Source organism: Patella vulgata, chromosome 5, assembly GCF_932274485.2.
Source record: "Patella vulgata chromosome 5, xgPatVulg1.2, whole genome shotgun sequence".
NCBI classification, from domain to species: domain Eukaryota; kingdom Metazoa; phylum Mollusca; class Gastropoda; family Patellidae; genus Patella; species Patella vulgata.
Window position 1 is genome coordinate 13937154 of NC_065883.2, and position 144179 is coordinate 14081332.

The 144179-nt window shown below is 37.4% G+C and overlaps 4 protein-coding genes and 4 long non-coding RNA genes across 9 annotated transcripts; 3 read left to right on the top strand and 5 right to left on the bottom strand.

Moving 5' to 3' along the window:
- The first annotated feature begins 2752 nt into the window (after positions 1-2752).
- On the top strand, positions 2753-32601 carry LOC126820853 (uncharacterized). Of its 2 annotated transcripts, XR_007680171.2 has the most exons (6): positions 2753-2990; positions 4264-4332; positions 29263-29497; positions 30978-31134; positions 31679-31753; positions 32248-32601. It is a non-coding gene; the product is annotated as an uncharacterized LOC126820853 (long non-coding RNA). The 2 variants fall into 2 exon arrangements; XR_007680172.2 differs by lacking the exons at positions 2753-2990; positions 4264-4332 and adding an exon at positions 26774-27090.
- On the bottom strand, positions 7935-15690 carry LOC126820849 (uncharacterized). Its single transcript, XR_007680168.2, has 3 exons — positions 15291-15690; positions 13539-13682; positions 7935-11763 (listed from the first exon to the last, which is right to left on the bottom strand). It is a non-coding gene; the product is annotated as an uncharacterized LOC126820849 (long non-coding RNA).
- A 16467-nt stretch (positions 32602-49068) lies between the features above and the next one.
- LOC126820854 (uncharacterized) lies at positions 49069-51241 on the bottom strand. Its single transcript, XR_007680173.1, has 3 exons — positions 51131-51241; positions 49731-50018; positions 49069-49341 (listed from the first exon to the last, which is right to left on the bottom strand). It is a non-coding gene; the product is annotated as an uncharacterized LOC126820854 (long non-coding RNA).
- Positions 51242-53459: 2218 nt separating this feature from the next.
- LOC126820852 (uncharacterized) lies at positions 53460-55969 on the bottom strand. The gene is made up of 3 exons (XR_007680170.2): positions 55839-55969; positions 54255-54542; positions 53460-53793 (listed from the first exon to the last, which is right to left on the bottom strand). It is a non-coding gene; the product is annotated as an uncharacterized LOC126820852 (long non-coding RNA).
- A 6651-nt stretch (positions 55970-62620) lies between these two features.
- LOC126820825 (A disintegrin and metalloproteinase with thrombospondin motifs like) lies at positions 62621-71340 on the bottom strand. The gene is made up of 13 exons (XM_050548957.1): positions 71256-71340; positions 70076-70287; positions 69243-69320; positions 68643-68784; positions 68349-68524; positions 67717-67797; positions 66720-66871; positions 66066-66100; positions 65720-65834; positions 64474-64617; positions 63875-64010; positions 63068-63187; positions 62621-62749 (listed from the first exon to the last, which is right to left on the bottom strand). Exons 2-13 carry the CDS (start codon positions 70091-70093, stop codon positions 62696-62698), a joined length of 1251 nt encoding a protein of 416 aa, XP_050404914.1. The 5' UTR covers positions 70094-70287; positions 71256-71340; the 3' UTR covers positions 62621-62695.
- A 7830-nt stretch (positions 71341-79170) lies between these two features.
- Positions 79171-88946, top strand: LOC126820837 (uncharacterized). Its single transcript, XM_050548971.2, has 10 exons — positions 79171-79292; positions 79792-79987; positions 80394-80513; positions 81346-81550; positions 81865-82018; positions 82579-82674; positions 83217-83916; positions 85116-85261; positions 85589-85668; positions 86009-88946. Exons 8-10 carry the CDS (start codon positions 85120-85122, stop codon positions 86687-86689), a joined length of 903 nt encoding a protein of 300 aa, XP_050404928.1. The 5' UTR covers positions 79171-79292; positions 79792-79987; positions 80394-80513; positions 81346-81550; positions 81865-82018; positions 82579-82674; positions 83217-83916; positions 85116-85119; the 3' UTR covers positions 86690-88946.
- A 9262-nt stretch (positions 88947-98208) lies between these two features.
- Positions 98209-102617, top strand: LOC126820829 (uncharacterized). Its single transcript, XM_050548962.2, has 4 exons — positions 98209-98314; positions 99730-100209; positions 100910-101452; positions 102224-102617. The coding sequence occupies exons 2-4, from the start codon at positions 99730-99732 to the stop codon at positions 102359-102361; spliced, it is 1161 nt and encodes a 386-aa protein (XP_050404919.1). The 5' UTR covers positions 98209-98314; the 3' UTR covers positions 102362-102617.
- Positions 102618-112768: 10151 nt separating this feature from the next.
- LOC126820831 (uncharacterized) lies at positions 112769-114858 on the bottom strand. Its single transcript, XM_050548964.2, has 4 exons — positions 114814-114858; positions 114055-114534; positions 113094-113636; positions 112769-112905 (listed from the first exon to the last, which is right to left on the bottom strand). Exons 2-4 carry the CDS (start codon positions 114532-114534, stop codon positions 112774-112776), a joined length of 1155 nt encoding a protein of 384 aa, XP_050404921.1. The 5' UTR covers positions 114814-114858; the 3' UTR covers positions 112769-112773.
- Positions 114859-144179: the final 29321 nt, after the last annotated feature.

The following is a 144179-nucleotide window of genomic DNA, read 5'->3' on the forward strand; positions in this document are numbered from 1 at the left end:
GCCTGAATGTGATGATCTCTCAAACAAGGGATCACGCGAGGACGTCGGGCGCGAAGGTGACCCCTATGCAGTCGATTCCGAATCGTCTGGCCACTCACTCTCACACCAGTGTCTGTTTGAAGACGAGCGCTGATCTGATTTGCTGTGATGACACGATTTCTCAAGGCCAAGGTACGGATAAATCGATCCTGGGCTTGAGTTGTCGCCCTTGGTCGACCTGAGCGTGGTCTGTCCTGTACAGATTGTGTATCACGGTATCTGGACCATAGCCTGCTTATGACAGACTGAGAAACATTCATCGTCCGCGCCACAACCGCCTGTGTTGTGCCGATCTGTAGCATGCCAAGGGCACGTAACCTTTCATTTTGGGTAAGCCAACGCATATCAAAATTTGTTTTCTGGTCACTAAAACAATTAAACTAAAGTTTCCACCCTGGAATTCAATGCCACAATGACTGTAACATTCAAAGTCAGAGTCGTGCAAATCTTGGGTTGGACCCCCATGATGATCCCAAGCATCACCTGCATTCCATGCGGTAGCTATTGGTGCGTTTGGGCGTCACATGTAACTGGAAATGTTTCTTCTGTTAGGTTCTATAGTGACTTTTTTCGTAGTCATTTGCATATTTTAGTATTATGCCCCCAAAATCAAATATCCCCTACTTTTTTTGAATAGTATATAATTTTAACACAGAGATCATTGCTACGGGAGATGTGTAACAAGCACGTGAAGATGTAACGAGCGATAACAGACCATCGATCTAATTTCATTTCACTGATAATTCCGTTGAAGTTGAAAAGTTATTATATGGGACGGTGAGAGGGTATCTCACAATTCAAAAATAGAATTGGCTGTCACTAGATAAGGATAAACGAGAAAAATAGAAAAATCCCGTGCATTCCCCTGTTTTTATTCATTCTGTTCTTAATAAAAACATGGTAATGCACGGACTTTTTCTAATTTGTTCGTTATCTTTTATCTAATGACAGCCAATTCTTTTTTTGAATTGTCAGATATCCTCTCACCGTCTCATATAATAGCTTTTCATCTTCAACTGAATTATCAGTGAAATGAAATTCGATCGCGTGTCTGTTATCGCTCGTTGCTTCAATCAGTTATATAGTAGGATAACTCGTGTTTGTCATCACTTCCCGTTTCTTCACGTGCTTGTTGCACATCTCCCGTAGCAATGATCTCTGTGTTAAAGTTATATTTGGGATGTATTTAACCAGTTCTATCACATATTTTATAATGACTGACACTAGTATTGTCCTTTAACGTTCTATTCTTATGCTCCAAATGAAGACGGGCATACGCCATACAGTGTGCTATGCTGAAAATTTTTCCCGGACAATGACGCTCTGGCCTACTCTTATTTCAAATCCCAACTGTTCTTTTCCGTATTCGCCACTGACAAGGGGAAACTGGGCAAATGAAATGAAATTGTGTTTAACGCCCTACTGTTCTACCCAACCGGGCTAATGGAAATGAAATGGGTGTTTAACGTCCTACTGTTCTGCTTCGACTGGGCTAATGAAGACGGGCATACGCCATACAGTGTATATCGAATTTCAACTGTCAAGTTATCGTTTACGTGCACGCCAATGTGTACACGGGACTTCGGTTTTTAGGGGAAAGACTAAAAATCGCGGGGGAAAGACTAAAAATCGCTTTGGCCCGTGTTTCGTGAATCATTGGTGAGCTGTGTACAGATGACCGTGACAAAACTAGGCTTAGACTGTACAAATAAATAGAGAGAGAGAGAGAAATGGGGTTTAACGTCCACTCGACACAATCTAGGTCATTTCAGGACTAACATATGGTTTAATTTTATTTCAATAATTCGCTTGCGCGTAGGGGTCTTTAGCAGTGGGAGGTAACCGGAGGACCCGGAGAAAACCCACGAGGTTGGTCAGCCGACCCTACTCCTTGTCACGTACAACCGGGGATTTAATAAAACAGGTCCCCCTTGTCAGAGGTTCAGGACGGAGGGCCCGGCAAGGGACAAAGCATAGTCGTTCGAATAAAATATCGATCGAAATATATTAACAAAACTGGTCAAACTAAATAATGCATAATAGCTGTTTTCATTTTCCTTGTTTTCGCGGGTTTTTTTCGATATCGAAGTTAACCGGTTGCATATTCAGCTTCGAACTGGCGTCCTCTCAAAGTTTCACCACTGTTTGTCTTTATAGGATATACTAGCGTAAGAATGGTCGATCACCAGCTGTGACCGTTTCTAGTCTTTCGTATGATCAACCCGTGTACATATTTGCCTTGACAGTTAGAAATCGGGAAAATGTAAACGGAAATGCCTCTGTCCAGGCAAAATTGTCCAAAACGCATTATCTATTCCGGAATATCCGCATCTGGTTTACGGATCGAGCATAACAAAGATTTTATTTGTCGACGATAGTATGGTCAGGGGGTCTAACATCCGTCCACTCGACACAAACTAGACCATTTCAGGACTAACAAATTTCAATTTATTTTCAAAAATTCGCTTGCGCGTACCTGTCTGTAGTAGTGTGTGTGTGTGTGGGGGGGGGGAACTGGAGGCCCTGGAGAAAACCAACGAAGTTGAGCGACGACCCTATACCTGGTCACGAACAAGCTTAAATGGCAACAATATTGGTAGTTTTTATTTGCGGGAAATAATCAATATACAAACAGTAGCCTTTATGTTTTATTATGGCTCAGGTTTATGGTATGAAAAATGGCGTCACGGCAGTCTGAACAACTGAGCTAGCCACTATTTAATTTTCGTACGGCGTTACATTTCACGGTATTATGTTGTCATAGGGTACTCCAATAACCACCAAGGTTAGTTAAACGCTTGTTCAAGTAGCAACATGCTCCGTTTCCAATGTATTACTTGAATTAGATGCAATAAGGTTTGGACGTGTATATAAACCTGCCACCTGTTGGTTGATACTTCAAAAAATGACATCATTTTGAAGTCGAAAGATCTGGGATACTAAATTGGAAGGTAATTAATTAAGCGTTTGTTCAGTGTAGAATATAGGAATCATCGTCACCCCAACACTGGCTGTTTTAGAAGACTTGAAAAAGGTTTGTCCACAAACTGACCTTTGCCGAATGAATTTGAATATTTTAGTGTAGATTGCCAGTCAGGGGGTAATGCAAGTACTCCCAATATCTAGGTATACTAACTATTTCTAGCCCTCTCCTTATAAACCCCTTTCAATAGGTATATATCAATGGCGTGTTTCGCCTGTATTCATAGTTTGAATAGACGGTAAACTATTTCCTGTTAAGATGACTGACTATCGTCCTCGTACACAATCTTGGTTTCCCCAGTGGTCTAATTCCGGAATGTGGGGGGGGGGGGGGGGGGGTGGCCGAATGGTTACGTGACAAGGAGTAGGGTCGCCTGTCCAACCTCGGGGGTTTTCTCCGAGTTCTCCGGTTTCTTCCCACTGCTAAAGACCCCTACGCGCCAGCGAATTATTGAAATAAAAAATTAAACCATATGTTAGTCCCGAAATGACCTAGTTTTTGTCGAGTGGACGTTACCCCCCCCCCTCTATCGGTAAGTTCATAGCACGCCAGTCATTGAGGCGACTGGCGGGGTTTCGAATCCCCGGTTGTACGTGACAAGGAGTAGGGTCGCCTGTCCAACCTCGTGGGTTTTCTCCGGGTCCTCCGGTTTCCTCCCACTGCTAAAGACCCCTATGCGCAAGCGAATTATTGAAATAAAATTATACCATATGTTAGTCCCGAAATGACTTAGTTTGCGTCGAGTGGACGTTAAACCCCATCTCTCTCTCTCTCATTTCTTTATTTAGTTTGAGTCACTCTGTGGTGTCTATGACTATCTGTTTATGCCGTCTATGTTTTTATTTTGTATTACACATGCAGCACAAGTATCAAGGTAATAGAAGAATGAAAGAGACGGTAATCGTGTTCATTGCATATTTATCTTTACATTTGCCACTGCGTTGGCTGGTTGTTTTTCAGGTAATAGCGATGTCAATTTACTTGATTAGTTTGACAATTCTTAAGATACTGTATTATCCATGTTTTTGTGGTAAATTGAATATTTGCATAGCCATATAAACTGTACATCCCTGTAGCTTTTGTTACCACCAAATTAGCTTAGACAATCTTAAAATGGTAACCGGTGATAAACGAGATAGCGTTAAAGATACCGAAATTCAGTGATCTCAAAATTCAATCAGCAGTAATGACCTCTAATGTTATTCCGATTCGGATAAAACGTTTTCAGGAAATATTTTCAGGTTCCCAGCCTCTCCCTGGTACCATGGAATCGTTGTCGCCAGAAGGACGTGTGCAATAAAATATATCAGGTAATAATAAATTTTACGTATTACCTCATAAAAACAATCTCAATGCGTAGTACAAAAACATTTAATAACATAACAAAAACAACTCTTAAACATACATTATGCAAGAGCTGAATCTGTTTATTTCAGGTCTTTCTTTAGACCTGAAATGTTATCTAAATTATTAATTAGACATTAATTAACCTATCCAGACCATAATCAACTCTAGATGGCATCGCTAGCCTGTGACCTTTCGTGGATTATGAGCCGATTTACTGCATAATTTTCATTCACGATTTAACGGATAATCGAGACTATGCTGTTTATCGTACTGACTTTAGTAATGATGATCGAGGCTAGGCGGAAATTTCAATCGCTTAGTTCTCGGTTCATAGTGGATCAATTTGAATGAAATTTTCAGCAAATTGCCTTTACATTATCTAGTTTTTAACTATTATAGTGAGAACTGCCAACTCGTTATCGAATCTCCTATAATGTATCTTTAAGCAACAGCAGTAATAGTGAATCATGAAGTTGTGTTTTGTGGTGTTTTTTGAAGGATTTGTAGGAGGAAGCATTGTGAATAGAAAGAGGGGAAGAGTTCCACAGTCAAGGGGCAGCATTAACGAAGGTACACTTGCCGTGTGGCACGTGGAGAAAGGGTTGCGCTAGCTCAGCAATAAGAATCTCAGCTGAAGAGCGGATTCGCCTCTGTGGAACTTACTCCGCTTTCTCTTCTCACTCTCGATTTTTTCACAAACACCCCAAAACAGATGATCAAAAAGACAGGGTGGTGCTAGCTGATTGATATATTTATAAGTGAAAGTGGGGCTTTTGAATTCAGTGCGCCCGTGAACAGGTAACCAGTGGACCCAGACAGCACACCATATTTGGCCCAGATCTGGCAACATGTGGTAAAATGATTGGGCCGGATATGGCATGCCACATGTGGGCCAGATCTGGCAGACATGGGCCAGACGTGGCCCAATCAGAGCCAGATCTGGCCCAGATTCGCTAATGCACACGCTCACCTTGCATGGCCTAGATCTGGCACACAGCTGGCAGGCTTTGGCAAAGATATGGCATGCCACGTGTGGGCCAGAGATGGCACAATTGGCCCTTGTCTGGGCCATAACTGGCCCAAATGTGGCCCACATGTGGCCCACAGATGAAATTCATACCATGCCAGATGTGGGCCAAATAGGGCAACCCGTTATTCCCTGTCCTATTCCACCTTCGTAAACCGAGGGGCATGGCCATGGTCTAGTGGTTTAACACTTGCTCGTGAAATTAAAAGGTCGGTCCTCCAGTCAAGTGGCGTGGTTGCGAATCCCTGCTTGCATGTGACAAGGACTGAAGGAGTAGGGTAGCCTGTCCAACTTCGTCGGTTATCTCTGGGAACTATATTGAAATAGGGTTGAACCATATGTTAGTCCCAAAATGATAGTAGAAATTAAGGATATCTTGCATGCAGCACAACATTAACAACAAAAGCAAAATCTTAAATAATAAATTTATTCATCCATATAACACAGCACAGTTAAATGAAGTTATATATAATGAAATCACATAAATCTATCTAATTTAATATTATTGTAGAGAAAGTAATAAAATGTACTTATCTTTTTATCTTTAACTAAGATCTGTGAAAATAATGCACAGTTTTGTACCACTGCAATGTCTTCAGTTTCTTGTTAGTACTAAATTCTATTAAGTTGTTTTACACTGAATTTTACAATTTTAAATTCAGCCAATGACCAAACAGATTTCAAGATAGTAAATGGGCTGTTCATTATGCTTTGTTGAAAGATTTACATGGTTGACCTGCTAGCTTCAACAAATTGTATAATCTGAGTACAGAATCTGCTATAGTAATTAAAATCTAACTACTTTGTAGCATGATACCCAACACTCAGGCTGTGTTCAAATAAACTTTGTCTTTATTTCATTGACTTCTTTCAAGAATAATTTATTATTTTTGCTTTAAAGATTTACATTTACTGGCTTTTGGGGGAGGGTGGGGTGAGAGGATTCCATTTATATTATATACAGTACCGCTACATTAAAAAAATATTATTTTAAGACTTTAATATTTATTTGTAATAAAACTAATATAGAACAAGGGAAAATTCTACTGGAAACTAGATGTCATATTCTGAGCCGAAATTTATTGTGTTGATATTTTGAGGCATTTGGCCAGTCGGATGTGGGCCATCTCTGGCCCAGATATGGCAAACTTTTCGCATAATATTATTTTTTCAAATGTTTTGAATATAAAACAAAAAATTTAAAAGTGTTAAACAAACTGACAAGATTTTCTTAGATACCAGTTACAAAAATAAGTTTAATTCATCAGTAGTGAGCCAATAGTTGCCAAATATGGGCCACATCCAGCCAGATGCTGCCAGATGTGGACCATACTTGGGCCAAAGCTGAGTGGTTGTCTGGGGAGATCGTGAAGAATTGGAGTGGTGTGCTCATTCTTAAAATTGCGCGTTATCAGTCGCAGCAGAGTTTTGAATAGATTGGAGACGTTTAGTTAGAGATCTAGGATAGAGATCATGCAGAAGATTTTTACAATAATGAGAGAGAGAGAGAGAGAGAGAGGAATGGGGTTTAACGTCCACTCGACACAAACAAGGTCATTTCGGGACTAACATATGGTTGTTAATTTTATTTCAATAATTCGCTTGCGCGTAGGGGTCTTTAGCAGTGGGAGGAAACCGGAGGACCCGGAGAAAACCCACGAGATTGGACAGGCGATCCTACTCCTTGTCACGTACAACTGGGGATTCGAAACCATGCCAGTTGACTCAATGACAGGCTTTATGATACAGCACGCACATGCTAACCATTCGGCCAGCCACCCCCCCTCCCTTACAATAATGAAGACGTGGGGTGATGAAAGCGTGAACAAGAGCGAGGTGTGGTCTAAAATGTTGCGAATACTGCATTCATGCACGAATATCATCAACACGTTTCATTTTTCAATTGCAACCTTAGAAACGACCGCATTCTTACATGTAAAATACAACTGAGTATCATCAGCGTATAACATAAAATACAAAAATAGTACAGTAAAGAGTGAACAATACACTGTGGTGCACGGAACTGAAAAGGGGCGGATACTGATTTGTGACTTTTTACTACAACACTCTGGGTTCTATTATGCTAGTAAGATTCAATCCACTGTAAAGCCAAGCCTTTGATACCGAACCTTTTCTGAAGTCTCTCCAATGGAATACTATTATCATTTGTGTCAAAAAAATAACTACATAGACCTGGCCTACCCTCCAAAACACCCTTGGGTTTGTGTCATGGGGTATTAAAAAGTGGGACCTGGCATACGACATGGCTAGATGTTGTGACGACCAATTGTATGAAATACTGTCTGTGGGTCAGAAATATAAAATACGGAGAAATTGGGTTGCCCGTCTGTCTGTCACACATTGGGGTAGAATGTGACTGAGTTCGAAAAGGGAGCATATTATTCCGAGTACATGTTGGATACACAGGCATGTACATAACCAGGGTCATCAGTCTTGACAGCTTCTCCCTAAACAAAAAATAATGATCATAGAGAACTTCTGAATATCTCTCTTTTAAAACAAATATATAAAACCTGATTTGCTTAACACCACTGTTTTATTTATAAATATTTAACAAAATATACTGTATAAAATAAACATAACTATTTAAAATCAATATTAGCATAAAATCGATTATTATAATTTACAATAATTTGTGACTCTGAATTTATAATCCCATAACCTCATAATCCCTATCCAGCATTGAAGATGCATTATTATGCAAGAGCTAATTCTGCCTATTGCAGGTCTTTAAAGGACAATATTGGTGTCACTCATTTGAATTTATAATCCCATAACCTCAGAATCCCAATCCAGCATTGAAGGTGCATTATTATGCAAGATCTAATTCTGCCTATTGCAGATCTTTAAAGGACAATATTGGTGTCACTCATTGTCACATATGTGATAGAACTGGTTAAACACATTCCAAATATATTTTTAAACATATAGAAGGATAACTTGTGTTTTCCTTTTGTAGAAACCTTCACTACGCATCTATCGCAGCATTAATGATCTCTGTGTTAAAATTATATTTAGAACGTGTTAAACCAGTTCTATCAATGTGATAATGACTGACAACAATATCGTCCTTTATTTTGGCTTCAGATCCTATAAAAACTATTATTTAGATATTATTCACACGACAAACCTATAATGAATTTGCTGTACCATCAGATGACCAAGATTTAAAGGAGCTAAATCGCTAATTTTCGGGACTTAGAAATTGACACAAATGGGTGCAATGCATATAATAATGTAATATGAATGTATATAAACTGATTTACATTCAATCGCTTCCGTTTTTACTCTAATTTTAAATTGTTTCTGTTCGGCGAAATACGCCAGAAGTCTCAATCGAATGGTCATCTCTAGCGTCTGGTTATTACAGTCTACACTGATAGTATTTATTGCGCATGCTCTCGAGATAAGAATATGACATCACCGTTTGACACGACTTGCGGAATATGTCTAGTCTCGTTCTTAGAGTCCCTTGTTACAAACGGCGCTGAAACGCATGATGGTACACGATTTGTGTACCAATGGCAAAATGTTTATTTTGTCTTAAATATTAGATATAAGAAGCCCATCTTTACCTGGTAAGATAACAACATAAATGTTGATTTAAATTGACAAAAAAATCGTGTTTTCAATGTCAAAGAATTAGGATGATACTGAGTTAGAGACTTAGCTACTTTAAACATTTAACGATAAGATGAATCATTGTCAAGTACTATTGATACCTTTCTACAAACAGCCATAACTTCGCTCAGAATAAAGTAATTTGAATGAAATTCCCAATATTCATTTTTCATTATAAACTATTTTTGAACTATCATAGCAAGAAAGGTCCACTCTTTATCTAAATATTAGATAATGCATCTTTAACCTTAGTGATATTTATGAGTGATATTTATTCTTGTTTTCATATTGTACATACTAGAACAGTGTTACAGAAGTGTAAACATTGCAAAAATATTGTTTAAAGATAAATTAGTTAAGAGTTTTATAAAGAGTTGGACATTCTTGGTATACATGTAATTAAAAAATAACTTTGTTCTGAACGGAATTGTCACGGTGTGAAGTTTGGACTAGAAATAGGCATCAATTATGTCTGCCCGTCTATGAGAATTGGCGATCGTTTAAGTGACAGACGATAACTCCACCCACATATTCTCGATTATCAAGTAACATGATCGATGGCTATGGTAGCCTCGCTTGGCAGGCCTTTCATCATCAGTTTTCGGTAGTGACATCAGCGACTAACGGTAAATGTTAGCTTGGTCCACCATGTATTGATTTAATTTTAAATGGACGACTGTTTAAATCCAAACTGTATCCATGCCATCCGTGGGTCTACAGAGTTGATTTTGAGCTTGTCGTGTAAATAAAGGTCTAATTAATAATTTCTATAACATCTGAAGCCTAAATAAAGACTTGCAATAGGCAGATTTAGCTCTTGTATAAGGTTTGTTTAAACCAACTTCAGGTTTATGATGGATAACTTTGATATGAACAAGGAAGCCCATGAAGTATCCCAACCACAATCAATATTTATTAAAAATTTACTAAATATTCAATCAAATATTATTAAACAAGCATTAGCACTCAATCAAAAAATAAATAAATATAGTGATGTTCATAAACACATTAAGATCAAATCATGTGGTACAGGAGGTACACTGAGATATGTAAATGAAATGAGGTTTAAGCCCGGGTAGTGGCGCTACAATCTACACTATTCTCAATTCTGTTTTTCTTTCAATCCAAACAACTATACATTATCCCTTATCAGGATCTCTGGCCTGCATTCTTGACAAGTGATGAACCTTCTAGGCCAAGACTGGGATTGAACACAGGACCTTCGGGTTAGCGAACGAAGTTCAGCCAATGTCTTACTCACTGAGCCACCACAGCTCCCATCGAGATATGTAGACCTACGAGTACATATACTAGTAAATAATAATATGAAAGGGCTGTACTTCAGCAATAATTTAGGAAGACTACACACAGTCTCATTTGAACATGCCCAGTTTAACTGCTGTAATAAAGGCACTATAAGATGATAACTATGCATCTTTTTTTATCTCTAAAGTGATGCTGACTATTTCAAGCTTTTTTTCGACTAAATAATGGGAAAATTATATAATAAAATAAATTGATTCTTTTATGTCGACAGCCTACTTTGATTAATTAAACCAAATCAATTGCTTGCCCTACTCACCATCCAATAACCCAACAGTTATCTCCCTTTTTTAAATTAGAAATTTTTTAAATGTAAAAATAAGTAAAATAAAAAAACCTCAACAAATAACAAGAGTTATCCCAATCCATGAAAAAAAAAAAGTATGGGGTTCTTCAAACTAAACTATATACACACGTTTTTCTCAAACACAAGTCAATTATACACGCATACTTCAAATATGATATGACAAAATGCTATGAAGACTGATCCTAACCTGGTGATTTTCCGGTGGCCAGGTTCCCCTGTATCAGTGCTGCAGGACAGAGGGCCTGGCAAGGGACAACGTATACTGGTTCGGATGGGACTAAAACCCAAGGTCCAGTGCACACATTGGCATGTACGTAAATGAAGACCTCTTGGCAGTTAGAATTTGATATGTTTCAGTAGTCAATTGATCCACATAGGATTTTACTTTCTTATAGCTATGATCACAGGAAAACATGATGACAGTCAAAAGCTTTTGCAATAAGAAAATGGATTGCATAAGAATATTCCTTATTAAACCATTTTTTTCAATGACCGTTGTCTATTTGACCATACTCGCAACAATCTTTTTACACGATTTATGCTCATGCATACATCATTAAAGATACATTATGGGAGATTAGATAAAGGCTGGCAGTTCTCACTATTAACTGATTTACATAACAAACACAAAAAAGTCTGTTCCCCCATACTGAACCTCCCAATTCTCCCATTGTCATCTCCTTATTTTAGATGATGGCAATGATACCTCCCTATATTATGAGTTTTTGAAGCATGAACATTTAAGTAATGAATAAACCGTGGTTTGACCAGACAAATTCATATACTGGTGGTTACTCAGCTCGTAAGGCAACTCAATAGATTTATCACAGGAAAATTTGTTGTTATAGGCCACTTGCTGGTTGGTTCATTAATGTGATATACGTTTTATAAATGTTTGCGTCCATTTTGACATTCTTTTACAAAAACGGTTCGTTTTTCTCCAAGATGACTTCCAATACATATCACATAATAAACAGAGAAAAGTTATCATATATAGTTTTCCTCCGACACTTGTTACTGCTACCGAGTAACCTAACTCCCCATTGGGTGATTTATCATCTATATATAACTTTACACCAATCGGAATTAATATACCTGAAATTATACAAAAACATGTACATTTTAAAACAATAAATGACGTCTGACTTACATGTATCTGCACCAACTAGGTTCAAGAAGAAGGGCATTTGCCATGAAGTGTGCTATGTATGAGGCAAATTTAACTTGAACTGCAGCAGAAATGTCTACCAGTACTTTTATTTCGAATTCCAACGTGTACCGTAAACAAGGCCTTGCTTTTTCGTACCATCCTAACGACTAGACACTGTTCGAGCCACACTGGTAAACCCTGAGGTATTTTCTCGATCAACAATGGTCCCAGTTCTGATTAGTGATCCAAGCAACAGAAGTGCGAATAAATTGCATATAGCCATAATATAGAGTTCAAAACCTACAGACTTCAACCCTTGTCTTCTTAATATATTCAAATCAATGCAATTATTAAAGATGCATTCTGTATTGTAAACAATATCTTCCTACTGTAGGTCAGTTTGGCTTCAAATATTATATAAAGTAAGAGAGAGAAAGAGAGAGAAATGGGGTTTAACCGCTACTCGATACAAACTAGGTCATTTTGGCACTAACATATGGTTTAATTTTATTTCAATAATTCGCTTGCGGGTAGGGGTCTTTAGCAGTGGGAGGAAACTGGAGGACCCGGAGAAAACCCATGAGGTATTATATAAAGTATTATTTAGACATTTAATCATATGGCAGGCCTATATTCAACTCTGTAAACCATCAGATCGCAGTGATTTACATGAATTAGAATGCCTGAGAGATTTAAAAATTCAATGATAAATTGGATAATACACAATCTACCCTACATCTTGACACCTCGCTCAGAATTAATTTTTCATCATCTATTTTTGAATTAATATAGCAAGAATTATCAGACCTTTATCTAAATCTTACATAATGCATCTTTAAAATAAAATGTCCATTTCAAGAATCTATGAATGGATGTACTGAATATGTTTACAGTAACTGATGTTTTAGGGGTTTCATTTATTTTACACCTTGTACAATCCCACTTGGCAAAATGACTATAAATTAAAGCGTAGGAGTGTTTAGCAGTGGGAGGACCCGGAGAAAACCCATGCAGTTGGACCAGCAACCCTACTCCTCGTCACATACAAGCAAGGAATCGAAACCACACCACTTGACTCAACGTCAAACCTTCTGATCGAGCGTGCATGCGATAACCATTCGGTCACCCAAAACTCCCTATGTCCACCTGTGTGTTATATTATTCCCCTTTTGTAGTCCAAAAACAACTGAGTTAATTGGAATTGTTTAACAATTGATTTAAAGGGGCATTTTAGAAGATTAGATAAAGAGCTTGCAGTTCTCACTATAATAGTTAAAAACTAGATAATCTAAAGGGAATATGCTGAAAATTTCAGTCAAATAGCTCCACTCTGAACCAAGATATTAGACTTTATTACTAAAAGCGGTACGATAAAAAACATACCAGTAGTCTTGATTATGCATTTTTGGATTAAATCATCAATGAGCATTGAGCAAATCAGATTCAAATCCAGTGAAACTCTGACACATAAGGTGGCATCGAGAGTTGATTATGGTCTTTTCATGTTAAAAAATGTCTTATTAATAGTTTATATAACATTTCAGGACCAAAACATAACGTATGTTTAATTTGAATTGTTTAACTGAACTAGCAGAATTCTCAGATATCTTCTGATCTCCTTTATTGAAAGTCTGCAATTTAAAGCTGGTACCAACCTATGGAATAGTCCCCCTTTGAATTTATGCTATTTTTAAAGGGGAGGGGGAGAAAATTTACTTACTTGCTACTAAAGCATGAAAGGCTGCTATCGCTTCTACTATTGTTGATTGTTGTAGACATGTGTAAAGAAATAATAGAACGGTAGAACCTGTTCCAAACATTATACCAAGACATTCTAATATCCTTGTCGCTTTAAATTCAGCTTCTGAAAATAGAAAATTGCAAATTAAATATCTACATTGGGCTACCTGGCTTTCCTGTTTAGCTTTCCATAGAAATTAAAATTATGATATCATCATGTTGCCGTAGAAACACTGTTTTCACATTTTTCCTTGTTGTTACATGCATACATATTATTAGATATTAATGCATTGTACGTGACAAGGAGTAGGGTCGGCTGTCAAACCTCATGGTTTTTCTCCAGGTACTGCAGATTCCTCCCACTAAAGACCCCAACGTGCAAGTGAAATATTGAAAAAGAATTAACCATATGTTAGTCCCGAAATGACTTAGTTTGTGTTGAGTGGACGTTAAATCCTGTTTCTCTCTCTCACTTATTGTGATAGCACAAATATATGTTCTTAAAAGATTATGGGGAATCAGCCTATTTACTGATTTTATCTTTTCGTTAATCTATGACTTCTTAATAATAGTGGAACACAAAATCAATAATATCTCAAATATTCAGGACAGATTGTCATCCCACAAAAAAAATCAACATATAAAATCCACACTGTTCAGCAGTGAAGATTCGCTAGGCCTCTACAATCACTGATACAGATGACAATGATTATGATTGACAGCTGCCTGTGGGAGGCAGTCATACAGTGTTATTGATAAAACTATTCAATTTGAAAATGTTCTTATTGACCCAAATCAAAGAGGGCTAGTCATTGTAATACAAATATTGATCTTTCTATTTCACAACACAGTACTACATTTAATCAAGCTGACTTATTTTGCTATGACTGGGCTACATGCTGAGTGTGTTTTCACACTGTTCGAGACTTAGAGTAACTTATTATATCCAATAGAGATCGAATGCAAAATGTGTTGTAAAATATGTAATTTATTTCTGTTTGGTTTACATAAACAATTTAAAAGATGCTTTTTGTTCAGTGTTGTTTCTTAGATTGAATATTGGTCCACTCTTGGTCCAGTCTCCCACTCCCTTGAATAATAACCTATAGTGTAACACATAAAATTTCTAACTGATCCCTCTGTAAGAGGGAGCTATGGTGGCTCAATGAGTAAGAAGCTCCTGGGTTTGCTCCTGGTGTTGGTCGAGAAAGTTCCTTAAAATTTTCTGTCATGATTTTCCATGCAGGGCTGGCAAGAACAGCGTCTAGTCTTTGATGGGATGAAATCCATTGGCATGTGTACAGTCTGAATTTGAAATAAGAGAAGATTATAGCGCCAAATTTTGCCCTCATAGCACATTGTATGGCACATTCCCCATCTTCATTAGCCAAGTCGGTACAAAAAAGTAGGTTAAATCCCATTTCATTTCTATTAGTATTGTGTAAGTACAGAAGAACAGCAGAGTAGATTTGAGAAACTGTGCAGCGTTTGTGGATGTGGGGGTTGAGCACTGAAATTTCTTAGTATGGCGAGTAATGTTTATAAAATTAATGTATTAATCTATAGGCCTACATTAATTAAAAAAAACATACACTGCTACTTGATCGTAAAGTAGAAGAAAACTGGTGACTTTTCTGAATGTGATTATCTAGTGGCGTTGCTAGGATTAGAGTCGGATTGGGATTCTGTCATTCTACTTTTTACACCCCTTTGCTGAATTATATCAACTTACTCATTGATTTGTTTGGATAGTAGCCACAAATATCATCAAAACAATATGTCCATATTCCTCCTTTAAAGCGAATTTCGTCGTTTATAAACCATGCATTCGTCACACAACCCAATGTGTGGACGATGGAGGAAATCAAGGAAATCCAAAATCCAATTTGTGTTAATAATCGAGGTTTGATGGGCCACAGCTCCAACCTCATATCGACGTTACATCTCAATGGCATGGAGATGTTGTGATTTTGCCCTGTATAATACAGGTGTCCGTCAGGATAACCGGGACTACTTCCACCTATCCACGGAGTCCCGTGCAACCAGCGGGATTTAACCTATATATTGCTGTTTTGCCGTAGGGGGGGTTGGGATGGCCTAGTGGTCTAGAGTGGCTTGCGGTTGTGGTTTAGATCCCTGGTGTGGGCGTATGTGGCTTGGAGATAGGGGGCGCATTCTCAACCTCGTGGGTTTACTCCGGGTACTCCGGTTTCCTCCCACAGGAAAGACCCCTGCGCGTGCGCTAAGATAATGAAAATAAAAAAAGACAACTTGTCTGCGATAACACCTTCGGTGGAAGCGGACGTTAAACACTAACAACAACAACAACAGCAGCGGCTCAGATTATGTTTAGACTTCAAATAGGTAACTTGTTATGTTTAGAACGCCAAGTGGGACTTGGTACTGTATATTTAACAAGGGGAGAAGGATATAATATTATATTGCTTTTCATCTGAAAACATCTACTAATACTAATAGAATAGATTACTAAATAGTTTGAAACTTTATTGACTGCGAGTTGCACGTGCAGCTCTTATGCATGCCTGCACATGTTTATTGAAGCGACACTTTGTTTACTATTATCTCGCTATGTTTCCTCTTAATTGTAAGGATATAGTGATGAAATGAGATCATCATGGCTAGATGGGCGACATATTCCACCGTCGTCCACGGGTGGCAATTCCATATCCCGTCAGTTTTATACGGGTAATAGTCCATTCAACCGATCTCAACGGTGTTATAATATTCCAGAGTCATTGTTATTTGATGGCTATTCCAACTGGCCTAGTTTTGCCAATAAATTTATCAGGTTTGCCATAGCACAGTATGGTCCGACCAGGAATGTATATAGAGAACAGTTGTTCTTTTGTTTAAAGGGATATGCGGTCGATGTTCATAGAATAGTCCTTTCACGGAATGGTAATTTGACATGCTTTGAACTTATGACAAAACTTGAGAAATGTTTTAGTCGTGCGGAAATGTCTCGGGCCGCAAAACCATTTCACAATCGATCATCACTGGTCCAAAGAATTAGTTGTAGGCCTAATGATAATGTACTGGCAGCAACCGAAATCCGAGCCGAAACTCCCGAATCACAAAAAATGACTTCGTCCACAATAGAGCAGTGCTGGGACAGGATGGATCGTACGTGTACTGACATCATCAATAAAATTGACAAATTAACTGATCAGTGCCGTCAGTTAACCGACATTTGTAATTCCCCAGAAAGAACTAATCGGTCACGTGCAATTATGCCCAGTGCAGAATCTCCAGTCTCCAAGCTTATTTCGGAGAATTTAAAGTGCGACCCACAAGTTGTCCATGAATGGGCTGCAATAGACGAATTAAAACTTGAACTCGATCAAGCAGGCAAGCCTTGTGTCCCAAGTTTGTTCAGTGATTCAGCTGTCGGGATGTCCGGGGATGAAACTTCGACTACGAACGGGTCGGATAGACGCGGGACGATCGCCAGTTTTGAAACCGCCAAGGCATCGAACGGTTTCACTAACACCGATTTATACGGTGATGTAACAAATATCACCACCTGCAGGGGTGATCAAAAGTTCCAGGATACCGAAGCAACCGGTGTCATTCCAAGAATCGACTCAATCGATTCCGCGAAAATTGACGTAACTTGCGGATTTCCATCGGCGCCTATCCACAGTGATCGTTCAGATTCTATAAGTCAGTTTAATTTTAAAGCTCAAAGTCAACAAGTATCGACTGTGTTAATAAATACCGGAAGAAAGATGACAAAACTTTCTGAGCATCGCAGTCGAGCGTTAAAGGAGAAACTGTCAAAAATTAAAGAGGTTCCCGAGTTTCATGCGTTTGAAAATGCAGTTGAACTGGTTGCGCTCGATATCAAATAGTCAAACGGGACTTCTATTTCGCGGTCTATCAACTTTAGTTGTAACGCAGTTTACCGCTGGGGAATATTCAATTTCCGATAGTTTCTTTGAGCAACAAAAAGAAAAGCCTCTTAGACTTAAGTGTATGGAGTTTAAAAGATCTACCATAGATAAATGGTTCGAAGTTCCTGTGTTTGATTTGACTGGACCAGTAAATTTGGATAGCCGGTTATTTCGAGAAGAGATGAATTTGTTCATAGTAGGACTAATTAAGCTGTGTGTCAGTTTCATCAAAGATGAATTGTTATTGACCCTTCACGGTGTTCCTGTAAATACGGTGAACACAGATTTATTTATTGATAATTCGCGCATTATCGACGATGCGTGTTACGAATCAGAAGTCACAAATAGAAATTTAGCTGTCCTGAAGCAGATATTAGCCTCACCGTTAACTATCTCACGGTGTAATATTGCCAATCATTTAACTGAGTTTACGTCGTCTGGATCTTTAAATATTTCCGACCAATTGTTTGAACGGTCTGCCCGATCACATGCCGTGATTGAGATTTCTCTCATCGAGGTAAACAAGTTTGCATTAAAAGCATATCAGCTCTTCTGTAAAATGGTTGAACCTATTTATCTCGATCCGTTACGGTCGAATAAAAAGAAAATTATACTATTCAAAAAAAGTAGGGGATATTTGATTTTGGGGGCATAATACTAAAATATGCAAATGACTACGAAAAAAGTCACTATAGAACCTAACAGAAGAAACATTTCCAGTTACATGTGACGCCCAAACGCACCAATAGCTACCGCATGGAATGCAGGTGATGCTTGGGATCATCATGGGGGTCCAACCCAAGATTTGCACGACTCTGACTTTGAATGTTACAGCCATTGTGGCATTGAATTCCAGGGTGGAAACATCAGTTTAATTGTTTTAGTGACCAGAAAACAAATTTTGATATGCGTCGGCTTACCCAAAATGAAAGGTTACGTGCCCTTGGCATGCTACAGATCGGCACAACACAGGCGGTTGTGGCGCGGACGATGAATGTTTCTCAGTCTGTCATAAGCAGGCTATGGTCCAGATACCGTGATACACAATCTGTACAGGACAGACCACGCTCAGGTCGACCAAGGGCGACAACTCAAGCCCAGGATCGATTTATCCGTACCTTGGCCTTGAGAAATCGTGTCATCACAGCAAATCAGATCAGCGCTCGTCTTCAAACAGACACTGGTGTGAGAGTGAGTGGCCAGACGATTCGGAATCGACTGCATAGGGGTCACCTTCGCGCCCGACGTCCTCGCGTGATCCCTTGTTTGAGAGATCATCACATTCAGGCAAGACGTCGTTGGTGTAGGGATCGTCAACACTGGGATAATCGACGCTGGAGCAATGTGATGTTTTCAGATGAGTCAAGGTTCACTGTTGATTTTTTGGACAGACGTAGGAGGGTGTGGCGTCGTCGAAACGAGCGCTTCCAAGACGTTAACGTCATCAGACATGATCGATTTGGGGGTGGTTCTGTTATGGTGTGGGGAGGCATCATGCTGGAAGAACGGCTTTACATGTTGTTGCAGGGCGTGTTACAGGCCAGTACTACCGGGACAACATCTTGGCAGTCCATGTTGTGCCGTTCGCACGACGTCATGGCCGCCGTTTCATCTTCCAGGATGACAACGCAAGATGTCACAGGGCCAGGATCGTTACAGGTTACCTCCAACAACAGAACATCACCACATTACCTTGGCCAGCACTGAGTCCCGACCTCTCCCCCATCGAGCATGTCTGGGACATGCTTGGACAGAGGTTACGCCAACGTCAACAACGTCCTGCCAATGTCCAAGAACTTGCTGCTGCGTTGCAACAGGAATGGGACAATCTGGACCAAAATGACCTTAGACGTCTCATTAGGAGTATGCCACGTCGGATCAATGCTTGTTTGGCAAACAGAGGAGGATTTACCCGTTACTGACTTGGTTGTGATGCTGTGGTAACTTTGCTGTTTGACCCCGGGTATCATTTTACCCTTATAATGGTCAGTCTGTGCCTTACTTAGTCTAACGATCATTTGGAATAAATCGATGAATGTGAACTTTTGTCATTTGTTTCTTCGTCAGTTTCATTAGGTGACTTTAATAACACTTAAAAATCAAATATCCCCTACTTTTTTTGAATAGTATATTTGTTGCATCAAAATAAGACTTGATAATATATTTTTATATTATTAGTATTACAGTTTTTAAGTTAACAGTCAGTACAAATTCCATTAATTCATTCATTCTTGATGTTTCATTTCTCCATCTTGCGCGCTGACAGGTCACGTATAACCCAGTTGAATTGATTTGAAATCATGTTGATTTAAAAAAAAAAAAAAAGCTTCACTAATACTTCATAAGATTAGTTGTGAACTCAATAATTAGAATTAAAACAGGTTTACGTCTTCACTGTGAGCTGCTGTTAATAAAGTAAGGATTCGTTGGTAGGCTTAAAGTAGCTAAGTCTCTAACTCAATATAAACCAAAGTCTTACACGTTGAAAACACGAATTATTTGTTAATTCACATCAACATTGATGTTGTTATCTTACCGGGAAAAGGTCGGCTTCTCATATCCAATATTTAAGACAAAATAAACATTTGACCATATTCCACAACTCATGTCATACGGCAACGCCATAACTTATCTGGAGAGCATGCGCAATAGACTGGAAAATAAACCAGACGCTAGAAATTTCTATACGGTTGAGACTCATGCCGTATTTAGCTGGACCTAACTGATTTAAAATTAGAGTCAAAATGGAAACAATTGAATGTAAATTTCTAGGTCCCAGATATTAGCTCCTTTATGATGGGTGTATTGGAAATGGAATTTTATTTAACACCCTACTGATCTGCTCCGACTGGACTAATGAAGATAGGCATACGCACAGCTATATTTTTCGTTCCATTCGAACGATTATATGTTACCCCTAGCCCTGTCCTCTGCCTTGCCCATCTGACAAGGGGAAAGCACGCCATAAGATCCCGATAAACTTTCTTGGCCAACACCGGGGTCGAACACGTGACATGCAAGTTAGCGAGCCAATGTCTTACTCATCGGGTAAACTGTATGGCATATACTCAGTAGGGACAGAACAGTAGGACGTTAAACCCAAGTTGACGTTTGAATTGTGTTCCTTCAAAGTGATGTATAAATAAAGATGACGTTTAAACTCTCTATAACTTCTGTTAGGGCACGATCTTATTAAACATCTAGTTTATTATTTAATATGTTCTTTACAAGCTACACGTGATTCGTGTATAACACTAGTGGTCAGTGCATTGACCTTACAATGACTTCCAAAGAAATATGCAGTGTATCACTCCTGTCCATCTTCTCTAATTGTTAGACGCTATATAAGCAGGCGTTTACTGACAGCAAGAAGACTTGGAATAGAGCTCCTCCCGATTTATGTCCATTTCATGTTCTCAATAAAGGTCTTATTAATTATGCTGATATTCTGTTATCTGTAAGATAGTGTTACACATATCCCGCCATATGTATACTGTTAAACTATTTCTAAAGATTTGATTGCCAAAGTAATGAAATGGGGTTTAACGTATACTACTGTTCTGGTGTATCCATAACATAACTTTTAATTTGACTGGGATCACAGCTCATTTCACATAACTGTTTAAGCGAATTAATCTAATTTTGCAATCCCGAGTCAGTAAATAGTTGATGGAAGATTTTACAGGTAAAAGAGTTTGGATTTTTAATGGAATTTTGTAGGTCATAAACACATAAGTTAAATAATATCAGACACACTACACAAGCTTGCTTAACTCCCACGTTCGAATTGATAGCCAGCGACTGCCCTCACGAGTTTTTTACACGGTAGTGTTTGTTCTGGTACATGGAAGTTATCAGTTTATATACAATTGCCTTTTATATGATGTTTTTATACTTTGGAAAACATTTCCTTTTGCCAAATTGGTGCGAAAAGCTTTTAAAAAATATACAAGCAAAGAAAGAAATTAATTTTCTAACATTTATAGTTATGTATAAATGTTCTTAAGCATGCATTATGCAAGAAGAGCTAAATCTGCCTATTGCAGGTCTTTCTTTTGGCCTGAGATGTTATCTAAATTATTAACAAGCCACCAGTGATGTCCCCCGCCAATATGTCAAAATAAATAGATATTAATTAATCGCACATTAATTTTTTTTCAAAAGTATCGAGCAATCAAACTATGCACTAAGTTCCATCACTCTCTATCAGATAGTATCAAGGTTATCTTGTCCCAAAGCATCGGCCAATGAAATTATTAGCTCTGCTTAGCTTGAGCTCAAAATGTTAATCATTGAACTCAGTCAAGACATTCACCCAATGCACATCTACATCAAGTTTAACCATTCTACCTCGAATTAAAAGCAGAGTTGTTATGTTCCAAATTTGATCAATCAAATTGTTTATCGCTCCTTAGCCTAAGCACCATCGAACTTAGTCAAGGTAATGATATAACGAATCTGTATTCCGAGTTTTATAATTCTCACTTCATTATAAACAAAGGTAGTGTGCCCCAAAGCATCAACCGATCAGATTGCTTATCTTTGCGTACGGTAAGCAGACAATGTTCGTCATCGAACTCCGTCAAGGCATTCGCCTAATGAACGCCTACACCAAGTTTGGACATTTTATCTCATTCAGAAGGAGAGTTATTGTGTTCCAAAGTCTTGACCAATCAAATTGCTTATCCCTCTGCTTACCCTGAGCAGAAAATTGTCATTATCGAACTTAGTCAAGGAATTGATGTAATGGAGCTATATACCACGTTTCATCAGTCTCACTTAATTAGAACTAAAGTTATCGTGTCCCAAAACATCAATCAATCAAATTGCTTATCTCTGCTTACCCTAAGCAGAAAATGCTCATCTTCGAACTCCATCAAGGCACTGACCTAATAAACACCTACACCAAGTTTGAACATTCTAGCTCAATTAGAAAGAGAGTTGTTTTGTCCCAAATAGTGTGACGGACAGACAGAAGGGCAGACAGACGGACGAACCCATTTTAATAGTCCCCTGCTTTCTTCGGAAGGCGGGGACAATTAAACATTAATTAGTGTATTAAGACCGTAATCAATTCTCGATGCCATCGTTAGCCTCCGATGTTTAGTGGTTTAAATACCCTTTATAATGGATAATTTGACGTAAAAATGGAAAACCGAGAGGTTTTATTTTTAATTATCGAACAAACAGAAGTTAAAACGTTCGAGGCTGGCCTAAAATTGAATTAATTATATCTCGGGTCGAAATGAAGCAATTTGACCTAAATTTTCAGCATATTCTGTTTTCATTATCTATTATAAAGAGAACTGTCAGCTCTTCATTAAATCTTCCATAATTCCCCTTTAATATAAAGGTATTATCTATTATTTGTGTACCAAGACAATTAGTTTATTAGATTGAAGATAAGATGCGTTCATTAATAATTAAAACTGTTGTTCACATTTGTTTTGTCGCGCTTTTTATGCACAGGCACAATTTATGAATCAACTAGCAGGATACTCGGCTTCGCTCGGGGGTCATAACTCAGAAACCGGAAGTGGTAGACTAACGCCACCTGGCCTATGTTACTCCCCGGTCCGAGCTACCGCTATACCCCAAATTTCAGACTCGGGGCAGACCTAGTGTAGCCGCCAACCCCGAACAGACAGGCTTCGCTCGGGGGTCATAACTCCGAAATCTGAAGTGGTAGACTAACGCCACCTGGCCTATGTTACTCCCCGGTCCGAGCTACCTCTATATCCCAAATTTTAGACTCGGGGCAGACATAGTTTAGCCGCCAACCCCGAACAGACAGACAGACAAACGACAGTCACAAATATATATATATAGATAGATTAAGGATTCGGGAAATACACTAGAGCTAAGAATTGGATTGATAAGTTTCATATCATGATCAATCATATTCGCGTGAAGTTAAATGTATTTCATAAGAAAGATAAATCTCTTATTCCCGGGCCCTTATTCACGAAAACTTAAACTAAGATACAATCGAAATTTTAAGAAATACTGCAATTCGATTGACTGACCAGTAAAATCAATTTGCATATATCCAATTTGCATATTGGTCAGCCAATCGAATTGCAGTATTTCTTAAAATTTCGATTGTATCTTAGTTTAAGTTTTCGTGAATAAGGGCCCAGAACGCTGAATAGAATTGATATATAATCCTCATTATTTAACGGGACCAGTGGTGTGCTGAGTCTATTTGTGCCTCTGACGCTTTCAGTCCTACACCTTCCAGTTGAACACCTGTGTAGTTCTTCTCGTGACCACTTAACATCATTAATTTGTTTTAAGATAACAGATTGCTCAAATTTACACATCCTTGTGGGTTGCGCCATAGGTCGTTACCCACCCATATACTATCTACCGTACGCCACTAAGAAATGGGGTTTAACGTCCTACTGTTCTGCTCCGAACTGGGCTAATGAAGACGGACATACTTCATACAGTGTGCTGTGATGGAAAATTTGCCCGGACAGCGGCACTACGGCCTACTTATATATCGAACTCCAACTGTCAAGGGATCTTTTACGTACACGCCAATGTGTACACGGGACCTCGGTTTTCCGTCCTATCCGAACGACAAGACAGCTGTCCTTGTCAGGCCTCGGGAATACGTATAGGATATAGTAAAGTTGTTTAACAGAGATTGAAATTGAAAATTCATTACTATATGTTTTTGTGAATCAGTGAAGGTATAACGATGGCGAATAAACACTATAAAAGACAGCTCTATGCTTTCGTAACTCCATTGTACGCTTCATATACACACACACACACACAAACACTGACGTGTCGAAGTTCACGTAACAAATTCCAGGGTTGTGACAACTGTGTCCGGGTTCTGACCTCATTTCTTTATGTCCTGTTTCATATTTACTAACTGCTAAATTAATTTTACGCATACCCTTTTCTTGGAAACTCTAAAATAAAGTACAGGACATCTTTTAGGGCATGAAGATAAACGAAAGTGTCAAAAAATGACGTCATTAACTAGTCACCGAGTAGCCATCAAACATAAAGTTTATGTTCACCGTGGCATTAATTAGACCAAAACATTAATCATTTGTCGCTCTCCTTTTAAACACAGATAAAAATAACAAACCATTTTACAATATCTCGGTACATACACAGTTAAAATTAATAAACCAGTTTACAATAGATGCCACTTTATGTAGTGTAACTTCTAACCGCGATTGGTGTGTACTGATACACTAGGATGACCCGTGCACTTTACAGAAAGTTGGTCTCGACACGGCTAAATGTGCACGCTTCAGTTGCGTGTCTCGAACTGATTTCTGACTACCCCGCACTCGCTTTGAGTCGATAAATAGCCATGCACGTGCAATTCTCTACAAATATATCAACTATTACAGCCGTAAAAAAACTATTGTTGACGATTTTGAATAGCAGTAAAATTTAGCTTCTTGGTTATTACAGCAGCTTTAGTAATTAAGTTTGTTTTATTTTTTAAATTGCTTTATCATTAACTGTACCGTTAAGAGCGGCATCTTTTGGTTAAGTACAAATACTATCTCTGAATCACTTTCTTTAGCAGGAACATGATACTAGCAGTAATTTCATTTTACTTTTACAAGTTTCTTAAAACAATTGTTGAGTTGTCTAAAGTGCTTATTTCTAAATTCAATTTCTTGTTCTAGCTTTCTGTTATGTTTCGTAAAAAAGTAGTCTTGATTATTCCCGACCTGTCAATCAGACGTAGAATGGTCGATAGACTGGTTAAGCGAGACTAATTTCAAAACAAGGGCACGTAACCTATCTTTTACTCAAAAGTGTCTGGATGTTATGGACGCAACTTGGAACCAGTTTTCAGTCTATTATTTATAGATGATTAATGGTCATAGCTTATTAAGTACAACATGATCGTTTATTTAGTGACTATAATTGTGTGAAACTGATTTGAGGCTTGGCATATATATAAATATTGTGGCGTAATTGTCGAGATATTTGGAGATATTTATTTATGGTGGGTCACCCTGTCACTATATTCAGATGTGTGTTATACCGACAATTGTGTAATGTAAATGCAGGTTTACACATAATGCATTCATATTTTTTTTGTTTTAATTTACATCTCCGAATGCAAATATCAATGAAACCAGTAGGAGTGTAATCTTACAGTTTAAGTAACATTATAGTATTAAACATTACACTCAAGTGTTATTAAAGTTAATAACTTAAGCTTCGTTAGTTTCATAGTAGATCCTACTCTATTGGTATTCAAGTTGACATGCACCTTAAATAATTCTTGACAGTTGTAATTCGATGTTGGGTGAATATTAATGCCATTTTGGGAGCAGAATTCCCTCCATAGCGCACTTACATTTATCTTCAGTTACCTTGTTGGAAAAGAAGGGTGGGAGTCTAAATCCTATTTCATTTCATTTCTTCATCTTGTATCCAGTTCTATTGAACTATATGTAATTAAATGATAAACTCTTTGACGTGTCTTCGACAAATTATATATAATTTATATAACATCTGTAAAAGCAATTGTGGACACTTGTAGCATTAGAATGTATTTGACGCTACCACACTAAAACTTACACGTATCTGATTTTACAATTTGGACTGGAAATTCTTAAAATGGATTTAATCCATGAATTTTTATAAGATTTTTATACGATATCGCGAACAGCATCGCCGGTCGGCAAACAAAATCTTCAAACTTGTCATAATTTGATATTGCTGTTACTTTTAGGGGGCAGGGAGGGGGGGGGGATGCCGGGGGGGGGGGCGTCAAATAGGTTGGTGCAGATAAGCAGGACGTTAAACGCAGTTTTATTTCAATTTAGGCCATGTGCAAAAAATGGTATCGACAAATAGCGGAGATATAGACGTTTGAAGAATCAATACTCGACGTATTTGGGTACTTTTAATTTATTTCTTCGTATGGTTGTGAATTTTCCGGTAGTCGTAATTTTTACAGAAGAAAAAAGAATACTTGGGAAATAACGGAATCAAGTCGCATTATCTCTTTTATTTGGCGTTCGCCGTTTTGGGCAAATCACAGACACCATAGTTCCTGGATTTTCAATAATGATTTATTATTTTAGAAATATTTTATTTAATAAACTGAATTGGATTTTAATAACAACATGCAAAAGCATAGATCCAAACATACATAAATGTGGACAGTGATTTAAAAAACAGATATACATTTCTCGGGGTATAATGATAAGATATATTTTTTAAGGACATAAAATCCCCCCCCCCCCCGAAAAAAAAAATCCCTCCAAAAACCTATTAAATTCTCTTATTGAAATACCTAATGCCTCCCGGATACCGCGAATAATTCCCTGTACATTGACAAAATCAAGGCAATTTTACCTAAGACGTGGGAGATGAATGAAATAAAGGCCATGTCTCCAGGAAGTATTTTCCCCATCTATAACTGTTTTCATTATGTAAGTAAAACTGTCAAACACATCACATTGTTGACAAAAAACAACTTAAAACGAATAACAGAAAAAGACAGATGGTTGACACTCCCGGATGCTTATTGACTATAAAAAAATCGGCATGGAATATCATCCACCACATAAAAATAAAAACTTCAAGACTAAAGAAAACGGAAAGGTTGCACTACAAAAGGTATGTTCTTTAAACTTTAAAATCTTTTGTTTATATTCATTTAACAAAACACTCATGCGTCGGGTTTCTATCAGTCATTTTTATTTAGTTTAACCGTTCTCATTTTTTTTTCAAACCCACGTTGGTTCAAGCGACAGTCCATACTTAATACTTAACTCGGAGAGAGAGCCATTTAGACCTGCCGAATACAACGACATATTTAAAGGAGCTAAATCGCTAATATTCTGGAACTAGAAATTGACCCAAATGAGTCGCAACGCATATAATAATTAATCTGATTGTATTTGAACGGATTTAAATTCGATTGTTTCCGTGTTGACTCTAATTGCAAATCAGTTAAGTGCAGCGAAATACGGCACGAGTCTCAACCGAATAGAAATTTCTAGCGTCTGGTTATTCCAGTATATTGTGCATGCTTTCCAGATAGTTATGGCGTTGCCGAATGACATGAATTGTGGAATTTGTCTAGCCTCGCTCTTTCTGGTCACTTGTCACAAATGACAATGAAACGCACTATGGTACACGATTCGTGTACCAATGGTAAAATGTATTTTGTTTGTCTTAAATATTGGATATCAGAAGCCTACCTTTTCCCGGTAAGATAACAACATCATGTTGATTTGAATTGAAAAATAATTCGTGTTTTCAACGTGTAAGACTTTGGATGATATTGAGTTAGAGACTTGTAGCTACTTTAATGTCACGACGAAAGGTTGTGGATTCAGTGATAAGCATAATTAAGACCAGTTGTTAGAACACACCGATTGGTCATACGAGGACCCGATTTTCCACGCAATGTGCCAGACGAAACTTTGTCGGGACGGCGGGGTTACCGTCTACTCTTTTTCGTACAATTCAAACGCTTAGATGCGGTTTCTTGTCCGGTCCTCCATTCTGCACCATTACGTTTACAGACTTTTACGTTTGCTAAGGATCCAAACTTGGAACTGTCTTTCAAGGTCCAGGTCATTTTTCTGAATATGGATTTGATTTTACGAGAAATAAATCCCCAATCTGTTTCACAGAGATATATCCAAAGCCTTCTTATAACTCTGTGTAAGATGACTGACCTTTATAAGTTCAAATGCCTTCTACATGTGACGTCACATCACACGGCGTCGATCATTGGCTCGATAGCGCGTGCATTTGTTACATGTAGGACGTGGTGACGTAAACTGGTATGGGTAGAATGGTGCCTTTTCCTCATTTTATATACCCATTTACACTAAATAGGAAACACTTTTTATCCATAAGATAGACCTCAAAGACCGTTATTAATTTTTTCTAATACTTCGAAAAGATGTTCTAAAATTTAATTTGCAGAAGCAAAAAAGTTAATATTACGAGGTAATTAACCCGCACTGATGCCATCCCTCTCAGTGACTTTTGCGACCTGGCGAATATTCACTGCTGATCAGTGTGGCAAATCCCTTGAATACCACCATTTTGGATTTTTATGAATTATTTAAGCAGCCAATCAATTTGAACTCCAATTTTAGCTTTTACAATAGGAAACATAGGAATAACATTCTAGTAAATCCGCGTAAACAATAATATCCATAAATGCAGGTATAGAAATTGGAGGTGGAAAACAGACCCGTAGATGCATTCTGAAATCGGCCCTCACCCCACATACACAATCTACTTTAAATTTCTGCGGTCCAGATGCTAAGATGACTTTGATCTCTGATCATACATTAGCTATCTAGAGCCCTTAAATTAATACCGGTTTACAAATTCGACCCACTAACATTGCAAATAAAACCTTCCATTGCGACAAATGTTGGTCTCAAGTACTGAATTGACTCACATTGTTTGGTGTTTTTATACGCCCACATTTTCATGTGGACGTATTATGCATGAAAATGTGGGCGATTTTGTTGAAACTTGAAATGTAAGTTTATAACACAAAGATCTCAGTTCCTTTCGATATTCGCGCATATTGAATTGTTATTTCCTGAATTATGGCCCTTGATAGTAGGAAAAATCACTTTCTTGTTAGCTTGTTCTCTATCCATCTCTCGAAAATGTGGGCGTATCCTGCCTGGCAGCCGCTGGTTTCATATTTATTTTTGCTCTGAATTGACTCACATTGCTTGGTGTTTTTTTATATTTATTTGCCCAGAAAAGTAAGACGTTAAATCTCATTTCATTTTATTTTTTCATTTACAGAGTAAAGATGAAATTATCATTGTTATTAGTTGCATTTGTCGCCATTTGTTTGATTAGTGAAAGCGACGCTTGGGGTTTCCGTAGAATTGTTCGCGGGATTGGAAGAGTGGTAAGAAAAGCTAAAGACGTAGTTAAGAAAGTTAGCTGTAGTGTTTGTCCACGTGTTTGCAAAATTCGTGGTATATGTAGCATCGCATGTAAAGCAGCATGTAGAGGAAAACGGGCTGCTGTTATGGTAAGTCGGAGCACATTCATACACTTTCAGTATTTTATTTATTTGGCGTTAATATTCTTCTCCGGGCCTCTCTTTCAAGCGTCAGTTTCTTGAACTTCAAAAAGGGAGTCTACATTGAACACACCGTAGTCCGGGGGCGTTTTACTTAGTTTAAATTATTCAAGAGCTAAATCTGCCTATTGTAGGTTTTTATTTTTTCTTCACATGTTAAATAAATTATTATTTAGACATGACATTTATTCACATGACAAGCCTATAATCAACTCTCTAGAAGGTCAGATGGCAGAGATTTGAACCGATTGAACTGCGATCGCCATTTAATGATTTAATATAAAAATGGAGAAGCGGTTAACAAGTAAAGTTGTTATGGTAATAAACAATGTTTGCCACATGTAGTGATAACTTGGCTCAGAATAAAGTAATTTATATTCAATTTTCAATATATTACGGTAATTATCTATTTTGGAACTTTTATAGCAAGAACGGCCAGTTCATTATCTAAATCTTACATAATGTATCTTTAAGGTTTGTTTCATATTTCATCATTGATACTGATCTAATTAAAGAGTGAAATTAAAATTAAGTTTCTTGAAATTCGAAATTATCTCCGGTAACTTTGTTTTACTAATGGCTTAAAAAAGTATATATTTCATCTGTTTATTCATACTTAAGATGGGGGGTTGGATAGCCGAATGGTTAGCACGTGCGCGCTGTATCATAAGACCTGTCATTGAGTCAACTGGCGTGGTTTCGAATCCCCGGTTGTAAGTGACCAGGAGTAGGGTCGCCTGTCAAACCTCGTGGGTTTTCTCCGGGTTCTCCGGTTTCCTCCCACAGGTAAAGACCCCTAATTATTGAAATAAAATTAAACCATATGTTAGTCCCGAAATGACCTAGTTTGTGTCAAGTGGACGTTAAACCCCATTTCTCTCTCATACTTAAGATGCTCCTATCACACATTTCTCAATACTAGGTTTTATACAGCAAAATAGGGGATCACGGTGGCTAAGTGGGTAAGACGCTGGCTCGCTAGCCTGGAGGTCGGGTGTTCGATCCCTTCATTGGCCGAGAAAGTTCATCCAGATTTTCCGGTGTGGTTTCCCCTTGTCAGTGATGCAGGGCGGAGGGCCTGACAAGGGCAGCTGTCTAGTCGTTCGGATGGGACGAAAAACCGATGTCCCATGGCAGTTGGAATTCGATATAAGAGTAGGCCGTAGCGCCGCTGCCCGGGCAAAATTTCCCTCATAGCACACCGTATGTCTTCATTATCACTTTAGGAGTTGGTCGCGACCATTTCCTTAACACTCCCTGTACGTCACTGCATATATTTCTACACTATTTATTTAATTTTTTATCCACGAATTCCACATTGGAAATTCAGGGACTTTCGTTAAATTGAAAGGAAAGGTTTACTGGCATGGTGTACGCCTCCTCCAAAATAGTATGTTTGATAAAGAAAAAAACATGTTTTATCCACCAGGCCGAAGAAAACCACGTGACCCCATTAGCCAACCAACTTTCTGCTTATGATATAAATGACGATGGAATGGTCAGCAGAAAGGAACTTGCAATGGCGATCGGTGAAGACGAAGCTCATCATGATTTCATCATGGCTTACAAACTGGCTGATGTCAATGGTGAGTACAGGCGTTAGTTAATCCAGTTATTTCATACATTTTCCATGTTTTAATAGACGACATCCCCGATCAGTACAGTATGGAAGCCGCTAAGGCGAAGCCAAGTAGCCGCGAGAGGTTAAGATTAGATCCGGAACCTTGGCTTCTCCTTCGCACCTAGTTAACAAGAATAATCAGTGTGAAGCCAAAAAGTTAGGTCACTTATTTGCTTCACCCTTGTTCATTTCGACTTATCTGAACATTTACACAATGTACTTCATATAGATGTTTGTCACAGAATGGGTTTGATTATGTTTTGTTAGCTCGAATCAGTTACGAAATTATCTTTCCCAGTGGTTCAATATTTTGAGCTAAAACCCCAATCAAAATCAGATAGGCTATTTCTTCATACGCTTGTATCAAAACCAGGTCGTCCATATGTATACCCTGTAAAAATCTGGACTTACATGGGTCCTTTAAATTTCCCCAATAACGAAAGTTTTCATACTGTCTTTCAAACGAATTTTTGCATTCTAATCATGAATATAATTTTTCTTCATTTAAGATGATGGAATCCTAACCCCTAAAGAATTCTATAATGGACCATTTGTTTTTGAAATGGATATCAATGATGATGATTGTAAGTTTATTTTTATTTTAAATTTAATAATCTACATGGTTTTTAAATAAGGTATAAATGGTGAACGAATGGACATACCCATTCCTTGTAACATTAAATGGTATGAAATAAATATTATCTTTATTTATGAAATAGAATTTAACGGTCTACCTGTTTTGCACCAAACTGACAGCTCTACAACCTACTTTTACATCGAATTCAACTTTCACTTGCACGCCAAAGTGTACAAAGGACTTTTGAAATCGGGGACAATGGTGATTTATGGCATATATCTGAAACCGAATAAAACACTCGATTCCAAAAGTTACATCACTCACAACCAAGGGAATGCTCAAATTTACAGGGTTTTTTTTTTATAAATATGAGTAATTATTTTGATACTATAATTTAAGTGATCGGGGGAGGGGGAATGCTAAGTGTTCGCCGTCTGTGTGCTTCGTTTTTTATCTACGTGTTGTGGACATGCACTATAATAATATTAAATTCCATTTCAGTGGAATACTGCAGATATCGGTTGGACATCGACGATGATTTACTTGATATTGTAAATGGAAATGAAATATCACAAGGACAAAGTTTTATTGCTGGAGAAGCCGTAAAGGAATCAGGAAAACCAGGAAAGGATACAGGAAACACACAAAAAATCACTAAAGTTTTATAAACCGTCAGCAGTTATTTATAATATAAATGGAAGTTTCTTGTCATAAATCAAGCATAATAAAGTATATATAAACGTATTTTCCGCGTATTAAACGTTACTATACCTCGAGTAGCAACTCAAGCCTGGTCACCTCTGATTTTTAGAATATGAGAATTTGTTTATTGTATTTCATTTCGAATAAAATATTACCAAATTATGTCATATCTTATATTTATACACTAGCTTTAACTAAAATATTTTAAGGTTAGCGTCTTTTCATTGGCTGAAAATTATATTTCTTGCCGAGATTTTGGGTCTTGGTCTATAAAATGGCATATTTTTGGTTTGGAGACAAAGAGGCTTGTTCACTTTAGATCGCAAAGTCTGTCCATCTAAAGTTTGTACTTGACATGGACTAGGACCACCTGAATAATCTCATTGGTGTTTTCCCGGTTCTCTGGATTATTCAAGATTTATTGAAATGCTCTCATTTGGACGTTAAACTCAATATCTCCCACTATCCTCATCATAATGGTAGCAATGCCCCCGTTTAATAAAAGCTTGTGAACATGATAGAGGTTACATTCTTTTTACTTCGAGACAAAGCTGGTGTGTGGGTGCACAGGCCCCTTGAGAGGAAAGAAATGTGCTGGGCCGAGTTTTTTGCCTCCCCCCCCGCTTCCTTTCCAACACTAGTCATATCTAGATGATTCACTAGCAGATTGTGATAAAGCGAAAACTCCCCTTTCGTGAGGCCTGTGGGTGCATTCCACACGTTTTACGTGGCTATCTTAAATCATGTGCCCTACAGCATCAACCAATCAAATTGCTTATCTCTGCTTACCCTAAGCAGAAAATGCTCATCTTCGAACTCCATCAAAGTGGTGACCTAATAAACACCTACACCAAGTTTGAACATTCTAGGTCAATTAGAAGGAGAGTTATTGTGTCTCAAAAAGTGTGACGGGCAGACAGAAGGACTGCTTTCTTCAAAAGGCGGATAATTAATTTCATTTATGGCCCCTGGCAACGGTCATGGCATCTTGCTGACACAAACTTTATCCCCTTAAAGTTCTCTTTAGAGACGGGGGGTGGGGGTGGGGTGGGGGGTCGAGTGGGTAAGGTATGTCATTGAGTCAAGTGGTGTGGTTTCAATTCCACGCTTTTACGTGACAAGGAGTAGGGTTGCCTGTTCAACCTCGTGGGTTTTCTCTGGGTCCCCGTTTTCCTCCTGCTAAAGAGCGAATTATTGAAATAAAATTAAACTATATGTCAGTCCCCAAATAATCCAGCCCATATCTAGTGGACGTTAAACCCCATCTTTTGTGTCGTTCTCGCAGTGGCCATGCTTTTTAAAATCACATTATTTTCATCATAAAGCGAGAGTCTCAACCAGAATGTGAACACTGCCATGTCCGTTTGGAATTAAGCAGACTTTTATTGAGGACAATCATCTCAAGGATGTAAGCTCAAAATACAGAATTATATTCAAAGTGTTAGACTTTTTAAAAGAGACATAAAAAATGATTATTGGTTATATAATCTGATTTTATATTGTAAATATAAATACATACAGTATTGTGATATTTATTTTTAATTTTCTTTTACTGTGATACTTGTTTTTATTTATGTATGTATATATATTTATTGTGATAAGTTATATTTAATTTGTCTCGTGTAACAACACTATGTGTTTGGCGCAATATATCCCGGTTGGAGCTGACGTGCCATAAAACCTCATTTTATTAATTCATTTGCTGAGTATACGATCGGAGTAGATAGCGAATCTCCTACGAGACTTTTTTGATTTAAAAAAAATACGAGTTGGAGATTTTATATATCACCCAATCCTTTCTTACATACACAAATAAATAAATATAATTCTTTGCTATAGATTTCACTTTTACTGAACCTAATTACATTACGGCGTACTGATATATCATTTAGTGACAGCAATTCAACCATTTATATTGAGCCAGTGTTTCCATGAAAGTCAATTTAATAAAAATAGTTCCCTTTTTAATAAGAAAGAAGTTACTTTTAATAAATAATGAACTGTCTTTGAAAATAAAAAAGTAGTTCCTTTTTGATAGACTAATCAAATTCATGTAAATCTACTAAGAGATATCGCAGTAGCAGTAGAATATGAAATTTATCACACAAGCGATATCTACTGTAGAATGTATTATTCGGTGATAAAATGTCTTCTAAGCCCTTTACGTTAATTCTAACTTGCATAATACATTTCCTGTGATTCTGAACTACCCTATATCAAATTTCAAAATTTTGGGAGTTAAAAATTCTCCTTTAGCTACGCCATATGATTAATTTAAAGAATTGTAGAATTCTCTTTTAAACCTGACTTAGTCAAGATTAATGAATAAGGGTCATACATTAATCAAACTAATGTAGTATTATACAAACAATTAACATCATCTGTATACGTTTTACCGAGTCATATAAATCTTCTAAGGCCATTTTAAATAGTGGATGATTAATGACGGAACAAGAGAAGGAGATGACAGTTCCGGGTATATTTGAGCAATGTAATACTTGGAGGTAAGAGCCATTAAAAGACATCTTATTTCAAGACCAAGAAACAATACAGTGGGTTTTTTTTAAATCGGATTTTATCAAGAAATCCAATAGATCTCATATTAGTTGTTCAATTTGCTATATATCATGTATCATATGTTAAACTCGAAATTACCTAGATTGTGTCGAGTGGACATTACACCTCATTCTCTATTTCAGAACTGTCAATAACAAAGGAATATAAAAGTCATGCTTTACCACTCCTTGCAAATATATGTACCTATTAACTCAATTAAAATAAGCTTGAATTATTTTTACAAATATCCATGGATAAATGTAGATAAACGCTATGTTAAGCTGATTATCAACTCGCTCTAGGGAGTCGCGCTGATTCAGTATGACGTTGGCTTGCTAACCTGGAGGTCCCATGTTCGATCCCCGTGTTGACCGAATACGTCCATCGGAATTTTCTGGTGTGGTTGCCCCTTATTGTCAGTGGTGCAGGACAGAGGACCTGGCAAGAGACAAAGTATACTCTTGCGAATGTGACGAAAAACCGAAGTCTCTTGTACACACTGGCATCCACGTAAAAGAAAACAATGTTTTAAATATTTGGTCATATTCTAATGTCTCAAACATTTCAAATATCATTCAAGTTGGCATTGTAGCCATTTCGCCGAAGCAAGCTATCGGCGTTCACAGCCATAAATTTATGAATTTAATAAAAATTAGTATTTGTGGCATACGTATATTTCTCTATTTGCATATATTTCTTAATGTATATTTTAATATCCGCAAATGAGGGGAGATAACAACCTCACTCCGTGTTTTCTTTGTTTACATATATATTTGGGACAGCTAAAAGGGTTGTTTATTGCTTAATTTGGACCCAGATTTCCAAGTAAATGACCACTTAACTGGATTTCTATTAGATAATGACAGGTTCACTAACCGGTCCGAATTCGGTGTTTATCTCTTGTCAGTATTAATAGCGGGGTCCCACACTGAACAGAGACTAGTCATTCCGATTATACAAACAACCATGTACACGTTGACATGAACGTAAAGAGTTAGTTGACAGTTCGAATTCAACGAATTCTGTATGAGAATGGAAACCTTTTTGGACAAACTCAAACCAAACCGCTATTGTGACGGGGAGACACATATACATGAATATATTAGAATTTCAAATTATTGTTTAAGTTTGGATCAACAACGAAGAATAAGTGGTTCCTGGCTAATGACCTAACGTAGGCTTTCGATTCCAAAAATACCCATATGTGTGCAGTTTTGCACAATTTCGGTTTCAAACGTAAATTTATTAGGTGGGGCAAAACCATGTACACAAATATACCATGTGTAGTTTAAACTATGGCTGCACAACAAAATATTCTCCAATGTAGTGCGGGGTTACACATGGCGACCCAATGTCGACACATTTGTTTAATTTAGTTATCGAAATGACTTAGGAATTACATTTCGTAATTCAACAATAACATTTATCGCTTTCGCTGATAATGTAGCGATTCAGACGAAATTTAAAAGAGGTCCGAAGTCAATTTAAACTTATCATTTCAGTAGGAAAACAAAATACATTATCACAAAGATAGAATACTTAGCTAAAATTAACTTTTACTGAATTCTTTAATGCTAGGTTCCCACTGTCGTGTGATGCGTCCCTAATGAGTCCACGATCTGGTACGTGCAGATACGCTCGGATACGTTTCGATACGATCAACGTGATTGCTACGACTGACCCCAATATAGGATACGATCACTACGATTATCCCACAATTTCAATCCTAGCGTGAATCGTGATAGCGGGAACCTAGCATTAATAAACAATATTTTATTCAGAAAACAGACCGGAAAAGGTAGACTAAAAAAATAGTGCTGCGAACGTACAACTGTATATTGTTTATAAGGCATTTAGTGATAGGAATAACAATGAAATACCACGAACACAACTTTATGGTTCACAATCACTGGCAACTTTAATAGTGCAATGTTTCAACGAGTATTCTCTTGCCGTTGTCAAGCGCAAGGTAAACCATAATATGAATACAAATAGCTAGGATTAAGCAATAAGGTATAAACATGGAATAAACATATAAAAGATCAAAGACTAAGTGGAGTTATGATTATAAGCTAGACATTAATACAACTGTAGTCTAGAAAAAATAGAGCAAACATCGTACAATAATCAGTTAACCCGTGGCTCATACGGTGCCATTTATTGGTTTTCCTGTTTTCTTTACAGGTTTTCCATCAATAAAATTTGGTCCCTGTGTATTTTCTGTTCCGTCTATAATGTCAACCAAATCATCATCGATATCCAAGCGATATCGACAGTATTGCACTGAAATATAAGTCGCGTTATTATTTACAAATATTATGAAAACATGCAGATGTGAAATAAACTATCCCCTTGGTCTCCGAAGGAATTGTTTAACTAAATAATATAGAAGGACCGGTCAGCTTAATATACAATTCTTACAGAATGCATCTTTAGATATATGCAGCCATTCTTTTGTGATTAATTTTAAAACTTAATCGTCAGGAATTTTTTAATGTCGGTCAGTGCGCTTTGCACCAAAAATATAAATGCCAACATCAAACGAAGATGATGTCATAATTTATGTAATGTTACTCATTAACCCCGTTAGCATTTAACGGGCTTGCTGTATTACCATTTAATTATACTTACAATCATCATCATTGACATCCATTTCAAAAACAAAAGGTCCATTATAGAATTCTTTAGGGGTGAGGATTCCATCATCTTGGAAAGAAAGGTGGGATAATGTTAATAAAGGCAATTTATAACTGCAAGGAATGGAAAACTTGAAATCTAATTAAAATTTCATCTTGATTTCATTCCGGGTTTACGTCCGGTGGGTCAACACTAGTACATGGAAATCTAACCAGTTCTCTTTGAGGTTTAATGTTAAAGTCATTCTTATCCAAGTGAAAGCGTCTGACAAGTATAGTCAGCTGTTTATTTTAACTGTGATGGTTTAATTAGTACAAAGATTGTACCATTGAGAGAGTCACTTGTACACAACAAACATTTCTTACCAATGTTAAGTCCTTAAATGAGAAGTAGACTCATACTTTCTAGAAAGAGTAAGAATATTCTTCCAAGCACCCGACACCCGTCACTATATAAAGCTAACTGGAGCTATGCTTTGACAAGTAATATGAAATACTAATTATGATATTCGGAGCACTGAGCAAATACATAAAATGATTAAAACTAATAACATACCACTGATGTCAGCTGATTTGTAAGCCAAGATGAAATCGGGATTAGTCTCGACTTCACCAACTGCTGTAGCAAGTTCTTTTTTGCTAATCAATCCATCGTCATTTAAATCATACGCTGAAAGTTGGTTGGCTAATGGGGTCACGTGGTGTGGTGACTCCTGAAAAGAGACATCTACTGTTAATGAAATTAAATTGGCGCCGCTCGACATGTTAACCAAAAACCTGTCTGCATTCTGGATCTAATCGCAACATCGAGGGCACATTCTGTAACGTCATAAATTCAACCGAAGTATTCAAATTGGTCAGCGACACGAACAGTAGACTCTAGGTGCATTCTAGATCCAATCGCAACGTTGAGGGCGCATTTTATAACGTCATAAATACAACTGAAGTATAAAAATTGTTCAACTTCATTGACAATTGAGTCAACTTTAGGTGCATTCTTCATCCAATCGCGACATTGAAGGCGCATTCCGTCTCATACTAAAACAGCGCTATTTGCCGTATTATTAACTTTACCATTTTCGTGCAAGTATAAGTTATAAGATTAGTGTTGGCAGCACTATATGCCTTAGCTTGAAAACGTTGAGAGACTACTCTTCGAAACGTCGCCTAAATAAATCAGTAGCTGTTTTCCATAAGTATGTTTATAGACAAACCGGTAATTGGTCGATAATTATTGCGTGTATTGTTTAACTTTGCTATTTTGGGTACCGAAAAATTAAAGGGGGGGGGGGGAGGTATTGGGTGTGAGAAAGCTTACCTTGACCGCAGCTCTCTTTCCTCGACATACACGTCTACAGGCGAATCTGCATGCAAATCCGATACCAATCAAAGTCCTACAGAGGCGCGGGCAAACTCTACAACCGCCCTTCTTTAGCCTTGGTAGGTATTTATTAATCTTGCTTCGTACTCGTGCTCGAAAAGCCTCGCTGTCATTAACCAGACTAAGAACAACAATCGCGAGCAGTATTAATGCTAGCTTCATCTTGATTCTATAAATATTACAATATTAATAGAAATAAACAAGCCAACAGTGAGACTGGTGTTCCCCCGCCGAAATCCCGAAGTAAAATAGATGAATTGCACATTTATCGGGAGCCACGATGGCTAGGTGGTTAAGACGCTGGCTCGCTAGCCTAAAGGTCGGGTGTTCGATCCCTGCATGGCCGAGAAAGTTCATCTGGATTTTTCGACGTGGTTTCCCCTTGTCAGTTGTGCAGAATGGAGGGCCTGACAAAGACAGCTGTCTAGTCCTTCGGATGAGACGAAAAACCGAGGTCCCGCGTATACATATACATTAGAATGCACGTAAAAGATCACTTGGCAGTTGGAATTCGATATAAGAGTAGGCGATAGTGCCGCTGCCCGGGCAAAATTTCCCTCATAGCACACAGTATGGCGTATGCCCGTCTCCATTAGCCCAGTATAGGAGCAGAACAGTAGGACGTTAAACCCCATTTCATTTCATTTCATGCACATTTATCTTTTGCAAAGTAACGAGCAATAGAACTGATTATCTTTTCTTAGTCTTAGCAGAAAATGTTCACGATCGAACTCAAGTCATGGTTTAGAAGTTTCATCTCTCTCCATCAGTTACAATCAAAGTTATCTTGATCCACATTGCTTAGCTTTAGCGGAAAATGTTAGCCATTGAACCCTGTCAAGACATTCACGAAATGAACATCTAAACCAAGTTTTAACATTTTACCTCAATTAAAAGCAGAGTTGTTTTATGTTTTGACCAATCAAATTGTTTATAGCTAGCTAGCCTAAGCAGAAAATTCTTATCGAACTTAGTCATGGTATTGGTATAATAAATCTATACTCTGAGTTTCATCACTCTCGTCCAATTAGAACCAAAGCTATCATGTTCCAAAGTCTCAACTAATCAAATTGCTTATCTTTATATAACCATAGTGAAAAATGCGCTTGATCGAACACTGTCAAGACATTCACCTAATAAACACCTACACCACGTTTAAAAGAGAGTTATTGTGTTCCAAAGTCTCGACCAATCATATTGAGGTACCTACTTAGGGGGGCCGGATGGCTGAATGGTTAGCGTGTATCATAAAGTCTGTCATTGAGTCGACTGGCGTGGTTTCGAATCCCCGGTTGTACGTGGCAAGGAGTAGGGTCGCCTGTCCAACCTCGTGGGTTTTCTCCGGGTCCTCCTGTTTCCTCCCACTGCTAAAGACCCCTACGCGCAAGCGAATTATGTAAATAAAATTAAACCATATGTTAGTCCCGAAATGACCTAGTTTGTGTCGAGTGGACGTTAAACCCCATTTCTCTCTCTCTCTCTCTCTGAGGTACCTACTTAGCCTAAGCAGAAAATGCTTATCGACGAACTTAGTGATGCAATGAAACTATACACGAAGTTTCACCACTTAATTATTATCAAATTTATCGGGCCTCAAAGTCTCTACGAATCATATTGCTTATCGCCCTGCTTACCCTGAACAGAAAATGCTCATTATCATTATCAAGGTATTGATATAATCAAATAGTTTCATCAGTCGCTCTTAATTTGAACCAAAGTTATCGTGCCCCAAAGCATCAACCAATCAAAATGCTTATCTCCATTAAGGCATTCACCTAATAAACACCACGTTTGGACATTCTAGCTTAATTAGAAGGAGAGTTATCGTGTCCCAGACAGATAGAAGGACGGACAAACCCATTTTAATAGTCCCATGCTTTCTTCGAAAGACAAGGGGCACAACAAAACATTTCAAAGATAAACAAGTGAGGCTGATGTCTCCCGCCGAAATCCCAAAATACCTCCCGAATATGAGCTCTTGCAAGAATCGTGTCTCGTTCAAAAAGCTTATTCTATTTTCTTGATGAACATTGGTGTATTGAATGTCAAATTAAAAATAATTTTTTATGAGATGAATTGCTCATGATACGAAAATTGTGAATAATCAGGCTTTTGTCTCTTTCATTATCATGTATTTTAAAGCGTTTTATGATCGAATTTGGAATACTAGAGGCGCTCTAAACAGCGTTCTCGATATTGACAAATTTCAAATTTTCTAGAGGCCGGCGCCCCTTGATGAAACTAACACGACGTTTCGCCACTATCTCTCAATTAGAATCAAAGTTGTAGAGCTTCAACGTCTCGAGGAATCAAATTGCTTATCGGTCTTCTTACCCTAAGCAGAACATGCTCATTATCCATCTTAGTCAAGGTATTGATGTAATGAAACAATACACCAAGTTTGATCATTTTTACTTACTTAAAACTAAAGTTACCGTGTCCTAAAGTATGAGCCAATCAATATGCTCATCTTCAAATTCCATCAAAACATTCGCCTAATAAACACCACACCAAGTTTGAACATTCTAGCTTGATTAGGAGAGTTATTTTGTCCCAAAAGTTGTGACGGACAGACAGACGGACGGACCCATTTTAATAGTCCTCTGCTTTCTTTGAAAGGCGGGGGACAAAAATCAACATCTCTAGTTTCGTTTAACCTACTTATGCCCGGCTTTCACGTGGTCAACGAATGCTACGAATCGCCCCGAATAGTGGCGAATCGAAATTCGTGGCAATTCGGCAAAATTTTTAAAAAGATCGTAGAGAATCTGGAGAAGCTACGAAGCATTTACGAATAGTAACGTAAGAGTTACGATAATTCGTAGGTAATCGGATGAAAAATATGCATGATGTGTCAAGGCAAGGTTACGATAAAGGTCCGAAATGAAAGAATCGTCTATACGAATTGAAGCGATTCAGTTACGAATAAGTTACGAATATGCCGAAATCAGTTACGAATACACCACGCTCACCACGAATGATGCCGATAAAACTACGAAAAGTTTACGATATTTGGCACTATTCGTCAAAGAATCGAATAGGAAGCTGTTACGGACAATAAGAATGGGCTACGACAGGTTTACGATACATCTACAGACCGTCCACGAAAGTTTTTGAACCGAACTAATAACAATACGAATGTGTAGGAACCAAATAAGAATCACTTATGAACTTCAAGAACAGTCTACCATTTATCTACGAATCGGGAAAAGTTTGGAATCGGGACGACGATTCGTGGCATTCGTAGCCCATATGAAAGCGAGTCACAAAGAGTTTTGTTTCAAAAATAACTTACCAACTTCAAGAACTGTCCACGATTTATCTACGAATCGGAAAAAGTTTGTATTCGGGGCGGTTCTTGGCATTCGTAGCCCACGTGAAAGCCGGACATTACAGTAAGGTGTCGCGAACGTGCATTGCCTTTAAAACACCTTTTCTGATAGTGCATTTCCATTAACCCACGTCACTACTTACAGTCAGGTATTGTGAACGACTCGTAAATTGTAAATTAAATTAAAATCTTTGCATCTCATTTATGGATTGTCAAATGTTTCTCATAGTTCTCAAAGAACCAATTTCTAACATCCCCGAGGTAATTGTTTAATTAAATTGCGTCACAATGAAAAATATTTTTCTTACCGTATCACTTTTTAAATCAAACGTTTATAAATAAACAAATAAAAAAAAAATCACATATCATTTTACCGATTTGAATAGCTAATCTAAAATGTATGAGAAAAGGTTCGTTTTCTTTACTAAATATGATTTTTGAACACATACCTTTTTGTTTCCCAGGTTTTGTTTTTTCTTGGTCTTGAAATAAGCTGAAGTGGCTCTTATTCTCCTGGTGTTATATACCTCAAATGTATCCGGGATTGTCATCTCTTGTTCCGGCATTAATCATGCACGATATAGTTGACCTTAGCAGATATATTTGGCACTGTAATTTATATAATGTGACGTCTCATGAATAATAAGAATATAACAGGACGTAAACATTAAAGGCTCAATACCACTCTTGTTGTAACTGAATAATATGTCCCAATCTCTATTCTGGTCAATAAATTGTACTATTTTACAATATTCCAATTAATTGATGATACAAATTTCATCTTAACACACCTAATTTAAAAATTCAACTAAATGATTTGAAAAGCCTGACGTAAAGCTTTTCAAATGTGACTTGGATTTAATGGATAATTTACACAACAGGTAGGACACTAACACATCTAGTACTTAGAATAAGGCTATTTTTTATTTTCTGGAGCTGTCAAGCCAGCAAGAGTGTTATTGTCCCTTTAAACAGGCATTGTGCACAAGCTAAATTTGTCTATTGCATGACTTTCTTTAGGCCTTAAATATTTTATAAATTATTATTAATTAGACAATAATTAATAACCAAGACCATAATCAACTCTCTATGTCATCGATCGCTCCGATATTAAACATACATTATGCAAGAGCAAAATCTGATTATTGCAAGTCTTAATTTAGGCTTCAGATGTTATAGAAATTATAAATTAGATTTTTATTTAAACAACAAGCCCAAAATCAACTCTGTAGACCCACGGATGGCTGGGCTACAGCTCGGATTTAAATAGGATTTCACTTATTAATTAATTCAAATATGGCGCATCCTGATAAGAATACTTCAGTTAGATCGAGGCTAAATGATAGAGTGTACTTCGCGAGGCCGCCGTAGAGCGTTTCCGCATGCCATTGAAAACTTTACTTGATAATCGAGATATGTAGGTGGAGTTAACGCCTGTCAATCAAACGATCGGCCAAGGTGAAGGCACATTTCACTACCATTTCTAGTCAAATATTACAACGATGATAACTATCTTCAGAATAAAGTAATTTGACTGAAACTTTCAATATATTCTTCTTTCATCATCTACTTTTGACCTGTTATAGCAAGAATGGCTAATTCTCTATAAAAATCTCCCATAATGTATCTTTAAAGTACATTTAAATAAGCGTTTTGCAGTTGATGAGGTTACCGTAAAAATTGGACAATCGAGACTTTGTATATTATCGTAACAACGGTAACAATGACAATCGATGCCACACTGTTATTGAAACGAGGAAAAATCGGCTCCGAGTGAAATAATTCAACTGAAATTTTCAACATATTCCCCTTTCATTATCTGTTTGATTTTTTTAAAGGACAATATTGGTGCCAGTCATTATCTCATATGTGATAGAGCTGGTTAAACACATTCTCTCTATATAACTGACTGATGTGACGAGTGATAACGGATATACGGGCGAATTTCTGCTCACTAATAATTCATTCGAAGACCAAAAGTTGTTGTATGAGATTGTAAGAGGATATCTGACAATTCATAAAAAGAATTGACTGCCACTAGATAAGTGAACAGGAAAGAAAAACAGAAAAAGTCCGTGTATTACCATGTTTTTATAAGATATATAGAGTAAATATAAACAAGGGAATGTACGGACTATTTCTATTTTTATCGTGTTCTCTTATCTAATGACATTCAATTACTTTATTGAATTGTCAGGTATCCTCTTACAGTCCCATATATCAACTTTTGGTCTTCGAAGGAATTATTAGTGAGCAGAAATTCGGCCGTATATCCGTTATCACTCGTCACATCAGTCAGTTATATAGAGAGATGACTCGTGTTTTCCTTTGGCGTTCGTCACTTCCGACTCAGGAAACCTGAAATACTCAGCTATCGTAGCATTGATCTCCGTGTTAAAATTATATTTGGAAGGTGTTTAACCAGCTCTATCACATATGTGATAATGACTGGCACCAATATTGTCCTATAACTATTACAGCGAGAATTGACCGCTCTTTATCTAATCTTACATAATGTCCCTTTAAAGTAAGAGTTTAAAAGTGAAATGTAATTAAAAGCGATTTAGCTTACTACTTATCTACACCGACTGGGCTAAGCTAAGGAGGACAATTATTCGCCCTATTGTGTGCTATGTGTCAGGGACCCCGGTTTTACATACCATCCGCAAAACCAGATCCAGCTTACCATTTATAATGTCAGGAACCTCTTCGATCATGATTAACCAAAATTTCAATGATCATCCACTATACTGGCTCTCTTGTCCGATTGAAGTGTTTACATAATAAACGTGACATGTATAGTTTACGATATGCAATAGTTATAATGTGTCCTTAAATATATCGGGGGTTGGGTGGCCGAATGGTTAGCGCGTGCGCGTTGTATCATTAGGTCTGTCATTGAGTTAACTGACGTGGTTTCGATTCCCCGGTAGTACGTGACAAGGGGTAGGGTGGCCTGTCCAACCTTGCGGGTTTTCATCTGGTCCTCCGGTTTCCTCCCACTGCTAAGGACCCCTACGCGCAAGCGAATTATTCAAATAAAGTTGAACCATATGTTAGTCCCGAGACGACCTAATTTGTGTCTCGAGTGGACGTTAAACCCCATTTCTCTCTCCCCTTAAATATATCAAGGTCTTTTATCACATGAGAGTAAAGAAGTCTTGGTGTTTATTTGCACTATTCGCACAATATCTAATTTTTCACTGCTTAATCTGTACTAATATTTGTGATTGTCGTTTGTTTGTCTATCTGTCTGTTCGGGGTTGGCGACTACACTAGGGCTGTCCCGAGGCTGAAATGTGGTGGTACCTCGGACCGCGGAGTAACATAGGCCGGGTGGCGTTGGACTACTGCTTCCAGTTTCGGAGTTAAACTACTTTCAACTAATGCAGCGCCGGGTCATCCGCTAGTCCTCTCTTAAATGTACCCAGATTGATCATTTAACATTTTATTAAAGATACATTAGTTAAGAGTAATTAATAACATCTGAAGCCTAAAAAAAGACTTGCAATAGGCAGATTTAGCTCTTGCACAATGTATGTTTAAGAAAACAAGTAAAAGACACGGTTTGGATTCGATTGGAATAATAATATTGTAATTGCAGGAGACTTCAAAATCCCTTACAACCAGCGGCTTTAACTGGCAGCTTATCGTTTGACTGCTTGAAAATGTGAGACTGAAGTCTGACGAATGATTGTTTAAACACTTTAGATAAGTTCCAGTGATGACTGATTTTGTGCTTATTTAGTCAATCAGCTGTCGTACACTTTATAGTATAAGGGAATTTGACAAAATACTTTATTCTAACTAGGTCAGTACTTGGATTTTCAACAAAAGGTGATTTAAGGTGCATATTTTTAATCTGATGTATTTTAAAATTTCTTATTGTCATGCCCGAAGTGGTAAAGCACGTTTAAAAGTAGTTATAAAAACTTGTTTATAATTTATTAAAACATTAAAAAGTCAGAAAAAACCATCCAATTCGGGTTTGAAATATAAACATACATATCTTATCTGTCATCTTTGAAATACTTGCAGTCAGCGAGGCTGATTGATGTTACTGTATACGGTAGTTGTCAAAGTCTGCCCAAACCCAATGCACACACTTCTCTTATCCAATAAAGAAAGAAAAGTATAAGGGGGTGAGGGCGAGGTCCCCATACCCCGCGACAATTGATTGGTTGTTTGGGATTCAGGTCAGCCAACTAAGGTAGGCTATATTGGACCAGATTGGACCACATTGAAGTTGTTGTATTCACGGGCTGGAAAAGCGGGAAAAATTTTTGTATAGCAATTGGACTTCCATACCCGAAAACGCCCCTCAAGCGCTTGATCGCCACCCAGATTCGGAATCTACGCAAAAATCCGGTCTAGAAAATCTTGGTCTCATAAATTCACAGCTCGGGTGGCGCGACCCCCCCCCCCCCTTTTCAGCCACCGGACTAAAAGCGGAAAGAAGATACATGCTGAATGCGTCCCCAGTTTAGTGCTCTAATTGATTAATAGCCCCAGGTGTAATTGTGTATATTCATTTTCTATTAGAATAAAAAACGATAACAGTGAAAGAGAACAAATATTTGAATTCATAACCTTTTTTCTACGATGGATGCACACATCGAATTGTCGAGTGACATGCAACAACTTATCCAACAACTTATTAAAGCAATGCATTGTTGAAAGGTTGCGTTCATATATAAAAACCACTAAAGGTTTCAAGTTAATTGTTTGTAAACTGTGGACAGGCTGACCTTATGATCTAAAGCGCGCGCTTTATACCCATGTAAGCACTCTACATATCACAGTTATTGACAATCTGATTATAACACAGATCCAATTTCGTTTCGTTTTTATGGTTCAAAATTTCGATTTTACTTGTCTTTACTACATGTAGTGTAGGCCATCGAAAGTATAAAAAACGAAACGAAATATAGATCTTTATTTTAATTAGATTGAGTTATTGAGATCATTGTTTTAAATCGGATGTAATATTTTAGACTTGTAAGGTAACTTAATTGCTTCATTTTTCCTTCTTGGAGTCCTTGTAAAACACCACATGTCCCAGTGTCATGGTTTTCGTTCTTACTCACCCCGGGTAATTCCTATGGTCATGGGACCGAACTCTATTGGGCGACTCACGGCATATGTTTTAAAGAGAACTGTACGCGGTCCTGTGAATTGTATGAAATAGTTTTCTTCACAAATGGATGAAGATGAGTATAGAATACTGAAACAAATTTGTTATTAAATGTTGGGAAAGTATCATATGCAATATTATAATAATTTCCTTGAAGCCCCTATTTGGCATTTCAGGGACTGTAAAAGGGTTATCAGTCAAGAAATAGTTCAGTTCCGTTCAGTGTTGACAAAGATATATAACCATGCAGATTATAGTATTTATATGTTACAAATTTATATCTAGAATATTTCAGATAATTCTTTAATATCTCTAAAAGCGAAAGTCTTCAAATTGGATTTTGTATGAATTTAAACTCTCAGGACAATAATTATTATTTCAAAAGATTTATTGTGTGTGTTTCATAGGTGACTAGCCAAGGATGAAATTTTAATTTATTATAAACACTTATTGTTTATAAAACTTTAGTAAGTATAGTATAGTAAGTAACTGCCAATAGTACCTGCATTTTAAAAATGTCATTTATGCGATTAATCTATTGATTGCTGTATTCCTTGTATTGTCAATTATCACACCCATGCTTTTTTATGTCAACATTTAAGAGAAAGAAATGGGGTTTAATGTCTACTTGACACAAATGAAGTAATTTCTGGACTAACATATGGTTCAATTTTAATTCAATAATTCGCTTGCGCTAGGGGTCTTTAGCAGTGGGAGGAAACCGAGGACCCGGAGAAAACCAACGAGATTGAACAGTCGACCCTACTCTTTATCACGTATACAACCGGGGAATCGAAACCGCAACCAGGCAATCGAATCCAATCCAGTTGACTCAATTACAGACCTTATAATACAACATTCCAACCCCCTATCAACATTTGATCTCGACAAATGGGTATAAGCAATTCTATATAAATATGTGATTATACATTGATGCATTGATCTTTTAGGTCTCTCCGACTTAGGTACTTAGGTACTAGTCTGTAACCCACGGTCCTGTAAGTGTATGTAGATTGTTATCATTAGATGTTTCCAGAGTTTTAAGATTTGAAGAACCTTTCTTGTAATATATTAAGGATCACCTCAGTCACAAAATGATGAATTGAACATTTCGCAACATTCTACAGACGATATAAATTGGATACGGTCAAAACGGTCGTAAATCAAATCGGCCAACACTCACTATGGTCAAAACGGCCAAATATATGTTCAATATTTATGCAAATATCATTGGATTCGTGATATGAAAAATAAAATTTAATTGGTAGTTTTGTTTAATTATTACCGCCTTGAATCAAGGCCATGGTCGTTTTGACCAAATATTCTGGTCGTTTCGGTCTACGTTCTTTTCGTTTATAGCCAATATTAGTTCAAATCTTTAGACGGACATCTTTTTAATCTCATCAAACCTAAGCCGGGAGATTATTTGCCGTTGTATGTGTATTTTTGAGTATATATTACCGTTGATTAAGCCATGTCAAATTAAATATTGTCGCATAAATGCCAATGACGATCAGTGGCTTCTTTGAAACTCCATACTTTAAGTTTTAATCAATTTTATTCAAAACTTATAAAGGGCAACAGAATCGAACTTGATAATTCCTGCAACCAGAGTTGAACTTGTTCGAGTTACGACAGGATAAACCCAACGAAGGGCTAACATCTACATTTTGGTTAATCCTTCTGAAGTCCATACCGGTACCTACTTCTTGAACTTCAATGGCTGTTGGCCTTTCGCATAATATCGCGGCATGTCTAGTTCTAAGGTCAGCTAATAACTCAAAATCACCATCTAAAGTAGGTTTGTCATCATTGAAGAAACGGGTCCATTGGCCATTCAAACATCTGGGCATTTCTAAAATAAAATATAGCTGATAATAGCGTGTGCAGTGGAGGGGGTGGGTGGGCATGTAGCATGATAGTACGCCAGTCGACTCAATGACAGACTTTATGATACAGCGCGCGCTCACGCTAACCATTCAGCCATCCAACCCCCCGAAACGCATTATGGTACACGATTCGTGTACCAATGGTAAAATGTTTATTTTGTCTTGAATATTGGATATCAGAAGCTCATCTTTTCCCTGTAAGATCACATGACCAATGTTGATTTGATTTGACAAATAATTCGTGTTTTCAATGTCGAAGATTTTTGATGATATTGAGTTAGAGACTTAGCTACTTTAAAATGGTATTTACGTTTTTAAAGGGTGTCTAGCTTAAAGAATATATATATATGCTTACTTCTCATACAACAGAATCTAACCCTGTAATCCTCACATCGTTTACCATTAGGCTGATCATTATTGTTGCAGGTAAAATATGTAAAATCAGCCGCTATCTTTACCACATCACCAGTTGTATCGTATCTACGACCATCAAGGGTTTCAGCCTCTAGAGCTAATGGGTTAGTACAGATGTAATCGTTGGGGTTCTCCTGTCGAATTAAATCGAGACCTTCGAAATCTGAATACATCGTGGGGTCATCTCTGTCGTAGAATTTAGTCCATTCATTACACCTCACAGCTCCAGCTGAACCAAATACAGAAGGAAGTATACACAGCATTTTATCACTCATAACCAATGTATTTTTATTTATATACAAAAATTATCCTTTATTCTTATCGATTTATCTTTAGACAGTATTTCGCATAGAAGGCCGTAAAGATACATTTTTAAAGTTCTAAACTTTCCTATGGCATTAATTAGACATTTATTAATATGACAATAACATAATCAACATAACTAGATTAGAACGGTTCGGCCATTTAATGATATAATTTAAAAATGGAGAAGCGTGGCTAACCATGGTTACGATAATACACAATCAATATCTTGTGAAAACTACAAACAGTGACATATTCAATATATTCATTAACATTATCAATTTTTGAATTATTATATCAAGAACGGCCAGTTCTTTATCTAAATTTTACATAATGTATCTTTAATCTCCATTCTATTCTTGGCTAAGTGAGTAAGACGCTGGCTCGCTAGCTCGGAGGTAGCGTGTTCGATCCCAGCACTGACTGAGAAAGTGCATCGGGATTTTCCGACGTGGTTCCCCTTTGTCAGTGGTGCAGGACAGAAAATCTGACAAGGACAGCTGTCTAGTCGTTCGGATGGCACGAAGTACCATAGGCGTGCACGTAAGATATCCCTTGGCAGTTGGAATTCGATATAAGAGTAGGTCATAGTGCCGCTGACCGGGCAATATTTCCCTCATTGCACACTGTATGGCGTATGCTTGTCTTCATTAGCCCAGCCGGAGAAGAACAGTAGGACGTTAAACCCATTTCCATTTCTGTGGTTTTCAAAGATAGAAAAAAAATCCTATAATCCATTCCAGATTCTACGAATTAATAATAATGAATTGTTTAGCTATCATTTTTGATACGTAAGATTAAACTTTATCATTTTAAACAAAACAAAGCGTTATTTCGTCTAACTGAACACCCCCCAAGTACCCCATTATTGCCTGATCAGTATGGAAAGTTTGTACTCCTGTCCTTTCAGTTTTTTCTGTAGGCAGATGGGAACAGCCTTGCAAAACCCGGCTCTTGGCAAGTGAAAATGGCCATTAAAGCACTATATATACAAAATTACCTTTTGTAAATGTTTTCACTAAAATATAAATGGTTTACCTTCTTGAACGAATGTCAGTAGAGCTAGAATTAAAACACGCATAATCTTTGCCATAACTGTATCTGATACGTATTCGAAACCTGTTAACAGTCGCCTTCCTGTGCCAAGACAATTATCGAGACTTAAAGCTCGTGTTTTTATATTGCGTTTATTTATTTAAGCTATAAATCAATGAGATTATAAAAGCACACATGGTCGTCTTATTTTTTTTGAATATATAGATTTTCCAAATGTTTCTACAACGAATAATATTCCAATATTCCAATAATGCTGAAAGCCGCGGTGGCGCAGTTGGTAACACGTTGGCTCGCTAACCTGGATGTCCCGTGTTCGACATCGGTGTTGGCTGAGATTTTTCGGCGCGGTCTCTCCTTGTCCGATGTGAAGGACGGGGGGTCTAGCAAGGTATGTCGTACGGGGGAGGGGGGGGAGAACAATCGAGGTCCCGTGTACACATTAGCGTGCAGGTAAAATAACTCTTGGCAGTTTGAATTGGAAATAAGAGTAGGCCGCTGTCCGGACAAAATTTCCCTCATAGCACACGTTAAATCCCATTTAATATTCAACAATGCGACGGTGACCCAACAATTATCAATGATATGGACATTTTAACTGAATGACAGACCTTATGATCTAAAGCACACGCGTTAGACCAGTCATTCAAATTTTGGATAAAATGATGTGTAAAACGTGCACATCTATAACCTATCTTTCCTTGTCATTCCCTTTTTTGCATTACTTCGGGCGTTACTGTGATTAGTAGGACTGTTATAGTGTATCTTTGTATATATTTTATTACTATTTAATTTTTAGTCAAAATAGCAATTGACCAATGTCCGAATTGATATCTCACTAATCTTTCAAGTTTTTTAACTGTTTGGGGTTATACATAATATAAGATATTAAGATATATATTACATAATTATAATTAACACACGTTCTTGCTATGTCCATATAAATATCTTCTGTATTTAAACATCTGTTTCCTATGTACAATTTAACATTTCTGATCAAATATTATTATATAATTATTCTAATCCTAAGCTTGTGTATATGTTCTATATTCTACTGTAACTTTAGTCTGGTGACCGGCCCCCCTCTAGCGATACCTATCTCGTTATTGTGACCGTTATCCAGTTTTGGACACTCGTTTATTAAAAGTACAGTTTTAAATATCTATCTGAGTTATCGTAGTTAGTGTTGGAATAAGCTACAACCCCCAGAATACGGCACTTCGGCAGGACCACCAAGCACAGCCTGCGCTTTCGAACAGGCAAGCCCAGAGCCTGCCAATTTATGATACGCTTACAGGTTTGTTCTGTGCGCATCACATTGGTATTTTGCAGATAGTAAGTTTGGGTGTCTCAACTTTCCATATACAAGTATACCAGAATTCTCATATGAGATTATATCTGAGAGCCACTATGGCTAGGTGGGTAAGGCGCTGGCTCGCTAGCCTGGAGGTCGGGTGTGGCGAGAAAGTTCATCCCGATTTTCCGACGTGGTTTTCCCTTGTCAGTGATGCAGGATGGAGGGCCTGACAAAGACAGCTATCTAGTTCTTCGGATGAGACGAAAAACCGAGGTCCCGTGTAAACATAGGAATGCACGTAAAAAATCCCTTGGCAGTTGAAATTCGATAGTGCCGCTGCCCGGGCAAAATTTCCCTCATAGCACACTGTATGGCGTATGCCTGTCTTCATTAGCCCAGTATAGGAGCAGAACAGAAGGACGTTAAACCCCATTTCATTTTATTTCATTTCTGAGATTATATCTTTACAGAGGTATTAAAGGTTTGGAACTAATGACTGGTTGATTTTTTCAGGCTGGATTTGATTTGTTTGCACTGTTTAATCAGTCATGTAAAATAAGAGAGAGAGAGAGAGAGAGAGAGAGAGATGGGATTTAATGTCCACTCGACACAAACTAGATCATTTCGGGACTTACATATGGTTTAATTTTATTTCAATAATACGTTTGCGCGTTGGGGTCTTTAGCAGTGGGAGGAAACCGGAGGACCCGGAGAAAACCCACGAGGTTGGACAGGCGACCCTACTCCTTGTCACGTACAACCGGGGATTCGAAACCACGCCAGTTGACTCAATGACAGGCTTTATGATACAGCGCGCACGTGCTATCCACCCCCCCCCCCCACATGTAAAATAAGACAAAAACATGCCAGCCATAACAGGGAGATGAACATTTTAACTCAAGTGCAAATTGTTAGTGGACTTCAAGTACGTAGGAGAGTCTGGCTAAATATATCATTCAAAATTAATTGCATTTATTCTCTTGGTGGGAGTGGCAACATTACACGAACCAATTTGTATTTTATAAATCGTTTATTACTTGTGTAGTGAAACGTCACTCTCGTGAACGTGGACAACAGAACCTTACTTTATAGTCTCGACACGCCCCATCACTCTGATCTCCGTTAACGCACCAGAACCCTAAGGATGGGCTCAGGTGAACTGTTTCTCTGAATCGACTAAAATCAGACCCTGTGAGAATGTCCTTAACATCAATAGACATCGGGCTCTCACAGATTTGATTGGGATAGACCCTTCTGATATCTTCCAGCTTTTCAAAATCACCATTCCCTGAACTACCGTCAGTATTGTAGTAATTGGTCCATAGGTAGCCTTTTGGACACGAAGGCTTAACTGAAGTAGAAAAACGGACCGGCAATTAGCGAACTTCAAACAAATGTCACATGGTTTGTTGAAGTAATTAAAAACAAAGACTTAATGGTGAGATCTAGGTTTTGTCCTTATGTTGAACTTTTAGTCATCGCCAAACTTCAGATGAAACCTTAAGTCGGTCCCCCCCCCCATATGCTACTACGTGGGACATTTTAGTAAACCCGTGCACGCGACTTAAGCGTCACTAGCGTGTGTTCAGCACCATAGAAGATAGCAGACAGGCCGTAGAGACTTTTGGTCCTGGATATACAAAATCTTCACCCGGTGTCTTGCGGCTGGTCTGCAAGCTACCGAACCCTACGACCAATACGTGTCAAAACACGTACAGTGGGTTGTGGGCGATGTTACTTCTCAAAATACACGTCACACATTTTTTCATACTTATTAGTCAAGACGACATCAAAGACATTTGTTTGACTTACGATGCAAGCAACAGAATCTGACTTTGTAATCTTCACAGGATTCTTTGTCGGGTTGGTCGGCACCATAACATGCAAATTGTGTGAAATCGCTGGCTATTCTGACGACATCATTCGTGTCTTGGTATTTAACGCCAGCAAGAGTTTCAGCTTCTAACGCTGATGGGGCTGTGCAGATATTGTCATTTGGGTTTTCTCGCTTGATTAAATTAAGATCTTCAAAATCGGATGCTCCAGTGGGATCGTCTCTATCATAAAAATTCGTCCACTGATTACATTTTACAGCTTCACCTTAAACAGAGATCAGAAAAGGTTCTACACCGACTGAGTTAATGAAGACGAGTTAAAAGAGATAAAACACAATTAAAATGTCAACCTGCCATGATAATGTGCTATTAGATGTTTTAAAAAACCGGGCCGCCTACTCTGCACGACATCCGTTATCACCGGCATCTAGGTAAACGAAACCTTGGCAACTGGATTTATTTTTATATAAACATTATTTTGTTGAAATTTAGGACTGGACAACAGGCAAAACCAAAATAATCACTCTCTTCTGCCAACTAGGGATTCGATAAAGAACAGCCTGAAAAGTTGAAGTCTGGACAACATATTTCCCACATGGCCCGGTTGTTTTTTTTATAAACAATGTTTTATTTCATTTGAAAATGGATTGGGGGAACAGCCTAGGTCTTTGTTGATTCCTCTCTAGAATGTAGGTCGTACATAAATAAATTTAATTTATATACATAGAGAACATACAAGAAGAACGTATATAGGATACATGCAAAATATAAATTGAAACTAAAAAACAAAAACTAAACATTTATACATATACATATTTATACATATATCCAGTTTCACACAGTTCCGTTAATTTATATTATTTTGTTTTATTTTATTTTATAATACAACAATAGTACAACAAAGCACACGCCTCACATATAACTGACTGGATGATTTGGATTTTTTGAAACGTTTTGACAAATTTAAAAAGTAATAAACCGTATGACCAATAATTAATATGTTATCTCTTGAAACTTCTGCTCAGGTAAACCAACAGATAGTCTACGGACACCCAAATACAGGGAGCATATTAATATGCAATGGTAACAATATTCAAAATGGTGTCCACGAGCGCTGACGGGGCCCGATTGGGTCAGAAAAGTAAGACGTTTAATACCATTTAATTTTAATTTTTAAGACAAGTAGACAATAGTTTGAGTTGCAGAAAACAAAAGAAATTAACACCTCTCTTGGGAGATGGAAGGTATTTAGCTAAAATATCATACCATCATACTGCGAAAGTACCCACCCCCTCCCCCTCCCCCTCCTCAGCAAAACTGGGACATAATTCAAGCATCATAATTGTCTGCCAAAAAAATAATCAGATGTTTGTACCGTCATCGAAGGACCTAACGTCAAGTAGTCAAACAGCTGTAGTTTATAGGGTTCTGATATATGTAAGTTTCCAACAGGCATGATATTTAAACCAATTAATGATTACGAAATAACCCCACTCTCTACTATTCTTATATATATGGTTCTTTTGCAGCGTATCATAATAGGATTAATCCAAATACTTACCTGCCTCGAACGCTATTAGAACGAGTATCAGAACAGCAAAAACCGTCATGACTCAAGTTATCAGTTAATTCAATATGAATCTTTCACCACGCTTTAGCACAGACTGGTTAGCGCTAAGGTATCAATAAGATTATATGAATACCCAAATACAAAGTATTTTACTTATTTTCAGATCGCTTTCACGTTATTATTTAAAAATGTATTTCTCTTAAGCGCATTAAATATGGATCAATATGATTATACATACATAATAAAAACATTTCGTGTGTGTGTGTGTGACATATTATGTGAAACGTGGTTTTCGCAACTGGTCCACTTATGTTAAATTCAGTGAACAGTCACCCATTCAAGCTGCTGTTTCAGATATTATATTTAAAGCGGGGAGTGAATTCAAAATGGTCCAACATGTGCCCTTTGGTGTAAGCATGTTTTATTATATCAGAACAGGAAAAGTTGCAATTCCAATCACAACTTTGGGTTTGGTATATATTTTTGATTTTTACAGATCAACAAAAACAGATTAAACCCTTTATTGAAGCCGTTCTCGTACGAGAGCAGTAGAAATGGACCTTGTTTCTACCTCCCAAATCGTTTTGTTTACTGTTGACACACCACAAACATGAACACCGAAATTCATTTAGCTCTAACGTTGTTTTGCAATGAAATCGAGATATGAAGATTGACAATAATTAAAAAACGAAGTTTAAAGGAGCTAAATCGCTAATATTTTGGGCCCAGAAATTGGCACAAATGGGTCGCAACACATATAATAATGTAGTATGAATTTATATAAACTGTTTTACATTCAATCGTTTCCGTTTTACTGTGAATTGTCATCAGTTATGTTCGGCGAAATACGCCAGAAGTCTCAACCGAAAGACAGTTTCTAGCGTCTGGTTATTCCAGTCAACACCGATAGTATATATTGCGCATGCTCTCCAAATAAGAATATGGCATCACCGTTTGACATATGTCTAGCCTCATTCTTTGAGCACCTTGTTACAAATGGCGCTGAAACGCATTATGGTACACGATTCGTGTAATCGTGTACCAATGGTAAAATGTTTATTTTGTCTTAAATATTGGATATCAGAAGACCATCTTTTCCAGGTAAGACCACAAAACCAATGCTGATCTAAATTAAAAAAAAGTCGTGTTTTCAATGGCGAAGATTTTGGGTGATATTGAGTTACGGACTGGAGGTGATTTACATCTTTCCGCAGAGGCAACAGTAAACGCTGACTGAAACTGTTTGAACTTGGGTAATCAAGAGCTAGTCCATTGGCATACTTATATGCTAGGCAGAGTGCTGTTTAAAAGCTTTAAAAGTCTATTCGAGCACTGCCTGGTAACCAATGAAACGCTTGGAGAACTGACAACGATACGAAGCTATTATTATCACCATTCTTGCTGTGAGATGGGGGGGGGGGGGCAGTGTTTTTTAAATACATAAATAACATTAACGAGGGTATCGAGGACTGAGTCGGTATTGCGAAAAAGTTATTTGAAGTTTAATGTCCCAATTGTATAATTAATTTGGTGATTAAGAACTTTTTAATGAATGTGTGGTAAAAATAAAGAACTTGACCATCATCTAAATATGCTTTGGTACGCAAATATTTAGACAAAAAGCCATGTCTTAGAATATTACCTGCTGTAAAAAATATAGATTGAGACAGGGCATCTCTACAAAATCGTCCAGGTTTTAAAATGGCATCTGAGCCTTTAACTTTTGCAATTCCTATGATATCAATGGAATTAGCACCAGATGTTTCAATAAAGTACTTTTTGGTGTGGTGTTATTTAAAATTGTGTTGATTTATTGATTATGGTTTAAGAAATGAAATAAAATAAGGTTTAGCGTCTTAACTTTCTGCATCATCACAAACCGGGTTATCTTAGTTTAGGTTAACACGAGATCAAACGCCTGAGCGCTTATAATTTAGCTATGAATAAAGTACGTAATTGAATTTAAGTTTTTAGCATCTTAATGTTACATAATGCATCTTAGAGTATGTGGCTCAGTGAGTAAGAATTTGGCTCGCTAGCCTGGAGGTCCCGTGACCGACAAAGTTCGTTGGATTTTCCGGCCTGGTCACCCTGCACGTTTCAAGTCAGTAGCTTGAAGCGTATATATGGTATTAGTGTCAGTGGCTTGTGGCACGAAGTAACAGTATATTGTCGCATACATAATATATTATGTCAACGCTTGGGCGACATAATATATTGTGTTGACGCTCCAAGCGTGTTAGCATATTAGACCTGTAGACTCAGTGGAATGTACGCGTCATCAGAGCGGATCCAGGGGTTGGACCATGGGGACCGGTCCACCCCCTTAACAATAGAAAGTGTCCCTGTAAATAAAAGAGGGCATCCTTATCAGAAAAAGGGCACCTGTGATGTCAGAATTTCAAAAAAGGGCACTTTTCTTTCGGATTAGGGTTAGGGTTAGGGTTAGGGTTAGGACACAGAAAAGAGAGAAAAAACAGAAAAGAAAAAAACAATCGAAACTTACCGATTCCATGATGGAAAATACCGCCAAAATATGTCTCCAAAGCATTCATTGGTTATCAAAGCGCCAATTAAATCTATCGTTGCAAGTTCATGCCTAGTCACCTCCATCCTAGTTCCAAGCGTTGACATAATATATTATATCGCCCAAGCGTTGACATAATATATTATGTATGCGACAATATACTGTTACTTCGTGCCACAGGCCACTGACACTAATACCATATATACGCTTCAAGCTACTGACTTGAAACGTATCGCCTGGCCTGGTTCCTTCTTGTCAGTGGAGCAGGATTGAGGGTTTGGCAAGAGTCAGCATATAGTCGTTCAGATAGGACGATAAACCGTGTACACATTGGCGTGCGCGTAAAACATCCCCTGGCAGCTGAAATTGAATATAAGTGGAGATCCTAGTACTGCTCTACGTACAAAATTGTCCTTATAGCACACTGTATGGCGTATGCCCTTTTTCATTGGCCCAAATCTAAACACAATAGCATAATAATATATGTTATCATTTGTGATCAAATAACACAAACAGATATCGTCTACAGCAGATAAAAAAAGTTAATTTTATCTTTAATAAATTCTATATATTTCAAAAAAAAATATGTTAATTTAATTAATTCTATATGACCCTAATAAAATCATTAATAAATTGCGGTCATATAACACAAGCAGATGTCGTTTACAGCAAAAACATATTAATTTTATCTTTAATTCTATATTTTTCAAATACAAATAACCGTTTGTTGAATTAATCCTATATACTTTTAATGAAATAAACAACCCCACCATATGCATAGTTTTTTTAATTGTGATATCTTATCTGTTCGTTTTGTTAAGGGCGTTTTTTTAAAAATTAAGATTTGTTTTTTACCTTGTGTAAAGCAGCAAAGCGCTTTCCAAGATCTCCCCTTGATGAAATCGCTTGTTGTGTGTCTGTGAGTTGGGTTTAGGGGTCGAGTGGGGAGGGGGTATGAAGGGATAGTCGCACACTCAGTTCATAAATCTACCAAATTCGCCAAAACTATCTGAGTTTTTGTCCCCGACCGGATTGTTATTAAACCAGAAAATACGAAACAAAATAAATTAAACATGAATAGTGTGTGATTTCATGAAAAAGATGTAAGAGTTATTAGGGTTTTTACTCCAAGACAGCTGCATGGCAAAAGCATGGCACATTTTTCGATTTACGTGTACGTTAGTTTTACGTGCGTTTCATGTGTACGTAAGTTGTACGTGTCTTTTAATTGTACGTTAGTTTTACGTGTACGTTAGGTTTACATGTACATTAGTGTTAAATATAGTTTTCTTCCGAATTCACAGTTCTGGATCCTGTGATGAGGGGCCGGGATCCGGGTATTACATATTTATCTAGTTTTTGTCGCGTACAGGTGCGTCTCTCCTCACATTTTCTTCGATTTTGACAGCACAAAATGTCAAATGACAGTCCTGTAGGTCCGGGTAGCCAGGTATTGGTTCGGTTTGATTTCGAAGTTCATTTTTAAAAACCCCGTGAAGGAGACGTTTTTGACATGTACTATTTCGGAGAGAAACGTAACTCTTTGAATAATGTGTGTATTAGGTAGAAGCAATAACCATCTATTAAAGCGTCATTTTTTCATAGACATTGAACGGCCTCTCCATCCGTGGGTGATATCGCAGACAAGGGTTTCCTAGAAAACTTGCCAGAGCCAGTCGTAAATGCTATTCTAGTCTTAGCATACGTTACACAATTTTTACCCCGACCCTTTTTTTGATTAAAGGCACAATTGTGCTTTTCGAGATACAGTATCCAATGGTACTGTTAGAGGGGGTAAATTAAGCCTATACTTATGGCCGCTAGGTTGGTGGCAGGCCGCGTTGCCACCCTAGCTTCGATCTAGAGAGGGTGGATTCCTGTTAAGTTTGTGCCCTGTAACTTCTCAGTCCGAGGTCAGTGATAATAGCGTATTTATAAACTATTATCATGTGACGTACTTTGAAAATTTCGGGATGAGACTTTTGAAGATTTTCGTTAACCCTAAAATAAACTGAAACAAGTCATCTACAAATTGTAATTTTCTCACTAAAACAGATATATAATATGCAGCTATTGCAAAAACTAAATAATAGTGTAATGGGAGTGACAGTAATTTGTAATACAGATAAAACAAATCTAATGAGAGCTAATGTCTTACTGTTCCGTACTATGGTATGAATTATGCTATGGGAGAAATTGTGTCAAAACAGCTACGTTACGGCCAATTCTTATTTTGAATTACAACTTTTCCGGACTATGGGATCCAGGGTGGAAGCAGTGGTCCAGACACAAGGAGCCTACACGTGCTACTGAATTGATACGAATTTATAAGTACATAATGAGGCATTCCTAATAAATTTACAATTAACCTAGTTGACCGACATATTAATTTCTAAATCGACGATTTTACTCAAAAACATCAGGTATACCTCTAGAATTTTGAGAAGTATTATATTCTGCTTCCATTTAATAAGTCTTTGACAGATGTGAAACGGAGTATACCCGCATTGCAAAATAGGATATGGCGGTCATTCAGGACAGATGTCTATTCTCGAAATAGAGAGTTCTCTGTGTGTAGAATATTTAACATTTTTAATCCATGCTTAATGAGCATTGTAGCTCCATTCTAAAAATGACATCTTTTATCAGAGAAACTATCAATTGCCGCGTAAATTCAAATTTATAACCCCTAGATGGCTTTCTTTATTACGCATTGTATGACTCGTGGAGGGTGCTTAACCCTTTTCAATCATGTTTCGTGTGTTTCCTTTATAAGTAAAACTAAAATAGAGTATTGAAGTTATGAGGAGAATTTATGATATCATGCTTAAACATACATTATGCAAGAGCTAAACCTGTCTATTGCAGGTCTTTCTTTAGGCCTGATATGTTATCTAAATTATTAATTAATTAATCAACTCTCGATGTCATCGCTAGCCTGTGATGTTTATTGGATTAGGTTCCGATTTCCTGTTCGACTTCCATCCATAATTTAATCATGAAATTTAATTTAATGATGATCAAGGCTAGGCCGAAAATTCAATCGCTAAAATCTCGGTTCAGCGTGGATCAATTTGACTGAAGGTGTTAACTATTATAGTGAAAACTGTAAGCCAACTCTTTATCTAATCTCCCATAATGTATCTTTAAGATGCGGTTTCAATCTAACTATTTGCCCCTAAGTGTTATTCACCCGCTTATGAACGTAACAAATTCTAGAAATAATACTTAGCCTCGGGTTAATGTTATTTTTGAAAGGGCTTTTCAATTTTACACGCCCCGTCCTCATTAGCTCAGTTGGAGCGGAACCGTAGGACGTTAAACGCCATTTCATTTCATTTCTAATGTACGCCTGTCTCATAGGTAGAGCCATTATGTGACTGTTCAAATAGACCGTCCATAAACAGTATCACTTTGCTTCTAATTAAACTTAACAGTGTACAAACGTGGGCGCTGTTATTCGTTTGGGTTCGGTGATGTTCGGTAATGGGAACCTTACGCGAACGCCAAGCAGAGATGGGCAAATTTATTTGTAGAGACTTGGGAACACATTAACTTTGAAAGAAATTCAATAGTTCGCCGCTATAAAAAATACTATAAATATGGGTATCAAAAACCCAGCAGGTGTGGTTGCTGATTGGTATCATGTCGCGACTTTCGCATTTTGAAGGGGCGAAAACGTAGATCGTTCGTTCGAGTTCTGAAGGTATACAAGCCAAAATGCAAATCGAAAATTAGAAATTAGGAAAAAAAACTCAGGGGCGCTATTATCACTGTGTATTATTTCTTAATTTCTTATTTTCGAGTCGATTTTGGCTTGTATAGGGTGCTGTCGCCTCACATTTTGTCGTAACTTCTTCTTTTCGACTTTCGCGTTCTGAAGGGGTGAAAAGTAGATCGTTCGTTTGCGTTTTGAAGGGGCGAAAAATAGAAATTATGAATGGTAGTTATAGGCTTCCATCGTGAACCCCCTCAAAGCCTTGACTGATAATGATCATTCACCATATCTTTTTTTAACATTAATTACGATTGGTCATATTCAAGGTAATTAATTAATGACAGATTTGTGATGATCATCAATAACGAAGTTAAATTTTGTTGCTATGTCATCAATTTAACGAAACCTTTCAAGGTTTTAGCTAATTTATAATTAGTTTTATCGTACAAGCCATTCCAATGCCCATGACGATTTTTTTTCTTGTACTTGTATGTGCTTGTAAACGTTAAAATAGAACATTTGTGTTTACTTTTGAATCTCTGGCTTGCTGCTAGAGGTTTATGTATTTATTTTCTTCACAACTAAGTTTGATCTTTGAATTGGTCAACCAATTATCGGCGCCTGGTCGTCAAAGACGCACACCCCTTCAATACACCACTAAAATGAAAGGAAAGAAGATATTAAGATCGTTGAATAACTGTAGTATTTCGTGGCTTTTTATTTTAGGCCAATTCATTACACTAATCAAAATAATCACCTTTTCCTATACAAAATGTCAGCTAACTTGGGGAACATTCCCCTCACAGAAGTCATAGTAAATTTTACGGTAGGTAGCAACAGTCAGAAAAATCTGAAATGATATATACAAAGCCTCCATGACTTAATCAGGAATCTTTGTCGTTATTTTAAATCAAATTTTATTGTAATAAAGGGTGTAACAGACATTTTAAAAGACTTTGTGCTAGTTTGACAAACCTTTTGATTTCCACAGGATGTGCCTAGTGCAGCGGGAAAGCTGGCGACACATGTATTTACTACACGAGGATCCCAACAATACATTTTGTAACAAATATCTTCTAATCTAGTGCCAATACTCTAAAAAGGGAAGAACACGTATAATTAAATGTAGCATACAATCTAGTAAATAAAGAGATTAGTTTTCTAATTTAACTGCGCCCACTGATGGGTTAATAGGCGTCTTAATTGTCTTTAAAGGATGCTGGCTCGCTAGCCTGGAGGTCGGGTGTTCGATCCCTGCATTGACCGTGAAAGTTCATCCAGATTTTCCGGCGTGGTTCCCCCTTGTCAGTGATGCTGTCTAGTCGTTCGGATGGGACGGAAAACCGAGGTCCCGTGTACACATTGGCGTGTACGTAAAAGATCTCTTGACAGTTGGAATTCGATATAACAGTAGGCCGCAGTGCCGCTGTCTGGGGAAAATTTCCCTCATAGCTCACTGTATGGCGTATGCCCGTCTTCATTAGCCCAGTTCGGATCAGAACAGTAGGACGTTAAACCCCATTTCATTTCATTTCATTTCTTTAAAGGATGAACGACTTGTAACTTTAGGAGTTTCGCCAGGTTGTAGTGGATTCAAAAGCGGCGAATTAGTCGTCTCCAGAAAACAGAATGCCATTCTAGGGGTATTTAACACGTTATCAATTCAGGCCAATTCATTACACTAATCGAAATTATCCCCTTTTCCTATACATAATATCAGCTAACCCGCTTCGAAAATCCTTTCATAGATTTAAAACCAAATATTTATTAGTCTTAACTCACCAAACAAAAGTTCGTACCAAACAAATCTTTGCATTGTTGAGTTGTATTATAAATCTGACCAGGAAGATTTGTTGTAAACTTCTGAAAATTATCAATTACAGTAGGTGGGTCTTTAATACACGACGCATCAGGTTTCCTAAAACAAAAATTGAAAATAGTGTGTTTTGAAATAAAATTGAATCCTTATAAGTTAGTCCCTAATCCCCCCCCCCCCCCCCGCCCTCTCCGTTCGAATCCGAATATGCCTTAAATGCATCATATGGTAGTCCTGGTTCAGTCCCGTAAATTAGTTTGTTTAGAAATTATTTTCGGGCATCAAGCAGGTAAAAGAGTAACACAGAACATAGATGAGTTTTTTTTCCATTTGGGTTTTGGAATGGATAATCATCAGCTCATGGGGCCTTCTTGAAGTCAACTAACTAAAAATAATAATATATAGTTCGATGAAATGTCTTTTTTTTACGATTGGATTTGCTTGTAGTTTTGACTTACTGTTGACAGAAAGGGTGTATGTAGACTATTTTATATGTTCTTGTTGATGTACTTAGGTAGAATAAGATTATTATACAAGATTTAATCGGAATAACGTGTGTACTTACATGAGATTTTGTTTTATGGAATTAACAGAACACTGTGAAAAATAAAACCCATTTCTTGATAGAGGTGATTTAACTGACATGATATATTCATCCGCCGAACTACATCGTGTAGAACGATAGAAACCGTCATGATCACAACCTAGACTAAAAAAAATCAAAGTCTAAATTCACAAAGATAATAAAATGTTTAAATTATTCCAAGGACATATTTCCTGTTATATTAAAGGTTAAACATAAAATCATATAAGTGGAAAAAAAGAACTGAACATTGATCTGAGAGAGAGAGAGAGAGAAATGGGGTTTAACGTCCACTCGACACAAACTAGGTCATTTCGGGACTAACACATGGTTTAATTTTATTTACATAATTCGCTTGCGCGTAGGGGTCTTTAGCAGTGGGAGGAAACCGGAGGCCCCGGAGAAAACCCCCGAGGTTGGACAGGCGACCCTACTCCTTGCCACGTACAACCGGGGATTCGAAACCACGCCAGTCGACTCAATGACAGCATTTATGTTACAGCGCGCGCACGCTAACCATTCAGCCATCCAACCCCCCTACATTGATCTGATATCAGTGGTGGTTTTGAAAATATCGGATAGTAAATTGTTGATATCTTCTTTGAATGGCATTTAGTAATTGAACATATTAACACAAGGTACACTTTTATGGATACACAATTACTGAGTTTAATACTAAGCGACAATTTTCTTGATAAAGACGAAGGGTATCACCGTCGAAACGTCGCTTAGTATTAAACTCAGTAATTGTGTATCCATGAAATTGTACCTTGTGTTGTTGATATCTTGTTTAACAAATTTAAGGTTTGTTTTGACAATCAACTACAATGCGGTACATGTAATTAATTATTATTTACATCACGTTGATTTACATTATTTCGATATTCTACCCCCTCTCTGGTGTTGATGACACACACATGTACCCACAAAAAAGCGAAATGAAATGGGGCTTAACGTCCTAATGTTCAGCTCCGACCTGGGCCACACGCCACACAGTGTGCTATGAGGAAAATTTGGCCCGGACAGCGGCACTACGGTCTACTCTTATATTCAATTCCAACTGTCAAGGAATCTTTTACGTTGGACGCCAATGTGTACAGGGACCTCGGTCTTTTGTCCCATCCGAACAACTAGACAGCTGTCCTTGTCAGGCCCTCCGTCCTGCATCACTGACAAGGGGGAACCACGTCGGAAACCACAAAAAAACACGGCCAAATTAAAAACTCACCAATGCGCCAGTTCATGGACTATTGTACCAACGCAGCTATAACCTCCGTGATCATCTACTAAAGATGACGATTTACCATCTTTTATTGAACAAATCTTGTTGACATTGGATAAACCTAAAAACCAAGTACTATATAGTGGCTGTCGAAAGTACCAGTGGAAAAAGCCAAATTTGGAATAAACTTTTGAAACGGATTTCTCCCAAATCATTTAGATACACATTTACACCTCATAACAAAAGACATACAAAATAATTTGAAAAATAAACCCCCACAAAAAATAATTAATAATCTAACACATAAAATGAATGCGCGTTATTAATTTTATATCGTTATAATTTATTTTACCATTTAATGGGTTGTTACTGTGTACCATCTGTAATCTGAAATAAATAAACACACACGTGGTATAAACATTCCACCACAAGACTCGCAAACACAACATTTACTGACCCTGATCATTGGAACTGATTATGTATTTTGCAGATAGCTTACACTAGGATTGCCCCTATTCTAGGTCCCGACTGTCGTACGTACAATAGGGTTGTCCATATTGAGTCCACGATCTGGTACGTGCAGATACTTTCGGATACATTTCGATACGGTCAACACGATTGCCACAACTGACCAAGATTACTTAACAATTAAAACTACGATTCCTCCAATCGCAGCACGAATCGTGATATTGGGAACATAACATTAGCCAAGATATAAAATGTCATTCGAAAATCCCGAAAATGACGCAAATTATTATGGGATTGGTGCCATCATGCTTGAAATAATATCAAACTGCTTACATCTTATTAAAGAATGGCGGTAAATGTGACTCTAAAACAGACTCTCGCAAGAGATCAAATTAATCCAAGTATCGCCCCTAAAAACACCTACAAGAATAACAAAATAGAGAAAAAAAAATAATCTCCGGGGATTCAGGGAGATCTTGAGTACCATACACCATGGGCGATGCGCAGTTCGGTAGAATTTATTAATAGTATAATATACCTAGTTAGAGCCATAGCGTGGTCGTATTTAAACCTAAGTTTTAACTTGTTATACTGTTGGACAAGTTCACTAGAAAAGGCATTTAAACCAACATCATCTTCAACTTTTCCCTCGTGATTAATGTTTTCAAGAAAACTAGAACAATTTCGTGTCTGAAAAAAACAAAACAAAAAGAAATCAAAAATATTCACCGGATGCCGACCCACTGATCGGGATTCACCAGATTATATATATTTGCCACCTGAGGGATCACGTGGCTAAGTGGGTAAGACGCTAGCTCGCTAGCCTGGAGGTCGGGTGTTCGATCCCTGCATTGGCGTAGAAAGTTCATCCAGATTTTCCGGCGTGGTTACCCCTTGTCAGTGATGCAGGACGGAGGGCCTGACAAGGACAGCTGTCTAGTCCTTCGGATGAGACGAAAAACCGAGGTCCCGTGTATACATTAGAATGCACGTAAAAGATCCCTTGGCAGTTGGAATTCGATATAAGAGTGGGCAATAGTGCCGCTGTCCGGTCAAAATTTCCCTCAAAGCACATTGTATGGCGTATGCACGTCTTCATTAGCCCAGCATAGGAGCAGAACAGTAGGACGTTAAACCCCATTTCATTTCATTTCATTTCATGGAACTGCTAAAGCTCCAAATGGAAATAGTTGTTTTTAATACTTAATGTATCTAGAGCGCGTATAAAAATGTACCTTTCCATGTTATCGAACGGTAAAACAGTCGAAATTTAGTTGCTCATCACAACTGGACAAATGTCAGGAGTGAACTTTTTAGAAAAAAACTCAATGATGTCGCCTCCATAGCGAGGAGAATGTTACCGATCAGTGGGTTGCCCACTAAATCTTATTCAAACTGTAAATGTGGAGATGTAATGTCAGTGTTCTTCTCATCACAAATCTTGAAGGTATTTTTGCGGTCCACACTGGGACTTTCAAGGACCTCAACCGTACGACTATCTGGGTACCAATAAACAAAGGAGAATACATGATTACCTTACATATAATAAGACCAGATAACGACAATGATAGTTGAAGAGATTTGTCACGAATTCCTGCTTTATACCTTCTATCAGCCTGATAATAAAGATAATAAAGCATTATAACATACAGATAGATAATAATGCATATATTATATATAGATAGAAGCATAGACCAAAAATACACCCTCTGGTAACTCTGTAATCCAACCTGTTCGTGAAATTGGTAGACTGAAATGGTATCTTAAAAAAGCATTTTAAAGCAAAATCCTCCAGCGTATTTATAAAGTTTTATAACCATAAATATATATTACCGGGGGTTTGTTTGAGTGTTCACAAGAAGCTACAGATTGATAAAGGGCAAAAACTCCAGACATTATCTTTATCTCTCTCATGTTAACGAGACTGGGTGATATTTATAGAATGCGCACACTATGTTGTGGACAGGGGCGTAGGCAATTAGGATATTTCTATGTGGGCTCATAAAAACAATTTCGCTTTTAGCACGTTTACAATGTTTAGATGTCAGGGATAATAACTGTATGAAAAATTAAAGTGTGACTTTCAAAGAGTTCGGCTCTATGACTTTTATCGTTAGCGGAACAAAGCCAATGAGTTTCCCCCAAAAATAAATTAAATTAATCTTACCGCATTTATGACAACGGCCACATATTTTGTCATCTCATGTTCTATGTCAGCAGACGTCGGATAATGTTCTTTAAATGATTTATACATGGCATAATCTGTCCAAATTAATATTTCCACTTTACCTATGACGCTGCCAGAAATTGGTGCCACATTTCTAACGGAACGCTTCAATATATCTGAAAAATTGACGTTTATTCTATTAATTTTAAGCTGATTAAATCTGTGATAAATATTAGCCTTGATTATGCACAAAGTCTGTTGAATTTAATATTTTAAATTAGTATGTAAGCCTACCTATCGGCCATAATGACTTTGCTTCTTGAGACTTCGTTTGTTGATGAAAATGGTTTCTTCGTATTATTGCATGTAACCCGTTCTCACTGTTTGGAATCGTTTCAATAATAAAGTCAGCGTCGTAATCATGAATAACACCCTCCTAGAAAAAATAACAAATTGGTACAAATTCACTGCCAAACTGTCGTTGATGTTGGTTGTTTACTTGTAGTTACATGATTACTTTCAGGTGTTGCACAGAACGGAAGTAAAATAAAATTGAGTTGCACACCAATCGGGCTAATGAAGACAGCCTATGCCATGCATTTGGCTATGAGGACGTTTTGCTCTCACAGAGGCCCCACGCCCGACTGGCATAGATCTAAAACGTGTGGTCATGAAATAGAGGGGAGTTGCGTTTTGTTTTAATTTCATACGAACCACTCGGCATTCATAGGCTCTCCGTCTTGTACCGCCTACAAATCGTAAACTAAGCTGGAAAAACCACAGGAATTTTTGTTTCAAGGGAAACTACTCTTTCTTGCTGTGCTTAATTGCCCGCGTGGTTGGTTGTTTTATTATTCACTGTTGTCAAAGGAAACATGCAATATCAGTACTCACGATGATGAAGTTGGTAGAATTCTTCCAGATTCCGAAAGAACCATCTAAATAAATGTCATGGTAAAACCTTATGCCGTGCTTTAAAAGAAGGTAAAATCACTACATATTAGTTGTGAACATCCATAAAGAATAGACCTGCCAGGCCCCATGTTTGAAAACCGATATAAGCTTTACACTTTGTTTCTTTTTGGGGGTCAAATATCTAGACTTTCGTTGATAAACACAAAATCATAATATGGAACACAATTATTATTTTAATTGAAGCGACGTTTCGTTGAGGGTTCTCTCGACTTTTTGAAGCAAATGACAGTGAATAATATACAGACGATTTATATACAAAAACAAGTTAAGTAACAATTAATAACCAATAATCAATAGGGAAACCATTAAAGATAAATTATAGGAGATTAGATAAAGAGCTGGTAGTTCTCACTATAATAGTATTTAGCGATTGAATTTTGGGCTTAGCCTCCATCATCATTAATAAAGTCGGTATGATAAAAAAGTCTCGATTATCCACTTTTGATTTAATCAGAAGCAGCAGACCGGGTTCTAATCCATTTAATAACGCAGGCTAGCGATGACGTCGAGAGTTGATTATGGTCTGGATATGTTAATTAATGTCTAATTAATAATTTAGATAACATTTCAGACCTAAAGAAAGACCTGCAATTGGCAGACTTAGCTCTTGCATAATGTATGTTTAAAAGTACTGAGTGAAGTCGTTCCAAGTAGCATGCGGTGTGAATTATCACTCGATATCCCTTTTCTGTCTGTCATTAACATTACTCAATGAATACAGTTGGTTGTAAAAATAATTATTGTACTAAAACCTGTAACAAATTAGCCATGGTATGTCTATCTCCGGTTTCATCTTGCACTAGGACAGGTAAACCATATTCACCATATGAAGATACTATACCATTGTTATCTACCAGGTTCAGCTTATACTCACGACCAAAGGCACGGAATTCGTACCTTATAAGCCCAAACTTACTATCCGATTGTAATGGTCTGATGTTAACTAGTTCTCGGTTTGTTGAATCTAAAAAAACACAAGAGTGGCGATTGGGTTAAGAACAGTACAATAGCTTCACTTTCAGGTTAACATTCATATGGAGAAGGGGAACTGGATTGGATCTAAACCCGGATTAAAATTCGTCCAGATTCGTATGAATAATGAAGATAAATATTTGTGTAATCTGGGAAACAGACGATTTTCTTTTACCAACTATGACGGGGGATCTGAGTCAAATGTCAATGTTATGTTTTCGTGATTGTACATATCCAATGCTGAATATAACGACGAGACATCTGTCCTTGTCAGGCGCGACGTTTTGCAACACCGACAAGGAGAAGCCACGCCGGAAAATCCTGCTGAACCTTCTCGGCCAACACCGGGATCGAACGTCTTACTCACTTAGCCATCGTGGCTCCCCATTAACACTACATTAAAAAATATGGTTTATATGGTTTAGCTTGGTTTCATGTTCTATGTAAAATGTTACAATGCAAAAGACAAATGTTAAAGTAGAAAAGTCTAATGTGAAAAGTTGAATGACAAAAGATAGATGTCAAAAATGCAATGTGAAAGCGAAAATTTTAAATAAATTAAGTTTTTCTTAAATTGGTTATATCACGAAATGAATTATACTTAGAACAAATGTAATTTATCAAAAAGTCAAGATGTAATAATAGTGCTATTTCGATTTGCACAGACAACCTCGCCCCCCCCCCCCCCCAAAAAAAAAACAACCAAACTTTGTATTTGTCAGTATTACAATTTTTGTTTTACAATTTACACGTTACAGTTAGCATTTGCAGCATTAGAGATGTAAAAACACTAACAACAGAGCATGCTGACTTTTGACTCAAATCTTCCATCATAACCAACAGGCTATATATCATTCAATATATCGAGGGTTTAGAACATAATTGTGATAAGTCACAATGCTTGATATATTGACTTATCACAATTATGTTCTAAACCCTCGATATCGAAGGTTGTAAAACCTGAAAATGCTGTAGGTGTCTTCACGTCTCGTTCATGTATGATAGTGGATACGCTGACAACAGCCACAGACAGCAACACACTCTGAAAATATCAAACACGAAATATAATTCAAAGTTACACGTGGTCTTAACTACAGCTTTCTGTTCCTAATTATAAAAATCCATTATGTAAGATTTAGATAAAGAGCTGGTCGTTCTTGCTACATTAATTCAATTAAGGATAATACAAAACGAATATATTGAAAATTCCATTCAAATTACTTTATTCTGAGCGAAGTTATCACTGTTAAAAGTTTTGACAAGATCTGGCATAGACTGCATGTTATCGTAGCACCGGTACTTGTTATATGAAACTTAGCCTCGCTTCGCCATTTTTCAATTAAATCGTTATATAGCTTTGTAAGCCAAAATAAAGACCTGCAATAGGCAGCCACGGTGGCTAGTTGGGTAAGGCGCTGGCTCGCTAGCCTGGAGGTCGGGTGTTCGATCCCTGCATTGGCCGAGAAAGTTCATCCCGATTTTCCGACGTGGTTTCCCCTTGTCAGTGATGCAGGACGGAGGGCCTGACAAGGACAGCTGTCTAGTCCTTCGGATGAGACGAAAAAACCGAGGTCCCGTGTAAACATTGGAATGCACGTAAAAGATCCCTTGGCAGTTGGAATTCGATATAAGAGTAGGCGATAGTGCCGCTGCCCGGGCAAAATTTCCCTCATAGCACACTGTATGGCGTATGCCCGTCTTCATTAGCCCATTATAGGAGCAGAACAGTAGGACGTTAAACCCCATTTCATTTCATTTCATTTTGCAATAGGCAGCTTTAGCTCTTACATCTTTAAGTGTTAATATAAATTTATAGTCTATGTCATATTTCCTGTAACATTGTAAACTCTGAATAGAATGACCTATTTTAAAATCATAGTAAATTCTGAATAGAATGACCTATTTTAAAACAAGATATAGTGTAATATACTAGTATCAAGTAATCTGGTGGAAACTCATTTCAAACTGCGAATTTTAATTCTAGTGAACATTATCAACAGACTAATATGCTGTCTAATAAAATCTTTAATTTTATATTAAAATGTATTGCTGAGTTCCATAAACAGATATTCGACTTACCCAGAAATAGAAGATATCCATTGTCAAATATATTAACTGATAAGAAATGGAAGGCCAATCGGTCTTAGAAGTAAGTGTTTATCAGCAGTGTGCTGGATTTTACTTTCGTTCATGGTGTATTAAACATATATTATAATATAATATTACGTGGATTAAATGTAAAGTAAACACAACGAAAATTTATATGGAATTAAATCACTAGATGTTATTTACATGGTTCGATGTCTCGACTAGCACAGTATAAACCCACTTTAATCTATCATAGAATTAGCCAAAATCGGTATTACAGGGGCGGATCTAGGAATTTTGAAAAAAAGGGGGGGGGGCCGCAAAATGAGGGCACTGACCTCAGAGACGGGGCACGCCGCTGCGAGGGGGGTCCCCTCCAAGAAAATTATCCGTCATTTCCTTGCATCTGTAGCCATTCCAAGAGCTATTTGGCCGATATTTTCGTCTAAGTAAACGTTCGGAATTCGTTGAAAAAGAGCCTTAAAATCGAGCAAAAAAGCCAGTTGAACATGCGACTTGAAAATTGTCAAGGTGAGCGAGGCATTATGAAGGGTAAAAAGACGAATCTATACCCTAGCCACTTCACTGTTTAAGCCTTGTAACTTGTACTGTGTACTGTCCACACATGAAACAACACTACATCAAGTTGCACTCATGCGCGTCAGTGATGGGCATGAGTGTATACGCCGCTGATTCCACAAGATGCTATCATTGATGTCTGTCTATAGTCACTCTATAGGATTAGGGCACCGTCAGCTAAACAATAAGAATTCGTTTGAAAGTGGAAGCATTAAATAGACCAGACTGGTGTGTTTGAGTCGATGGTTTGAGTCATTTGGGATCCCTGCAACGGGCTGGGAACGGACATATTTGGGTTGGGTCTGAGAAAAGGCACTTTCAGCAGTAAAAAGGGCAATGTCGAAAATTAGGGGATCCGCCTCTGTATTATTTTCTATAAGCTATACACAGTAATTCACATTTCCATAATCGCATTAAATCATATTAGAGAGGGGCGGCGGCTCCGGGTATTTATTTTAAAGGTGAGTCCAATCAAAGAGTGAAATTAAATTTATCTTAAATTTGAAGTTATCGCTATTAACTTCGCCGCTGTACTATCAGAAGCGGATTTAAAGGCGGGAGAAATCGCAAACCGAAGCGGAGTAAACTTCTGCATGAAAGTTCGCAGAAATGTAAAAGTTTGCATGATTTCTTTTCCATAAAACAGCCGATGGGAGGCTGTGAAACAGATCCCCCGAATTAGAAAATATTATAAAATACTGCGGCGAATATCCTGATTTAGAAATTTACCCCCAATGTAGACACGTCAGTGGAAGACACAATTGTGTTGTCCTCACACGGGAGCCCTTCACAGTTTGCTTCTACAAGTACAAGTGCACCAAACAGAAACGCCTAAACATGTGTGCATTGGGCGTTACGTAGGCGCTTGAGAAAAGAGGGGGGCACTTCCGTTTAAGCTACTTGATAATCCATGGATACCCCCAGAGGATTCGAAATGTCGTTTACAATCAGGGGCCATAATCAATGAAGTTATGGTCCGATATATGCCAATATCGAAAGGAACCGAGATCGTTGGGAGCTAGACCTATATTTTAAGTTTCGGCAAAATCGAATAAAAATTGTGACCTGTAGTGTCCACAAACAAATTGTGGACGGACGTCCGGACGCTGAACGATCCTTTTCCACATTGAGACGGCCAAAGACCTATACAAGGTCAACGATGAACCAAGATCGAATAGATCGGTTGACAATGCTCGCATTACATAGAGATATAACTTTTGACCCCGAAGTCAAAATTTTGTTCTCCGAGACTGGTTGTTGATGTGACAATGTTTATCTTAACCAAAGAGAAGCTGGTGTGCTAAAGGCAAATTCATATCTCATGTCTACTCCTGAATTCAAGATATCCTGTCTGTGTCGTCCCTAGTTCATACTTTCTTAATATAATATCATCCTCGGTGTTTAGGGCAAAACTGTTAGAACCTGTGCCAATTTCAAACAATTTAATCTAAAAAAGATGTAATGTCCCATATCCTATCACATTCTAAAAGACATTAATTTACTGGATACTTAAATTCATTCAATATTCCGGATATGTTTTTAAACAAACTTATGCACCGTGGATGCCCCCACCCCGTTATTCACAGCTTCTAGATCCGCTACTGTGTCCTATAGTTCAAGTTGGACATGAATGTGGATCAATATTTAAATAATCGAGGCAAGATACTGGACCTATTACATGTTCATTTGGGACACATGTCTCTGTGCTTGGACTAAAAGGGCCTTCATGGAGTAGGCCTATGTGATCACCAGACTTATGCACGCGACTGAACTAAAACAATAATATATGACCACCAGGATATATCAACCATGAATTTCATCTAGTTCGAGCGTGAGAACACGTCACCAGCTATAGGTCTGCTATCTAAATTGTCCACGTATTGTTATAAGATAACATTTTAAGATGTCTCGGACATTCTTGTTGGTGCTTTTTCTAACAGGTATGTGGATATTGGTATTATAGAAAATGGAATTCTAAATGGATCAACTTGGAACTTTGCATATTTATTCCTTATACCGTAAAGACAGAAACTATTTATTTTGGTGCATGCCCTCCCCTCCTTCCACTGAGGCGGTGTGACACCCACTTTTATGTTAATATTTGGTGTGTAAATTTGCCAAAACAAACCTAACGCCTAGCATTCTTTGCCTCTTGTCATATTACAGTCATTTCATATTATATTCTCTTCATTTTAAAAAGTAGCATATCAATCAAAGCAGGAATGTGGGGGTATACTGCAGCAGTAGCGATGGCCTTGTTATATTTAATAGTGAGGAATTTAAATTGATATTTTTGGCATGTTTCTAAGGTAATAGCAAGTCCTTTGATAGCAAAGTAAAAGGGGATATATACAATTTGGGGTTCATGATGGATATGCCTTATCGATATAAAATTTTGACATCTTTTATTGAGTCGGTCTGTCACACATTTTGTTCACACTTGGTCTGGGTGTTAGTTGAATGTCTTGATAGAGTTGGAAGATAAGCATTTTCTGCTTAGGGAAAGCAGAGATAGGCAATTTGATTGCTTAATACTTTGGGACGTGATAACTTTGGTTCGTATTAAGTGCGGGTGGTGAAACTTGGTGTATAAATTCATCACATCAATATGCGTAAGCAGAGTGATAAGCAATTTTGATCGCATGATAAGCAGTTTGGTTCTTATTAAGTAATAGTGGTAAAACTTCGTGTACCTTAAAGTTCGATGTTCAGCATTTCCTGCTTAGGCAACTTCAATCTGATTGGTCGATACTTTGAAACACAGTAGCTCTCCTTCTAAATGAGGTAGAATGTTCAAACTGTATGTAGGTGTCTATTAGGTGAATGCCTTGACATAGGTCAATCATGCACATTTTCCACTAAAACCAAACAGAGATTGGCTTGTAGGGTTACCTTTTCGTTCATTCCCTGACTCATCCAGCTTCAGAGTGCTATACAGGAAACGTTCTTATTTTAATTTTATAAAATATTGGCGGGACTGTTCATTTTGGCAAAATCGGAAACCTTTAGAAATTCAGAATGTTTCAATTGTGTATTTTTAAGTTACCCCCAACCCTGACCCCCTTACATTCACATTCATGAAAAATGTTTCAGTTCACATGTCCCTATTGCTTCTCCTTGTCATTTTTCGTTATTAATTTGCAGGTTGCTCTGCTCAAAAAATCGACTTTACTAAAATTTGTAATTATGTCAACAGAGTGGATTGTGGTGGATTTCTGAAGAGTATTATCTGTGCCACAAATTCAAAAACATATGATACTGAGTAAGCAAACTATTTCTTGACAACCGGGTACAGTAGGCATAATTAGCAATAAACCATTTCATTTGGGTTTAAATTATAGTAAGCATTGCCATAGGAAATGATGGTATGTTTGAAAAAAGTATGTCTGGAAACCCCAAATAGGACCCGGGACGTACTTTTTAAAGGCAGGTAGTTTGCGAAGGAATCGATCGCTGAAAACTAGAATCACGAGTCAAGAAAATAAAATATTAAGTCTCGGGTTATTTAACAAATATAAAGAATCAGACTATGGCGAGTTAAAATGACTTAGGTAGAATCGCGAGTCCAGAAAATATAGGTTATTTCACAAATATATCATAAAGAATCAGACTTGGCGAGTCAAAATGCCATACAACCTTTACTTGATAACACTGTACACTTACCATTAAGAATATTATTTAATTTCAATAGATGCTCCTTTGCCAAGGCCCACTGTAATGATACTAATCTTCACATAGCTCACTATGGCGATTGTATCCCGGACAAGACCCCAATTGCTACTGTTCATGGTACAACAGCATCCTACTTGTTCTTCTGTAGAAACTTGAACCATTCTCATTGTGGAACTGATGTAGAAATAGTGTGTGGATCAGATGGAGTAACTTATAATAACCTGTAAGTATGTATACATGCCGAATCATAAGATAACCTGGTCATAGTAGAATTATTAGATAAAATAGTCATATTATAACAGGAATCCAAAAGGGATACGAATGACCGGATAAAAAACCACATCCCCTCCAAATTCTACACTCATATACTTATACCAACCAGAACGCCAAACATTCAGGGGACCCTTCGTCTTGTGGACCTCCCACTAAGACTCGCCCTCAAAGATATTACCCCCGCTCCCTTTTACTCGAGATGACAGATTTCGCCCTCGTTTAAGATTATGGTTATACATAATCCAATGTAGGCCCCAGTTTCACTTGTAAAATCCATGTTATTGGAAACAACTAGCCTGTTCACTTGAGAAAAGGTGTTTAAAAGCTGTGATTAGCCTTCCTGTGAGCACCGTAGCCGCGGAAGGAAAAATCCGACAATAAAAAAAAGCCATATCAATATTTAATTGGCATGCGCCTGGTCCCAAACTTAATTAATATTTTCGATGTACTCTTTATTATTTCAGATGTTTATTTGAGAAGGCAAGATGTAGTCAAAGGGATTTAATTGTTGCTAAATATGATGGATGTTAATTAGCAGTTTTAAATTCTTTTTGAACTTTTTCTCAAACAATAAAAAGTAAAAAACTCATTTTATTATATTTGATTGTTAATTTATCTTATTTGGCTTAATTTTTCTTTTGACAAATTAATTAGTACGATGAAAGCTGATGCAAACTCGACTTTTTTCCTTTTCACTTGAATGTTTATAGATCTTTTTTAGGTCGTGTGTATTAGTGATATGCAATAGCCCTATATGTGACAACCATTGACTACCCCATTGTCTGTCTTCATTAGCCCAGTCGGAGCAGAAAAGTGAGACGTTAAACCCTATTTCATTTCACTACCCCACTGACTGTAATATTAATTCTCGTCTCTCTGACCTGCTCTACATCATCTCTCAACTCTCCGTGTTTCGGGATAAGAGATGGTGCTATATAGTTTTACCTTGCAAATCCCGACGTGAAACACGTTGGGCCTCAGTAAGCAAAGTGTACAACATTTTTCTGTAAAACAACGATTGGTTATTGTTCTTCGTAACATTTCTTCCACATTCAACTACAATTAAGCATATAATCCTTCCTGACACAGGTACAAATCACGTCTTTTTAAATGGAAGTCGTGATAGCGTGGCTCTTCGGCATTTTAAATTTCATGTTATGAAAGCGGCGTGTCGTGTACGACAGCCAATCAAAGTACTAACCTGATTTGAGTTGCGCAGGAATAATACACAATAATTATGAATTTCCGTATCAATTTTGATTAAAACAAAATTTCATTTAATTTATTGACAAAATGTTTCGCTTAAACCGTAGTCGTTTCACTAATGTTTAATGAGTTCTAATAGTATAAAATTAACTTATTTTCAAGATGTTACATGCATTTATAATGAAATTAAGATTGCCAGGTGAAACTTAAGGCACCCAATCATAGCTAAAAACAAGCACATTAATATATCTCAACTTTCATTTAGGCGCACCACGGAAACCTAGAGACACCCAAATTGGAAGTAGCAGACTTATAAAGTTGTAACCAACCTCTGAATTATATTATCCTTCGATCTCATTATCAGGAATATACACCAAAACCCGACAGAACATGTAAAATAAACCCTTTTTACTTCACCAAAAAGTCCACAAAAATCGTCATGCAAAGGGCGAACAAAGAAATTGAAAGATAAATACTATAAATAGAAAGGATGTCAGTAGTGGTAAACAAACATACATGGCCTGTTGTAAACGTGATTAATTCATTCTCTTAGTTACGTTTTTATACCGGTTGTGATAGGGTAATTGTTTTTTTTTCTAATCTTGTATTTAAATATCTCGGGCGAGTTAAAGATGTATTATATAAGAGTTAACCCTGCCTATGTCAAGTTTTTCTTGTTTTACTAAAAATGTAAAAATAAATTAAAGTAGCTAAGTCTTTAGCTCAATACCATCCACAGTCTTCGACACTGAAAGCAATTTAAATCAACATTGATGTTGTGATCTTACCGGGAAACGTGGACTTCTTATAATTGATATCCAATATTTAAGACAAAATAAATATCTTACCATTGGTACACAAATCATGTACCAGAATGCGCTTCAAGGACTCGGAGAACGGGGCTCTATTTATATATTTCTATGGGCTAGACCATAGATATCCTATAAAGACTAGATAGGCCACAAAGCCAAGTGCGCATCATCAGTAACGTCACAACGCGCCGCCATCTTGAAAGTTGTAGTCTATGTAAACAGGAAGTACTAAGTATAGGGGCATAAGCGTTAGATTTCATGTATTTTGTTTTTTCGCAATGGCTTCAAAAGGACCCCAATGCTATGCAATAAATTGTACCACGTACAAGAATCCACAGAGCCGAGCGGAAGGCGTCACATTTCACAAGTAAGTGTATTATAAGTTATTATTAGCCGACACGGCGACAGAGTATTTCATTGAAGTTGAAGTTTGAAGGAGGACCTCATCATCACACAAACCTGCGGATACACTACAGAGACGTTTATAAAAAAAAAATAAACAATAGGCCTATATCAAGAGAATGGATCCCGGGGCAAGCCGTAATTTAAGCGTCCACTGTGCTGTACAGTCCCGGTACTGTAATGATACAGCAAATTAGGCTTCTCTCAAAATGACACAAACTCACAATAAACAAAAGCTGACCGCCAGACGATCAATGATTGATCATGGCTTTCAGTCAGACTTGGATTTTCTTCTTTTTTTTTGTACCAGCAATAATCGAAAATCCTCCATTTTTAGTATAAATGACTCATATAATGATCTGACCATCGCATTTTTTAATAAATAATGAAACAGTAAAGAATTGAGGATCTTGACAGCTGTCGCCGAAGGTGAAATTAATTTTCTTTTTTAATTGAATTGTCAGGTTTCCAAGTGCTGAAAAAAATCCAGATCTTTTGCGTGTATGGATTCGCAACTGTAAGAGGATGAAACAACCGTCTAAATACAGCCTTGTGTGCAGTAAGCATTTTGAAGATGCTTGTTTTGACCGAACAGGCCAAATAACTCGCCTGAGAGAAGGAGTAGCCCCCACTATTTTCAATCTGCCTCCTCATTTACAGGTATGACTTTGCTGAAATTGGCGCCTCACTCTCTAGATGTTTTATTCCGTGGGTATTATCTGTCATTGTCGATGTGATATTATTTTATTCGCTTTTTATACGCCCACATTTTCAAGTGGACGAATATTGTCGTTGCCCCTGTCCGTCCGTCCACAATTTTTTGGTGGACTCTCTACAGTTCACAATTCTTGTCCGATTTTGACGAAACTTGAAATGTTGGTTTATCCCAGTCCCAAAAGATCTCGACTGTTTTCGATATTGGCATGTAATGTTGTAATTGATTCACTAATGCATGACTTGTTGAATAAGTAATTCATGCCCCTAGATGATTAAATTCCTTACAGTGTATTTCTAGTTTCTATCATATTTTGTGATCAATAAATAAATCATTATTTTACTCTTTTAGCTCAAAACGTCCAAAGTAAGGAGTACCCTGAATTCATGCAATGAAAAGCTTGAAGGAATTGAATCATCTGCTGTTGACCCAAATGATGTAGAGTACTTAGATAAAATTGTAATAAATCAGGTAATTTCCATCTTTCTCTTAAAGGGACAATAACACTCTTGCTGGCTTGAAAGCTCCAGAAAATAAATAATATCTCTATCTAAGTACTAGATGTTTAAGTGTCCTACCTGTTGTCTAAATTATCCATTACATCCTATTTTAATAGTCCAGAGGGTTCGAAAATATTTTTAAATCGGAAGTTTCATAAAAGGTTTACGTTCGACGTTTCAAACCATTATGTTGAATTTTTCAAAATTTTTAAATTAGGTGTGTTAAGATTAAATTTGTATCATCAATTAATTGAAATATTGTAAAATAGTACAATTTGTTGACCAGAATAAAGATTGGGGCATATTATTCAGTTACAACAAGAGTGGTATTGAGCCTTTAATGGTTGTGACCAAGAATTAGATGTATGTTATTCATTGTGATTGAATTGATAATCTGTAACATTAATTGTTTCCAGTGTTGTATATTTTAAATTATTCATTTAAACTATCTGCTTGATATTTACTCATAAAAAATGATGATATAAATTATTACATACATGAGATTTTATCACACATGCATAAGGTGAATTATGACCTAATGGTATTTATAGGGATTACACTTTTTGGATAAAGTAGGAATTCCGCTACTGAAAGTGGGTTTGTCCCATAATGGTATTTGAACCCACGTTCATTCCCAGAGTAAGGCCCAAATCATCAGCATAAATTCAATGTCAGTACTCTTCTGGCGAGTTAGCTTTAAGTGATAATGAATTGTGAAAATGTGCATTAAGTTATGCATTACATATATTTCATTACTGGATATTTGTATTAATAGTAACTTCTGTTTGTACATATATCTGTAGGATCATTCATATACCAGTTCCCCAATGAAATGGAAAAGGAAACTGCAGGAAGCGGAGGCAAAGCTTGAAACTGCCAGAAAGAAGTTACATAATTGCCAGAGACGAGAGCAAAGATCAAAACAAACTTGTCAAGTTCTGGTGCATGATCTATATGAAAAGAATATGATCAATATGGAATTACGCTCTAAGCTAGATTCATATGGAGGTATTTATTTTTGCACTTTGGAATAATATCTGTTTACTGAGTCTCAAAGTGTTAATATCACTGTTGTCTTGAGGTCTGTTGTTACCTACATGTACTATAGATCCTATTCAATTACTTCAAATGATAGTAAAACATTCAGTCCGACATTCATTTAAAAAAAACAAAACAACATAATCTATTCTTTAACCATATGATTTTTAATGGATTCATCGAATTTTGAGTATAATATTTTTAAATTCTAATCTAATAACAGAAATACCTAATTATGTTCTCAATTCTTATGCACAATATTTTATAATTATTTACTTTGGCAGATATCCCATGTGAGCTTTTCAAGAGACCGTCAAAGGATTACACTAGTGATCAAAGAGATTTTGCCTTGTCTTTACACTTGAGTTCTCCAAAGGCATATGATTACCTTCGTGAAACTGTCAAGATTTGTCTTCCGCACCCAAGATCTCTGAGACGGTAATTTTATTTGAAATTATATATCTGTGATTGTGAACAATTTCTTACCTTACTTTCTCCCTTTCTTGAATGATGGAGAACCTCACCAAATTTAGAATTTTTGGACCAGGAACTGGACCCCAAGCGCTAATCATCTTTTTCTTCTTGTTGTTCTTATGGTGAAGCTCTTCGAAAAAGCCCAAGGCTCCATCAATTCAAGTCAAGTCTGATCGACATGAAAATAGCATGCTTGTTCTTCGAAAAATTACCTCATTGGTTGTCTCCGGGAACTCCAGCTTCCCCCCACTGCTAAAGACCCATACGGGCAAGCGAATTATTGAAATAAAATTAAACCATATGTTAGTCCCAAAATGACCTAGTTTGTGTCGAGTGGACGTTAAACTCTATTTCTCTCTCTCTCTTTGAACAATTCTGCATCGATTTAATGAATTAGATATGACGTCGCAATTCCAAGCTGGTGGTGATGACCTCATGCTCGGTTTCTGGTCCATATAGTACTATCATAGAAGTTTATTTATTTGTGTGTGTATGTTTTTGAAAATATGCTTTGTCTTTTTTAGTTGGATAGAAAGTGTGGATTCGGCACCAGGATTGAATGTTGCAATGCTGGAGGTACTTAGAAAAAAAAAAACACAGTCCCCAGATGAATATACAAGGTATGAGATAATTGTTCTTATGCACTAGGCCAAAAATAAAAATATTTTGTTTCTGGTAACCCGACCGACTCATAGTATAATTTTTCATATTGCCTGCATCATCTTTGAAAGCACACAACATAATTATTATGGATCTAGATATGAGTTTTTTTTTAAAAAATAACACCTACCTACCCTACCTATTTTCCATCCGTTACAGGAAATAGAACCCTTTTTTTTGGTCCTATATGTGTAAAACCATTCAATTTCCAGAAACTGTACCGAAACAAGTGATATTTGTTGGTCCACTATTTATTTTTTCAATATTGAGAGAATCCAGGAAAATGGACCTTTTTGGAGCAAGATTGTGAAAAATCTATTTATTTATTTAAAAGTAAAAGAGTATGTAGATATCTTATTTTTGAAACTAAACTCTGAGATATAACTATGGAATACAGTTACTTTGTTTATTTGTGTGTGACCTTTTGTAGAGTATTCTCAAGCAAGTTGTATGTTTAGCTCGGTATTTAGCAATATAATGATAACTTTTTACATTTTTTCAGTTGTTGCCTAATGATTGATGCTATGGCTATCCGTCGCCACATAGATTACAACTGGCATGATGGTACGTATAGTGGCTATGTAGATATGGGTCATGGTGCTGAAAATGGGGAAGCTAAAGAAGCTCTTGTCTTCATGTTAGTTGGACTGAGTGGTGGATGGAAAGCACCCATTGCTTACTTCTTCACCAAGGTCTTGACAGCTGAGACCCAGAAGCAACTGGTTCATCATACCATTGATAAACTGCATGAATTAGGCTTTCAGGTGCATGCATTAACTATGGATGGCCATGCCACCAATGTTTCCATGTGTACTTTGCTTGGTGCTAACTTTGATTTCACAGGAAATAATTTGCAAACATACATTACTACTGGTCTACCACACAAAACGTGCATAATTTTTGACGTCTGCCATATGATAAAACTTTTGAGAAACATGCTTCAGGCCTATGGTGCTTTAGTTACATCTGATGGTAAAGTTTCCTGGCAGTACCTGAGTTTGCTCAATACAGTGCAGGAAGAGGACGGTCTTAGATTGGGTAATAAGATATCATCTCGTCACATCATGTTTTTCAAGCAGAAAATGAAGGTGTCATTAGCTACACAGCTATTCTCTTCATCTGTTGCCAAGGCTCTACGTACCATGAAAGATATTGGTGATAGGAGGTTTGAGGATTGTCTTGCAACTGTAAAGTTTATTGAGGTAAATATATGTAGCTTTTATCCCAATCAGCCTAGATTTACAATAGTAAAGAAAACATATTTTAATTTTGTTTAGAGGATGACAATTAAATATCGAAATTTTTGTATCCATTATTTAGCGTATCGACAGACTGTTTGATATATTGAACAGTAGATCTCCCAGAGGTAAGGGCTACAAAAGCCCCATTAATGCTAGCAACTTGGCTGTTACTGAGTCATTTTTGAAAGATACAGAGGCATTTCTTCTGAACATCACAATGCTCGATGGCCAGCCCCTTTTGACAACTAAAAGGTAGCATAATGAGAGTTGGGCTTTGAAATGTTAGACAGTTAATGTTTCTGTATTAAATTTCTCAAGAGTTGTAATTTGTTTCTGTGCAGGAATGATTTTTTTCTTAAAGATGCATTATGCAAGAGCTAAATCTGCCTATTGCACGTTTTCTTTTGGCTTCAAATGTTATATAAATTATTATTTAGACATTTATTCACATGACATAATCAACCCTTTAGTGCATCGGATGCCCGAGATTAGAGCCATTTAAAAAAATTTAACATTAAAATGGATAGTCTAGATTGTCAAATATCGTTGCTAGGATAATAAACAATCTACGCTCTATCTTGTCAAAACTTCAAACACTTATAACTTAGCTCAGAATAAAGTAATTTGAAATTTTCAATATATTCATTTTTCATTAACTATTTATTTTAACTATTATAGCAAGAACGACCATCCCTTTATTTAAATCTTACATAATGCATCTTTAATTGTTTCTAATGTTTTATTAATTTCTATTTAAAGAATTATTTTTTGTTTAAGACTATTTTCCCATGAAATTTTGATATCACAGTTGTGTGGACATTTAGTCTGATAGGCAAAAAAATGTCTTTAAACTGATAGGTTGATTCTTTATCTGTAAATTTTACTGCCATACCAATTATTACTTGCCTTTAAATTTTTAAAAGACACAAATATCAAACATTATTATTATATGAAATGGATATTGCAGTAATTAGATTTGAATATTTAACCCATTAATTTTCACGTTGATGTATGTTTTAAAATCTATTTTCGTTGCATCTGGATTTGTTCTTCTAATTTATACATGTACTAAAATTATTCAACAGTCTTATTTTTTCTACGTCATGTATTATATTTTGTAATGGATTTGTACTAGATTAACTTTATTTTTTTCTCCCTAGGTCAATGTGTGGGAAAGGTTTAATTATTGCAATTGAATCTACATTGACCATAGCACACCAAGTTCTTGGTAATCAGAAATATCTGCTATGCTACAAATTAAGCCAGGACCACTTAGAATTGTTTTTCAATGCGATCCGGCGGGGTGGTAAGTAAAAAATTGTTGTAATTTTGCTTAAAGGGCATATGGGACCAATATGGAATTCTAATTTGTGTTTTTAATTTCGAATATTATGGATAATAAGTTAAAGGTTTAGCTCCTTTAAAATCAAGGTGCCACAACTCAATTTGTTCATCCAATATTTGATGTACATGTATGTTGTTATTTTTATCAACCAGATCTTGGATGAGGTTATCACCAAATCGGCCTTACAGGGATGTTTAGGACCATCCTATATTTGAAGATAATAATTGAGCTCGTGACTCGCTGTATGTGGCTTATCTTGCATTACATTTTGCTTGAAATTTCTTTCAGGTGGTTGGAATAACAATCCCTCTGCAAAAGTTTTTGAAAGCTCTTTCAAGAGAATCATTACCCATTGTGGTGCTTTGAAGGTGAGGAAAAAATTTTCAAGAGACAGCAATTGGAACTTGGTAGCTGTTGGTTTTCAAATCAATCTTGTTCAAAGTAAAAAATGTTCAGACATTTGTAATAGTGGTTTTGAATGCAGAAAATCTTTCCAGGTGTTTTGTCTCAGATTTAGTTAATATATTGCTACTTTCATCATGTAATTTTGAATGAACAAATTATTCACATGAATAGCAAAACATCATGGAGGTATTAAGAGGTATCAATCTAAATATAAGCACATCCATGCAGTGTGCTGAATACATATTGCCAATTTACAAAACATTTTTTTGTTTTGGGAGTAATTTTTGCCATACATATTTTTAGGTTTCCAAAGAAGGGAATTGTATCGCCCAGGATGACACAAGTCTTGTGCAAGCCAGTACATCGACTTACTTGCCACCAGATGCAGGGAAATCGGAAAATGATGATGATGGTAATGGTGAACTTGACTTGTATGAAGTAGAAGCAAGGAACCTCTTGGACCACAGCTACAGCAAAAACCAACTGTCTTTGGTTACCCTGAATATCATTGTGTACATTTCAGGGTGGATCATCCGTAAGCTTTCAACACAGTTGTCATGTCAAATCTGCAAAGATTCTTTGACTGGGTATCCCTCTGATAACTGTGGTGTCTTCCATCTTTTGAAGAACAAGCAAAATGGTGGACTGTTGACCCCATCACAAAGTCTAGTGTATGTAGTGATGTCTGCAGAAAAGCACTTAAGGAGGATGACAGATGTTTGTCGTGTGAACTCTTCATTAAACTTGTTGCGTCTTCAAACATGTGTTTTAACAGACTGTCTTGCTGTTGATTTATTTGACTCAAACCATGGCTATGAAACTCATGAAGGTGTTGAAAACCATAATTTGTCTTTAATTAGATCAGTTGTCTCAGTTTTCTTCAAACTAAGACAGCATCACATTGTAAAACTGCACAACCTCCACAAGCAATTTGATAACTGCAGACACACTTTAACAAAGTCCATTTTGTTTAAAGGACAATGAGCCTTTATTTTTTATATGGAAAGTAGAGGCACCCAATCTTACTAGAAAACTGGTGTATGTAGTAATGTCTGCAGAAAAGCACTTAAAGATTGGTTCCCGCGTACAAACTGGGTGATTTAATGGTATATATGGACTAAAAACATATTCAAACTAATTAATTTGTCATAATTATGCTTCAAATCCTTCTCAAACATTGTAATTACGAAGGAATGCCCTGCTATTAAAATTCGATCAAACCAGGTTATGTTAACGTCACGTCTTGGAAGTCAGAGGTGAATTCATTGAATACATAAGACGATGTTGTCTTTTATCGCTTACTATTATCGAATCCTAATTAAATTCTCGGATTATCCACTGTTCGCTTGTGACCTTTGACATCACGCATGCAGAAATTCTTAATCATCGGGCTGTTGATTAGGGGAACCCTTACATTTTTATCCTGTATACTCTCCATGAGTGTTTTTCGGGGAATCCAGTATTTTTCTAGTAAGATTGGATATCTCTACCTTCCATATATACCAAAATTGCCATACTTTTATTGGAAATAACCACCCTATAAATAATTTTCTGGGAACCCATCTTTAAGCAGGTTGACAGATGTTTGTCGTGTGAACTCTTCATTAAACTTGTTGCGGCCTCAAACATGTGTTTTAACAGACTGTCTTGCTGTTGATTTATTTGACTCAAACCATGGCTATGAAAATCATGAAGGTGTTGAAAACCATAACTTGTCTTTAATTAGATCAGTTGTCTCGGTTTTCTTCAAACTAAGACAGCATTGGCAACCTCCACAAGCAATTTGATAACTGCAGACACACTTTAACCAAGTCCATTTTCTTTAACTCTTAACTGACCCATGTGGACATTTATAACATTACCATTAAAGTACATATGTCGACTTTTGTCGACATTTCGGTTAGCCAAATGCAGCATTCATAGCTTAATGAGAGTTACTTCCCATATAAACAGACAACCTTCCTTGCTTTGTTTGCATCCTGTTTGACATGTTAAAACAGATATTTAAAAATCAGCACTTAACAGTGGTAAAAAAACAGATTTTAAGTTGAAATGAGAGTTGGTTTATTCATCATAACATTATGAGTTATAAGACCCTTTGTTACATGATTACATTAAATAATCCGGCGACGCCTTTATATATACAATGGTGGTGACATCGCAGGATTTTAAAATTTATAGGATTTACAATAAAAGATTGTTAAAACAAAAGTAGATTATTAAAGGAGCCAAGTCTCTAACTCAGTATTATCCATAATCTTCGACATAAGAGACACGAATTAGAATTTAATATTGGTCCATTTCATTCAATATTGATGTTATTATCTTGCCATGAACATAAGGGCTCCTGATATCCAATATTTAAGACACAATGAATGTTTTAAAATCAAAACACGAGTCGTGTACTCTAATGCTCTCAAGTGCCAGTTGTAATGAGGCGTATTGAGTAACGAGGCAAAGCATCAGTGCAGAAAAGAAATATCAAATCTTACTTGTGATGTAGACTGGACTTACCAGGCATGAGCGATTGGCATTCAATTTTCGACGAAAATAACTGATTAGAAGTTACAATTAAAATGTTGAAAATATGAATGTAAAGCAGTTTATATACACTCATATTACATTAATACGTGCTTTATGATCCATTTTAGGTGCCAAAGATTAGAGATTTAGCTTCTTTAAATTTATCCAAATTTAATGATTTACATGATTATTGGTAAAGATGCATTATTTAAGATTTATACAAAGAGCTGGCCATTCTCGCTATAATAGTTTAAAAATATATAATTTAAAATGAATATATTGAAAATTTCAGTCAAATTACTTTATTCAGGGCGCATTTATGAGCTTTGGAAATGTTGAGGAGAAATAGTATACTTGTAGTCTCGATTGTCGATCAATATATTCCCAAGATAATAAGCGAAGACTCGATTGTCCACCAACCGCTAAGGTGATATTATTATTTAATGGGTGCGGTGTTCTAATCTACATAAAGTCGGAGCCATCCTATGGTCTAGAGAGTTTATTATGGCCTTGTTATGTAAATGTCTAAATAGTAATTTATATTACATTTGAATCCAGAAAAAGACCTGCAATAGGCAGATTTAGCTCTTACATAATGCATCTTTAAATAAAAAATGATTAATCAAATTATATAAAAAATAATATTATATAAATTGTGTTTAAAAAAATGATTATCACAAATTTAAGTAATTTTATAGTTATTGAATCAATCCAGTATTGAAAAGTTCATTTCTGCTAAAAAAAAAAAAATAAAATCCTCCTTGATTTTTTTCTAAATTACTTCTTCTACCTCCTGGGTTCCAGAAAGTTTGGTTGTTGATTTTGTTTGAGTGACCTGTCTTCATTAGCCCAGTTGGAGCAGAGCAGTAGAACATTAAACCCCATTTTCATTTCATTTTGTTTGAGTGTTGATCAGGTTTTCTATTTCTATATTGATTGTAGTTGTATCGGGTGGGCTGTGAAGTTTTATTCTCCAATTTAACTTTGTGTTAAAAACAGTTACCAATATATTTATCCATGATCATCATTGAGACATTTTCACAGTATTTTATAGAACGGGCTGAGTAATTATATAGGCCCATTTATTATAAGAAGGTTGCACAAGCGTCAGTCTGACACTGTCTGTTGTTACCATGATTTTGATTACTGACCACAAAGCAGAATTATTTCATATGATCGAGAAAATGTATACAAATAATAAAACCCGATTCCAGTGTCACATTTCACCGCTGGTAACCGCCTGTACTAAGACACAAATATTATGAATCATCAACAGTACCACGGCCACTTTTCCTTGTTTACGTTAGGCCTACAATAGTCCAATACAATGACGAGTGTGGATCGAAGAAACTAAACCTCGGCTAGACCCCTTGGTTACGGCCAAATGATAGCTGTAAGGGGCTAAATTACAATTTAACGGCCTACACTAAGCCCGAGAACGCCCGTGGCATTGTAAATAAATGAACATGCGGTTATGTTATGCACTCGGTGTTTTGACAGACTACAACCAACGTAGCAACTTCCAATATGGCGACTCTATTCTACCGGAAGTCAGCAGCTAATAGCCTATCTAGTCTTTATAGGATATCTATGGGCTAGACATATTCCACACGTCATGTCAAACGGTGACGTCATATTCTTATCTGGTGTAGACTGGAATACCCAGACGCTAGAGATTGCCATTCCATTGAGACTTTTGGCGTATTTCGCCGAAGATACATTTTTTTATGCTTTGCGACACATGTGTGTCAATTTCTGGGTCCCAAATATTAGCGATCTAGCTGCTTTAATAATTAGTGCATATTTCGAATAAGTAAACTATTACTTACAATAAGAATTACGTAACGATACACTGTCATTAAGCTGCTTGGATACAAAATCATATTAATAGAAGAGAGATTAGGCCTCAGCAATTTCTTTAAATATTTTAATCCTAATAAATTCATCTTAACATCCAACCGTATCAATGTCAGCGTGCTTCTTAAGCCCCATTTACGTGCCTGTAATTTATTATTAAGATCTAATTATGGGCACATTCATTAGATAAGCAAACGTCGACCAAGTTCACTCGATTACAGTAAAAGTCTGGTTACTCATTCAAAATCACAACCTCGAAAATGAAACTAACTATAATGTATTGGCCGCGTGACAGCCAACAGCAAGGGTCTTGCTTATCTGTAGTTAAAATTGCAAGTAGGCGCTTGATTTCTCTCCCTAGACACCAAAAGTATTCTTCTAGTGTGCATTCTCGGGATTTAATCACGTGTGTTTGAAGCAAATTTGACTTGTGAATAAAAATGCATACAATGTTGAGGACCTTGTCTTCTTGTAGATGTTGTGTTGCATTAAATATTTTGTTATTCATTTGTATCTTATTTTGTGTAGGTTATGGTCGTTTTTGTTTGTAACTAAAGTAAGGTAAGCCTACATAGCCAAACCACAACACAGTTCTTAGTACCTAATTTGAATAATTTAAATATGTTGTTGTTCTACAATGCATCACAGTTCAACTGTTATTTTTCTTTTTATATCAACTTAAATCTACATGTCACTTCGGACTCGAAGTCCTCGACGTCTATATTTAGAGCAACTGCATCTTATGGTAACCACTCCATTGATGTTTGACGAAAATGAACGTATTCCACGGCCAACCGGACAGCAGAATAGTTTTCCATTAATGTTACTGGTAACACTACTATTTGCACAAGCTTCAGAGCCTTCCGTACACAGTACTAAAAATAAATGTTCAGAGGTTTAATAGCAATACCAAATGTCATCATGGATGACAATATGATGCCCTTGCAGTGTCTCAATACTTTTGGCCCCAGGATCTATTTACTTGATTTGATATACGTTTTGTGTTTGAAATGACTGTGTAATATAATCTGACCGCATGCTTTCAAATACAACTCAAAATGAATAGCCCGTTACGTCACCTTTGGACCACGCATAAAGAGCACTTTTCAAAAAGGAGGATTGGTATGTCCCCAATCTTGCGGCGCATATTATAACTATTTATCGATACTCAGGCAACTATAGGTAATTTGACCAGTCTTTGTCTTATTTTCGGTGGGTTGGATGGCCGAATGGTAAGCGCGTGTGCGTTGTATCACAGGGACTGTCATTAAGTCAAGTAGCATGGTTTCGATTCCCCGGTTGTACGTGACAAGGATTAGGGTCGCCTGCCCAACCTCGTGGGTTTTCTCCAGGTCCTCCAGTTTCCTCGCACTGCTAAAGACCCCGTCGCGCAAGCGAGTTACTGAAATGAAATTGAACCATATATAACCTAGTTTGTGTCAGACTGGACGTTTAAACCCATTCCCCCCTCTCTCTCTTTTGTCTTACTTTTATAGATCTAGAGGGGCCGGGGAATTAAATCTTCTGTAAAATTTCTATAACGATTTACATCTCAAACAAGTCAATTATTGACGTGACCTGCCAATCCAAGCCCGTAAAAAGAGACTAGTTTTCTTACCAACGACATGCAATAATTATGAAATGATCTACCTGTATAATTGCGATCTGATCTTGATGATAAAGGCATGGATCGTGGTATGATAAAGTCAGAAAATAAAACAAAACAAAGTATTATAAGTAACAACCGTATACAGCCTAAGATTTTACAATCAGAAATATCCTTCTTTCGTAACGACCTAACAAGACCAGAAATACATTTTCTATTGGTTATTCTTAACCTTTCTGCAAAATAACAAGCTTCTTATAAGTTAGGTTGAAATGGTAAAGTTGCCAAGCCAAACTGAAATGACGGAAGACAGACTTAGAAACTTACTAGTTTTCCTTTGTGTACTTGTCATTACCAGAACAGCGGTCAGCACCCCAACAAACAACGAAGAAAGATTTCTCATAATTATAGGTAGAATAGATTAAAATGCTGAAAAGAGTGAAATTAAAAAATTATATATATATATAAATTAATTATTAGTTTTCAGATGTCTGGCGGAAATAATAACTTAAACATTTATACCACTGGGTTATGCGATCACTTGTTTCAGAATAGTTTTTTTTAAAGACACAACGCTCTAGATTGTTGGCGTTGGTTGTAAACGCCCATTATATGCACTAACTAAATGTACAGTGGAACATTATCTGATTTAAATTGACGACCAGCATTAACTTGATTTACACCAGAAACATGTTACAGCAATGAAACACAATCCTAAGTCTATAATACAAATGGCACTGAGGCCCATCCATGGCAAGATCCATAAGGTGTGATTTCGGAATCTTAACTCACAGTCTCTCTTCTAAAACGTATGCATCAAGTTGTATGCATATCGAGTTGTAACTATTCGATATAAAGAGGGGTTAGATACCAGATGGAATTAGTTAAAATGATTACACACATCGAGGTTTTTTGATAGGCGACAAGTTGAAGTAACCTTTATCATAAAATACTGTTCACAATATGTTCTTAAGCACACCACATGGCTTTTATGGAAAGGAAATAAGAAAGAAAAACAACAATCACCCCAGAACGTCATACATTCAAAATAGCCAGTACAACTACATACAGAACATAAAATGTTAAATAATTCAAAAATGTTCACATATAAAAACAAGTCCGATTTCTTGTGTTTATACACGATATGCTTATGTGTATAGAAACTGGCTGTTATATTCCAAGATTCGGTCCTTTTATTTATACGATGTTTAAATCCTGTTCAAAAGCGGAATTAGCAAGTGACGAATTCTTTATGGGTGCCAAATAGATTGATTTAACGCCACTTCGACAGACGTGATATCTCATACAATTATGTAAGAAGAATCCAGTTGTCCTAGAAATATGTAGTTAAAAGGACAGGCCAATGACAGTACGATGTTTTGCTTTTTCCGTTTAATGATTTTAACTGTTTTTCATAGATCACCGGTGGATAAAGTAAATCGTTCATAATATATTTTATTTGATCGGAGTTGTTTGCCGATAGAGAGAGAGTGAGTTTAACGTCCACTCGACACAAACTAGGTCATTTCGGGACCAACATATGGTTCAATTTTATTTCAATAATTCGCTTGCGCGTAGGGGTCTTTAGCCAGTGGTCACTATATATACACTTTACGGCAAGCTCACACGAATCTGATTAAAATTATTCAACAAATGACCATTTTAGTAGCAGACACCCGAAAACACTTTCAACTATTCAATTACAGCCTTAATCCAGTTGATAGGCCGCTGACGTCACAGGGACCACACATACTATATACACGATTATGGTCTTATTACTATCCATACACAACACCAGTTGACTAGTGTGTATTGACGGCTTAATGAACATATTTTACTGAACTAATCATAACCTGATTATAATTATTCCCGTGTAAGCTACAAATTGCTATAATTCAAGGCATTTTTTAAGAGCTGACCTTTCTCGTCTTGAATTGTAATAGATTACATATCTCTTTACTTCAATGATATTCGCAGCGCCGTCGATAACAATTTTACCACCATCTTCTTGTTACACGCAACACTCAACGAAAGATTACGGCACGAGCGGTTTGCGTGCAGACGTAGAGCATGGATGACATCCAACATTCATTCATATCCTCAACGAGGTAGCATAATACAATGACGCAAAGATCTAATACCTTTCCAAATAACAGTAAACACTCACTTCCAAATTTATTACGCCTTTATACAATGGATCAGACTATCAAGGAAGTTCCGTACTACTGTTGTTGTTGTTCTTAGTGTTTAACGTCCGCTTCCACCGAAGGTGATATCGCAGACAAGTAATATTTTTAAAAATTATTTTTATTATCTTAGAGCGCGCGCAGGGGTCTTTCCTGTGGGAGGTACCCGGAGTAACCCGACGCTCACAACAGGGATCAAAACCACAGCCGGAAGCCAGAGGTGACCGGACAGCTAGAGGTCGAAGCGCGGCACTCTAGACCATCCCAACCCCCCATTCCGTACTGCTCTTCCCTATACAATATATAGCCACACATGACAATCATTATCCTAATGGTAAAGTCCCTAACTATATATATAGATATCAATTAATAAAGAACATGAATCCACGTCTCACATAAAACTAAATATAGTTAAAATATATAAAATTAAAGACTGAAACATAAAAAAATATCAATATATACTTTTTCAAAGTAATAAGTACAAATCGACTTTAATCATAAAAATAGAGTTAACTCCCCTTGATTAACCTACTTCACATTAGAATTGACCCCTCTCCCAAAAACTACTAAATTATTTCAGGCACATACAAATTATGATCAAGGCAGTGTAAGGTAAGTAAAATGGAATGTTTTCCCTACAAATGAATATCATTGCCTATAACATACGACGTCGTGCCTTTGGATGCAACGCAATCAAAGTAAGCATAATGAGACAAGAGGTAACGCGGTTTAATTTAGGAATGTTGAACGTGAAATGCAAACTTTCCACACTACCCACGCCTCGATAGCTCGATCGTATCGAAAAGCCCCGTCTAAATACAAAATGTATACAAACGATTATAAAGATTAAATATCAACTCAACTCGAAAACCTGAGTTAAAAGGTTTTAAAAACATATAACCGTGTGTGCGAGGAGTGTTTCCGCGCACTGAACACATCAATTATCTACAGGCAAAACATTCCCGCATACAATACACGCATAAATGTAATATTAAACTAATAATAAATTAATCAGTCACAGATCTTTCTGTCGGAGACGCAATTCTTCTTCCTTTTCGATGTCTACGGGAGGTGTGTCAGAAGATGCCTTCTCCAGTTATATATACTCCCCAACCGCTCACATCTTGAGATTGGACACTTGATTATTCCAGGACTCCTTGTTGGTGATAAGGGTTGCGAAATCCGTCTTAAGCTTACTGCTACAATCAGAAGACAACTGGTTAATTCTCTTGTGACTTTCAAGATCATAGGCAAATTCAAATGGCAGACATAAGGCTACCTGGACCCCGGAACTGGTCTATACCGTTCACTGCAACTTGAAGCACGGTTGGGACTATGGGGTCTCTTTCCACTCATTTCAAATTCTGAATAAAAGGAAACGGAACAAAATAATATAATTTATTAAAACGGTCGATTGAAAAATTCAGAGTCTGACACCTTCAGAGTATAATCTCTGAAGCGAGCTGGTTGTCGAATAACCCAGGTCGTATAACCCTATTTCGTGTCGAAATAATTCAGATTCAAATTGAGCTCACTGGTCAGAATAAATGCTACTAGGTACACCGAACCTCCTAATCATAGTAAAGCTCTCATGTCGGGTATTCCTATTGCCTCTACCCATTTTGTGAAATAACCCTGCGTCACCACAATATACCCGTTTCCTAGATCGGTTTCTGGTAATGGACCCACAATATCCACTGCAATCCTTTCCATAGGATAACCACTGACCGAAGCAATGGCACAATGAACAGTGTTTTCTTGATAAAGCATCAACATTTGCGTCCAATTTGCCTGGACGATGGATGATTTCAAAGACATAGTCAGCTATAGCCTCCAACCACCTCGTCAGCAGGAAGTATACCACAGCAAACAACTCTTCCCCTGTTGTGCAGAAATTCCGCTGACAAACGATTTAAAACTTTACTCCTTCATCGTCAACCTAACTGAGAACCCCATCAATCCCAATCTCACTGGCATATCGGTATCGAGCAGAAATTTCTTATTCATATTAGGATAAAGGTGCGGACACCAAAGATTTCTTTATAGATTCGAAAGCCCGGTTACAATCGTCGGTCCAGTTGAATGCCGACTTCTTGTCAGTTAATCTGTTTAAGGGTTCAGCTATCTTAGCAAAATCGCGAACAAATCTCCTATATTAATTGCACAAACCAAGCAAACTCCTGACCTCTGTAATTTAAGACAAAGTCTTCCATTCTTGAACAAAGGAAATTTTTTCAGGATCCGTTTTAAGGTCATCACGATTAACTATGTAGCCCTAATATCCAACTTGACTGGAGAAAAGTTGAGATTTCCTTGGTTTCAGCTTCATAGTAAGTTAACCCATGTTTGTTAAACTGTGTGTTGGCATTTTAAAACCTGTTTATATCAAAAAGGCTTTACCATCTAGCTCGTCCCCATAGACAATTATAAAATTATTTCAAAACATCAATCTAGAAAATGGAATCATGCAATATATAAAATCAAATCTGAGGCTTTTTTGTCATAACACGCGATCAATCCATGATATGTTCGATTGCGTCCATATAATGTCTGACTGAATTGGTGTATAGTTTCATCACATCAATGCCTTGACTACGTTCGATAATGAACATTTTCGGTTGAGGGTAAGCAGAGCGATAAGCAATTTGATTGGTCGAGACTTTAAAACACAATAACTCTCCTTATAATTGAGCTAGAATGTTCAAAGGTGTTGTAGGCGTCCATTGGGTGAATGCCTTGATAAACATTGATTGGTTGATGCTTTTGGGCACGATAACTTTGGTTATGGTTATAATTAAGTGATAGCTATGAAACTCCGAGTATAGATTTATTATATCATTACATGTACCTTGATCATTTTCTGCTTAGTCTAGAAAATCGAATCATGCAATATATAAAATCAAATCTGAAGCTTTTTGTCATAACACGCGATTAATCCATATGTTCGAAGGGGTTCATAAATTGCGTCCATATAATGTCTGACTGGATTGCAAAAGTTAAACCAACGTATCCATTATTTATAACTTCCGTCACTATAAAGACATTTTTCGGCGACATTACCTGTGTTATTTGGCCTCAATATAAACGCATTAATTGAGCTTGCCACAAGGGTGGCTATTAAGAGTATACACCTTCCGGAAAAGAACTTTGTAATCGTGGTCTTCATCTAATAGAAATTGAGTGAAGACATTGATGGCTATCTAGTTTTATATGTTTAATTTTGTACAAATTTCTCATAGTCATGCTGCATGACTTTCGACATCTGTGAACGCTTGGTCGAAAACCTTTGAAATGTCCACGCTTTCTGGTGTACCATATATCAAGCACGTGTTATTAACTGACCAATATGCGTCTAGATGGAGGGTAATATCTGCAAGAAGTAATTATTTATTCAGCGTTTTGATCTCAGAAAGATGCCGTTAGAGCGATAAGGTATTTTTGTGATACGGTAAAATATTTTGAAAATTGGAATCCATTTTCTAATCCTCACATGATCTAATATGCGGACAAGGGTACAAGGCGATTGTCCACTGTATTTTGAGCCTCAAGGAGATAAACCGAATTCTTAGAATTTTATTTCGATTTAGTTTGGCGGTATTTTTTATGGACTTGGGCCAGAAGGTATAAATTAAGATAAAAACTAAACTCTTTCTAGCCCCATTTAAACTACTTGGTAGTGGAGCCGTGCGTCTGTCCGTCCGTCCGTCTACACTTTGTGGGACACAATAACCCTCCTAATTGAGCTAGAATGTTCAAACTTGGTGTAGGTGTTTGTTAGGTGAATGCCTTGATGGAATTCGAAGAAGAACATTTTCTGCTTAGGGTAAGAAGACATGAGAAATTTAATTGGTTGATGCTTTGGGACAAAATAACTTTAGTTCTGATTGAATGAGAGTGATCAAACATGGTGTATAGATTCATTTCACCAATACCTTGACTAAGTTCGATAAGGGTAAGCAGAGATAATCAATTTGATTGTTTGATGCTTTGGGACACGATGACTTTAGTTATAATTAACTGAGTGTAACGAAACTTGGTGTATAGGTTCATGACATCAGATAAACGTGCAATTAATTAATATGTGTCATCTAATTCATTCGGCGGGGGACATCAGCCTCACTGGTGGCTTGTGAAACATTCACAGGGTACTTGTTAATAAAACCGTAATAAATATAAGTAGACATCGGTTATCTTTTATTACACCATATTTTATCTAACTAGATTTTATGCGTATACATGCTTATATCATATCGCTAAGAGCCCATAATACATATGTATAAACAGTCCATTTATATTTACTATTCATAAATTACAGTCACTTGTAGTACACACTTTTATTGAGAAGGCTTACTAAGAACTCGAATCGTATCAAGACTGAAACTTGAGTAGATCAAAATCAATAAAGAAATCTAAACAACACAGAACAATAAAGAAAAGGTCAGTCATAATTTGGACATATAATTATTGGGAACTGATAAGTAAATCAGTTCAAAAGATAGCTTTTCAAAAACATTTAACAGAGAGTAAGTATGATGTGAAAGTTAATATATATTTAGATACAGTGAAGTAATCGGTAATTATGCAAATACAGCCCGTTGCATTTTTAATATATTCACGGGGCATTATGGAAGATTGGGTAAAGAGCCGACAGTTCTCGCTATAATAGTTAAAAAAGAGATAACATAAAGGCAATATTTTGCAGTTTCAGTCACACTACTTCATTCTGACACTGTACCCTTGATTGCCATTGCTACCTTTGTTACGATAATAAACAAAGATTTGATTATCCATTTTTACGGTAAATCACCAACCGCTGTTGAACCGCAGATCGGATTTAAATATGTTGAAAATCTAGACTATACGATAGCATCGAGAGTTGATTATGGCCGTGATAAGTTAATTAAAGTAGCCAAGTCTCGGACTCAATATCATCCAAAGTCTTCGACATTGAAAACACGAATTATTTGTCAATTTAATCACCATTGATGTTTTGATCTTACCGGGAACAGATGGGCTTCTGATATCTAATATTTAAGACAAAATAAACATTTTACCATTGGTACACGAATCGTGTACCATAATGCGTTTCAGCGCCTTTTGTAACAAGGGACTCGAAGAACGAGACTAAACATTTTCCCCAAATCCTGCCAAACGGTGACGCTATATTTTTATTTGAAGAGCCTGTGCAATAAATACTACTGGTGTAGACTGGAAAACCCAGACGCTAGAGACTGTCATTCCATTGAGACTTCTCGCGTTTTTCTCAGAACATACATTATTATATGCAATAAATACTACTAGTGTAGAATGGAATAACCAGACGCCAGAAACTGCCATTCCATTGGTACTTGAGTAAATTAGAGTAAAGACGACACGATTGAATGGAAATCAGTATATATACATTCATATTACATACTTATTATTTGTGTCAATTTCTAGGTCCCAAATATTAGCGATTTAGCTTCTTTAATGGGGGTTGGATGGCCGAATGGTTAGCGCGTGCGCGTTGTATCATAAGGTATGTCATTGAGTCAACTGGTGTGGTTTCGATTCCCCGGTTGTACGTGACAAGGCGTAGGGTCGCCTGTCCAACCTCATGGGTTTTCTCCGGCTCCTCCGGTTTCATCCCACTGCTAAAGACCCCTACGCGCACGCGAATGATCAAAATAAGATTGAACCATGTTAGTCCCGAAATGACCTAGTTTGTGTCGAGTGGACGTTAACCCCCATTCCTCTCGACTCCTTTAATGTCTAATTAACAATTTACATAACATTTAAGACCTAAATAAAGACCTGTAAATAATCACATTTAGCCTTGCATAATGTCTGTTTAAAACTATTTTGTCTTTCAGATGGAGACGTATATACTTGTCTTGGATTCTTTCATAAGTATCCTTCTGTTCGGACCATTAGCGTCGTCTTTCTGGAGAGGAACCTGGGGTTTAGCAGATTTGTATATATTTCCCGAGAATCAGCTTCTTAGCTTATGTGTGTCATTAGTTTGTGGACTCCTTATATATCTGACAGCTATAATTCTCCAAACACAGCTGACGTCATTAAATAAGAAGATGAATTCTCCTGTATTCTATATAGTTTCAAGGTTGTATTCGTATATCCTAGGGATTGCTATCATTAACTATTGGAGAGGTCTGTGGGGTTTGGTAGATTTGAGTGGGTTTACGCTGCGAAGTGCTGGAATAACAACGGCGATATCAACCATAGCATTGGTGCTTTGTAGAGGATCGTCGACCTCCTTAGGCCCTCCATTATTCACAATCACAGATATTGGACGAGATGAATATTTTAAAATCACAACCATATTTAAAACTAAGGTAAGTCGTTATACATTTCCAAACATGCTAGTTATTCTCAGGTTATTGTTTTCAGGTTTATGAGGGTGATCTATGAAACATGCATAAATAATGCGGTGTTGTTTTCTATGGGACCTAAAAAACAGATTGGTCCAACAAATTTACTTATTCAAGTTTACATTATAACGTACCGATTTGTCCACTAGCAGCGATTTTATCGGTGGTTTTCACGACTTATAGGCCAAGGGCAATAAATACTCATCGATAGGCACTCTTGAATGTGGACAGCACAATAAGCCGAACCATGCTGAAATTTTGGTAAAGATATTTTTAAAGCTGCCTAAAATCGTTTTGCGACACTGGATTTCGATAGATTTCCTGAAGACTAGCAGACCTAGGGCATTTGGAAAAAAAATGCATAACTCCAGAAAAGATCTTTTTCGGGCTGTGCGTTCCTCCTCAGACCAAACTGAACAACCCCAGCAAGTTTTACAAAACAAACTTTACCAGAGTTGTGGTCGGACGGAATGTCAGGGTGGTGACTATATACGTAAAAAACAAGACTTTTTTTTATCTTATCTCTATGTTGTTCAGAGCCACGTTAGCAGGTTATTATTATTACATTATAGTTATTTACGAAGTCCACTTACTATAGTCTCGCGTTTCTCCGGTGGTTCCTTAAACAATTGATCGTTATTGATAAAGCTTGTATCTATTTCAGCCCGGTCCATCTTTACGATTTTACATGGATAGTTGTTTCTCCGTTGTGTTCGTAACTGGATTTGCTATCACACAATGGAGAGGTCTGTGGACATTAATAGATTTACTTCTGGTTCCAGACGATGTTTTTCGGTCAGCTTGGTTATCTCTTGTAGCTGGAAATATTCTAGCAATCTTTCTTTTTGTGATACAATGGCCAGTCATGTGGTTAGCAGGAAAAATACGACGATTACCACAAACAAATGTTGAATTTATTGCGTTATTAGGCATTGAAGATTTAATGACTATCTGTGGTACGTTGGCATCGGTTTTGGTATGGCGTGGTTGCTGGTACTTATACGACCAATGCCTGATTGTGCATGATACTGAATTAAGTTTTTGGGTTTCACATGGTATCGCAATGGTGATTGGCATGGTTACTTTGCATTACCCAACATTAATGCTAAATGGGTTGTTTATGGATGGAGAAGTTATAAATAGCGGTGAAAAGACCTTCTTTGATACAAAATTTATTTCAAATTTTACACAATACAGCGTGGACGCAGTAAGTAACTTATTTAAAATATATCTTGATGAGATGTACAATATAGGATGACCGTATAAGCTATCTGTTTTAATGATCACTGATATTTATGAAGTTGCGGGGTTAGAGACTCACATTGTGCGTCGAGTTCTTGTATTCTTAAAAATAAGACGCCCCATCCCTGTATTCCAGTCTAGTCACCTGTGAATATAGGTACCGACGGAATGGTGTAATCAATTATACGATGTACTCTTTGTGAAGCATCATTTGGGACTCGTTGTAACCTTTAATATCCTGTGAGGGGCGGGGTAATATGCCTTACAACTAGTAATTCTCTTCCTATTATCTTCAATGTTAAAACCATGACATTGCTTGAACATCCCGATGGTCTTAATCCCCATAGCTACATAGAAGCAAACATAGCGCAACCACTTTAAAATATTGGAGATTTTTGACCGTTTTAATTTCTTGTTTCTAAGCCCGGTCGAAAGAATCTATACGCTGTGACGTCCCCCCCCCCCCCCCAATTCACGTCTGTTTACTTCAAGATCATTCCACAGAAAAATCATCTATATTCACCTTAACCTGAAAGAAAATTTAAATTAAAACACCTTCGTCGATTCTATACCAAATCGTCAAGAGCACTGGACTTGCAAGAATATCATGAGATCGGGAGAAACAGTTACTAGTCCGTATCCTAGGGACAGGGGGAGTAATTGTGCGCACTTTGAGTATAGCCTTTAGAGTTGTGGATAGAGCGCATTAATCATTGCATTACTATTGCTTTTTCAGTATAAAAAGAAATTAGAAAGAACACAAAGAAAACCAAGGGAGATAAATTTGGAAGAGGAGAAATTGTTGGTTACGGACAAGTTGATTTTACATAAGGATATGAATCATGACGCATCCTTGAACGATACTAATTTCTGAATCTGGGGACTCCCATTCTCTCTAGATCACCCGACGCCACTTGTCATTTAAGACGGATGTCTGCGTAGCTTATAACCCTTGCTGTGCTTTTATATTTCACAACTTGCCATTGATTTGGTTCGCGACAGAATATTCTTATCTGGATTCTGCACCGATGGAGAAGTTATCAATAGTGATTAAAGTGTTCTTTGGTACAAAAAGTATTACGAAAGTTATCGATTTAAATAATTTCAAATAATTACGCTCTATTATTATTTAAAAGGGCATTATGGGAGATTAGATAAAGAGTTGACAAGTCTCGCTGTAATAGTTAACAAGCCAACAGTGAGGCTGATGTCCCCCGTCGAAATTGCAAAATAAATAGATGACACATATTAATTAATCGCACATTTATTTTTTTCACTAAGTTTCATCACTCTCTATCAGATAGAATCAAGATTATCTTGTCCCAAACCATCGACAAATGAAATCGATTAGCTCTGCTTAGCTTCAGCTCGAAATGTTAATTATTGAACTCAGTCAAGACATTCACCTAATGAACATCTACATATACATCAAGTTTAAACATTCACCTAATAGACACCTATGCCAAGTTTGAACATTCTACCTCAATTAGAAGGAGAGTTATTGTGTTCCAAAGTTTCTACCAATCAAATTGCTTATCACTCTGCTTACCCTCAGCAAAAAATGTTCATTATCGAACTTAGTTAAGGTATTCATATAATAAATCTATACACCAAGTTTCATCAATCTCACTTAATTAGAACTAAAGTTATCGTGTCCCAAAGCATCAACCAATCAAATTGCTTATCTCTGCTTACCCTAAGCGGAAAATGCTCATCTTCGAACTCCATCAAGGCATTGACCTAATCAACACATACACCAAGTTTGAACATTCTAGCTCAATTAGGAAGAGAGTTATCGTGCCCCAAAGTATCAACCAATCAAATTGCTTATCTCTGCTTACCCTAAGCGGAAAATGCTCATCTTCGAACTCCATCAAGGCATTGACCTAATAAACACATACACCAAGTTTGAACATTCTAGCTCAATTAAAAGTTATCGTGTCCCAAAGCATCAACCAATCAAATTGCTTATCTCTGCTTACCCTAAGCGGAAAATGCTCATCTTCGAACTCCATCAAGGCATTGACCTAATCAACACATACACCAAGTTTGAACATTCTAGCCCAATTAGGAAGAGAGTTATCGTGTCCCAAAGCATCGACCAATCAAATTGCTTATCTCTGCTTACCCTAAGCGGAAAATGCTCATCTTCGAACTCCATCAAGGCATTGACCTAATAAACACATACACCAAGTTTGAACATTCTAGCTCAATTAGAAAGAGAGTTATTGTGTCCCAAAAAGTGTGACGGACAGACAGACAGACGGACGGACAGACAGACAGACGAACCCATTTTAATAGTCCCCTGCTTTCTTCGAAAGGCGGGGGACAAAAAAAGATAACGTAAATAGAATATGCGGAACATTTGAGTGAAATTGCTCTTTTCTCTACCGAGGTATTAGCTTTTGAATTTTAGGTTAGCCTCGAGAGAGAGAGAAATGGGGTTTAACGTCCACTCGACACAAACTAGGTCATTTCGGGACTAACATATGGTTTAATTTTATTTCAATATTTCGCTTGCGCGTAGGGGTCTTTAGCAGTGGGAGGAAACCGGAGGACCCGGAGAAAACCCACGAGGTTGGACAGGCGACCCTACTCCTTGCCACGTACAACCGGGGATTCGAAGGTTAGCCTCGATCATAATTTCTAAAATCGGTACGATAAAAAGACCAAGTCTCCATTATGACGTTAAATCATCTTTCACAAAATGTATTGCAATCCTCTGAATATCGCAGGCCAGCAATGGCATCGAGATTGATTATGGTCTGGATATGTTAATTAATGTCTAATTCATAATTTAGATAACATTTCAGGCCTTAAGAAAGACCTTTAATAGGCAGATTTAGCTCTTTCATAATGCATGTTTAAAACAAAACATTATACCTTTATATAAACCTTTAAACATTGGTTTATTTTGTTTTATTTCAATTGAAGTTGCACAGAAAATTAAAAACATTATACATTAACAACAAATGTATTATCAAAGAGAAAATGGTCCAAGAACAGAATCATATGGAATCCGTAATAATAGAGAGAGGTGTTTCACTTGGGTTTGGTTAGTACTCACGTCCGTATTCTGTGACGATATAATTGGATTTAAAACATTGGTTAATAGCCGCAGGTTAATTTCGTTTGAAGGAGCATAGAAAAGTTTAAATTATACATTAACAACGCCACATATTGTGAACATGTTATGAAACAATGGATACAAAGTCGAAGGCGGACATTTTTTTTATATAATCTGCACGTGTCAGAATGCCCCCACCCCTTATATACATGAACGTTTGGGTTAAGTATAAATGTGTTTTATTGCATGAGTGAATCGAAATCTTTGCATGCCCTTTATTTTGAATAGAATTGACAACCCCTTCACTGCAGTCTTCACGAGGAGGACGGGGATTTTTTCTTTTTTCTATTGAATTTGAATTGGCACATTGCGCACACCTACAAGCGCCACCCCAACCTGTATCGGCGACTGTCGTGTACCTTAACTGTATTTTATCGTTGTCAGAGGCGAAGGTGTATTGGACCAGTAGCTGATAGCGTATGTCTTGCCACCTTCGCTCCATTAACAAGGACAATAATTTTCTAGTAGAAGAACAGGTTATAATTAATTACAGCATTCTCATTCCAAAAATTAAAATTCTTCCAGGAAAATACCCTGCAATATAATCTTTCACGCTCTGTTTTTCCGCCCAGTCAAACAAAATCGAGTATGTGATGAGTTTTCTATGTGCAAAGATTAAGAACACAAATTATGAAATACTGACTGTCAAAGAGTTTACATTGAACGTAAAGTTTGTTGGGATCATGCGAACGACAAGGCACTGTTTCTTGTCAGGCCTTGCACTAGTGGTGGCAGGAAAACACGCTTGAAAATCCTAAGTTACTTTCTCTGCCAACATTGAGACGGATGGAATCCAGGACCTCTTCACTGAGGGACAATGCCTCCTGATTCCAGCACCAACCAGGCTAATGAAGACGGGCATACGTATGGAAGCCGATAAGTACACTTTGGCTTCTTCTTGCTTTCATGTTCAATAAGTGCAAAGCTACGAAGCTGCGACAAATGGTCCTGATCTCGATATGTCGCCGTTTTACTTCTCCGTGTGGTTCAGCGCGAAGACGGCAAGCAATAATCAGTACGAAACATCTTAACTTGGCCTTGTTCATTTCTTGCCTTTGCACTGTAAATTCATAGCAAAGCTAAAGCTCGCCCGCTACATTAGTATATTATTTTTCATTTGTTTTCATTTGCTTTCGTACTTAGTGAACGTCATGGCAAGAAGGGGTACTTATCCATACATAAGTAGACTATTTTATATAGAAATATACTAATAATAAGTGAATTAATTTCATACTGTTATTGCCGAGGGGGTGGGCCTAGGGACCCCACATGGACCCGCCACTGGTCAGAAGTAATAGTATGTACGACAGATCACACGATTTTACAAAATTAGGTCACAATTTTTATCCGCATACATCTTTTATCATAGTTCTACATTTATAAGAGGTAAGAGTATGACTCGATTGAACTGGCGTTGCGTAGTTCTATTTATCATTAATATGTTTTTATACGTATAAAAAATGTCAACATATTCCGATTGCAAATATTTCAAAATTAAAACAGCACTCGTATCATTGGGTATGTAATCATTACATTTGTATTGCAAATAATCTAAACGATAAACGTGTCGATAATATCGCAGATAAATATATCAACAATCATTTTATCACCGTGCGCAACTATTTCGTTTTACTTTGAGCTATTTAGAAGTGGGTGTATAAATCATATTTAGAAAATATTGTTGGAGACAAAGGGTTAAGAACAGTTTAAGTGGCAAACTACCCTCTCTGTGTTTTATACGACTCGGAAGAAGAACACTAGAAATGTTTACTGTAGGTCATGTATGTTAATTTATCTTTCCAAATGGAGACGTATATACTGGTCTTAGATTATTTTTTAAGTCTCTTATTATTCGGTCCTTTAGTGGCAGCTTTCTGGAGGGGAACTTGGGGTGTAGCAGATATATACATACTTCCTGATGACCAGGTACTAAGTTTATGTGTATCATTAGTTTGGGGACTTCTTGTATACCTGGCTGCGATGATTCTTCAAATACCGATGATGACATTAAATAAAAAGATGTGTTCTCCTGTATTCTATTTAGTTTCGAGGCTGCATTCTTATATTCTGAGCATTGCTATAGTGAATTATTGGAGAGGTCTTTGGGGTTTATTGGATATGACTGGAGCTACGTTCCTGAGTGCTGGATTAACTTTGGGTGTGTCGACTACATTTTTGATATTATGTAGGGGAATGTGTAATACAGTATCCCCACCCTTGTTAACTATCACAGACCTAGGACGAGAAGATTTTTTTAGAATCACTACAATATTTAAAACACAGGTAAGCAATCATTGTGTTTGCTTAAAGATATTAATTTATAGAATAATACTTCGTCATATTGAAATTTATTATCAGAGGATAGATATTGGAGATAACCAAGATTCGAGTTAACCCATTTCGCATATGACATATCTTGGTATTAGTGAAATCTAGCAAATATAAGATAATAATAGAAATTATCGTTTTCATTTCAGCCCGGTGCATCTTTAAGATTTTACATGGATAGTTGTTTCTCTGTTGTGTTTATTATAGGATTTGTCATAGCAGAATGGAGAGGTATGTGGACATTGATAGATTTACTTCTGGCACCAGACGATGCATTTCTGTCAGCTTGGTTATCTGTTGTAGCTGGAAACATTCTAACAATCTTTCTATTTACAATACAATGGCCAGTCATGTATTTGGCTAACAAACTACGACGATTAGAACAAACGACATTAACATATTTTACGCTTTTATTTATTGAAGATATTCTAAGTTTCATAGGATTTTTGGCATCGAATTTAGTATGGCGAGGGTTTTGGAATTTACAAGACCAGTGTCTGTTAGTCAGTAATACAGAACTTAGTAATTGGGTGTCACATAGTGTAGCCGTCGTCATTCTAATGGTGGTGTTACATTATAATATGGTTATGCAAGCCGGTCTGTCCACAGATGGCGATATTATAAACAGCGAAGATACATTTTTTGAGACCAAATTTATAACAAATTTTATCCAACACAGCCGTGGAACAGTAAGTCATTTTGTTATATTTCCATAAATATAAACCCGTCGTCATTAGCCCACTCGGTGCACACACTAGCCGAATGATTCAGCGACTATGTGTTCAAACAATCGGGTGACAGCTTTTGGGGTCTAGATAGCCAGCGGCGCTTTCTGGGCGATTTCTGGCTAATAAAATTTCTCAGCAATGAAGTGAAATTTTCTTTTCAATTTCCCGTACCATGAAAACACAGTCGATGGTGGTTTAATCCTGTGGTGCTGAACTTGACAAATATATGCATAATAATGCCAAGGTTGTGGACACCCTATAGGTTACAATTTTTATCCGATTTTGATGAAACTTGCAGTGTATGTTTATAACCGAAATATATTTGTTCTATTCAATATAGGATCTTCACAATCACATTTTAGCTTGTGGGCCCTGTAGATGTCACAGTTTTTATTTGATTGTAGAAATCGTTCAATTATATCAAAGTTGCACCATAATTACGGTAGAGTTCAAATTTAGTAAAAATCGGACATAAACTGCTCGACAAAATGACTGCTCCCCTTAAAAGCATGTAATACCTAGCTTAGATCTAAATATTAAGGCCACCTGCAGATTTCGTCAAGGTCACGAGATGTAGACCCTTTTAACATCTCGTGACCTTGACGAAATCTGCTCGTACGACCCTGACACGACCTTCGAGTACAACTTGTCAGATCTTCATGTAATGTAGGCCATCGAAAGTATAAAAAAAACCCAAACGAAATATAGATCTGTATTTTAATCAGATTTTCTGGATTATGGCCCCTGACTTTTACACAAAATGTTTGTGGACCTTTCACAATGAAAATTAAACTATGTGTTAAGGATGAAAAGTTCTTGGATGACTTCGACTTTGGTACGCATCTGTTGTAGCTGGAAACATTCTAACAATCTTTCTATTTACAATACAATGGCCAGTCATGTATTTGGCTAACAAATTACGACGATTAGAACAAACGACATTAACATATTTTACGCTATTATTTATTGAAGATATTCTAAGTTTCATAGGATTTTTGGCATCGAATTTAGTATGGCGAGGGTTTTGGAATTTACAAGACCAGTGTCTGTTAGTCAGTAATACAGAACTTAGTAATTGGGTGTCACATAGTGTAGCCGTCGTCATTCTAATGGTGGTGTTACATTATAATATGGTTATGCAAGCCGGTCTGTCCACAGATGGCGATATTATAAACAGCGAAGATACTACATTTTTTGAGACCAAATTTATAACAAATTTTATCCAACACAGCCGTGGAACAGTAAGTCATTTTGTTATATTTCCATAAATATAAACCCGTCGTCATTAGCCCACTCGGTGCAGAACAGTGAGACGTTAAAGTGGTGGACACACTAGCCGAATGATTCAGCGACTATGTGTTCAAACAATCGGGTGACAGCTTTTGGGGTCTAGATAGCCAGCGGCGCTTTCTGGGCGATTTCTGGCTAATAAAATTTCTCAGCAATGAAGTGAAATTTTCTTTTCAATTTCCCGTACCATGAAAACACAGTCGATGGTGGTTTAATCCTGTGGTGCTGAACTTGACAAATATATGCATAATAATGCCAAGGTTGTGGACACCCTATAGGTTACAATTTTTATCCGATTTTGATGAAACTTGCAGTGTATGTTTATAACCGAAATATCTTTGTTCCTTTCAATATAGGATCTTCACAATCACATTTTAGCTTGTGGGCCCTGTAGATGTCACAGTTTTTATTTGATTGTAGAAACCGTTCAATTATATCAAAGTTGCACCATAATTACGGTAGAGTTCAAATTTAGTAAAAATCGGACATAAACTGCTCGACAAAATGACTGCTCCCCTTAAAAGCATGTAATACCTAGCTTAGATCTAAATATTAAGGCCACCTGCAGATTTCGTCAAGGTCACGAGATGTAGACCCTTTTAACATCTCGTGACCTTGACGAAATCTGCTCGTACGACCCTGACACGACCTTCGAGTACAACTTGTCAGATCTTCATGTAATGTAGGCCATCGAAAGGATAAAAAAAACCAAACGAAATATAGATCTGTATTTTAATCAGATTTTCTGGATTATGGCCCCTGACTTTTACACAAAATGTTTGTGGACCTTTCACAATGAAAATTAAACTATGTGTTAAGGATGAAAAGTTCTTGGATGACTTCGACTTTGGTACGCATCAGAAAATGAAATGAAATGGGGTTTAACGTCCTACTGTTCTGCTCCGAACTGGGCTAATGAAGACGGGCATACGCCACACAGTATGCTATGAGGGAAATTTTGCCCGGACAGCGGCTCTACGACTTACTCTTACATCGAATTCAACCTGTTAAGTAATCTTTCACGTGCACGCCAATGTGTACACGAGGCCTCGATTGTTTGTCCCATCTGAACGACTAGACAGCTGTCCTTGTCTACCCCCGTCCTGCATCACTGACAAGGGGAAACCACGCCGGAAAATCTGGATGAACTTTCTCGGCCAATGCAGGGATCGAACACCCGACCTCCAGGCTAGCGCGCCAGCGTCTTACCCACTTACCACGTGATCCCCCAATACCTTTCTCCCTCGCTATATTTATTGTGGGTAATTGTGACTGTTAACCTGTTTAATGGTATAGAAATCGAGATATTTGCTTACAAACTTTTATTACATAAAAATGTAAATGGTTTCAATGCTGAGGGGAAATGACAGTTCTATGCCATCGTTTTTACCCGCATCCTTTTCTAGTGTAAAATGTCAGGCCAAATGTTTAACCAATGTGCATTTTCACAGTTCACTTATTCTGTCACTTTATTCTGTTTCTTCTATTTCAATAGGCAATTATAGGAGCAATCCATTAACCAGATTTCAAATTTCCTTAGCTGTTCATTTTATTTAAGATTTATATTAAATTGATATTTTACAGTATGACCTCGGTGTAGATCCACCCACAGTCGATGTGACACAGACCCCGGTACTTAAGATGGAGACAATTTCACTACCGATATGAATGATGTTATGCTAACAGAAACAAACGATGTGAACCTATCTATGAAATTTCAATTTCACCGATCTTTGTAAATACTGAATGGAATTGGGTAATATCTTTCACAATATTGTAGTTTGAAAACGATCCCGAGGGCGTTAAAATGGCGTATCTGAACTTTAAACTGTATGTAACAGACAGATCAAAAGAAACATTAACCCATTTATGTTGTGTCTTACATACTGGAGATAGGATGCCATGTTTTCACGACAAGATAACAACATCAATATTGATTGGAATTGACCAATATTGAATTATAATTCGTGTTACAAAACCTGGTAAAAAATGTAAACTGAAACTGGCCCTAAATAACATTCGCCATAAAAAAAAACCCGGAAAGACAGAGAAGGGCTATAAATAAAAGTAACTGCATCTGTGAATTTACCAATTGTGGGAAATTGTTAGAGCTCTGGGCTCGTTTCGGTGCAAACGGGGAGATAATTCCACGATACACAATCGCTTTAGGTACAAATAATTGCTATTGGAAAATAAAACGAGTTCACGATTGGACATAGGTTTTTCTCCCATCCGAAAGAATCGACGCTTTTTTTTGGCAGACCCTAGCTCCGTCATGCATTGTAAGAAGGGGGAAATTTTACCGGGAACGCAGCGCTACGGCGTACTCTTATATCCGATTCCAGCTGTCACGTGAATGTGTACACAGGACCTCGGATACGTCACATCCGACCGACTAGACAGCTGTCCTTGTCAGGCACCCCGTACTGCACCGCTGACAAAAAAAATCGCGCCGAAAATCCCGAGGAAAGTTCTTGGTTAACACCGGTGCCGAACTCGAGGCTATCGAGCCAGCCTCTTGCTCACTGACCGACCTCGGCACCCTGTATGGTATTATATCTGCATGTATGATGGTTGAATTTTAAATTTATTTGAGTCTTTTCCGCCAACTATAACTTCAACCCACGTTCTAGGTTAAAGTTGTGCTTATTATGACGTTATAGTAATTGCAAAGTCGACCAAAATATCTTGAAAAGGACACAGATAATGGCTTAAATTTTAAAATGCCGTGCTATTTTTGGTAGGGTTTATATATTAAGCTGTTAACCCTCACATATATTTTATGTTATGTACTTAATTATACAGGAATTGCTCGAAACCAATGTTTTAAATATAATAGAGGGGGGGGGGGTGGCCGAAAGGTTAGCGCGTGCGCGCTGTATCATAAGGTCTGTCATTGGTCGCCTGTCAAACCACGTGGTGGGGTTTCTCCGGGTCCTCCGGTTTCCTCCCACTGCAAATTCAATAAACATACGCAACTCAACATAAAAAATAAAAAAAACAAAACACGGTATCGATTTGTTCTCGAATATGTTAGCATATATACGTGCCTCGTATAGGACAGTCTTGGTTTTAGTGGATTTTAATTGTTGTCACACATTTTTGTTATTATCACTCATGCATTATCCCATAGACTTTGGGATTGTTAGTTTTCATATCTTTAAGACTTTAAAGGTGCATTATATAAGTACTAAATCTCCCTATTGGCCTCAAATGTTATATAAATTATTATTATGAATTAAACATACATGTATTAACATGACAAGACTATGAACGACTTTCTAGACCATGGAATGTTCGCGATTTTCAATAGATTGAAACGAAATTGCCATTTAATAATTTAATTTGAAAGTGGTTAATCGAGCCTTTGTTTACTATCGGGGGTTTGGATGGTCGAATGGTTAGCACCTGCGCGCTGTACCATAAGGCATGTCATTGCGTCAACTGGCGTGGTTTCGAATCCCCGGTTGTATGTAACAAGGTGTATGGTCGCCTGTCCAACCTCGTTGGTTTTCTCCGGGTCCTCCGGTTTCCTCCCACTGCTAAAGACCCCTACGCGCAAGCGAATTATTGAAATAAAATTAAACCATGTTAGTCGCGAAATGACCTAGTTTGTGTCGAGTGGACGTTAAACCCCATCTCTCTCCCTTGTTTACTATCATAACAACGGTAGCAATGGCAATCGAGACTCCGATATTCCCCAAACAGCCATATAATAACTTCGCGCAGAATGGAAATAATTTAACATTTTCAAGACATTTATTTTTCAATATCTATTTTACTCTATTATAGCGAGAACTGTCAGTTCTTTATCTACATCTTACATAAGGCATCTTTAACGTTCAGGGATGTGTTATTGGTCATATCCTCCGTAACCAACGAGTTCTCCTCTTCCACGTTGAACACCCCTTTCTTTCCAAGTTTTTTCGCTAATGTCTTCTTATTCTAAAAATCAAACATGTTGTTAAAAGACAAAGTTTAAAAATAATAATAACGATATATTTGTAAAATAAGGTACAGGATAACTGATGCCGGGTGAACATCGTGTAGCTACCGTTTTTTGTAACAATTTACGGTAATAAAATAGAGTAAAACAGTAAAAAAGCCAAAAAACATTTGAACAAGATACTTACTGCATCCACAGTATGGTGTAGAAAATTGGTGATAAATTTTGTATCAAAGAAGGTTTGTTCACCGCTGTGTATAACTTGCCCATCTTTTAACAACCCAGCTTGAATGAATATTTGGTAATGAAGAATTGCCATACCAATAACTACTGCTGCTCCGTGTGAAACCCAAAGACTTAATTCAGTATCATCTACAATCAGGCATTGGTCGTACAGGTTCCAACACCCACGCCATACCAGAACGGATGCCACCGTTCCGCAGAGAGTCATTGCATCTTCAATGACTAATAACGCAATAAATTTAACCTTTATGTGTGGTACACGTCGCATTTGTCCAGCTAAATACATGACTGGCCATTGTATAATCAACAGAAAGATTGTTAGAATATTCCCAGCTACAAGCGATAACCACGCTGATAGATAAACATCGTCTGGTGCCAGAAGTAAATCTATTAATGTCCACAGACCTCTCCATTGTGCTATCACAAATCCTACAATAAACACGACAGAGAAACAACTATCCATGTAAAACCGTAAAGTTGGACAAGGCTGAAAGAGAGATAAAAACTGTCAATGAGGAATCGCTGATTATTGCATCGATGTATGGTCAAATATGATTTAATTGTTGCTGTCATAATAGAACTAGTGAAATTGTCATGAATTCGACGAGATAGTAGCAGCTTATCTAAAAGGAAAACTTGGGATATTAACCAAACTTTATAAGGATGCCTTTCAGAAATCTGATTCCCGGAATTCTGAATACCCCTCGTGACCTCAATACTTCTCACCAAAATTTGAATGTTAGAAAAAAGTTTATAAGGATGTCTTTAAAAAATCTGATTTTGTCTGGTTCGGAAAGTCTCGGAAGGCTGAATATCGATAAAACTCAACCTCTCATGTCCCCAATGCCTCGCCCCAATGTTTTTAAAATTCAACCAATAAGAAAAAGTACAACTATTAGCCATACCTGTGTCTCAAACATGGTCGTGATTTTAAAATAATCTTCTCTTCCTAGATCTGAGATTGTGAATAATGGAGGTCCAGGAGAATTACATAGCCCCCTAGAAACCATCAGTACAGTGGTTGAAATCGCCGTCGTTAATCCTGCACTTCTCAGCGTTATTCCACTTAAATCCACAAACCCCCAAACACCTCTCCAGTAATTAACTACAGCAATGCTCAGAATATAAGAACACAGTCTTGAAACGATATAGAATACAGGAGAACTCATCTTCTTATTTAATAACGTCAATGGTTCTTGTAGAATTATCATCAATAGATAAATAAACAGTCCACAAGTCATTGATACAATCAAACTTAGGGTTGGATTCTCGGGAAGTATGTATAAATCTGCTAAGCCCCAAGTTCCTCTCCAGAACGACGATATTAAGGGCCCAAACAGTAGAATACTTATAAAAGAATCTAGAACTAGTACATACGTCTTCATCTGAAAAACAAATAAAACTATATTTTTATGGATGAAGGTGGTTTGGCCACTATATTTGCTGTTAATGGATACCTTTACGTTATAAACAAATATTACCACCGTGACTCAAAATATTCAATGAACGTTTATGCCAGAGATAGTTTAAAATCCCGTTTTCTAGAACAAATAAGCGTTGGTCAACATTAACTTCTTCGTTTCTCGGCGTGTTCAAGTAATTATGAGCTACGTTTTCTTTGTCATGATAACATTGAAGTGACGTTTATCGTGCAACACCCTTACCTTAAAGGAGATACAGGTGGTTAAGGGGACACCAGACCAAAGCGTTTCCTGTACTGGTACGTTTTAATCTTATAATACCTAGTCAAAGCTAACAATTGAATAGTTTATATGATCAACTGATAATAAAGTTATCACTCATTAAACATGTATTCAACAAAAATTGAAAGCGTGAATAATACACAAAAACAGTCGGATATTTTGGTATTAATTTCAAGCGACTTGCTGTAACTGAATGCGCCATTCATTAAGCGTGAACAGTATAATGCGAAATAAAGAATTATTACAGAAAAAAGTATGCAATATTATTTACACCAGAGTGTCCCGCATATCATATATCACCATTACGTTACGGAAGACTAACCATAATATTCTTTGTGGGCGGTATAGCTGATGGCCTAAAGACGAAATGAAATGAAATGGGGTTTAACGTCCTACTGTTTTGATCCGAACTGGGCTAATGAAGACGGGCATGCGCCATACAGTGTGCTATGAGGGAAATTTTGCCCGGACAGCGGCACTACGGCCTACTCTTATATCGAATTCCAACTGTCAAGGGATCTTTTACGTGCACGCCAATGTGTACACGGGACCTCGGTTTTTCGTCTCATCCGAATGACTAGACAGCTGCCCTTGTCAGGCCCTCCGTCCTGCATCACTGACAAGGGAAAACCATGCCGGAAAATCTGGATGAACTTTCTCGGCCAATGCAGGGATCGAACACCCGACCTCCAGGCTAACGAGCCAGCGCCTTACCCACTTAGCCACCGTGATCTCCGGCCTCAAGACGATGAACCCGGGTACGAAAGCACAACAAAAACGGTAAGCCAGATGACGGTGTTGGTTTTAAATGAAATGAAATGAAATGGGGTTTAACGTCCTACTGTTCTGCTCCTATACTGTGGGCTAATGAAGACGGGCATACGCCATACAGTGTGCTATGAGGCAAATTTTGCCCGGGCAGCGGCACTATCACCTACTCTTATATCGAATTCTAACTGCCAAGGGATCTTTTACGTGCATTCCAATGTATACACGGGACCTCGGTTTTTCGTCTCACCCGAAGGACTACACAGCTGTCCTTGTCAGGCCCTCCGTTCTGCACCACTGACAAGGGGAAACCACGTCGGAAAATCCCGGTGAACTTTCTCGGCCAATGCAGGGATCGAACATCCGACCTCCAGGCTAGCAAGCCAGCGTCTTACCCACTTAGCCACCGTGGCCCCCCATTGGTTTTAAAAAAAAAAGTAATCATACGATATCATTGATTACCTATAATATCCGATTCATTTCATGCCATACTTCACTAACCGGTATCAAAATTAGCTTATCTCATACGATATTGAAAGGGGTATATTGCATTTTTACACGGCCACATTTTCATGTGGACGTATATTGTCGTCGCCCCTGTCCGTCCGCCCACAATTGTTTGTGGACACCCTACAGGTCACAGTTTTTATCCGATTTCAAGAAAACTTGAAATATAGGTTTATCTCCCGAAGATCTCAGTTCCGTTCGATATTGGCATGTATCAAACCGAAACTTCATGGATTATGGCCCCTGATTGTATGAAAAATCGCGTTTTTAGCTTGTTGACCCTATAGAGGTCACAATTTTTTCTGATTTTGTTGAAATTTGAAATGTAAGTTTATAACCCGAAGATCTTTGTTCCTTTCAATATTCACGCATATCGGACAGTAACTTCCTGAATTATTGCCCCTGCCTGTACGAAAAATCACGTTGTTTAGCTATTGGACCCTATGGTGGTCACATATTTATTCCGATTTAAAAAACCGTTTGAATATATCACCGATACACCCTAATGATGGTTGAGTTTAAATTTCGTGAAAATCGGACCAAAACTGACAGAAAAAAATGGCCACCCTTCGTATAACGCAAATGGTGTAAATATGTGGTATATTAAGGTTGTAGACCCTCTAGAGGCCACGATTTTTTTTTCCGATTTTGATGCAACCTTAAATTTATGCTTATATCACAAAGGTCTTGGTTCCTTTCGATATTCGTGCATATCTGAGCGTAACTTCCTGAATTATGACCCTTTATCGTATGAAAAATTGTGTTTTAAGATTGTGGTCTCTCTAGAGTTAACAATTTTTAAGCAATTTAAAAAAATCGTTTGAATATATCACCGTTACACCCTAATGATGGTTGAGTTAGAATTTAGTGAAAATCGGACCAAAACTGCCGGATAAAATGGCCGCCCCTCTTACGCTAATATATATATGGTTTTTGAGGGTTGTGCATGTTTATAATCCAAAGATCTTGGCTCCTTTCGATATTCGCGCATATCGGATCGTAACTTCCTGAATTATGGCCCCTGATTGTATGAAAAATCGCGTTTTTAGCTTGGGTTCTCCAAGAGGTCTCAATTAATGTCTAATTTAAAAAAAAAGTTCGTATGTCACCGTTACGCCGTATTGTTGGTTGATTTCGAATTTCATGAAAATCGGACCAAAACTGCCGGACAAAATGCCCCCCCCCCCCCCAGTACGCAAATAGCGTAAACATCTGGTATATCAAGGCTGTGGAGCCTCTAGAGGTCACAATTTTGATGAAACGTGAAATGCATGTGTATAACCCAAAGATCTTGGTTGCTTTCGATATTCGCGCATATCAGATCGTAACTTCATATAACATCTAAGGTCACCTCCCAGATTCCCCGATAGAAAATGTAATCGCGAATACAGAGTCCCGCTCATTCCAACTGAAATGTCTAGCTGTGATAATCGAGTTGATAAGTTCATGGTTTGTTCAATTTCAAAGTTTCTGTAACTTTCCGCTTTTCAGCTATGATTATGCTATAACCCACTTCACATCTTAGTATAAACCTTTCTAATTACCTGCTTGAAAACGTTAAGAAAATAAGTAATTGTTCTTCCATAAGTATAGGACACAGCTCACCAAATATTTCTACGCCGTCTTTCTCTCCCTTTCCCTTTTGCCCCCTTTTGCATGGCGATTTTTGTTAACATTTTGGTGTCGAATGGAAGAAAAGGGTTTGAAAATACATTTTCTACCAGGTTTTGGTGAATATTCATGATTTTGAGGCGGAAGGATACAAGAGTTGAGAGGTTGGTTAGGTTGAAATGTAGGGTCCGAAATTGCAAGTTTTCTTGTCTCTACTTCCAGCTTGTGTATCTCAAGTTTTCCATGGTGAACCTCATACGTGCTTTTGGGCAAGAGGTTGCCACATGTTGCTCCATCTGTGGTAGAAAGCGTTCTACCCAACGAAAATTTGGGAAAAAGTTAGAGCCGGTCTAATAGACGAGAATTAACATTAAAGTCAATGGGCAAATGTTTAGTGATCTGTGGCCTGTCTATGTGTGACAGGCTGAGACTGATATGCCTTAGTTTTGAAAATATGAAGATTAAACTCTCAGAAAATATGAATAAAATATTTTGACTACTGAAAAACTAAAAAAAAGTTAAATTTAAAAAAAAAAAAATCAAAATTTGGAGAAAAATTGTGATTTTACTGCAAATTTCTCAATTTTCAGTTTTTATTTAATTTTTAATAGTAAGAAAAATATTTTAATGTCCAATTTTGGCTTATTCAACCTCAGATACAGTGAACAGTATTGTAATTTCACCAAATTTTGTCTAGAAATCAGGAATATTCAAAGAAAATCTTTGGATTCCCCCCGTTTCAATGTAGAAATCAATCCTTTCATGACTACTCAAATGAGTCAGAATGTCTAAAATGCATCTGATTTTCATTGCTAATATAACTTAGATAGGATCTGCAAGTTTATCAGGTTTAGAAATAGCCCCAGCTTTCCTACAGAAAATTGAAAATTGGTAAAACTGAGTTAATAATGTACAGCAGATGGGTTTGTACAAAATGTTCAAAACAGGGGTTGGCTCAATTTTGCTACTGTTTTACCCAGAACAAGCATTTTTTTCTTCTTTGTAACATTAAATTCTTGCATTTCCTTCACGTAGAAAGCAATATTCCAGTCTTTCTAGCCATTTTTAACTCCACCGTTTCCTTAGGAGAGGCTATAAATGCCCCATCCCACCCTTTTTTATTAATGTGTTTTGAGAGATTTAATTGCACCTGTGTTGACAATAAAATGATAGTAATTGGAATTTGTGGTTGAATTACAGCTAGCTAGGAATGTTGTTTTTCACTAATAAATAGCTAATTTGTACATTTCAAAAATTTCTAAGCCTTTTTGTTTAAAGTCAAAGTTAGAACCCAGAGACATGTCAGGCCAATAAGACCACACCCTAATATAAAACTGGTGTAGATGTGTAAATGTCAGCTTAATGTTCAATATTTTCTTATCAAAGTCTAGGATTTGTGGTGATTGTTGCATTTATGTTACTTATAGAACAGTTAAATGTTAATATTGCTCCTTTTCAGGCCTCCTTCATCTTGTCAACTCTGTCATAATTACTTTTTGGACTTCATTTTTTCAGGCAATTGATGTAAAGGTCCAGACATCTTGCTTCAGCACAAGAATTGCAATAAAGATTTGTATGGTGCCTCTGAGCCTTGAGATGTTGAAAACCTTGAAATTTTCCCAAATTTGTGAAAATTGTGTATTCTGTGACCCTTTTGTTACAGAGGGGTGGTCATACACCAAATATGGCAGTTTTTTCTTTCCCCAAGGCCTATTTTTAACCATAATTCATATTTATTGCACATATTTTAGTTTATATGTACATATGTTAGCCAGGGATGGTTACACATAGCTATTAGACAGATTGCTTTGATGATGTTACTTCTGCAACCAAAGATTAGATTCATTCAGTCAGTGACATATTTAGGGGGTGGCGATACATGTTTAAGTATAGATCTCTAATATTACAATCAATGCAGCTGATTTGTGATTTTTCTGTTTGTATATTGGCCAGGGTTTCTGAAAATATATCCCTTTTCGGTCTGGCTATCTAAAAAGTGGAAAATAATTGGGTTTTTTTTAAATTGCTACATGTAAATTTTGTACATTTTTCATGACATGGCAGTAAAAAAATTATATTTTTGAAAAAAAAATCCAGCTTATGAGTGTTTTCTGTGTAATTTGTTTGTAACTTGTCTAATTTTTTCACAGAACTCAAATACTGCCTTTAATAAGAAATATTTTTAAATTTTAGCACAAAAGGCCAATGGACCTGAGATGCACTACTGTACATAAAGCGGCATGTATACTTAAAGGGCCATCATTTTTGCAGTTATTCTTTGATTTTGATTTCCTTTCACCTGTATGTTACCAGAACATATGGGAAGCACATAAAAAAGACTTTTTGGTGATACCTGAAGTTTCGCCCCTATATAGGACACAGCTCACCAAATATTTCTACGCCGTCACCCACGAATGTAGGGAAAAAGTTATTTTTAGTCTTTCTCTCCCTTTCCCTTTTCCCCCTTTTGCATGGCGATTTTTGTTGACTTTTTGGTGTAGAATCGAAGAAAAGGGTTTGATTCATGATTTTGAGGCGGAAGGATACAAGAGTTGAGAGGTTGGTTAGGTTGAAATGTAGGGTCCGAAATTTCATGTTTTCTTGTTTCTACTTCCAGCTTGTGTATCTCAAGTTTTCCATGGTGAACCTCATACGTGCTTTTGGGCAAGAGGTTGCCACATGTTGCTCCATCTGTGGTAGAAAGCGTTCTACCCAACGAAAATTTGGGAAAAAGTTAGAGCCGGTCTAATAGACGAGAATTAACATTAAAGTCAATGGGCAAATGTTTAGTGATCTGTGGCCGTATGTGTTATAGTTTATTGGTATACCCAGTTACTAAATACCTCTTAAAGATTACATTACTTTTTGTTCTTCCATTATGCAATTAAAGGTTGTTGTTCTTGTGTTCGGGGTGAGGAGTCTATAATATTCCTTTATGTGCTTGTATCAACAATCTGATTAAAACACAGATCCTATTTCGTTTCGTTTTTATACTTCAAAATTTCGTTTTACTTGTCTTTACTACACTTGGATCTGGAAGAGTTATTATTTAACTCGTGTTCGGAATGGTGTCAGGGATAAGCCAATGAAACAGTCTGTCACGGCGAGCTTTAGGTGTGTTTTGCACGAAACTGTGGGTAATCCACTAGTAACATCAATGCTGATTGGTTAATCAAATGTCTGACATCATAGGGTCATAAGTCGGTCTTTTGACCCCTTACGTGACCTATCGCTATAACTTGTCAGATCTTCATGTAGTGTAGGCGATCGAAAGTATAAAAAAAAACGAAACGAAATATAGATCTGTATTTTAATCAGATTGCTTGTATCAAGTACCTAAGAGTTGGGAAATTTCAGACTAATCTAGCAATGGCTAAATTTTGTAAAACCGAGGAATCCATTTGGTGTTCTGGGGGCCAATATAAGCACTGTAATAATATAAATAGCCTTGAGTAAATATATAAACTTAACACGTTAAGTACTTTATTAAATAACAACCTATTCGCTCATTCGATAAATTCGTTACAGCCCACAATTGGGTGTACACATTATTACTCGTTGGAAAAGGGGCTAGGGGTTTGAGATGCATTGTGTAAGAGCTAAAACTGCCTATTGCAGGTCTTTCTTTGGCACTTAAATGTTGTCTAAATTGTTAATTAAAACATTTATTAACATGGCAAGACTATTATCAGCTTTCTAGGCCATCGGGCGCACGCGATTGTTAATGTTTTGGAACAAGATATGTATTTAATAATTGTCCCCCGCCTTTCGATGAAAACAGGCGTCTATGAAAATGTGCCTGTCCGTCATACGTTTTGGGACACAATAACTAGACTTCTAATTGGGCTAGAATGTTCAAATTTGTTGTAATTATTTACTAGGTGAATGCCCTGATGGAGATCGAAGATGAGCAATTTCTGCTTCGGGTAAGCACAGATAAGCAATTTGATTGGTTAATGCTTTGGGACATGATAACTTTAGTTCTAATTAAGTGAGAGTGATAAAACTGTGCGTATAGTTTCATTATATAAAGCAAAAAGCAATGTGATTAGTAAAGACTTTGGAACAAAAAAACACTCCTTCTAATTTAGGTAGAATGTTCAAACTTGGGGTAGATGTCTATTAAGGTGAATGCGCATTTTCCACTTATGCTAAACTTTGTGTAGATGTTTATTAGGCGAATGTCCTGACTGAGTTCAATGATTAAAATGTTCATACGACAAATTTTCATGTGGACGTATATTATTGTCGTCGTCCCTGTCCGGTCACAATATGTTCATGGACACTCCACAGGTCACAATTTTTATTCGATTTTGACGAAACTTAAAATATAGATCTATTTCCCAAATATCTGTTCTTTCTATATTGGCATATATCGGACCATAACTTCGTGGATTATGGCCCCTGATTGTACGAGGTCACAATTTTCATCTGATTTTGATGAAACTTGAAATGCATGTTTATAACCCAAAGATCTTGGTTCCTTTCGGTATTTGCGCATATCGGATCGTAACTTCCTGATTTATGGTCCCTGATTGTACGAAAAATCTCGTTTTTAGCTTGTGGTTCCTCTAGAGGTCACAATTATTATCCTATTTCAAAAACCGTTTGCGTATATCACCGCTATCCTGTAATGTCGCTTGAGTTCGAATTTCGTGAAAATCGGACCAAAACTACCGGACACAATGGCCGGAACTCCTACGCAAATAGTGTAAAAATATGGTATATCGAGGTTGTGGACCCTCTCGAGGTCATAATTGTGATCCGATTTTGACGAAACTTAAAATACATGTTTATAACCCAATGATCTTAGTTCCTGTCAAACGTCGCACATATTGGATGGTAACTTCATTGATTGTATGGCCATTGATCATGGTATATCGAGGTTGTGGACCCTCTCGAGGTCATAATGGTGATCCGATTTTGACGAAACTTAAAATACAGGTTTATAACCCAATGATCTTAGTTCCTGCCAAACGTCGCACATATTGGATGGTAACTTCATTGATTGTATGGCCATTGATCATGGTATATCGAGGTTGTGGACCCTCTCGAGGTCATAATTGTGATCCGATTTTGACGAAACTTAAAATACAGGTTTATAACCCAATGATCTTAGTTCCTGTCAAACGTCGCGCATATTGGATGGTAACTTCATTGATTGTATGGCCATTGATCAAGTTTTTAGCTTGTGTCACTCTAGAGGTAACAATTTTTATCTGATTCAAAAATCCGTTTGAATATATCCGTTACACCCTAAAAAGGCTATGTTCGAATTTCGTGAAAACCTCTAAAGCCCAAAACTTTGATCCCATTTTGATGAAACTGGAAATGCATATTTATAACCCAACAATCTTGGCTCCTGTAGATATTCGTGCATATCCGATCGTAACTTCCTTAATTATGTCTATTGATTGTACGAAAAAACACATTTTTTTTAGCTTGTTCTCTGTCCATCTCTTCCAAATTGTGGGCGTATCCTGCCTGACAGCCGCTGATCTGATAAAGCTAAGCTGTTTTATTGGTCGATGCTTTGGGACAATAGTACTTTTATTTTAATGGAGATACTAAGATTAGATGATCGGTGTTTTATTGCTGGATACTTTTAAATAAAATAAATGTGCAATTAATTAGTATGTCATCTATTTATTTTGGGATGCGGCGGGGGACATCAGCCTCACTGTTGACTTGTTTGTTAAATGCATGATAGCTTCATGAGCATGGATAATAACACATCATATGAACCAAAATACAGTTTTTATTCAACATTGTTTCAGGCTTCTACTCACGCAACTGGAACTGATGTAAAAATACAATTTCTAGTAACAGGGCCGGCGGAAGCAATTTTTGATTGGGGGGGGGGGGGATAAAGACGCTTTCTGGCTAATGAAATTACTCAGCAATGAAGTGAAATTATATTTCTTTTCCCAATCCCTTGTGGTTTCCTGCGATGCTGAACTTTACAAATATATTCCTAATAATTCCAAGGTTGTGGACGCTCTAGAGGTCACAATTTTTATACGATTTTGATGAAACTGACAATGCATGTTTATAACCGAAAGATCTCGTCATTTGTAGCTTGGGGACCCTCTAGACCTCACAGTTTCTATTTGATTGTCAAAACCGTTCAAATACATCACCGTTGCGCCATAATTACGGCTGAGTTCCAATTTCGTGAAAATCGGACCGAAACCGCCCGACAAAATAGCTGCTATTATACCCATAAAAGCATGCAATACCCAGGTAGTGGGCCAACTGACAATCACGCACATCTAGAGTATTTTTCTGTGCTTGGATTTTAGCTACCCATTTTCTAATTGGTCAAATTTGACGTAATTGTAATCATGTGGTCGGTCATGTTTCATGCCTTGCATACCAACATGGTCTCATTACCAAATTTGGTCAACAGACACATTCTTGATCATTAAGCTAGTATGACCTTAATGTGTTTAGTAAAGGATGAATAAATATACACACACGTGAATGTACGGACTGTTTCTATTTTTCTCGTGTTCTCTTATCTAATGACATTCAATTACTTTTTTGAATTGTCAGATATACTCTTTCATTCTCATATAACAACTTTTGGTCTTCGAAGGAATTATTAGTGAGAAGACATTCGCCCATGTATCTGTTATCACTCGTCACTTCAGTCAGTTATAGGGGGATAACTCATGTTTTTCTTTTGCGTTCGTTACGTCCGCTTGTTGAAGCATTGATTACGCATCTATCGTAGCAATGATCTATGTGGTAAAATAATATTTGGAACGTGTTTAACCAGTTCTATCACATATGTGATAATGACTGGCACCAATATTGTCATTTAAGCTATAGTTCAATTCATGTATCAGACTTCCCTTCTATTTTCCTCACAATATATCATAACCAATTTAATAATAAAATAAAACCAAGTACGAACAATCCAAACCATTAGACAAAATCGAAGTCCTAAAAAAATGGTATAGGCAAAATAGTGTAATAAGGCAAAATAGTGTCAAATAAACTCATACCATAGCTCATATACTGACAATGGAGAATAAACATAAAACATGTATATATCAAATTATAAATCATATCCGCTGGTGCACTATTATTCGTCTAATACAATTTCGCATAAATTATCATATAGTATTCCAATGGACACTCAGTGAAACGTGAAACACCATTCATAAAAGGATTCTGGTTATTAAAAAATTTAAAAATCACGTCATGCTCCAAATGTATTAACAATGAATTTTTTTTTATCGTTAACCTCATATTATATATTTTATTTTTAAATATAGAAGCTTAAACGGTCTGACAATTAATTTCATTTGCGCAAACCACTGATGAGTTACATAGAAATAGATGTTAATACAACCGTCGTAATCCAATATCCCACTGTAACAACTATATGCGGCTCTTAAAAAAAGTTTAGATTCGCTGCTTTAAGTGTTCGGGATAGGGTGAGGATACATGATAACGCAAGATGTTTTAAAAGTTTATATAAATATCACCAATATATCAAATACACAGTAAGCTCTGCCCCTTCGCCACCGGCACCACCATCTGTAACCCGAAATTAATTTTTGGGGACATTTTAGGTTCTGCCTTCTAATATTTATCGGACCCGTACGCCTTTGCTCGCAACTGGGGATCTCTCAATCCAGGGATCAGTATAGAGGATAATAAGGTTTTGTTCTGAAAGTCTTTCGTTCTAGAAGTGCCACTCGATCCTATGCTAAAATCAGACCGCGTTGTATCTAACATCATAATTACTTGTGTTCAATAAAGTGCAGCCCTTCGATTGTGAAATTTTGTTAGCATCCCAGGAGTCATAATATTAAGGATTTTTATACACCCAAATTATCATGTGGACGTATATTGTCGCCCCTGTCCGCCTAAACGTCCACAATTTGTGGACACTCTATGGGTCACAATTTATATCCGATTTTGGCGAAACTTAAAGTATACAATTTATATCCGATTTTGGCGAAACTTAAAGTATAAAGACCTTGGTTCCTCTCGAAACTGGCAAGTATCGGACCGTAACTTCGTGGATTATGGCCCCTGATTGTACGAAAATCGACGTTTTTAGCTAAAGGTCACAATCGGTTCCTTCCGATATTTGCACATATCGAACTCTAGAAGTAACAATTTTATCCGATCTTGATGAAACAAGAATGTATGTTCATAACCCAAAGATTTCGGACCGTAACTTTCTGGATTCTGGCCCCGCACTGTACGAAAAATCACGTTTTTAGTTTGTGGTCCCACCGTTACACCCTAATGGTGGTTCAGTTCGAATTTCGTGAAAGTCAGACCGAACCTGCCCGAAAATATGACAGCTCCTTGTACACCAATAGTGTAAGACGATGTAATACCAAGATTGAGGACCCTCCAGAAATCACAATTTTGTCCGATTTTGATGAAACTTAAAATATATGTTTATATCCCAAAGATCTCGGCTCTTGTCAATATTCATGCATATCGGACCGTACCTTTCTGGATTATGGCCCCTGGATTATGGATTTTAGCTCGTGCGAAAAGGGGCGTATTTTGCATACAACCGCTGGTTGAAATTCCAAAACATGGAATACGGGTGAACCATATCGACAATTACCAAGGTAACGATCAGAATTACTAAACCTTGCTAAGACGCCATGAGCCATTGTCAGTCGAACTTGGTTCTCTGGGATTTCCTACAATAACTCGGGAGTGCTTTTCGTAGGCTAAGCTGTCAATGGGATGTAACAATTAAAACGAGTCTTTAAGAAACAGTAACAAAGCCGTCCAACCTGTCGACATTCAGGACCGACAGAACACGCAATACTAAAATAGTCAAGTTAGGAAGTGGCAATTCTCCAAATTGGCAGGTATTGTTAGGAAATTTATTTTCGACGCCAATTTCAACAATCTTCTGATTTGCAGATACTTTTCTCCAGGTCACAAAGTTCCATATCGATATTCAGAAACAACACAAAACTGCGGAAATACACTGCTGTTTTTATTAGAGGTAACCAGTGTATGTTAATAACAGGTCAATTGCCTACACATGAACATAAACAGTTCATATGGGCGGCTTATCTGACGGCCCCATTTCACACGCAAAGAGATACACTGTCAAAAGTGAAAATGGACGTTTTTGATTTTTGTCTTAATAATGAGTAATGGCAATTCGTCGTGGCATACTCCTAGTCAACCACCCAATCACGATTTGGGGAATTCTGACCCACTTCTCTTGCAGTGCCACGGCCAATTCTTGCAGTGTTGTCGGTTGACGTTGACATCGACCAACACGTCTCCCGATCAAATTAAAGGTAACACACTAAAGCAAGGATTCGCTAAACAGAAAATCGTATGCAAAAACCGATAGGAAAGCAAACATGGATAGGATAAACCAGCACAGGGCAGTTTTCATCAACCCTTCCTTGAACTGTCAAATTTGACAATGAACCCCTCCTACGTGTATGGCACTATTGCGTGTCGCATGTGCATCTCTGTGGTTCTGTTGGGACACTAAGTTCTTCATCTGTGAACATACTCTCAAAGCCTGTCAAATGTCCATGACTATTTATCATATCGCAACCTGCAAAGGTATTTGCATTTCAATATCCCCTACTTTTTTTTAAGAGTATATATATATACTATTCAAAAAAAGTAGGGGATATTTGATTTTTAAGTGTTATTAAAGTCACCTAATGAAACTGACGAAGAAACAAATGACAAAATGAAATGAAGTTCACATTCATCGATTTATTCCAAATGATCGTTGAACTAAGTAAGGCACAGACTGACCATTATAAGGGTAAAATGATACCCGGGGTCAAACAGCAAAGTTACCACAGCATCACAACCAAGTCAGTAACGGGTAAATCCTCCTCTGTTTGCCAAACAAGCATTGATCCGACGTGGCATACTCCTAAGAGACGTCTAAGGTCATTTTGGTCCAGATTGTCCCATTCCTGTTGCAACGCAGCAGCAAGTTCTTGGACATTGGCAGGACGTTGTTGACGTTGACGTAACCTCTGTCCAAGCATGTCCCAGACATGCTCGATGGGGGAGAGGTCGGGACTCAGTGCTGGCCAAGGTAATGTGGTGATGTTCTGTTGTTGGAGGTAACCTGTAACGATCCTGGACCTGTGACATCTTGCGTTGTCATCCTGGAAGATCGAACGGCACAACATGGACTGCCAAGATGTTGTCCCGGTAGTACTGGCCTGTAACACGCCCTGCAACAACATGTAAAGCCGTTCTTCCAGCAACAGTGATGCCTCCCCACACCATAACAGAACCACCCCCAAATCGATCATGTCTGATGACGTTAACGTCTTGGAAGCGCTCGTTTCGACGACGCCACACCCTCCTACGTCTGTCCAAAAAATCAACAGTGAACCTTGACTCATCTGAAAACATCACATTGCTCCAGCGTCGATTATCCCAGTGTTGACGATCCCTACACTAACGACGTCTTGCCTGAATGTGATGATCTCTCAAACAAGGGATCACGCGAGGACGTCGGGCGCGAAGGTGACCCCTATGCAGTCGATTCCGAATCGTCTGGCCACTCACTCTCAGACCAGTGTCTGTTTGAAGACGAGCGCTGATCTGATTTGCTGTGATGACACGATTTCTCAAGGCCAAGGTACGGATAAATCGATCCTGGGCTTGAGTTGTCGCCCTTGGTCGACCTGAGCGTGGTCTGTCCTGTACAGATTGTGTATCACGGTATCTGGACCATAGCCTGCTTATGACAGACTGAGAAACATTCATCGTCCGCGCCACAACCGCCTGTGTTGTGCCGATCTGTAGCATGCCAAGGGCACGTAACCTTTCATTTTGGGTAAGCCGACGCATATCAAAATTTGTTTTCTGGTCACTAAAACAATTAAACTGATGTTTCCACCCTGGAATTCAATGCCACAATGACTGTAACATTCAAAGTCAGAGTCGTGCAAATCTTGGGTTGGACCCCCATGATGATCCTAAGCATCACCTGCATTCCATGCGGTAGTTATTGGTGCGTTTGGGCGTCACATGTAGCTGGAAATGTTTCTTCTGTTAGGTTCTATAGTGACTTTTTTCGTAGTAATTTGCATATTTTAGTATTATGCCCCCAAAATCAAATATCCCCTACTTTTTTTGAATAGTATATATATATATATATATATATATATAAATAAAACCTAATACCGAAATGACCTAGTTTGTTTCGCGTGGACGATAAACCCCATCTCTCTACAAATAAAACCAAATATTAAATATAACTGAAATCAAATGTCACACTGAAAACACTAAAATGAGGCTAACTGGCGATCGACGACGCCATGAAATATTGGTGGAAAGAGGGCGATATCGTTCGACTGAAACCGCATTTCCATACAAATGGTGCATATGAGAATTAGCCCTGTCCCATTTTGACAGATAGCGAGGTGTGGCAGGAAAATCTAACACACTTACCATATTTTTGTTGTAAATTTCACCGTCCTTACATGTAAAATCTGTTACACATGCGAAGCGAACATTATGACCCACACAAAATGAACATTTTCAATCATGGATATACGTTCTGGTACGTGAACAGCCTCGGTGGTTAAACCAGTTAACTCGTGGGCGCTGTGCTATAAATCTAACTTGACACACATGCTGGGTTTGTTATCCAATCGAATGTCATTTGCTCTCCTTTTCAAATTCAATGGATCGTTTTGTCTTCGTGATCGTAGCTTGAAACAAATGATAGCGCTGATAGGCGGCAAACACAAGAAGCGACAAATACTGCAAATCGTGAGGATGTCTTATTTTGCGGTAATTCCATTTTCAAATTGTCAACTGTCAGTGAGTATTGCGACTTGTTGACGGAATGTAGGGGAAGTTGACTTCAATCCCACCGTAAGTTGGACAAACGTTTCTCACCTTGTAGTCGATGTCGTTTTTCCTTTACAGAATTCCTATCCGTCGGCTTTTCGGGTAGAATCATGGAATAAGCCCAATCCAACGCCGAAACCGTGAAGATATAGCTTATTCCATGATTTCTACCCGTAAAGCTGACGGATTTATAATCCTGGGCGAGGTGTTTAGTATTAAAGATACCGGTGTCTGTGATTATATCCCGCGTATTTCTTATGCTGTTGTAAACATTAGAACTACCGGAAAATTCACTCCCAAACGAAAAAATGCCATGTGCTGATAATACGAGAAGGCGTATATTTTAAATGCCATTTAAAGACAGGTATTCTATTCACTCAATTCTTTAAAGATACATTATTAAGATTTAGATAAATGGCCGTTCTTACTATAATAGTTCGAAAATAATCGTAGATGATGCAAAATGAATTAATTGAAAATTTTGCTCAAATTGGTCTTTTATCAGCGAAGATGTTAGCTTTTAACGGTTTGACAAGATGTGTGCAGCTTTAATTGTAACTACCGCACTGGTTGTTCAAAGCTTATCCTCGCTTCACCATTTTTAGATTAAATAAAAAAATATGGCTGGAACCGTACTAATCTACTTAATATCGGAGATATCCGATGGCATCGAGAGTTGATCATGGCCTTGCCATGTTAATAAAAGTCTAATTAATAGGTTTAATTAATAGGCAGATTTAGCTCTTGCATAATGTATGTTTAAGTATTCGCTTTTAGGTGTTAATAATTCTAAGCTGATGAAATAATTATTTACGGTTTTTCGACCAAAATCATATTTCGAAATAATTGTAATCGCCGAGTTCTCTCCTAACTTAAATATGAATGGGCAGATTCGTCTAAAATGTTGCAAACTTTGTAATGTAAACATGTTCGATCAGTGGCGAAAGCCAAAGTGTCCTTATAAATCTACGCTGACGAAATAATAAGTACCCCCCCCCCCCCAGCAAACAAATAAATAAATATAACATAAGGCACTATTAAAGAAAGAGTATGTGCGGGTTTTATTAGACGTATTTCTGATGATTTTTATACATTCAGTCTTTACTATTACCGGTGTATAAAATTAACGCATTGTGGGGATTGCGTTTTTGTTTTTTGTTGGCTGGGATTTAAATATACACCTTCTCGTATCACCAGCATATGGCATTTCGTTGTGAATTTTCAGGTAATTCTCATTTTTACAGCAGAGTAAGAAATACGCGGGAGAAAAAGGAATCCCTATAATCAGATTTCAGTATCTCTATTTTTTGGGCGTTTCCCATTCGCCATTGTAGGTGAGTCGTAGACACCGTTATAGCTACAATTGGATTCTGGCCCCGCACTGTACGAAAAATCACGTTTTTAGTTTGTGGTCCCACCGTTACACCCTAATGGTGGTTCAGTTCGAATTTCGTGAAAGTCAGACCGAACCTGCCCGAAAATATGACAGCTCCTTGTACACCAATAGTGTAAGACGATGTAATACCAAGATTGAGGACCCTCCAGAAATCACAATTTTGTCCGATTTTGATGAAACTTAAAATATATGTTTATATCCCAAAGATCTCGGCTCTTGTCAATATTCATGCATATCGGACCGTACCTTTCTGGATTATGGCCCCTGGATTATGGATTTTAGCTCGTGCGAAAAGGGGCGTATTTTGCATACAACCGCTGGTTGAAATTCCAAAACATGGAATACGGGTGAACCATATCGACAATTACCAAGGTAACGATCAGAATTACTAAACCTTGCTAAGACGCCATGAGCCATTGTCAGTCGAACTTGGTTCTCTGGGATTTCCTACAATAACTCGGGAGTGCTTTTCGTAGGCTAAGCTGTCAATGGGATGTAACAATTAAAACGAGTCTTTAAGAAACAGTAACAAAGCCGTCCAACCTGTCGACATTCAGGACCGACAGAACACGCAATACTAAAATAGTCAAGTTAGGAAGTGGCAATTCTCCAAATTGGCAGGTATTGTTAGGAAATTTATTTTCGACGCCAATTTCAACAATCTTCTGATTTGCAGATACTTTTCTCCAGGTCACAAAGTTCCATATCGATATTCAGAAACAACACAAAACTGCGGAAATACACTGCTGTTTTTATTAGAGGTAACCAGTGTATGTTAATAACAGGTCAATTGCCTACACATGAACATAAACAGTTCATATGGGCGGCTTATCTGACGGCCCCATTTCACACGCAAAGAGATACACTGTCAAAAGTGAAAATGGACGTTTTTGATTTTTGTCTTAATAATGAGTAATGGCAATTCGTCGTGGCATACTCCTAGTCAACCACCCAATCACGATTTGGGGAATTCTGACCCACTTCTCTTGCAGTGCCACGGCCAATTCTTGCAGTGTTGTCGGTTGACGTTGACATCGACCAACACGTCTCCCGATCAAATTAAAGGTAACACACTAAAGCAAGGATTCGCTAAACAGAAAATCGTATGCAAAAACCGATAGGAAAGCAAACATGGATAGGATAAACCAGCACAGGGCAGTTTTCATCAACCCTTCCTTGAACTGTCAAATTTGACAATGAACCCCTCCTACGTGTATGGCACTATTGCGTGTCGCATGTGCATCTCTGTGGTTCTGTTGGGACACTAAGTTCTTCATCTGTGAACATACTCTCAAAGCCTGTCAAATGTCCATGACTATTTATCATATCGCAACCTGCAAAGGTATTTGCATTTCAATATCCCCTACTTTTTTTTAAGAGTATATATATATACTATTCAAAAAAAGTAGGGGATATTTGATTTTTAAGTGTTATTAAAGTCACCTAATGAAACTGACGAAGAAACAAATGACAAAATGAAATGAAGTTCACATTCATCGATTTATTCCAAATGATCGTTGAACTAAGTAAGGCACAGACTGACCATTATAAGGGTAAAATGATACCCGGGGTCAAACAGCAAAGTTACCACAGCATCACAACCAAGTCAGTAACGGGTAAATCCTCCTCTGTTTGCCAAACAAGCATTGATCCGACGTGGCATACTCCTAAGAGACGTCTAAGGTCATTTTGGTCCAGATTGTCCCATTCCTGTTGCAACGCAGCAGCAAGTTCTTGGACATTGGCAGGACGTTGTTGACGTAACCTCTGTCCAAGCATGTCCCAGACATGCTCGATGGGGGAGAGGTCGGGACTCAGTGCTGGCCAAGGTAATGTGGTGATGTTCTGTTGTTGGAGGTAACCTGTAACGATCCTGGACCTGTGACATCTTGCGTTGTCATCCTGGAAGATGAAACGGCGGCCATGACGTCGTGCGAACGGCACAACATGGACTGCCAAGATGTTGTCCCGGTAGTACTGGCCTGTAACACGCCCTGCAACAACATGTAAAGCCGTTCTTCCAGCAACAGTGATGCCTCCCCACACCATAACAGAACCACCCCCAAATCGATCATGTCTGATGACGTTAACGTCTTGGAAGCGCTCGTTTCGACGACGCCACACCCTCCTACGTCTGTCCAAAAAATCAACAGTGAACCTTGACTCATCTGAAAACATCACATTGCTCCAGCGTCGATTATCCCAGTGTTGACGATCCCTACACTAACGACGTCTTGCCTGAATGTGATGATCTCTCAAACAAGGGATCACGCGAGGACGTCGGGCGCGAAGGTGACCCCTATGCAGTCGATTCCGAATCGTCTGGCCACTCACTCTCAGACCAGTGTCTGTTTGAAGACGAGCGCTGATCTGATTTGCTGTGATGACACGATTTCTCAAGGCCAAGGTACGGATAAATCGATCCTGGGCTTGAGTTGTCGCCCTTGGTCGACCTGAGCGTGGTCTGTCCTGTACAGATTGTGTATCACGGTATCTGGACCATAGCCTGCTTATGACAGACTGAGAAACATTCATCGTCCGCGCCACAACCGCCTGTGTTGTGCCGATCTGTAGCATGCCAAGGGCACGTAACCTTTCATTTTGGGTAAGCCGACGCATATCAAAATTTGTTTTCTGGTCACTAAAACAATTAAACTGATGTTTCCACCCTGGAATTCAATGCCACAATGACTGTAACATTCAAAGTCAGAGTCGTGCAAATCTTGGGTTGGACCCCCATGATGATCCTAAGCATCACCTGCATTCCAAGCGGTAGCTATTGGTGCGTTTGGGCGTCACATGTAGCTGGAAATGTTTCTTCTGTTAGGTTCTATAGTGACTTTTTTCGTAGTAATTTGCATATTTTAGTATTATGCCCCCAAAATCAAATATCCCCTACTTTTTTTGAATAGTATATATATATATATATATATATATAAATAAAACCTAATACCGAAATGACCTAGTTTGTTTCGCGTGGACGATAAACCCCATCTCTCTACAAATAAAACCAAATATTAAATATAACTGAAATCAAATGTCACACTGAAAACACTAAAATGAGGCTAACTGGCGATCGACGACGCCATGAAATATTGGTGGAAAGAGGGCGATATCGTTCGACTGAAACCGCATTTCCATACAAATGGTGCATATGAGAATTAGCCCTGTCCCATTTTGACAGATAGCGAGGTGTGGCAGGAAAATCTAACACACTTACCATATTTTTGTTGTAAATTTCACCGTCCTTACATGTAAAATCTGTTACACATGCGAAGCGAACATTATGACCCACACAAAATGAACATTTTCAATCATGGATATACGTTCTGGTACGTGAACAGCCTCGGTGGTTAAACCAGTTAACTCGTGGGCGCTGTGCTATAAATCTAACTTGACACACATGCTGGGTTTGTTATCCAATCGAATGCCATTTGCTCTCCTTTTCAAATTCAATGGATCGTTTTGTCTTCGTGATCGTAGCTTGAAACAAATGATAGCGCTGATAGGCGGCAAACACAAGAATCGACAAATACTGCAAATCGTGAGGATGTCTTATTTTGCGGTAATTCCATTTTCAAATTGTCAACTGTCAGTGAGTATTGCGACTTGTTGACGGAATGTAGGGGAAGTTGACTTCAATCCCACCGTAAGTTGGACAAACGTTTCTCACCTTGTAGTCGATGTCGTTTTTCCTTTACAGAATTCCTATCCGTCGGCTTTTCGGGTAGAATCATGGAATAAGCCCAATCCAACGCCGAAACCGTGAAGATATAGCTTATTCCATGATTTCTACCCGTAAAGCTGACGGATTTATAATCCTGGGCGAGGTGTTTAGTATTAAAGATACCGGTGTCTGTGATTATATCCCGCGTATTTCTTATGCTGTTGTAAACATTAGAACTACCGGAAAATTCACTCCCAAACGAAAAAATGCCATGTGCTGATAATACGAGAAGGCGTATATTTTAAATGCCATTTAAAGACAGGTATTCTATTCACTCAATTCTTTAAAGATACATTATTAAGATTTAGATAAATGGCCGTTCTTACTATAATAGTTCGAAAATAATCGTAGATGATGCAAAATGAATTAATTGAAAATTTTGCTCAAATTGGTCTTTTATCAGCGAAGATGTTAGCTTTTAACGGTTTGACAAGATGTGTGCAGCTTTAATTGTAACTACCGCACTGGTTGTTCAAAGCTTATCCTCGCTTCACCATTTTTAGATTAAATAAAAAAATATGGCTGGAACCGTACTAATCTACTTAATATCGGAGATATCCGATGGCATCGAGAGTTGATCATGGCCTTGCCATGTTAATAAAAGTCTAATTAATAGGTTTAATTAATAGGCAGATTTAGCTCTTGCATAATGTATGTTTAAGTATTCGCTTTTAGGTGTTAATAATTCTAAGCTGATGAAATAATTATTTACGGTTTTTCGACCAAAATCATATTTCGAAATAATTGTAATCGCCGAGTTCTCTCCTAACTTAAATATGAATGGGCAGATTCGTCTAAAATGTTGCAAACTTTGTAATGTAAACATGTTCGATCAGTGGCGAAAGCCAAAGTGTCCTTATAAATCTACGCTGACGAAATAATAAGTACCCCCCCCCCCCCCCAGCAAACAAATAAATAAATATAACATAAGGCACTATTAAAGAAAGAGTATGTGCGGGTTTAATTAGACGTATTTCTGATGATTTTTATACATTCAGTCTTTACTATTACCGGTGTATAAAATTAACGCATTGTGGGGATTGCGTTTTTGTTTTTTGTTGGCTGGGATTTAAATATACACCTTCTCGTATCACCAGCATATGGCATTTCGTTGTGAATTTTCAGGTAATTCTCATTTTTACAGCAGAGTAAGAAATACGCGGGAGAAAAAGGAATCCCTATAATCAGATTTCAGTATCTCTATTTTTTGGGCGTTTGCCATTTGCCATTGTAGGTGAGTCGTAGACACCGTTATAGCTACAATTGGACACGGCTCACCAAGAGCCAAAGATATTTTTAGTCACCCCCCCTTTTGCGTGGCGATCTTTGTTGACTTTTTGGTGTAGAATTGAAATGAAATGAAATGGGGTTTAACGTCCTACTGTTTTGCTCCTAAACTGGGCTAATGAAGACGGGCATACGCCATATACAGTGTGCTATGAGGGAAATTTTGCCCGTGCAGCGGCACTACGGCCTCCTCTTATATCAAATTCCAACTGCCAAGGGACCTTTTATGTGCACGCCAGTGTGTAAACGGGACCTCGGTTTTTCGTACACCGAACGACTAGACAGCTGTCCTTGTCAGGCCCTCCGTCCTGTATCACTGACAAGGGGAAACCACGCTGGAAAATCTGGATGAACTTTCTAGGCCAATGCAGGGATCGAACACCCGACCTCCAGGCTAGCGAGCCAGCGTCTTAACCACGTGATCCCCGGTGTAGAATTAAAGAAAGGGGTTTGAATATGCATTTTCTGTCAGGTGTTGGTGAATATTCATGATTTTGAGGCGGATAGATACAAGAGTTAAGAGGTTGGTTAGATTGAAATATAGGGCGGAAAATTGCATGCTTAGTTCTCTCTACGAGATGAATCTCATACGTGCTTTTTGGCAAGAGTTTACCACATGTTGCCCCATCTGTGGTAGAAAGCGTTCTACCAAACGAAAATTTGGGAAAAGGTTAAAGCCGGTCTAAGAATCGAGAATTAACATTAAAGTCAACGGGGAAATCATCGGTGATCTGTGGCCAAATAGTGAAGCGGTTAAAAACGAGTTATTTCCCCTGAATATGAAATACGGTTTCAGACCAGCTATTTGATAATGTCGCCTACCCTACAAGAATATGGACGTAATAGACATTATACTTAGATACAGCTTAATCTTATTTTTTTTAAATAGATTTTGCAAGTTACAGGTGTCTGTGATAATGTGATGAATTAAAAGGGAATATTATTATATACATAGTATTCAAAATATTAATAATAAATTTATACTAATAATTCATACAGGGCTTAGGGCTTGTTATCGATCTTATCGTTTAAGGATGTGCTATCATTCATATTTTTTAAAAAAATAACCCATTTCTTCCGTAACCAGCTATTTATCCTCTTCTACGTTTAACACCCCTGAGTTTCCGGCTTTTTCTCTGATGTCTTCTTGTTCTGAAAAAGAAATATGATGCTAAAACTTTTGCTTTAAAATTCATGAATTATTTGATAATAATAGCTATGCGAACCCTTCATATTAGAAGTTGTGTCTGATGTTCTTACAAATGTAAGACGCACACATATCTATCTGACGTTCTAATAAATGTAAGAAGCACACATATCTAATGTACGAAAATCGTCACGAGGTAAAGGGGTGTTGGTTTGGAAATTGATTTTTTGAGAACATGAATTTTCTAGCCACTCAACTATTTAAATAAATAAAAAAAAACTGGGTGCGTTTGAATAAAATTGCTTTAATGCATTGCTGGGGCATAGCCAGTTTGGAGAGACACGTTGTTAGAAATAGTATTAAAGGATGTCCAGCTATTTCAGATATTTTAATCCTTTTTGAAATATTGTCAACCATGCTGAACATAAAGGACACAAGTTGTTACGTCTGTAATTAACAAATGTGAAAGCATAAAAGTAAAGCAATTATCTATGTGAACTGGTATCAGTTGTTCTAGAACGAGAAACAGTGGACTGCTTGTTGATACCAGGAGGGGGAGGTCGACCTGGACGTTAGAAGCTGGAGGCTACTCGGTTGAAGATACCCTTGGGGTAATAGGCCACCAGCAGACTCGGCAGCAGAGTTAACAAATTAATACGTCGTTTTAAACATTATGGGTCGGGGGGCAAAGCATTGCACGGGCTCTTAGGAAGTTGTTATGATCTTCAATACAACTTTCTTAGTGTATACAGTCGCGTAGTTACATAGTAAAAAGAATAGTTATTAAAGCAAACAGTAAATAATGTGTGGAAAATATTGGGATAATGACTGGTTGGACTTATTTAATATATTGATTGATTTAACGAAAAAAGTTCAAATATTAATAGAACTTAAAATTGTTGGTGAAACCCATTTGGGGGTTTTCTTGCCATTGATTTGATTTTGAACAAGATACTTACTGTATCCAAAGCATGTTGTATAAAATTGGTGATAAATTTTGTATCAAAGAAGGTTTGTTCGTCGCTATTTATAACTTCTCCATCCTTAAATAACCCAGCTTGAATGAATACTAGGTAATGGAGCATTGCCATACCAATAACCACTGCTACACCATGTGAAACCCAAAGACTCAATTCAGTATCATCCACAATGAAACATTGGTCGTATAAATGCCAACATCCACGCCATACCAAAATGGTTGCCACCGTGCCACAGAAAGTCATCAAATCTTCGATGGCTAACAATGCAATACATTTAACCTTTGTTTGTGGCACACGTCGTAATTTTCCAACCAAATACATGACTGGCCATTGTATCACAAAAAGAAAGATTGTTAGAATATTTCCAGCTACAAGAGATAACCAAGCTGATAGAAAAACATCCCCTGGTGTCAGAAGTAAATCCAGTAATGTCCACACCCCTCTCCATAGTGCGATAGCAAATCCTCTAATAAACACAACAGAGAAACAAATATCCATATAAAATTTTAAAGATGAACGGGGCTGAAATAGAGATAAACATGATCAATTCAGAGTCACTGCTTAATGATTTAAAACGATAGTTGCATATTTCTTTAAGGAAGTCAAACCATAATTATTTCTAAATCTATCGCTTATTATGTTGTCAAATCACTATTATACAATCATGGGAATCATTCTAGTAGCACTTAAACAATTAACATTGACAATTAAATTTGATAAGTTAAGCCGGGCGGGGTATAGATTCCAAGTGTTTTGAGGCTTTATTTTAACATAGTTTAATACAAATATCGCTTTAATTGTTGCTGAAATAACAGAACTAGTGAAATGGTCATTAATTCGACATTTGAAAACGGGAATTAGCTCTATGATGACATAATTTGATCGTGCTCTTTGTGCTCAAATAACCTACCAGTGAACTCAAAGACAATAAATAAACTAAATTTGAAGCAAATTCTACATTTACCAGCCATTTTCAGTTTTTACCTGTGATTTAAACCTAGTTGGGATTTTAAAATAATTTTCTCTTCCTAGATCTGAGATAGTGACTAATGGAGGTGCAAGACAGTTACATAGTCCCCTTGAAATCACAAGTACAGTGGTTGAAGTAGCCGTCGTTAATCCTGCACTTCTAAGCGTTATTCCACTTAAATCCACAAACCCCCAAACACCTCTCCAGTAATTGACTACAGCAATACTCAGAATATAAGAACACAGTCTTGAAACGATATAGAATACAGGAGAACTCATCTTCTTATTTAATAAAGTCAATGGTTCTTGTAGATTTATCATTAATAGATATATAAACAGTCCACAAGTCATTGACACAGATAAACTTAGTACGCGATAATCAGGAAATATATATAAATCTGCTAAACCCCAAGTTCCTCTCCAGAATGACGATACTAAGGGCCCAAACAGTAGAATACTTATAAAAGAATCTAATACAAGTATACACGTCTTCATCTGAAAAAAACAAATAAATAATTTTATGTTTATGGGTGATTGGGTATGAAATGAACTTCAACCAGATGCCCGGGTCGACTAGTTTTGCTTTTAAGTATTAGAAGCCGAAATATAAAAAAAAATTCTCGTAGATAATACTCCCTGGTAATTACGTTAAAACACCTACCTTGACTGAGATACGAATGGCAAGGCGGACACCTGGCAAACAAGCGTCGTAATAACAGCGAACATACAATGTCAATCTTATAATACTTAGTGCAATGATACATATTTAACAGTTTGTATGATCAAGTGATATCTAGGGCCAGGTAAACATGTGAAATTTGATATACAACAAATATATGTTCAAATATATTATCTAAAGAAATATTATCTAAAAAACGATGGATTGTTGACCATGGACTTTAGCTATCAATTTCAAAAGCACAATGAAACCAGTTTGCCAGATGGCAATATTTTATAGAAAAAGCAAGCTTATCCTGCTTCATGTACGACATTATTCATTACCTATCCAATTCATTTTTATTCGTACAAATGTCAATGTGGGCGTATAATGTCATCACCATGTTCGCCCGTCAATAAGTTGCTTGCGAACGCGATAGAGGCTACCGTTTTGGACGCATTCTTTCTCAAATTTAGTATGAAGTATTGTGGTCATGATAGAACTTTAAGCGAGGGTATATAAATCCTCGAGCCCTCAGGTCTACTTGATCTCTGAACATTTTGTTGAGGCACATTCCAACTACATAGAAAGAACGTCCTTCTGTAAGGACAGATGAATGGGGTTTGAAATTAGCATTGCTAAAAGTCGGGCATATGATACCTGTGTTGGCCATCCTGGCACTATTATAGCTTGATCTACTTGATCTCTGGACATTTTGTTGAGGCACTTTCCAAATACACTGTATGGGGGAAAATTATAGTAACACATCTTAAATGTATCATGAGGAAAACAAAACAGGTCCGGCTGCCAAGACACATACTTTACCACTACAAAATTAAGCTGTGATACGAACCGATCTATATCCGTTACAAATAAATGGTTACATTACAAATCTTCTGTAAAGCATGCTTATACAATTTCCACTGTGTAGAATCAGAAAATTGTTTAGATAATGCATTCCCTATGCTATTAGATGTACTCGATATATACTTAGCAGACAAAGCAATATTTCTAGAAGCACACCAGTACGAAATTTGTTTGCTTATTTCAAATAGATCATGTATATAGTTCTCCTGACAGGATTTGTCGTTCAATTATACAAACCCTAGCACTTGAAAAAGCCGTAGAACGTTTAGCGAAAAACGAAAAAAAAAGGAATCGTCTATTAAATATGAACAATGGTGGTCGTGTGGGTTTATATGTAAAAAGCCGTAGAACGTTTAGCGAAAAACGAAAAAAAAAGGAATCGTCTATTAAATATGAACAATGGTGGTCGTGTGGGTTTATATGTCCGATAGAAATGACCTAGGTGACACTATGAGGAATTTGTTTTTATCGATCTCCTGTTGCCGAAATCCAAACCTCTTCTAGTGGGTGTTGTGTACAGACTCGCAAACCATAATCATTTCCTACCTTCTTTCAAAGAACACTTTTCAAATCATTAAGCAGACCATGAAACTGTTATTCTTGGTGATCTAAACATACGCGTTACTAAGACTGAAACCCTGCAATGTTAAAATTACTAATAGCTTTTAAAATTATAACTTTAATCAAATCATCTCCGATTATACTTGAATTACTTCGTCTACCAAAAGCATTATCGACCATATCATATGAAATCTGGGGTAATGTACAAAAGCCCCTATTAATCTCTCAAAAAAATTATGATCAGGTGAATTCATCGAAAAGCTAATATTTGCAAACTTGTTTCAATTAGGCAATGTCAAAGAAATGTTGTTTGGCTTTAAAAGTACTTTTTTGGAAATCTTAAATTCAGTTGCTCCAGTGAAAGAGGTAGGTTAGGGTGAAAGAGGTAAGTTAGGCTAAAACAGAGGGCTGAGCCATGGATGTCATCCACCATTTTGGAATTAATTTCTAAAAGGGATTCCCTTTTGGACCTACAAAAAGCGTTTGACACAGTTGACCATGATATCTTGTCTAAAAAGGTTTGATCGGTGTCCTCGTTCATATCTTTCCAACAAAACACAAGTTGTCAAACGTTTGTAAAACTTTCTCAGACCCCTTGGACGTTTGTTGTGGCGTTCCACAGGGCATCATCCTGGGTCCCTTGTTGTTTCTCTGTTATCTGAATGACATGATCATTAGCATACCTGCCCCTTGTAAATTAATAAATTAACCATTTATGCTGACGACAGTGCCATCCCGTTTTCTCATTCAAATCTTGACATAGTATCTGTAAAACTTGGCGAAGCCTTAAAAGCTTGTTCAGATTGATTAGTAAACAACCAATTATTCCTTATTTAAGTAAATCTAAATGTATTTTATTTGGCCCCAGTAGAAAATAGTAGTTTTGAAATAGTGCGTAATGATCATGCCATTCAAGCAACAGATAGTGTACAATATCTGGATCTATATATTGATCATTATCTCTCTGGTAAATTAATAGTTAATAATATTATTAAAAAGGTCAATAACAGATTAGTCTTTAACAAAGTATACTAGGAAATTATTAACCAATGCTCGTTATACAATACCACTTTGAGTATGCATGCTCGGCGTGGTTTTCAGGCTTAAACAAGCCGAAGAACAAACTGCAAATTATGCACAACAAAGTTATCCGATTCATACAGGGCTTAGGTCCCAGAGATTCGGGTACCCGAAATTTGTATAAAGATGTAAGTAGTTTAAATCCTGAAAATAAGAGTCAAACAAATGAAACTGAACCATGTTCACAAAATCTTTCGTAATGGGTCTCCGGTGTACATTAAAGCCAGTTTTCGCTTAGTCAAGAATGCTCATTTACATAGTACTAGTTCAAGCATTTATAATTAATGTTGTACTAAAATGTAAAACTAATGTTTCAACTAATTCTATCTGCTCTGAATTAAATTTATAATTAATGTTGTACTAAAATGTAAAACTAATGTTTCAACTAATTCTATCTGCTCTGAATTAAATGGAGGTGGTTTGGCAAGCGAAGTTGATAAGGTGTCTGAAGAGACTCGAAACTGTACCCGCTAACTGTATTAAGAATCCAGTTATCTGATGTCAAGATAGACCATTTGTCTAAACATTTAGAAATCTTGACTGGATGTAAAAGTATTACTTACAGAAAATACTGTAGTTGGACTGATACTGCCGAGTTGTGTCTTCTATCGGCTGTAAAAGGATTAGTACTTGGTACGATTACCAAAAGATACGCGTAGTAGATTAGACTGGTCTATCTCTCGAATACAATTAGCAATGTATGGCCCTAATAAAGTCGTATCGACTGGTCAATTGGAAGAACATAGTGGGTGATATCGACGACTTAAAGGCGCTTAAGGAAATGCCTTCGTTTGAAGGACAATTCCAAATGGGCATTTTGCGGCTGTGCTTGAAAGGGGTAAAACTGACCAAATGTCAGCATCCACCGGAGGTGGCAACATATGTTTGCTATTTTCTGAAATAGGGTTTTTGGCGACCGGTTTCCCGATCTCGACACGTTTCGTAGTAGACACATTAACAACGCAATCCTTTACAGGCTTGCCAAAGGCATTGTCACCTTAAAAGCAGGAGAAATGCAAAAATCATCTAACCCCTGGTCAGCACTAAATTCACTCTACATTGAGTCAGGGTCAAAAATGTCAAGTATTGGTTTCGCGGATTGGTCTACACAATATGACGATTGTGCCTAAGAAGGAGTCTTTTACTCCAAACTCGTGCGTTTTCTCCGGGTCCCCCGGTTTCCTCCCACTACTAAAGACCCCTACGCGCAAGCGAATTATTGAAATAAAATTAAACCATATGTTAGAGCCACGCCCATTTTCATTCTGTGTGTCGCCTACAGACCGCAATTCTTAATCGATCGTCTTGACAACATTTTATATCATAGGGATGACCCCCTAATATTTTTCTTAGTGCATGCCCGACCCTCTGCAACAGAGCAACGCCCAATTTCGGTGTGTCCCTACAGGTCGCAATTTTTACCAGATCCTTTTGAAACTGTGCATACCTATATTCCTTATACCTTAATTAATGATCCCTATTGTTTTTGGTGAATGTCAAACCCCAAGGGACAGAGCCACACTCATTTTTACTTTGGGTATAACCTATAGCCTAAGGAGCAGATCCGTTTGAAAACTTGGCGTGTCTGTGTGCTGCCTACAGGTCCGATTCTTAATGAATCGTCTTTGAACTTGGCATTTATATTCCTTATAGCCCATGGACGGCTACTATTGGTTTTGGTGCATGTGCCGACCCCAATGGGCAGAGCCACGACCAATTTTTGTCTTTATCGTATACATGCATCAATTCTAAAAGGATCATCATGAAACTTGGTGTATGTTTTCTCTATAGCCTAAGGGCGGCAACTATTGATTTTAGTGCATGTCCCGACCACCAAGGACAGCCACGCCCATTTCCTCTGTGTATCGCCTACAGGCAGCAATTTTTAAAGGATCGTCTTGCAACCTTCATACCTCATTATATAC

What these genes read in the sequence shown, in the direction of transcription:
- LOC126820831 (XM_050548964.2), bottom strand. Translation starts at nt 114,534, where the DNA reads ATGAAGACGTATGTACTAGTTCTAGATTCTTTTATAAGTATTCTACTG. An exon ending in CGACCATGTTTGAGACACAG is followed by an intron (nt 113,637 to 114,054) that starts GTATGGCTAATA and finishes TCTCTCTTTCAG; the next exon opens with CCTTGTCCAACTTTACGGTT. An exon ending in TACACCATACTGTGGATGCA is followed by an intron (nt 112,906 to 113,093) that starts GTAAGTATCTTG and finishes TTTGATTTTTAG; the next exon opens with AATAAGAAGACATTAGCGAA.
- LOC126820829 (XM_050548962.2), top strand. Translation starts at nt 99,730, where the DNA reads ATGGAGACGTATATACTTGTCTTGGATTCTTTCATAAGTATCCTTCTG. An exon ending in CAACCATATTTAAAACTAAG is followed by an intron (nt 100,210 to 100,909) that starts GTAAGTCGTTAT and finishes TATCTATTTCAG; the next exon opens with CCCGGTCCATCTTTACGATT. An exon ending in CACAATACAGCGTGGACGCA is followed by an intron (nt 101,453 to 102,223) that starts GTAAGTAACTTA and finishes TTGCTTTTTCAG; the next exon opens with TATAAAAAGAAATTAGAAAG.
- LOC126820837 (XM_050548971.2), top strand. Translation starts at nt 85,120, where the DNA reads ATGTGTGGGAAAGGTTTAATTATTGCAATTGAATCTACATTGACCATA. An exon ending in CAATGCGATCCGGCGGGGTG is followed by an intron (nt 85,262 to 85,588) that starts GTAAGTAAAAAA and finishes AATTTCTTTCAG; the next exon opens with GTGGTTGGAATAACAATCCC. An exon ending in CCCATTGTGGTGCTTTGAAG is followed by an intron (nt 85,669 to 86,008) that starts GTGAGGAAAAAA and finishes ACATATTTTTAG; the next exon opens with GTTTCCAAAGAAGGGAATTG.
- LOC126820825 (XM_050548957.1), bottom strand. An exon ending in ATTCTACCAACTTCATCATC is followed by an intron (nt 68,785 to 69,242) that starts GTGAGTACTGAT and finishes TATTTTTTCTAG; the next exon opens with GAGGGTGTTATTCATGATTA. An exon ending in TGGCCGTTGTCATAAATGCG is followed by an intron (nt 67,798 to 68,348) that starts GTAAGATTAATT and finishes CTTTATTATCAG; the next exon opens with GCTGATAGAAGGTATAAAGC.